Raw genomic sequence first — 132,472 nt, forward strand, 5'->3', positions numbered from 1 at the left:
TGCGTAAAAATGCGTAAATATGTCCGATCCAAACATTGTATATTCTACACTAAAACCCAAAACGTCAAACAATGAAAGTCAGGGCCCACATGCACGAAGCGATCTTAGCGTTACGACTGTCGTAAAAATAAGTTTAAGTATGGGAGTAACGATCACCTTAGCAATAAGAGTTTTGTGTAACGGAACCCTTAAGTAATGCATTTGGCAATGATATATTCTGCCTTGCTACATTTCGAGTCGAGAGAGACAAAATGGCAGATAATAGGAAGCAGATGTACTTTTTTGTTTATCACTGACCATTTGATTCATTATTCGGGGCGGTGGGGTAGCCTAGTGGTTAAAGCACTGGCTCGTCACGCCGAAGACCCGGGTTCGAATCCCCACATGGGTAAAATGTGTGAAGCCCATTTCTGGTGTCCCCCGTCGTGATGTTGCTGGAATATTGCCAAAAGCGGCGTAAAACCAAACTCAGTCAGTCAGTGATTCATTATTCAACTAAAACTGTGGAATCGCAAAGTGAACATTTCTTTTAAACAGTCATCCACATTCATGCCCATTAAAGCCAATGATCGACTCCAAAAAAAACCTATTCTTTCGTCACAAAGAAATCCCGTTTCTGTCACCAGTGATAGAAATGCCACGATGATGTAACATGTGCGCAATGTTTGTGATTAGTAAGTATCTATCAAAACCCTTTTCAAAATATTTACGTTGATTTATGGAAAATAGTCCCCAATGGTCAGGTGTGTACTTTCTTTTGTCCGTCAGTTCATTACCTCGACCCCACAGACCATCCACTGAAACACATTCTTTTGTCAGAGGTGAAAATTATATGAATGGTTCGCTGGATATCATTGATGACAGAGTCTTCAAGAAATGGGTAAGCCTCGTTCTGAGATTTAACAGGACTCGATGACGTTAAATTCATTTACGAGTTGCAATATTTGCCATATATGTATAGTAACAGGTGAAGGGCCGGGTTAGAATGAACTTTCAGTAACCCATGCTTGTCGTAAGAGGCGACTAACGGGATCGTGTGGTCAGGCTCGCTGTAAAAAAGCAGCTGGAATATTGCTGCGTGCGGCATAAAACTAAACTCACTCACTCATATATGTATAGTATATATTAATACTCCTGGGGCTGGGTTCGCATCCGTATTTTGTAAAATGTATATACTTATGTCCTAAAAAAACAGTACAACTGTATGCTTCAGTTGCATATTTGTAAGATCATTGTATGAAAAACAATACAAACTGAATATGAATATGTATTTCTGCAATGTGTTGGGTTTATTACTGGGCGTCTATGATTTAATCAAAAGGGGTGAGCATCGTGGTTAAAGCGTTCCCTAGCCGTGATATTGGAAAAATATTGCTAAAAGCGGCGTAAAACTATATTCATCCCCTTTATTAAAAACACCGAGTCCACGATATAAACTTGAAACCGGGAGTTGGCTGTCCTGCCTGCCAATATTTCAACGAAACGGTGTCAGTGATTTTCCCGGATCTTCTTCAATATGTTTGTGATCCGTGAAGATCCAGATAAGAATTGGCTGCCGGCAACCCATGGTCTAACACGCTACTAATCGGGTGGTCAGACACGCTGTCTTGGTCGATGGATCTGATCGCATCCCAATCGTACAGACCGAGGCTCATAATGTAAATCACTGGATTGTCTGGTCCAGACTCAATTATTTACAGATCGCCGTCATATAGCTGGAATATTGCTGAGTGCGGCGATAAGCAACATACAAACCAAACCAAATCATCATCTTTGTTAACGGGGAACGAAGAGAAACTGTTTAAATTGTGAGAAAATCAGCTCCAAAATATCCGATTATAAGATTAGTGTTGTTTTTATATTATTTATTCTATTTATATATTTTTGGGTGGTAAAACATGTGACAACATTTCCAGCATTATCAGTACCATCATAGGTTTCTCAAATAAACCGACTGTCAGAAGTTGTCTCAATGGCTGAACCTTAAACAAAGCAGAGATTGACAAGAATATAGCCAGGATAACACTGTTCCACAAACAATCCTTTTTTAATGTTTTCTGATGTAACTTACAGCAAAAAGAGGTTTTCATATGAAATCGAGAGTCAGTCAGAAATGGACTCCATACCTTGTGTGGAATTGAACCCGGACCTTGGGCGTGACTGTCGAACGCTTTAACCACCAGGCCACATCACCGCCCTGTTATTTGGAAGTGGCTGATAGTGATGATACATGTGGTATTTTCATAACGATTAAGTTTTTATTGATACCAAAGGTCATGGTTAATCGACGTGAAGTGATCCCTTGCCAACGCCATACATGTTCTGGGCGCCAAGGCGAAATAACGAAACCATCCTTCGACATTAGAGGACACGGATTCAGCATAATGTGGCTGAGTGGGGAACCAGTGTTTGATTGGGGCGTGACATCACAGTGGGCAAGCACCATAAAACGTGCGTTGGTCAAGCATGGCACAAACACATCCAGGTACACAAGATATAAGTACAATGACCTTAAACGCGACGTGAAGCCCAGTGTCACCTTATCACCTTAACTTGACCTTTAGATAGCGCTGCAGTTGGTATCCACAGTCATTTTCCCCCGACCGCGTCATACCAAAAGACGTTAAAATATGGTACTTGTTGGTCCCTGCCTGGCGCTCGGCATTAATGGATACAACAAGGACTGGTCGGCTCGGAGTCAGTATAATGTGTCTGAGTGGGGTATTCAACTATTCATGCTTCACTGCGGCATGGTATCTCAGTGGGCTAGCACTATAATACCACTTTCAGTCTGGGCTAGTACAAGCAGCCGCACATACACATACACACGCATGCACGTCGTCATATGAGCGAAATATTCTCAAGCACGACGTTAAACCATATTTCACCTCACCTCATCTTAGTCATTTTATGGCAGTACGGTAGCCTAGTGGTTAAAGCGTTCGTTCTTGACGACCAAGACCCGGTTCGATTTCCAACATGGGTACATTGTTTGAAGCATATTTCTGGTGTCCCCGTCGTGATAGTGCTGGAATATTGCTAAAAGGCACGTAAAAACTTACTCAGAAAGTTGTGGTCACACTGATAACCTCAAAAGCAATGATGCCTATGTAAGTTATTTATAGTATATTCAGTATATGAGTGAGTGTTGTAAACAAATGAGTCTTGTTTTACGCCGCTTGTATCAATATTCGGGCGAGAGACACCAGAAATGGGCTTCACACATTATGCCCATGTGGGGAATCGATCCCAGGTCTTCGTGTGGCGAGCGAACGCTTTAACCACTAGGCTACCTCACCACCCCATTCAGTATATGAATAGTGTCGGATGAGACTCAAAATAACACAGGTCGTGTGGGTGGTAGCTGTTGCCACTTTCCAACTGTCATAGTCCATGTGAAGCTTGCATCAATAAGCAAGCAGCAGATCCTAAAACGATCAAGGGACGTAACTGTGATCAGAGAAATTCATCGCTCAAAATATTGGCACACAATTCCTTGCGCGACAGATATTGCGTACGAACGTGATGCCTGTCTTACATGGGTATGTTTTTAACGAATATATAAAGGTCTAGAGAAAAGGTTTTCGTTGTAGAATGGAAGAACAGGACCTCTCTCCCTCCGATAACCCTTGACAATTCACGTTTTGAATAGGTGTCCATTTTGCAAGGATTTCACGTTAGCGATAACGTGAAATGTAATCAGTCACAAATCAACGACAGGTAACGAAAGATACTGAACTTCCTTGAACTTGCCTATGTGTTGATGTCACAGTACGTTGCCAGCAACTGACTGTGGCGTCGTTGACCTTACTGACCCATTCAGATAGGACCCTCACCAGTAGTCAACTCGGTGGTCATTAAACATTCTTTATTATGCATTAAAGGGATGCTTACAGTTTCTCCTGGGGTTTCAATGATCATGTTCATATCTTTCTGTGTGAATTTCGACCCGTGAAGGTCCGGGTTAGAATACATACTCGATAATCTCCTGGGTATATGTTCCGATAAATCTCCACAGGTACCCTGGATGCATCTATGGCTCGGCCCGATAATTCTATTACCTGCCTTTGCTGGCTCCGCATTCTCACAGTAGCCACAGGGCCAATCACACATTGTACCCTGTAGGGATTCGAACCCGGGCCTTCGGTGTGACGAGGTAACGCTTTAACCACTAGACTACCCCACCGCCCCACACTAATGTGGAGGAAAACCCTGCAGATTCTTCCCACTTTACTGAAACCCATGAGCAGATGCAAAAGGTGCGGCCAAACTTTTAAACATTACCATGACGATGTTTAAAAATGTATTACTGGAACCCACAGGTTTCCGGCATGCCAAGTACGCACATCTAGTCGCCGTATAAATGACAGAAGCCATTCAGATAAACAAGTGGTCGATAACGTGAGCAACGAATGATTCACATTCAGCAGTGGAAGCATATGATACCTGATCCCGAATGTCAATGGGAACCATTGAAAGGAAATACTTGTGCTTATTGACAAGTAAACATGGATGAGGATGTTGATTTGTCTGGCTCCTCATCCACAAGGTTTGAGAGTTTTAGCTGCACGTCAGTTACCATCTGTGACAGTAGTAGTTGAGATGAAATCTCATAAACAAGAGGTTGATCGTATGAGGTGAGGGGAAATGGGTTTAACGTCGTACATAAGAATATTTCATTCATAAGACAACGTGCATGCTGCTTGTACTAGCCCAGACTGAAGCTGGTTTTATAGTGCTAGCTCACTGAGATACCATGCCGCAGTGAAGCATGAATACCCCGCTCAGACACATTATACTGACTCCGAGCCGACCAGTCCTTGTTGTACCCATTAATGCCGAGCGCCAGGCAGGGACCAACAAGTACCATATTTTAACATCATTTCGTATGACGCGGCCGGGGATCGAACCCGCGACCCTCCGCTCTCCGGAAGGACGCTCTAAACACTACACCACAAAATTCCATGCAAGTACAAATCAATCACTCGCAAAGGACTGGCCACATCTATTTAGCCACCTGGTGCTAGGCCTATTGTTATGAATACCCTGAAACAAATCCACCCAAGTGAATGTATGTACACTCCAGTTGTTGAAATGCAGTGTTCATTAAGATACAGAAAGGATGAGTAAAACAATTTCCAAGTGCACAGACCTAGATCACTTTCACCCATGCAAGCTGATGCTCCATATATGGAGATGCTCATGCTGTCGATCACTGGATTGTCTGGTCCAGACTCGATTATTTAGAAAACCCTGCCATATAGCTGGAATATTGCTGAGTGCAGCATAAAACTAAACTCACTCAGTCTCATATATGGAACCTGTTCTACTCATTGTGGGTTAGGTGGAAATATAGACTAACAACTAGTCTCTGAAATGAACATATTTTACAGAAAAACAGATCATAATAAAAAAAAATATATAGACACATAATGAAAAGGAGCCCTGAGACTTTCATTTTCAGAAACTGTGGAAATTTAGACTTATTCTAGACTTGCATGGGCTTTCTTGGATATATTTGTTTCAGGGTCTGTATGGCAGACGAGTAGAAATACAGAATGATCTGCATCAAGTAGGGCTACTGCTCACCGTTCATTACTTTACAAACCCACTGGTTAAATCAATCTTGGAGCTAACAAGAACATCACTTCCATTTGCCCATTTACTATTGGTGAACAGAGGCACATCGGTGAGTTTGGTTTAAGGCTGATTTGAACAGTTTGTTGTTTAACCAGGCACTTCTCAATATTCTAGCTATGTCTTTGTGGTTGTAAATAATCGGGTTTGGACAAAATCCAGAGATTGACATCATGAGCATCTGTCTATGCAACTGGCATACGATGGCCATCCAATCACCACATTCAGGAATATTCCAACAATATGGTGGCAGTCTGGACTAGACAATCCAATGATCAACACCATAAGCAATGATCTACGCAACTGGGATACAATGTGTCAACCAAGCCAGCGAGCATGACCGCTCGATCCCTTTAGTCATCTTTTCCGACAAGCATGGGTTACTAAGACCAGTTCATAACCGGACCTTCAGGGGTAATCTGAACACTACTTCGGTTTCAACACCTGGTGTCAAGTTAATGCAAGAAGAAGGCATAAGGTGATGCAGTTCTTAAATATTGGAAACAATCATCTTTCAGAGATGTGATTTTCACTTCAATACCCCACCTACTGGGTACCCATTTACAGCTCAGTGGATAGTCACGTTAATGAAGCACATGTGATCTCATATTAGGCAAGTGTGTTTGTTCAAAATTACCTCTGCTAACCCGGCAGAAAATGGGTACCCGGTGGCATAGGTAATATAACTATTAACCTTCTAGCACCTCGCCGGCAGCTTGGGTAAACCAGGGTAAAAATAATCAGATTGTGCACTTTGAGCATCCACGCCATAGAAACGCACTATTATTATTATTAAACACCACTTCCAAGCAGCCGTACATGAAAAAACAACAAAACCATAAAATCAGATAACTGAACTGGATTTAGTGTATTTTTGCACATACAAATAGCACATATTAATGCACAACATACACATTTATACACAAAACTGAAAAAGTGTAAAAACTCAGATTGTCAATATGAACAATCACTACAGTTTCAGTTGGGAATCAGTAGTACAAGTATGTCCCGACTGAGCACACTCTGGGTGAAAACATCTAAACAAGTCTAGCTGTTCCTAAGTTCAACATGATTTCACTAGGACTATTCTCAGTCACAAACTCAAGGACCAAATATCCTTGCCACAAACTCGGTACCATACAAGCAGACAGGTGACAAGTCAAGATACACATTCTACCATCCAACTCACCCTTGCCACATGTCATAGAATAAAGAAGAAAGTGAGGAAATATGAAGGCTGAAGGTTACAAGCAGTCAATGAAGGTCTGACGAAGGGAGTGCAAAGCAGAAGTTGATGAAGCAGAAGAAAAGGACTTGCAACACACAGGAGTGATCTTAACATCACCATGAAGGAACCGACTTGGTCCACTAGGTACTGCTTATTTAAGACTGATATCAAATCAAACAGGGCCTCTCAATCTGCTTTGCTGGGTCTAACACACTTTTCATATGGCGAGTGGATGAATTAAGTTTTAAGCCGCTTTTTACAATATTCCAGCAATATCACGGCAGGGGACACCAGAAATGGGATTCACACCTTGTACCCATGTAGATAATCGATGTGACAAGTGAATGCTTTAAACACTAGGCTATCCCACCCCTAAATGTTTCACATACTGCTAAACGATTTGCTCTATTGGGCCATATAAACCCAACAGGCCATGACTGCTGGACTTTCGAAAACTAAAAAATAAGCTATAGTCATTATATAGCTAAAGGACATGGTTATATGGGCTCTCCAGAGCTAACAGACATTACAGTGGGCCAGAAGACTTGGATCTCATGAAGCTGTGGGCTCTATTGGTCCATACTCCACTCATGCGACTGTCTTTTGAAATAAAATAGTGCTATTGGTTTTACAGACCGTATATTCTAAATCAAATGGTATTTTATCAGGACATAGAAACTAGGTCTTCAAAAAAAGGGTTTGGTGAACTGGACTTAGAATGGCTAAATGGACTTGAACAACTGGGCTAGGTATATCTAACACTGCGTCAGAAGCCCAAGCCATGCTGGTAACATGTAACCTCACTCCTGTGTGCGCTGACAGTTTGCAGCTGTGTATCGTGACTTGCAGCAACCTGGACGTGCACCCCTTCAGCCTCAGTGTACATTACAACTACATGAGTCAAATATTTACAAAACTGAGTGAACTGCATCACATGTACTTGATGCTATTATGTAAACTGACAGTTGAATGAACTGTGAAGTGAACAATGAATTAACAGCAATGGCTAACAAATCGTGAGTGAGTGAGTTGGGTTTTATGCCGCTTTATCAATATTTCATCATAATCACGGCTGGGGACACCAGAAATGGGCTTCACACATTGTACCCATGTAGGGAATCGAACCCGAGCCTTCGGTGTGACGAGTGAATGCTTTTACCATTGGGCTACCCACCGCTTGGCTAACAAATAAGAATGAACATTTTCAATTATACCATATGAACTAAGATTAGGATAGTCACAGAATATGAACAGATTGAGTTTTAATGATTGCGTATCATTACACAAATACTGAGAATGGGTACTTGTACACTGCTTGCATCAAGGTAGCTATACAGAGGACACCTATAGCTACCTGAAAATCTCATAAAACTACTTACAATTATCTTATAATCGGGCAAATCGGAAAATAGGAAAAAGTTAAAAGAAATGCCTTTGTTGTATTTTACATTTTTCGTGCAGACTAGAAAATTCCAATGTACTATTGTGAATATTAACACAAACACTCATTTAATGCGAGTGGTTCGGGAAGGGCTACAATATTCTCTCAGACATTTGATTCACATAAATCAACACAAAGACTGTTAACAAATGATTGAACAATTGTGTAGAAGAAAAAAGTAAAAATAAAATTTCAGTATTTTTTTCTATTAAAATGCACCTACTTGACGGTTCACAAAATAAATGGGCAAGAAAATAGATCTTCAACCAATAAAATAAACATCCCAATGTCGTTGAGCATAGCCAAAATGAAGAAATATGGTATGGGACACCAACATACACATTGGGACTCAAACTTGGTCCTTGGTCTGACAAGCTGACACCTGAACATCAGAGCCACCAAACTGACTTTTTTTTTAAACTGTTGATTTGCCGTATCATGACCTTGAACTGTACTTGCACTAAATCACTGCTGAAAATTAAAATTAAAAATCACCATGCCTGAATGGGTGATTCTGGATTAACGTCAGCAAAATACAGAAGGAAAGTCGGAAGTGATGGAGGTCATAAATATTTACTACACGTCTTAGATGTGTCCTAACTTTGTGAAAACCATGAGCACAAAACTGGGATTCAAACACTGGATTTGGGGGACCTAAAGACCCAACTTACAAAATAACAATGTCTTTAAGGTCCGATCTCTTACTCAGAAACGTTTCTCTTAGTTAAGATCAGAGGACAAATCCATGATGACTTGAATCAGGTAAACATGAACTGACATGAATTATGGATGCAGTTTTCTAAGACTATTTCATTTCTTTATCACCTTGATTTTAAAAAATAAAAAAATAAAAAAAAATAAAAAGAAATACTACGCAGGACACAAATATGTCTCTGTTATTCGCTTTTCAGTATAAAGGTCACAGAACTCAGAATTGAAAGAATGTAGCTACAGTATAGTTGAGCTGCTTTAATTACATACATGTCACTTGGTTGTATAGGCGTGTTTTCCTGGTACAGAAATTACACATGCTAGTCAAAATGCTTCACTCCTTTGCTTAAAAATTTAGGAAAGCTTGATTTGCTGATAAAGCAACCTTGACTTGATCCCTTATTTCAATCTGTCCACAGCAAGGTAAGGATTTTGGGTAAGAGATCTGATTTTAATGAATTCTCAGGATAAATACTAATGAGCAAAAAGTTCCCTTAATTACCATGTGCAAGACTAAATGGAACGAAGTCTGGCTGAACTGCCCTTGACGAAGATGCAACAAAGAAAAGCACAGCAAAGATGATGTTGATGCTGCTGCTGCTGATTTTAGCACTACATAAAAAATTTAAGTAGATTTTCTATTGAAAATTCCTCAGCAATCAATGAAATGATAATCAAGTGTGATATTCTGAAATGTTCTGTGCTAATACACAAGGATTAGTAAATGGAAACCACTAATATTAACCACCAGTGAATATGAATTCATTATTAAGTACAATCTCAGGAAACTGCAAATAAATTGAACTTCTGTAAACATTCTCCCAGTAGGGTTTATCTACCACCTTATTCTAATTAATCTTGACCACACAATCCAGTGATTGACATCATGAGCATCATTCTCTGCAATTGGGATACAATGACATGTGTTAACCATGTCAGCGAGCCTGGCCATTTGATCCCTTTGTTGCCTCGGGAGTGAGTGAGTATGGTTTTATGCCAACTTTAGCAATATTCCAGCATATTCACGGCAGGGGACACCAGGAAAGGGGTTCACATGTGGGGAATCGAACCCGGGTCTTCAGTGTGACCAGCGGATGCTTTAACCACTAGGCTACAGCAGCACAATGTTGCCTCAGGAAGCTTGATCTGGTTGATGCGGATCGATGCTCATGTTGTTGACCACTGAATTGTCTGGTCAAGACTTGATTATTTACAGACCGCCACCATATAGCAGGAACACTGCTAGTGTGGCGTCAACAACAAAGAAAACAAACAACCCATATTCTACAGAATAAGTAATTCTGGGTCACTGGATCCGATTCTAAATTGCTAACCAACAATTATAAACAAGTCTTGTTTAGGATTGTGACATGAATTCTTGTTAATACCTACTAGATATCTGAAAGTAATGTATGCACCATGTCCAGTGCTTACATCCAGTCTCAAGTCATTCTAAAATGACCCATCTAATGTTTACAGAACTAGCCAGTCGACCAGCCATGGCCCCTTTCCTATAATTGGGCACTACATCTTCATATGGTACCTCACACACCTTAAACAGAAATAAATTTAAACTATGAGGTCTAAGCCACTGAAAAACAAAACTCTAAACAATTCTAAATTATTTTAAACTGTACACCATGTACACGATCAGTGACATATTTAGGGCTTTCCTAGAATATTTCAAATAAAATCACAAGTTTCATTAAACTCATTCCAACGTTGTCAATATTCAAGGACTTTTGTGTATCAGAGAAGATTAATTTTATATACAACCAACTCGATATTAGCATAACCTAATGGAAGTATCTAAACTCCTTCTCCTTTTGCAAACTTTCAGAAAACCTGGAGCAATGAATGTCACTACATTAAAATATTAGTAAATATCAACAGAACTATGATAAAAATTTCATCAAACATATTAAAGAATTTGTTATCTTTTATGAAATATAAAGAAGTCAATCATACCAGATGTCTGAATGAAGGAAATACAAGATTGCCTTGCATGGTGATCTGTTTGCACAAAATGTCCTCCAGAGTGGGTGTATGTCAGTGTGTCTGTGTCTGTGTGTGGGGTTTTAACACTAACTAATTATTTACAACTCAGCTTCAACAACTACTGAACATGATACTGAACATATTGAAAAGTAAGAATATTTGAAAGAAAATCATTTTTATCTCAATTTCCGACACATTACAATTTTTCAGAAATTACTACCACTTTGAAAAAACTGGGGAGAACCAGGTTTTGAACCCACTATCACAGGCTCCTGACCCATCCAAGGGATGTAACTCTGTACAGTGAACTGCAGCACCTACTGACTGAGTTTGGTTTTACGCCGCTTTTAGCAATATTCCAGCAACATCACGGCGGGGGACACCAGAAATGGGCTTCACACATTGTGCCCATGTGGGGATTCGAACCCGGGTCTTCGGCGTGACGAGCCAACGCTTTAACCATTAGGCTACCCCACCGCCCCTGCAGCACCTAAGACTACCCGAATCATGACAACACCAGGAAGGTCAGGACACTGGCCTATTCTATATCCTGTTTTCTTGAAGCTAGATATTACCAGTTAACACGGGCTACCATATGCAATAAGAAAATGGGAATTCGCGATGAACAAGTCTTTCCTGTACATTTTTAATGAACAAAAAATACTGAAATGCAAATTGGATGTCCACTGAATTCATATAACATCAAATCAAATAATGAGTCAGGACAAATGAAATAATTTCAATTTAAGTAATCTGAAAAGTTTAATTACCAGGGTAACGATCCACAAAGCGTTCGTAGTGGTACGACATTCATAAGCCTACAGTAAACTGAAGAGTTACGAATGCTTTGTAGATTGGGACCCAGGATGTTTGATAATTGTATATGCAAAATAAGATGTGCGTTTATTACCTTAAAACACTGCAGAAGGTGCTTTTTCAAAGTTTCATTTTAGTCTCAAACATTTCAAATGCATTAATACAAGTTAGTTTGACAGATGTAAGTTGTATATTGCAAAGTGTTGAAGTATCATGATATAATGTGCCTATGTACCTGTACATCACTGCATCATGTATTGATATAAAATGATTCTGAGGGAAAGAAATAAGGGAACATTACTTCAGCAGCGTTCCTTTATTTATTTTAGGATTTTCATCCACAGTGAAAGTTTGCAATGAAACCTGTAAAGGAATAAAGGAACACCTTTGCTTTGTGTTCCCTTATTTGTTTCCCTCAGTATATACATATATGGTCATATTTCATGGTAGCAAACATGAATTGTAACAAATTCACATTACAAATCAGATATACACAGAATAAAAGGAAATATGACTTGTGTAACGGACGAAAATGTTAGGTTTCTAGTATTTCAAATTGGAGATTGCGTGTATCGTGTATCGCAACATTACTATCACGTCTCAGTGTATGGCTGCAGCAATAGAGCCAAGATAACTGCTATGAGTTGATCTATCCCTACCTATAAGACATCCCTCACACCTCCCTAGGTACACAGACAATACTATAAAGTGCACTGCTTGAGTGTGTCATGGAAAACATGTTTCAAATCAGAAGCTTACTTTCAAAAGGGCATTGTTACCAGGACTTTCTGAGCAGGTACAAAAGTCGCAACCAACATGGCTGCATAGTTCAGCCAAGAAAGATAACGCTTCCTGGATAACAGTAACTGGACAACCTGACAAGTATAAGAGTTAATTTAAAATGGGCAAAATGGACACTAAACTACCTTGAAAAACATACTGTCCACAATGAAAACATTTTCTTGAAATTCTGATATCTCAACATTGGAATTGGCATTCCATAAGCTTCCACTATGTCATATTTCTATCTTAACTATTCTAAGGAAAACAATATTTGTTCCTTATTATTCAGTGGGTTGTGGTAATCCTTTAGTAGTGAGTTTGGGTAACTGCTGCTTAGCACAATTTGCAGTTGTATCACAGTCTGCATTCACCAGAATGAGAGAGAAAACACACCCTTCATTTACAGAATACAACAAAATGAAAAAAATGCCCATGTTTAGTAACTTCAAATGTCAAACATTAAATGGTTGCCATTGTTACTACTAACCTAATTACATTTTCATAGCAGAAGAAAGAATAGAAAAATCAAATCTTTCCTGGGAATGACAAAATCTTGATTTACAAATCGGAGAGCTATGACTACATTTATAGCCTCATGCCTGTTCAGAATGAATTGTAACCATGACGATGGATGAGAAACCATTTTTAAACTCAGACTATGATTAACACATGAACATTAAGAATATATAGTATCGACCAATGATGTATAAAAACAAATAGCATTATCAATTTGTAAATGCACCTGAAGTAAGTCTGAAGAAAATAGTTCAAATTGCTGCAACAGCCTCACTGTTTCCGGGAGGCAAAATTGTTAACAAGGATGGGTAACCATCCCTAAAAATGAATGCTTGACACAATACATTGTCAATAGACCAATCTCATTAAAATCAGGCATTAGTTCTAGCTGCAGCCAGACAAAGATCTGAGGACATCCCATTATGGGTTATGAGTGAGTGAGTTTATTATTACACCACTTTCAGCGACATAATAGCAATATCTAGGGGACACCAGAAACGGGCTTCACGCATTGTACTTATGTGGGGAATCGAACCCAGGTCTTTGGCATGACAAGTGAACACTTTAACCACTAGACTACCCCACTGGCCCACATCAGAATGACCTTTCATCCAACCACTCAGAGTGTTCTAACCATGCAACCTCTAAAAGGTTAATACATCATTTTCAAAACACTTACAACTGATTCCGTCAAACCCATTGTATATCTCTACTCCCTTGGGATAAACAATCACAGCCATCTATTATCTACACTCCAGAATTTTCTTTCTGTCCAGTTTACAAATTTTGATTTAAAACATGTCAAAATATTTTTCAAAGCCATTTTGAATAGGACGTCGCTGATTTGAAACCAGCACTTAGGGCCTGAGACAGGTTCTTTCTGATCGCTTTTATCAACTTCTTGTCAGCCATTTTATTTGTTAAAGCTAGGGAAAGGTTGTTCTGACATGACCTGTAATTGGGGTACTAAGATCTTTGTCTGGCTGTAGTGAGCACTAATTTGATTTTAATAAGACAGTTAATAGACATACCCATTGCATAAATCATATTTCCATCATCATCATCATCATCATGACTTCACAGCTCTGCATACACTATGTGTCTCATAAATACGAACACATACAGCTGCTATTTTAAACCAACAAATCAAGCAAAGGCCCAGTTCAAAGTTAAGGGTTCAAGCAAGAAAGGCACCTGGTTCAAGCAAGAGATATGCTGGATCAAGCTTGAGATTCATGCTGGTTCAAGCAAGAGATACCAGATTGCTGAGGGATCTGGTTCAAGCTTGAGGGCTGTTTGCTGGTTCAAGCTTGAGGGTACCAGATTCAAGCTTGAGGGATGCCTGGTTCAAGCTTGAGGGTTTGATGGTTCAAGCTGAGGGATGCCTGGTTCTGAGGGTTTGCTGGTTCACTGAGGGTTTTCAAGCTTGAGGGGATTCATGCTGAGGGATGCCTGGTTCAAGCTTGAGATTCTGGTTCAAGCTTGAGGGATGCCTGGTTGCTTGAGAGTTTGCTGGTTCAAGCTTGAGGGTTTGCTGGTAGCTTGAGTTCCAGCTTCACGCTTGAGGGATGCCTGGTTCAAGCTTGAGAGTTTGCTGGTTCAAGCTTGAGGGTACCAGAGGAGGGTTTGCCTGGTTCAAGCTTGAGGGTTTACCAGATTCAGCTTGAGGGCACCAGATTCACGCTTGAGGGATGCCTGGAGATTGAGGTTTGCTGGTTCTGGTTCAGAGCTTGAGGGTTTTGCTGGTTCAAGCTTGTGGTTCAAGCTTGAGGGTACCAGTTCAAGCCTGGTTCAAGCTTGAGGGTTTGCTGGTTCAAGCTTGAGGGTACCAGATTCACGCTTGAGGGATGCCTGGTTCAAGCTTGAGGGTTTGCTGGTTCAAGCTTGTGGGTACCAGTTCAAGCTTGAGGGATGCCTGGTTCAAGCTTGAGGGTTTGTTGGTTCAAGCTTGAGAGTTGGCTTGTCTTTCAAGGGGTTATAAGCAGCCTCATTACATTCACTCACTGACACATTACTATTAGTCAGTCCAGTGTATCAATGGGTGATGAAGGAACATATTGTATATAGACCCATGAAATGTTGATGTATTCTAATGTCCACAATAAAAACGTCTTTCAACACACTTCTTGCAAGACCTATTAGAAGCATCACTGTTGGTCAGTTCAGAATACCAAAGGTCAGTGATGCAGAGTTTTAAGCCAAACAGGTTCCTTGGGTTTGTCAGGTTTGCTGCTATAGGTTTCAATCAAGGGACCCCTTGCATCTTTAACCTTAACATTTGGGTCAGGCTAGGGGCTCTTGATTTTCATGCTTATATTTAACCGATGCACTTCAGTCTGTGTCAAATTTCATGCACAATTGCAAGTCAATCTCCATCATTTAAACACACTGTATTCACATAAGAAGCTTTCAGAAACATTTACATGACCAATGATAATTTTATTACACTTTGGCTTTCTGACCAATGATGAAGTACCATAATTCATATTCCATACCGGCTGTTTTGATCCTTTAAGGCAAATTAAAATAACAAAAATTAACCTCACAGCTTCAAATAATTCCAATCTTATAAGAAACAAGATGAAGAATGAAAAGGTAACTAAGTAACAGTAGCGATGACAAAAATACATCTCTCTTCATCCACTAACTAAAACACGGTGATCATGCTGTGACAGTGTGAGCGTGTTGAGATTCTGTCCTGGCGGCGGCCATGATAACAAAAGGGAGATAACTCTGATGGATGTAAGATGTACTGTGTGGGTGAATGATGCATATCCTGAGCTTGGCGTGCAGTCCTTTGTGTGGCGGACTTCCGCGTCTCCCGGTCTACATCCGACGTGCCGATTGTCTCTCAGCGCAGCGTTGGATCAATCCTAGTGTTCTGATTGGTCAGGCAACTGGGGATGATTATGGCCAAGTACAGCTGCCTTTTTACACTACAGTAAATCTCATGACAACATTTATCACACACACTTGGATGTCTGTCCACACTCCAGGGGAACCGCTCAGTCATCAGTTAATGGTAACCAGAATGCCTGAAATTCAAAAGTGTTTGTTGTAAGTATAATTACTACATGGGTTTGTTCCGTTAAACAAACAGCTAGCAATGTTCCAGGTAGCCAAAAATCAAACAAGGTCTCTGTCCACAGATTGTAGCCCTAACACAATCATGACACTGACATAACACAGACCTAGACCAAAAGAATAATGGTTGTGTTTCAGGTAATGTGAGAGAGTGAGTTTGGCTTTATGCCGCTTTTAGCAATGTTCCAGCAATATCACAGCAGGGGACACCAGAAATGGGCCGTTACAGGTAACACTGATTTCATAAAGAGTAAGCAAGTGAGTGAGTTTCTATACATCTAAGTCAATTCAGCGGTTGCCAAAGAGTGTAACCTATGACATCATTCTTAGTTACTAAGGGATACAAAATGCCTTCAACAAATACAGTACCCTTACTATATTGTGAAAAATAAAGGTTGAATTCCAATGCCTAGCTCTACAATGAGAAAAAATGTGATTGTCTATTTGGCTATTTGGTAATATTTTAACACAATGGATTACACGTGTGCTAAAGAATTTTGGGTTCGCAAGGGAGAAAATTGGGTAACCTGAAAACAATGAAAATCTGATGCTACCATGAAAACCATTGATACCATAACACAATCAGGGATTCAAAAGCAAAACCAGCAGATTCAGGTATGGAACAGACACAAGTCTGTGCCACCATAGTCTGCTTGTTCTTTACTGAAAAACACAGCATATTCCAGCTAACAGACAACAGTTTGTAAAGAACAGATTCTGGACCAGAAATTCCAGTGATTGACATCATGAGCATCAACGAAATCAGCAAGCCTGGACCACACAATCAAGTTAGGTGCCTCTTACAACAAGCATGAGTTGCTGAATACCAATTCTAACCCAGATCTTCACAGGTCACCTTAGTGTGTAAATCAACACGACAGTTTGGCTGCTACTCTGAACTCACCATATTTGTACAAGCTGTGGCAAACATCATGTATTTGGGATTGAACTGAACATGTTGAATGGGTCCAGGATGATCCCCCAGTAGCTCGGCTATCTTCTTCCCAGTCTCTGTGCTCCAACAATGTATCTTGCCATCTGTTGAACCTGCAACAGTTTCAAGATATTCCAATAATATAGAACTGATCAGCATCCGGGAGTTTAGGCATAACTGACAGTGATAATTGATGGATAAAACAGAAGGCTACAACTGATGGATATAACAGAAGGCAACAACTGACGGATACAACAGAAGGGTACAACTGATGGATACAACAGAAGTGTACAACTAATGGATATAACAAGGCTAGAACTGATGGATACAACAGAAGGGTACAAGTGATAAATAAAACAGAAGGGTAGAACTGATGGATACAACAATGGTAGAACTGATGAATAGAACAGAAGGGTACAACTGATGGATATAACAGAAGGGTACAACTGATGGATACAACAGACGGGTACAACTAATGGATAAAACAGAAGGGTACAACTGATGGATATAACTGACTCAATGCTGTGATGGACATAGCGGACTCTAGGCCCTGAGCTCCGCCTGCTATAGCTTCTATTGAAGCATCCTGTCTTTTCTCTATGCAAATGTTTTAGCAACATTTGAAACATATTCTTGCATATTCTTTTGATTGTACATCTGCCTCTATATTACCGGTAAGCGAAGCATATCTTAACTCATCAAACAAGTATTCTGCATGCTTCAATGATGAGTGATATTTATAGTTCATTCAAACATAATGTTCTCTTCTTAGCAACATTTGAAACATGCTTTCTTGCATATGATGGTACATCTGCCTCTATATTACCGGTAAGCGCAGCATATGTTAAAGGTCACATAAACCCTAGGGGGTAAAAATACATAAATCACTAACTGGCATCGTTATAAATGAAACCCCGTCATTAAAACTACTCATTTCGACCTTTAATTGACTTAAATCGACCTTTTTGACAACAGTGCACAATTCTCACCCGCGAACGAAATTTCAACCAATCAGAGCGGCGCGACTCTGTGACGTCATATGAGGAATAGCTTTGAGGGCCGATGCAGAATTCATCTACATTTTAGGGGGTAAATTATCTTGTTTACAGGCTTGTATAAACCTGAAATCGCGGACAATTGTTGTGGAAAATGAAAGCTATATGTTCTCACAATCTACTAGCATTTAATTTTGTCTCCTGCTTTGCATAGTTTCCGAAGTTACAACTTGTTTTCATAGACGCTTCTGTCACAATTGATTGGTGTCGTTAGGCCCTATTTGTATAATGACTGATCCAAATTGATCCCATTTCTGTGTTTTTACCTCGATATTTAATCATGTCATGTAAAAATCTGTTTGTATTCTCAAAACAGTGTCGGCCCATAAGTTTTGACATGCAATACAGCAATTAATACTCCCTTGTTGTAACCCGTGTTAGGTGGTTTAAACCTACACATGTTATTTGTCATCATTCACTTGATGGTCAGTTAATGAATTTATAACAGGTATAATTAGTGGTAACACACTTAGATTACCCGACAAAGGTTCCCATTTGGCATTTCTTGTGTCTGGAGTAAATATTCAACATTATAAACATCGATCAAAGGATTAACCGATAACACGCTGATTGATTAATTACTTTTATCTTACACAGCGGAATTGTCAAAAGGTAGTGTTTATGTATGTAGATTTACTAATCTATACTGAATACACTCTGCCGTGGTCGGTGTCTGCGTAAAAACAACGCCCTTCTTTCAAAGGATTAACCGCAATACATTGATTGATTGCCCATTATTGGCTAACTAAATTACTGTTTTTAATGAAAGGCGGACATTATGCAATTAGTTGCCAGGTGTGCTATCTTGGGTGACCAATGAGACTATACACCAATACCTGAAAAGATTGATCACTTTTTCGTATATTAAACTGTTAAAAGACACATCATTTGGAACAGTTTTGTCGATATTGATGGATACATTCCTCAAACAAGGTAATGGCCTGATATTGTTCCTATAACTTTAATCAGTTTTAATTTTAATATTTGCATTTTGTTTTTATTCATTTGTCGTAGCATTCAACAGAATCATTGTTTTCGCCGTGAAGTGTAATGAGACAGACAACATACACTAGGGTGTGTGTGCGAATTATGATTCACATTGGCAAACTATAAAATGTCTAGATATTACAGTTCTATTATAAATTCACTATAAGTATCAGCAGATCGTCAGCTTTTATTTAGTTTCAAAATGCATAAAAGTATGATAATACACTAATTAGGATTATAAGACCAAATATAAAGACGCACATTGACTAGTATCTACATACTGGTGAGTGGACATTAACCATGTGAATGTAGCAAGAAATTTATTGGCGCAGTATTGTGACTTCGACCCCACCTCGCTTCCGTGGAAGAAATCGTTATGTTATAAGTTGTGTCATGCAAAATCCTTTTGGTTATGATTCCAATACATATTTAACTACTTAGTAGAAAGTAGTCTTGATTTTCTAACTTGATGAAAACAAACTATAATCTCATTAATTCTAACAGACTTTACGATTTTCAAAAATGGCGGCACCCTGTCGGGAACATCCGCCAGTCTGTGGATAAATGCTATTTAGGTTTGTTTTCACCGAGTTAATCTAAAATCAAAACTACTTTCTACTGGTAGTAAAATATGTATTTTATTGATGGCCAATAGGATTTTGCATGATATATGTGATAACATAACAATTTCTCTCCTGGCAGCCAGGTGGGTGTCAATATAATACTACTTACAATATTATTGTTACTTCGACCACAACCTCACTTCCGAGGAAGAAATCGTTATGTTACAAGTTGTGTTATGGAAAATCTTTATGGTCATCAATCATATACATATCTTACTATAACTAGTAAGTAGTTTTGATTCTTTAACTTCCGTGAAGCGATCTGAACACAAGTAAGATATCATTTCAGGCTTCCACAACGCCGCTTCGCACTCACAAACATAACCCATTTAGCACTTAACTGCGGGTCCTGTGGAAATCTGTGCATGGTGACACCATCACCTCAACCCCTAGGAGCAATTGACGACAAAGCAACGATTCGCATGTCGTCGTTCATGTCGAAATCATCAAAATGATGAGCGTGCTACACACTTTCTATGCAACTAACTGAAAATCGCTCCTCATATGACGTCACTGCAGTGCTCTGGCGACAGAGTTACGTAACCTGTCTGTGGTTTCGTTGGCGGGCGAGAGGGAAGCAGGCGACTTTTTGGCCACTTTTAATCGCTCGGTATTAATTAACCACAAGTTTTTAAAGAATAAATTTGGTGTTCCGCATAAGACTAACCACAAATCTTTCATATGTAATGGTTAAAAGAGTAACAAAAAACAAAGTTTAGTGGTTCTTTAACAAAATCAAGTATGTATTCTGAGCCTTTGGCCTTTATACTGTAATAAAGATATCTGAATCTATTCTACAGTTATAATCTGCAATATTCTTTTATATGAAGTTGTTGTGTACTGATTCAGTCAAGAGTCTGACAATTCAATGCAGCAAGTTTAGCATAGGTTGCTAACCACAGGTCAGGCTCTGGGTTGAGGCAGTGAAAGCAGTAGCACTAAACATGAATCCAAAATCTACTAAACATCATTTTAACAAGGCAGAGGTATAAAACCAGGGGAACCTTTTGAAAATCAATCTGTAAATCAAGATCAAGCCAAAGAGCAGACACTTTTGACTCATACTATAATATTGTCCTATCTGCTACCTACCACAGAAAACGTAGCGCGAGTCTGGACTGAAAGACGCCTCTAGTGGCACCCCCTTTGGTTGGTGACCCCCTGAAACACAAAGATGGAACAGTTAGTGGACATACATCTATGTTCCCCCATCACATACATGTCCCTCTAGCACTGAAGCTGCTATGTTGTTGATCACTGGATTGTCTGGTCTGGACTCGATTATTTACAGACCGCCGCAATATAGCTGGAATATTGCTGAGTGCTGAGTAAAATTAAACTCAAACACTCACTGAAGCTGCTACCAACAACCCATGAATTCCCTGGTTCAATATACTACCCAATCACACGAAAATGATATTTCAATGAGCTCTGATCATGGTAATAATATTGTATGGCAACAGTGAGCATCAATTCGTGTTGCATGTAAGGCACTTTATCATGCTTAAATACAGTGCTGCAGCCATGATTTCTTTGGAAGGGGCCAACCTTTAGAAAATTTGGACCAATAACCAAAAGTGATGGATTTTTCGGATTGCCAGCCAGAAAAAATATCCGTAATCCTTCTCTTTGACATTTTGACAACCAAAAAGATTCGATGATGAACTCTGTACATCAAGTTGAGCTCTGTACAGCGAAACGAGCTCCTAACAGCGATTCACATTAAAGTTTTGAATGCAAATAGACGTACTAGCTATGTGCACAGCTTAGCAAGCCCCATTTGAATTCCGGAAGTTTCAGTATTCTGATTTCCGAAAGTTTGACATTGCTTGAAATTATGTATGCGCCCGATATATAAAAACGTGTTATAAATAATAAATTTGCACCATTGTTGGCGTATACATTTATAAATGTCATGTAAAATATCATTTACACAATAATGACAGTGAGTGAGTGTTTTACACCGCTTTTAGCAATATTCCAGCAATATCACGGTGGAGACAACAGAAATGGGTTTCACACATTGTACCCATGTAGGGAATCGAACCCAGGCCTTCGGCATGACGTATGAACGCTTTACCACCAGGCTACACCACCGCTCCTACAATAATGATAACAGTAAATACTTACTGCATATATTTGAAGAGGTGCCCCCTGAAATGAATCAATTAAGCGGAGTACTGATCCGTTCGTTGAGATGAGAATAAGCTTCCCATCTGGGCTAAATTTGAGCTGTGTCCAATCACAGTCCTTGTCTTGTGGCAGCCTGAAGACGTTGAATGGGCCCTGGAATCAGATCAAAACCATGTCAACACAATTCCTTTGCATCATGAGTAGGGGTGAAACGGTATACAGCAGTATTAGTAGAACTGCTGTATTTGGCCTTTGGTTCGGTATACGGTAATACAATCCCAAAAATTCGGTATTTTCGGTTTTCATAACATCATTTTAATAACCATTTTAAACCTTTTCTAAAATTTCTAGGAATCAAATCATTTTGTCAAAATCTATCTAGGTTTGGCCCATGTTGACAATTTTCTGCATTATGACCACGTCTCATACACCGAATCAAAGGCCTTGTACCGCAATACTTACCGTACCGTAGTAAGAGCGTACCGTTTCACCTCTAATCATGAGGGTATTAGCTGTTTAGCGCCACACTCAGCAGTATTCCAGCTGTATGATGGCAGTTTGTACCAAACAATCCAGCGACGTTTATCTATGCAACTTGGGATACAATGTCATGCATCAAGCCTTGGACTTAACCTGAGCATCACCTAGTCACCTCCTATGGCAAGCACACGTTACTAAGAACGGTTCTAACCAGGGTCTTGTCTGGTCCAGACTGGTTATTTACAGACCGCCGCCATATAGCTGGAATATTGCTGTGTGCGGCGTTAATCAACAACAAACAATGAGTGAATGAGTTTAGTTTTACAGGCTCACTGATTGGTTGGTTGACACATGTCATCGTATCCCAATTGCGTAGATGTTGATCACTGGATTGTCCGATCCAAACTCAATTATTTACAGACTGCCACAGGAATATTGCTGAGAGCGGCTTTAAACAACAAACCAACCAACCAACGAAGGAACAATGATATACTACTCAACATTCGCTAAGGGACAAGTCATCCTTAGCATGTTCAGTTAAAGGTGTGGTCCTTGGCAAATGTTGAGCAGAATCAATCTGGTACTCTCAAATGCCATCATATCAAATGGCAAAGATAAGCTTAATATCAGCAAAAATGTAATTTTTGGAGTAAAATTGATATTTTATACTTATCCTGACTCATGCTCTTTTTGCTTGTCTTCTTCTTCTTGCGAACATAGTGGAACACTTGTATCTCCCTAATTGAAGCTCCCTTCAATTTAAAATCACTAATTAGTATTCACCACGAGTTACCTCCTTTCCACAAGCGCGGGAACGAGGGCGCCACCTCTACCCATGTGCCTCACTCTCTCCTCATATACTGAGCCCAACATTTGAATTTACAGGGAAATCCAAAGTGTTATTTGGGGAGGATGGGAGGGCTGACCTCATGAGTCAGGATAAGTATAAAATATCAATTTTACTCCAAAATTACATATTTTTCCTTATCCTGACTCATGCTCTTTTGCTTGTAGCATCCCTACGGAACGGAGGTGGGAATATCTAATACTTTGGATTTTAATAATTAGTGATTTGAACTGTGATGATTGTAATAACCCTATGGGAACTTCATAAAGGCACTGAATTGATGAATTCCTGCTGCTAACTTATCAGCTGCCATATAAAAGGTTATTACCATGTACTTATTATGATAAAGTATATATAACATTAATACAATGCTTAAGACTAATAGACTTAAGCTTGTTAATATGCTAGTATAAACTCCTTAGAGTTTGTTAGCTAAAATACTTTAAGATATAACATAGTACTAAGCTTAAGATATGATTAAACTTAAGCTAATTATATAATAGCAAACTCTTTAGAGTTTGTTAGTTAATATACTTATATGATATAGATATAATGCTGAGCTTAAGATATGAATAAGCTTTAGCTACATATATAATAGCAAAAACTCTGTAGAGTTTGTTAGCTAATATATTTTTATAATATGAGTATAGTACTGTGCTTAAGCTATAATTAACTTAAGCTACATATATATAATAGCCAAACTCTAGTAGAGTTTGTTAGCTAATATATTTTTATAATATGAGTATAGTACTGTGAGCTATAATTAACTTAAGCTACATATATAATAGCCAAACTCTGTAGAGTTTGTTAGCTATCATATATATTTATAATATTAGTATAGTACTGAGCTTAAGATATAATTAACTTAAGCTACATATATATAGCAAAACTCTGTAGGGTTTTGTTAGCTAAAATATTTTTACAATATGAGTATAGTAGTGTGCTTAAGATATAATTAACTTAAGCTACATATATATAATAGCAAAACTCCGTAGAGTTTGTTAGCTAATATATTTTTACAATATGAGTATAGTAGTGTGCTTAAGATATAATGAACTTAAGCAACATATATAATAGCAGAACTCCGTGAGAGTTTGTTAGCTAATATATTTTACAATATGAGTATAGTATTGTGCTTAAGATATTATTAACTTAAGCTACATATATAATAGCCAAAAAACTCTGTAGAGTTTATTAGCTAATATGTTTATAGTGTAACCATAGTACTAAGCTTATAGTACTGAGCTTAAGTTATGATGAAACTTAAGCTATATATATATAATAACAAAACTCCGTCGAAGTTTTTGTTAGCTAATACCTTTATAATGTAACCATACTGCTTAAGATATGATGAAAACTTAAGCTAATTGTATAATAGCGAAAACAACCCTTTAGAGTTTGTTAGCTATGATATAAACCTAGTATTGAGCTTATGAAGGAAAACTTAAGCTACATATATAATAGCAAGAACTCCGTAGAGTTTGTTAGCTAATACATGTTATAATGTAACTATAAAGCTTTAAAATATGATGAAACTTAAGCTTAAATATATAATAGCAAAACCCTCTTTAGAGTTTTGATAGCTAATATACCTATATGATATAAACATAGTACTGCTTAAGATATGAATAAGCTTAAGTTACATATATAATAGCTAAAACTCTGTAGAGTTTGTTAGCTAATACATGTTATAATATAACCATATTGCTTAGAAATATGATGATACTTAAGCCAAATAGCAAAAACTCTTTAGAGTTTGTTAGCTAATCTACTTATATGATATAAACATAGTACTAAGCTTAAGATATGAATAAGCTTAAGCTACCTATATAATAGCAAAACTCCTTAGAGTTTGTTAGCCAATATATTTTAATAATATGAGTATAGTACTATGCTTAAGGTATAATTAGCTTAAGTTACCTACATAATAGTAAAACTCTCAGAGTTTGTTAGCTTAATTAACTTAAGCTATGTATAAAATAGCCAAAAACTCTGTAGAGTTTGTTAGCTGATGCATTTATCATGTAACCATAATATTACTCTTAAGATATGAATAACTTAAGGTAAATATATATAATAACAAACTCTGTAGAGTTGTTAACTTATATATTGTATGATGTAATAATCATAGTACTGTGATGATAAAAGGAACTTAAGTAAATTATATATAGCATGAAGCTATTTAGTATTGTTATAAGATAAGTAAAAATCTGTTAGATTGACTTATCTTCTCCGAGGAACTGTCAGCTGTTGTGCGAGGACCATGGGATCGAATTGGTGTATACCTGAGACGCCCTCGGTGGTGATATCTCTCAGATAATGGTTTGCAACCACCATATCGGATCTCCAGAAATAAAACCTCCAATATTTCAATCACATTTGTGTGGAACAATTGTAGAAGTTAGCTATAATATCATGAGTATTAAGCTCATGGAGGGTCGGAATAGGTCCATCCAAGATATGCACGTAGTATGACAGTTCTGATCCAAATGGAGATATAGTACATGAGACTTCTCTCTCATGTAAGTTGATGATAGAGGAAATAATCTGTTGCATTTTTACTCCTGTTTGGTTTGGTGGAGATAAATTTACAGTGCTCTTGCTGGCCATCTTGATAGAATCATCGTATCATGGGGTCCAAGTATGTCATCCAGGCGTGTTCATAAACCTCACTTGTGAGGTGTTGGAGCACTATATTCATATCCCCAGGTTGGGCGTGAAATTTCGTTTATTCTCCAAACAGAAGTTTAGTAGGTTTACTAACCATCTAGTTGTGTTAGTCGCTTGATGAAATTCAGCTGTAGTCTGAAACGCTGTGGATTTAGATCCACTTGTATCTTTCGCCTCAGGTAATTCGCCATAAGTCCTTGACGATGTAGGTGCACAACCAGGTGTGTCTGTCCTCGCTGAACTTTATGTAAAATCGCCTGACTGCCGCATCCCTCGCCTTAACTTGACAGGGGAGGTCTCTATCTTGAAGAAAGGCAGTCTAATCATGAATGTTCAGGTTAACTGGACTGTAATGAGGCTTGCCTCGCTCACTGATATATAGTTGTCACTTGTGACGTAAGTCTTGAACTGTGAACAGAGATCGACCTCTGTGTAGGTCGTTGTCCCTCGCGGGTCCAATCAGAACAAGGCATTTTGATTCTGTATAATACCCGCTGTGATGTCATCACCGGTGTAGCGGAAAACCCACCTTGAATAAATTCTTGTCGTCGTTGATATTAGCATAAACGCCGGTCTTCACCGTAGCTTCCCGGGTTATCCGAGTGACCACGTGTTTCGAGGGTTAATGGTAACCCGCTGAAACCTCCGCGCCAAATATCTCGCCTGTAATTTTATGCTGGGTAGGTTATTTTCCTGGTTGTCGGAAAGTAATTTCAGTTTTGAATATAATTCGACTTCCTTATATATAAGGGTATAAACAACTTGCAAGTTGTGAGCTTGTAGACTGTATACATGAATGTATCGTCATAATTGTAGAATTAACGCTGAACTTGTTGTACATATTTCTTCTCAGAAACTTTGACGATTAAGAGTTATACTCGCTGTAACAAGGCTGCTGTTCAATTTCGATATTGAATTGTCTGCAGATATGCGTAATGGTCACGCATGTAGATAATCGATCGGCCGTCCGGGATTGTATATTAGCAATTTATACGGAATAGTTGATTTCTGTGAAGATCTATGAAATGTCGCTGACTAATAATACAGCGACGCTCTGTGTTGTAAATAGCCTGAGCAATTATCTTCGCCAGAGGCTTATAGACGGCATCTGGCATACAGTTGATAATCAACTTATGCGACGCCTTGAACGGACTGACGAAAGTAGCTATATATGACGAAAGTGGCTAGTATATGGAAACCTTGGAGGAGACTTCCTCGTGAACGCTGAGACTTCGCGAAGTTCTCAAGTATCCCTTCTAGATCTTCTGGGTGAAGTAGACTTGAGTTACTTAGCCTTCGCGAATCATCGCTAAGGTGTCGAAGTCAAAGCCCGATTAGTATATATATATATATATATAAATATATATATGAGCTTGTTTCGTGGAACAGCCTCTGTGTTTAACAGGATGTGGATCGGGCGGCTTGCCTAAGTATGGCCGCATGGATCATCTTATCATATCTGAAGTCGGTTACTTAAGTCTGGTGATAAGTGTCTAATTGATCGCTCTAGATCTATTTAGGCCAGCTTAACATACGCCTCGCCATGGATTCAACAGAACCAATATATGATTGTAGTTCTTATACTTGATATCGATGATCAACTTGTCTATGGGTTGATCTTCTCGGAGACTTGTGAGGGGAACGTTGATAGTTTCGCCAAGCTCTTGTATAGTCCCTCGATGTCCTTCTAGATGATGATGATCTGATTCAGGTGTCTCACAAGATGCCTTCGAAGCTTCCTCAAGCGTCCCGTCCGGGGAACGACGATATGACCTTCGAAGGCTTCCGTGATGTCTGATGGTCCGAGTCCACATCTAGGGATGAAACCGCATAAGGTGATGATCTATCCTGCCTTCGCGAAGTCCTTCGCGCGAAGGCTGTACATCTAGGTTCTTTCCGCCGCCGAAGGCTGTACATCTAGGTCCTTTCCGCCTTCCCGAAGGCCTTCGCCAAGGCTGTACATCTAGGTCCTTCGGCCAAGGTGGTGGTCGCGTGACTTCCTTCGCCGAAGGTGACATCGCCCTGGCTGCTACGCTGACGGGGGTGCCTCTGGGTGTTGTTCACGTTGGAGCCTTCGCTGGCGGCTCGGACCCTGCTACCGCAGAGATATTGGTCCTCCATGATGTTCATAATTTGTCGTCGATCATGTCTTCTGGGATGGTCTGCGACGAGGTCGCCGGTGCTTTATCTGCGTGTTAATGGAGGGGTCCACCGGAAAATCGTCCGACATCAGTGTAGAGGCATCAGGCTGCATGGTGATCTCTGCTGATGTCGTTGTAGCTGTCCCCGGTCGCTTCTTGTGGCGTGATTGCCGGGATGATGATCAGCTGATCATCGTAGAGGTCCAGGTCATCGGCTGGAACAATCTCGCTGAGAAAGTCCTAGTAGACTTCGCTGATTTTCCCTCAGAGGTCGACGCTGCCCTGGGTGTGCGACGCCTGGCGCTTGAGTGTTGGTAATGATGGGACCTCAGGACGATCATCATCGCGATATCTGCGCTTGGTACATCAGGCTGCATGCTGATCTGTGCCGACATCGGTCAATCTTTGATGTACATCCGTATGATGACCGGCTGATCATCATACAGGCCCAAACTTCGATGGGAACGGTCTCGTTGTTGAGATGTAGTAGAAAAACCCTCTAGTCTTCTGCTGCGACGATGGGATGTCTGGGGAAGCAGAATGCTTCTTGAGATGGCGGACTACGCCCCACACCTCTCCACCACTCTAGCGAACACCACACGGGAGGGGAGTCGGCCAACAGCAGTAGACTGGCGAGGGGTTCCGTATCAGTCATACTAGACTCTGCATACGCGACCTATCTGCTGTGCGTGCCAAACGCAAAGTAAATATTAATAAAGAGGTAGAATTGGATAAATTAGTACCGCGAACTGCAATGTGAATATAATAAACATGGCTACCGCATATGCATCATATTAAAGGTGGATCAGCAGCAGCATAAAAACGTAATCTGCAATAGTACAGAATTTTCATCAACGTAATCCACTGGAAACAAAACACGGGCCCCGTGAATAAACTGTAGAAAAACCACTAAATATCAATATATAATCGTTGAAGGATACTAGCTAAACCTCTATAGATGTCTATACGAGGTAACTAACTAAATATAATCAAAGGATATAGTGTGTCGGGAGACACAGGCGCTCTCACGTCCAGCTCACTGGGCGAAGAAGGAGAGAGTGAGGCACATGGGTAGAGGTGGCGCCCTCGTCCCCGCGCTTGTGGAAAGGAGGTAACTCGTGGTGAATACTAATTAGTGATTTTAAATTGAAGGGAGCTTCAATTAGGGAGATACAAGTGTTCCACTATGTTCGCAAGAAGAAGAAGACAAGCAAAAAGAGCATGAGTCAGGATAAGGAAAAATAATGGTAACTGAAGTATTTCAATTACTATCCACATGCAGTTTGAATTCATCTGCTTATGTTTAACATGCTAAAGATAATGAATGACTGTTACACTTCTCAAGATGACAATGCACTCTCTTACCTTGTCAAATGAGCGAAGATCATACAACTTCACACATTCAGAATTGATTCCGGCTGCAAAAATCAATCCTTCTGGGTCAAATGCTGCCACAGGTCGCCCAGAAAGGTTCATCAGTCCCTGCAACAACGTGTGAGCTTGATAACACACATCACATGAACTCAACTTCTAAAACGAAGTGATTAGGAACACTGTATGTTATGAATGTCTTACAGCCTTTTAAATTATTAACAAATTTAACATCAGAGATGATTGATCACTTGGAGTGAGTGAGTATTGTTTTACGTCACTTTCAGCAATATTCCAGCAATATCACGGCGGTGGACACCAGAATTATGGGCTTCACACATTGTACCTATGTGGGGAATCAAACCCGGTCTTCAACATGACGAGCGAACGCCTTAACTACTAGACTACGCCACTGCCCCTAATCACCAGGAACAAACCAGTTACATCTACAGAAAGAGAGTTGGTCATATACTGCTTGGAACCAGAGATGCCAACCCTGAATCTAAGGAAAACGGAGTCATGACTGTCGGAAAACGGAGTCATGACTGGCTGAAAGCCAGCCCTGAGCACCAAAGGTGAGAGTTGGGGGTGAGCGCGTGGTCATCTCTGCCATTTTGCTTCACTTTCATACGGTCTATGACATGCATTCAGGAAAAACTTTGTGAAACTCCATCGTCAATAACACGCAATGTACACAATCGACACCCAAAGGATCACACGCTAAGCTTCTGAATGCTTTTACCAGTGTTCACTCAAATAAATCACCAGTGACTTACGAAATTGCATACCATAAAAATGAATTCAGAATTTTTTCTAAAAAAATCAGAGTTTTTAAACAAGAAATTGGAGAGCAGATTTTGTATTTGAAAATCAGAGTAACTCCGCGAAAATAGGAGTGGTTGGTATTTGTGCTGGAACACGTTGCATAGCATTTCTGCATATTTATAGTATCCTAAAATACCATGGTATGTCAGCTCAACGAGGGAACAAAGCTTCATATGAAACCCATGAGCACCTGTGTGCTGCTGCCTTAAACCAAGAAACATAAGGCTGGCCATACTGGGATTCAAACTTATCATCATAACAGGGTTTCCCTTGCCCAACAAAACTATGGCCACAGACAAACCCTTATCATTAATTTCAAGCGTCTTTACAGGACATATCCTGAAAAGTAGTTAAGTACATGCAGTACACTGTACAGTAGGATGTAATCATTATATTCATATAAGCCTTCCTGTTGAGAATTTACTTCAGTTCATATTTTTGTGCATCCCTTCTGCATCCACAATGAAAGATTGTTTTGAAATGACCTTTAATAAGATGTTCGCAGATCTCTGGTGTTCAAATAAAAGGAACTAAGGTCAGATTATCAGGAAATTGTCTGACAATGCAGCTGTTCATTCCGTAAAAGAATCACACACAGGGATTTACAGGACACGAATTCCTTCGTGCCATACGTATAAAAATTGACAATGGACGCAACAAAATATATTAGTGCGTCCACAGGGACTCAGAAAAAGTCTAAATACTTTTTGTAAAAATCCAATCAAGTGACAATACGCTGTCACTGAGTTTGCTGCTAGCTGGGCTATGGTACCTACCTACCCTAAATTTTAAAGAGGTGTAATCGGAACCACAACATTTTTTGTATTTGGCCTTAGTTTTATATTTCGCATTTATTTTTTCTAAAGACACCTACTTCCTTACATAAGCCCATTTATGCATGAGTTGTCTGAGGAGCTAAACTGCTGTTACCTACCTGACAATTTTGTGATCGCAGATCCCACAGACGGATTGTCTTGTCCATGGACCCAGACAAAAATGTGTCGTCTATGGGGGACATGTTTAATGTCACGACTCTGAAAACAAGACAAGAAGCATTATGACCATCAGCGCCATCAGACCAGTTACCATCCAGTTGGGAATGTTTAAACAACATGGACTTGAAAATCTGACAACCAATTTCTACAATTGTCCTTAATCATATCCATACTTGTATGGCTGATTTGGTGAGTTATAGAATAATTTGCATTAATTAGAAGAGCGAGAGTTGAATCATCATGAATACTTCACAAGGATGTAGATACTATGACTTTGTTTGAAATCTAACACTGAGCGACACTGAAGGTATATGCAAAGTAGTGTTGGGAATTGGTTAAAGTGTCATAATTGAGGATTGGTTCATTACAACCAACGATCAATCATCAAAAATATTTATCATTTATCAAATTTTTCTTGCTATGTTTGTTAATGCACAAAAAATAAAGAAGAAACATACAGATCTTTAGTTGCTTTGCAATTTGCACAAAATGCATTTACAAATTTCACATCTTTAAATGATGACTAGTATGTTAGGAACATAAATTTCCTGGAGTCTTTAAGACAATTGAAATCATGACAAGGAATGAGCTTGCAATGCTTATGAAATGTACCAGACAAAACCAACCTTGTGGAAAATACTGTTCATGAAACAAGTGTTCGATTATTTCAATAAATTGGAACACCACTGATGGACAGCACATATTTGTCTGCAACAATTCTGTTTTGAATCCGACACCGAAATTGAATCCGACACCTTAGTTTTGATTTTCGATAACCATTATCACTATTTCGATTTGATATTTGAATACCTATTTAAATTATTTCCACACAGCAGGAACGTAATTTTTACTCCAACTTGAGCGCTGAAATAAGGCGAAACATGATTGCTTGACGCCGGGCTAATTATCCAATGACAATTGTTAGTAGACTTTGCCAAGTTGGCGATGGATTTCAGGCAGAAAACGCCGACTCTGAGACTTAAATGAAATCTGATGTTTTCATATCTATCAAGAATTGAATCGACAATGATTGAACCGAGGGTCCAATATCAAAAATAGAATCCAATTGAATCAAGGTCTGGGTGAATCGTTGCATCCCTAGCACATACCATAAGGCTCCTGATCGAAATGAGGTCATTTCTTAATCCTAAATATCAAATGAACTCAGATCCATGACCCTTGAATGTACTTTGTTTGAAACCTAATGCATGTACTCGATATAATGGCCGCGCTTCTGAATAAACAATTATTAATAAATGTGTTATTAGTTTGTACTTTACTTCTAGAAAAATATTAGCAGATATCCGACCAATCAGGCCATTTTATTTATTAGGCCTTACTGGAACCAGACTTTTGATTTGTTGGTTAAAAATAGCAACTACTGGGACTGTTATGATTCACTTGCATGTTCTGTGAATTGAATCATATCCCCAATTTATCAATTTAGGTGCAGCTATACGTATACACATCATTCAGGAATACAGTGTTTGTAAAATAAAGGGGTGTTGACAAAGAGTAATAATACAAGTGATCGGTAGATAAAAATCATTGAAATTGAACTGCATCATTTTGGCATGTTATCTGGAGCAATACCATCTCTCAGAAATTGTAAACCAAAAGTCACTGTGTTCTTTAATTTGATTGGTTGAAAAACATGATCAAATGGTATTTGATTCCCGGAAATTCGCTGCGTATTAATACATACTAACATCGCTCACACCATTGTATTGTTACATCGTATATTGTGACGTAAAGTCCGAATGACGTCGCAAATGAACAGTTCCAGATGCTACCATGGGAGACAGCCGAAACGGCCGGCTGATGACATTTCATTGCTGTACCCGTACTCGATGTCAATGAGTGCAGACACAAAAATGTGTGTGGACCTTTTGGTTTACTTTTGTGTTTACAATGTCGATAAACATCATGTGTTGGGTTATTTCAGGGTGTTATTGAGTATTTGAAGCACGGGAATATTTCATTTGAAACCTCCAGCTGACGCCATCGGTTCCAAATTAATTCCCATGCTTCAAGTACTCAATAACACCCGGAAATAACCCAACACATGATGTTTATCTCCTAATTACACCATTCTGCAGATATTTGCTGCGTCTAAAATGTTTATTTGTAGAATGGGGGCTTTCGCATCAAGATAGTAAAATCAACATGCATTATCATGCGCTCATGATCTTGATATATCGTTTTCAATTAGGTAACTTTGTTGACTCAGAAGAGCTTCTACTGCCCATGTGCTCTATTACTATGAACAGTGAACAAACAAAACGCAATGTTCAGGTCTTCAGGTGTGTTCAACATTGTTCAATGTTGTTGTTATGTGGGTGGCAGGGGACATAACTCTAAATTTCTCGGTTTGTTTACATTTTTGGATGTCTTACGTTTGAAGATCTCTACACCCCATACGGTGTTTCTTTCAGTTGCTTTGGATAAAGTGTCCATGATTCCCCTTAATCCCACTTCATCAACCGTAGCAAATCTCCCCGTGTCTATTGTTGGCTTTACGTCCGCCGTCTCACATGTGGGTGGCAGGGGGCATAACTCTCCTAAATGTTGCATACTTACTTTTTTGTGTGCCCTGGAAAATATCTGATGTATTTGTTGTCGTGCAACGATAAATACCGTATGGTATCTGAAACAAAAAATTCACATGGTGTAAATTCTACATTCTATTCACAATCTGGAACACATCAGCATACACTGCATTTCATTAGCTCAGATTGTCAAACACTGTAGTGTAAACAGTGTATATATGTTTGCTTCTCCATACTCAGCAATATGGCTAGAATGCATTATACCAGATACCTAGCAGGGTTAGGGTTAGGTTAGGGTTAGGATTCGGATTAGGGTTAGGGTTATTTTCATCACAGTTTTATATTTTTTCACCTTTCCGCACTCGCATCACGTGACCTAATTAAATATGACAGGCAGGTATCCGGTATAATGCATGTGTACCAGCAATATTCATTCCATCAACCAGGGATTTACAGGACGCAAGTTCCTGTGTCCTATACGCATAAAAGTTGACAATGGACGCAATAAAATTTATAAGCGCATCCACAGGGACACAGAAAAAGTCCAAGTACTTTTTGTAAAAATTCCAATCAAGTAACAATAACTTATCACCGAGTTTGCTCCTAGCTGGGTTATGGTATTGCAATTTAATTAGTGTAAAATTCAAGTGATGATCATGATACACAATACAATAACATTATTTCTTTGATGGGCATTTTAGAAGTTGAGTTGATGAAGAATAATGACAATTATTATGGATATACAACTTCTTTTATTCTGTAAATAATATTTAAGTGCCTGGGACCTCCATTTTGTTGTCCAGGACCCCTGAAAATTAACAGTATGAGTCCCAGGGACCCTCAAATACAGGACTCAAGGTAAATCCCTGTGCATTCCAAGTATGAAATGGTGGCCAATAAATAATAAATAGTCAAGAGGTTGATATTGTGAACAATAAACTCAGCCAACAGAATACAGGGACAGGCAATAAGCCAAGTCATTCAGCCTGACCACCATATTGTATATCAACTCTAACAATCACTATAGGTTTCTGAGGACCAATATTCTAGCACCAAATTCCATGGTACTGCTACAGCCAACCCTTTTAACTGCTAACTCTGCAAAGACTTCCGACCGTATCATCCCTAAACTTCAAACTATATTACTTGAATATATTCCTTATTTTCATCCTGACAACAATAAGTCAGAATACTTTCCAATTTATATGTTGTTGCTTACCATCGATTTTGGTTGAACAGTGCAAAGCTGTGTTGACTGCATGTGTATAGCGTATCAAGTCCACTCCATATTTTTTGCTGTTCAAGGTCCTTTTAGGTCTGAAATGGAAAAACTTCCTTATTATTTGTCTTGGGGAGGAGGGGGAGCAGCATCATAGGCTGCTTCCGCACTAAATATTTGATAATGCTACTATTTGTGCATATTTGAAATTAAACTAGCGTTACGATTGTCTTTCAAACACACTAGTTCACTCATATGCGTGTTATAGCCAAGACAAAATAACAACCATGACCATATGAGCATGATGTTTTTGAACCTGTTGTAAATATCTGCCTCAGTTCATAACAGTACATTGTTTTGATTACATTCTCTACGAATAAACGCATGTTTATGCCTGTTCAAACTGTGTATTTATCCAAACATGTTCTCATGACATAAACCAATAACACTGAGGCTATTACACATATTCAATCCACTGAAACAGCAAGGAACAATATTCATAACATTTTTTTGTAAATAGGTCACACTAGGTTCACTAAGATTTCATTCTTATAATCCAACAGTCACAACATCCATCAAAACTTAATTTTAACACCATTAAAGGACAATATTTTGACATTGAGTAGGGTCTGTATCGGGGCACATATATTGATGAGGACAATCAAACGTTAGTGTTAAGTCGGCCATCAGCCAATAAGGTCATGTGCATATTTCGGTTTTGTAGCTCCCAGGGCACGTCTGAAATACTGTTACTGCATGCACGAACATCGCCTGCCTTATTCGTCTTTGAAATATGTGTTCCTTGGAAATATAAGCGTTACTAAATGTCCACTGTTAACGTGTCATAGTCGGGATATAACATGTAAATAAGGGTGTCAATGAATAGACTATTGTTTTGTCTCGGGGAGAGCCGGTGTCAATTTGCAGTCTTCACTTACGTTCCGTTTAAGCAATCATATATGACAATAGAATCATCTTCACTGCTTGTTATTATTGTTTCGCCATTGACAGCGAAATCTACACTATTTATTCTATCCGTATTCTCTCTGAATATCTTTGCTACTTTGAAATTAATGACTGTACGATCAGAGAGCTTCATTTTTCCGAGGTAGCATGGCGGGCTACTAACAAGTGCGGACCTGTCCTGTCAATACGTAAATAGGTCATAAAAACAAATATCTGTGTAAATTTGGTTCCTAATTTTCTTATAGATTTTTATTACCGTTTTAGTGAAAACGAACGCGATTGCGGAATTGTTATTCAATATTTATGTTTCGTTCCTCTGCGGAGTTATCATTTTTCCCATTCGACACACACTCAACAGTAGGATAGTTTCTCGGATAAATGGTCTCACGGAAACACCCGAAGTGAACAGTATTTGCAACTCCTTTATCCATTCACATTGTACTAACATAATGGTTGAATGGAGTATCAGCGATAACTTCCGAGTTGCAGACGACGAATATGTCCGTGTTGACAATCTCAGTGGTGTTCTTCTCACGTTTGAAGACATCCTGATCACAATGACCGCCTGCTTGTAAGTCAACCTTTACCTATTGTTTACCCGGTTTGTGTAATTTTACAATATAGTTTGAGTTCCAAAGCAAGTGTAGGCAAAGGAAAGGGCAAACTTGACAATGACATTGAAAATTACGAAAACATAGCGTTTCATTTATGCTTTATGTTTTAGGCAAGATTACACTTTAAATGGTTTGAGAAAATTGTCTTCGGCGTCTAAGTGAAATAGGTCAAGTCGTAATTCGACGCATGCTTTAGAGATTGGACGCCTCACCTTGAGGCTTGACATCGTCATTGTGGACATCGTTGGTCTTCTTAATAGACGAATGATTGCCATCCGTTCGTCTGTCGCCCCAATGTGTTCGGTGTACCTATTCATTGATTAGGGTGCACTTATTCATTGAGATATTTTGGGATTGAATGTGTGTGTGTGCTTGCGTGCGTTCGGCGTGGGGTGTGGGGTCTGACTGTTTGTCTCATATTTTGCTGATAAGTTTTGGGGGAAAAGGAAGACAATTTCTCTCCAAAATTATCTCATTTAAGACAAAACTGCCCCAATAAATACATTTTAATGGGTTATTGTACGGCTTAGTATTGATATTGTTCAATGACAAGTTTCAGTGCCTGTTATACAATATAACTAACTAACCGTGATCGAATTGACATATATAGTCAGACTCACTGCGCAGATCAATGCTTATAAAGTCAATCACTGCATTGTCTGGTCTGGTATTTACAGACCACCATCATAAAGTTTGAACAATGCTGGATGCAGCATTAAACCTGATGAAGGGGCAAGGAATAGCCCAGAAATGTTGTGACATGCAATAAAGGAGTTGTCATCCATAATATTTGTCTTTCACTTTAGCATTAAACAACAAAACCAAACAAACATACAAGGAATTATCTGTCACATTTTACCACTCTGGTCTGAATAGTTACGTGTTCTCTCAGACCCTGTATTTCCTGGTCCTGACGTCAAGGCATTCACTGTACAGCAGTCAAATCTACTGATGATAACAGTATTAACAGTAACAATGGCCCACAGTTGCCAAGTGCATGAGGGGTTTAGAGCAGTGACTGTATCATGCTTCCCACATGGGGGTTGCTGCTAGGACTAGCTTTCAATATAGATTATACACACTGATAAGCCGTAACTAAATATTGATTAATTATCGATAAATATCGGAGAAGTAACTGAGCAAAATTGCCAAAATAGTTAGAAAGAAATCAGTATATTTCATGTCACCTGTGAGTGGTGACATATTTATTAAGGCTGTTACAATCTAATAGAATCACCAAAATACAAACTAATAGAATCACCACTTTGTACATTTTGTGATGTTGGAATAGAATCAATCATTCATTTATTATATGAATGCAAACATGTAAAAAAGCTGTGGCAAGATCTACTAGAATGAATTGAAAATGAAACAGAAATTAAACGCAGAAACAATTTATTCTGGTTTCAAAGGGAGAAGAAATGATGTACTGAATGTCATTTTCATATTAACTAAAGAATACATATATTCTAGAAAGGTAGCAAACATTGTCCCTTCTCACTGGTTTGAAACCAAAATTGAATTACTATTACCAATTACACAAATTTAATGCATACTCTCACTGCAAATACGACACTTTTGTTACAGTTTGGTTGTCTTAATCTATTTACATAGATAATGACTTTGTAATTTGACTTGCTATATAATACAACAAATATGCTGACTTGTTAAATGTGCATGAAATGCTGTACCCAGATCAAAAAGAAATATAGCGATAAAAAAAAAATTCACTCGCATATTCGGTGAATGCAATCATAGACCTTCATGAATTCAATTCGTTATTCGTGGTCACCGGAACCGAATATTAATGAATATTTATGAAGTTTTTAGGGAGTATGTTTTACTTGAACCCTTATGTCCTTTTTCAAGGTTAGATATGCAAGAATGGAATATGTACTAGCCTTGCAGTAGCGTTAGTCATGTTAGTTTGCCAAGGCCACATATGGTAGTCGACTATAACTATTGCATACCAAATTAGAGAGTCATGAGATCACTGGTTTTTGCTGTGACAAATTAACACTGTCAACATGGGCGTTCCATATTGTGCATCAATAACTTAACTACAATATTGTATTTGTGAATAATTATTCACATTCGTTACCCAACATTCGTGATACATATCAAATTTGCCACATAGAGTATTCATTGCAGCCTTAATATTTATGCATGGATAACTAACAAACAACTTCCTGAACGTAATTTAGAAGCAGACCATAAATTAAGACCGAACTTTGTGTATTGTGTGCTTAAATTAAAACTATATTTCATCACCCAAAATTTTGTACAATGTTTTCGATACCACAACTTTCATATCGGTAATTGTTAATAATTCTTCTCATCAATGATATGTCCGATTATCAATCTTATTAGGCTGCTGTAGCTGCTGCACAGCTTAAAGTTCACTGGCGCCTACATTGTTAAATCAGATAAACTCACCATCCCGACATTCCGTTGTGGCATTTCCAGTGTTTTCATGATAATTCAGGGCCCAATTTGAGTAGTTAGGGACAGTTCAAAATTTATGGCTGGTGTGTGTATGTGTGTTAATGATGTTTATGGAGAAGCATGTACAATGTGAATGACCCCACCAGTACATGACTAAACTGAAACTCTCTGTGAGTGATTCCAGCTTTGCTCTTATGTATCTTACTCTTGCACACAGAATTCTATTAATTTGAACCTATTAATTCCTCATAATGAAGGGGGGGCAGTGGGGTAGCCTAATGGTTAAAGTGTCGGGTTGCCAGCTGAAGGGCCCAGGTTCGATTCCCCTCATGCAATGTGTGAGTCCCATTTCTGGTGTCCCCTGCCGTGATATTGGTGGAATATTGCTAAAAGCGGCACAAAACTTTACTCACTCACTCATAATGAAGGTTAGCTGACAGAATCATGTGGGTGTAAACTTTTAAATAAAAATAGAGGCAGTAAAATATGAAAGATATGCGAGTTCTTTGGCAGATCAGATATCAGCTTTCTAAGATGATTTTGCTTTATTTCTTTAACACCTTTGTTTCACTACCACAAAGGAGGTTTCTTAAATAATAAGTAGTGAGTGTCAGATCAGATCACATTTATTTGATCTGCCCACCATTGTGGCAACAGAAACCATATACATTACCCAAGTTTAATTGATGGATGATGTGGATTATCTCCCTTACATTATCTTGTTAGAGTAAGGTTTACAGAGTGATCTCCCTTCTCTCAATACTTCAATACTACAGTTCCACCTCATATACATGCAGAATGTATTATTACATGTACTTAAACAATACTGTAATGTTTTCCAATATATTCAGGACATACTGAAGTGACACTGGTTTTCCCCAAAACTGGTACAAGTAAAGTTACAATGTATCTGATACAGAATACCTGAACAATTTACACAATAACCATTTAGCACTGCATCATAATAACCTCTAGGATATATATATTTTCATGCTAATATTTTGATTGTCACAATAATAAACTATCAATGTCACGCAGATACACTCACTATGCAAAACCTTCCAACAGTTACATGTTTCACCTGATCAAGGAGCAAGCATACACACCAAAACATTGTGTTATTCACAATGAAGAAGTTGACATTAGAGCTGGGATGGGTCCAGATTTTCTACCCGGGTACCCCACCCCCTATTACCCTACACTACCCGGATACTCGTTATCTTAATTCCTGACAATATATTCTTCAGCTCGGAGGCTAAAATTTCGAGTTTTTAAATATTTTAATCATGCATTATATCCGAAACAGGTGACTGTAAAGTATATCTAAATCTTCCAAGACAATACAACCTTTTAATAATGAAAGAATAACATATTACATTGTTAAATCTATTAGTCACATGATCATAATGGATCTGGGTATTGAGATGGGTACCCGGGTCCAACTCATTACCCACCCGTCCCGGGTATCCGGGTAATCCGTCCCAGCCCTAGTTGACATCCATAAATCTTGCTTTTTTTGTTACTGCCCCTGTGAATTTCTGGCTTAAAATTGGTCTTCAGCAACCCATGCTTGCTTTAAGATACGACTAATGTGATCGGGTGGTCAGGCTCGCTGACTAGGTTGGCACATGTCATCGTATCCCAGTTACGAAAAACGATGCTCAAACTGTTGATCATTGGATTGTTTGGTTCAGACTCGATTATTTAGAGATAACCACTCCAATATAGCTAGGCTATTGCTCAGTGGTGTGTTAAACGACAAACAGACAGACAGACAGAAACAAACAGGCATTACTGGGGGAATGTGTCTGGTGTTTGATGTGAATAATTACCTGATATAATAACTTTAGGCCAGACCAATATTATTTCTTGTTTTACTGAGCGGTCTAGGCGTCTGACTTTGTGTGCTGGTGATTAGGTGCCTGACTCTGAGGGTGTGGGTTCGAATCCTGGATTGGACTCCACCCCAAAAAGTACTAGAATCTGTACTTTACTAAGAAAGTGTAATCCCAAATATAACATATGTTACGTTTGTGCTTGTGTGTGAAATACTGTAGCCATACAGGATAATTGTCATCACTTATATACTGGCCACATAAAGAAACCGTGCACACAGAAAATATAAATATAGGCACACAGCACACAGCACACAGACCATTCCCCAGGCCTTCAATGCCCATTTGGTAGCCTCTATGTGTCTTTGATGCACTGCAGTGCTTCACGCACACGGTGGTCATGCCCGTTATTGACTTTGTGACTTCGTCGTGTGACCCCCTACTCGATTTTGAACTTCTGACGTCATCGTTACGGATATTGTTCATGTTCTTTTGACATTTTCTTGTGGTCCGATACTTCAGCTTATAAAGTGTCTACATCATTTCGTCTTTGCTGTGTTGTATTCCAATTCTGAAGGCATTTTCTGTGTGCACAGTTTCTTTATGTGGCTAGTATATATTCAATATGACACTTATTATAGTCACTGGTTATTGTCGTGATAAATTAACACTGTCAGCATGGTTAAACTAATGTAAAAAATGTGTATATTTTTTTGTTTCTCTGAATATAATTGAAAAATCCATCAGTTGCTGACTTGTCAGTGTATTCGTTAATAAATATTCATAATCATTTCTCTATATTCATTACATGTATTCAACTCGTAGTGTATTCATTGCAGCCTTACACAACTCATATATCCATCAACATTCATCCGAGCACCCTGTTGTGTGTTACTGTGTATATGATTCGTTGACATTATACTGAGAATCTAGAACCTCAATCCTCATTGGCTGACAGAAAGTTCAGATCATCTCTTATAGAAGTATCATACTGGAGTAAAACATCTGATTTTAATAACATTGAACTTTGAGATTTGCAAGACCAGCTGAACTGTCACTGCATACATGGCAACGTAGGTAGATAATGCATCTGTAGGAGATGAAGAAATAGGAAACAGGGTTTTACCTTAACCAACAAAACTGAGGGTCCAAAATACATCCAGTTACTATTTTCAAGGATCTTTTTCCTGGAATTATGAGGGTTCTGTGAAGTACTGTATATTACCATAGATAAGACAATCTCATAGATAAGCCAATATTTAAAGTGTGTGTTTGATGAAAGAGTAACCCATAGATAAGCCGACCCTTTCTACAAACTATTCTTTGGTCCTCAAAATTTGGCTTATCTTCAGTCATATACGGTAATGAAAAGGTCTGATTGGCAGTGTTCACGAATGGTGTTTAAAAGTAACAGGAGATTGGATCCTGTATGTTTCAGATGTCTGTCTGACCCACTGAAAATTCACAGGAACCAAATTAGTATAAAAATTAAACACACATTTCAGATTAAACCTTTCTTATAATTGGCATTGAAATTATTAACAAACGTAAAATTTATAAACGGCAAACAAGTGTCACATGTCACATATAACAACTTCAGTCAAAGTCATTGTGAACTATATTTGGACACTGGGGACGGCGGGTGGTAGACTTCCAGCGGACCGTCGGCAAATCTGCCAGATTTGTCTGAGGGGTCTGACGCTATTCGTTTGATGGAGTTAATGACTACTTGATCACATAACCTTTATTTTTTTGTCAAGAATTAGATACAGTGACCAAAAGGATGCAATATTTTTACTGTTTAGATACTATACATTTAATCATACTGGATGCACATTTCTGTGTTGTGTAATACCCTGATGAACTTTATTTTATATGTTTTTCCACCTTATCCAACAACCTACTGGCTGGAAAATAGAAATCTGTATACCACAAGTATGGCAAAACAGCACATCATTGACATGTGCACTGTTAAAAGTAGAACCTATTTCATATGTCTACACAACGGAGAGGCTCAACAGACTATGTGGAAATTAGGTCATTTTAGATATCAAAGTAGATTTTTCCCTTTCTTATTACTCGTATTCATGTAATATGTTGTATGTATTTCAGTTGTTATGTTAAAACTGAGTATTTCTACTACTTATCAAAGGAAAACTAACGTGACTTGAAAAGTTTTGAATTATATTTCGTGGCCTCAATGTCAGTTGTATTAATGTGTCTTGAGTCTGATAAGGTGTCATGTTAGAAGGTTACGATAGCTTGGTTGGACATATTTACTTTAAAACTAGGTTAGGTCACATTTCCACATAGACCTGTACACAGCAGGCAAGGGTTGAGCAGTCATCATATGCTTCACAAGGTTTGTGATATAGGTTTGTAATTTATATGAATATGTATCGATGGTATTAGGTACAGGTCTAATTTATGTGAATGTTAGTATGTGGTCTGTGTTAAACATATGATCATGTACATACTCTGAATAATTCATTTATCAAACAGGCTGTGATGTTTTCATGTTCTGAGACAAAGAGTGTTACAGGGGCGGATACAGCTTTTTGAGAAAGGTGGGGTGCACACTATTGAGAAAAGGAGGGGTGCACACTTCATTTTTACCCGAGTTTCAATGGTCATTTAACAAACTTTCAGCAGTGAGGGGGGACCTGCACACCCCCTCTGGATCCGCCTATGTGTTAACAAATTGTTTCTGTTTCAGTTCGGGATGTGCATTACCTTCAGTAAGGTTGCTTACTAGAAAGACATTAAGCCAAACCATTGTGTCCCAAGTACGTAACATTGTCCCCCTGTCAAGAACAAGATCAGTTTTGAAGCCAAAGATTTCCCTCAGGACTAGAACTGTTTCTTCAACACTTGTCGGAAATTTTTATCAGACAGGAATTGTGCAAGCTGATAAGAGAGACTCAATGGAAGGGGATGCGAGACAAATATTCCAGGCTGCTGTGGAGTCGGTGATGCCGAGACCGATGCTGGAGAGGGAAGTGACGTACAAGAAGGAGACAAGGACTCTGTGTGTGGGAGGCAAGGAGTATCAGCTGCAGCATAATGTGTTCGTGGTTGGTTTTGGTAAAGCGGTCAGCGGTATGGCACGAGTCGTGGAGGACATGCTGGGGGAACACATTGTGAGGGGCATCATAAGCATTCCAGTTGGGGCGACGGAGCAGTTACAGAAGTTAAATAAAAAGTAAGTGGAAACATATTTTAGTAAAAGGTTTTCAGGTCTGCTGATCCTTAATTTCTCATATGTGGAATAAAAGAAGACTATTTGTTGCTCAAGCAAAGTCTGTTAAAGTATGCCGCTGAACAAAAATAAGAGTGTCACAGGTCCAAATTTTGATATGTTACCTTTCCTGAAGTGTCCGGATTTGTTTTGCTTGAATGGTAGTCAAACTTGCCATGTATTTTTCTGGACACTTGTATAGGAATAGTGAGTTTTAGTTTTATGCTGCTTTTAGCAATATTCCATTATGGGCAGGTTACACCAGAAATGGGCTTCACACATTGTACCCATGTGGGGAATCGAACCCGGGTCCTAAGCGTGACGAGCGAATGCTTTAAGCATGAGACTACCCCACTGCCCATGTATAAAAAAATAAGCCAACAACCAAAACCACTACTAGTATTGCAAGTCATGTTCCTGTATTGTGATTCATACTGCAGTACAATGGGAGTTAATATGTTTATCATTAAAGCCAATGAGTGACACTGTTTTTACCAGCAGATCCTAGCTTCCACACATGGCAGCCCTGAAAATATAATGTTACAGTTCTGATTACACAATCTTGAAATTTGGTTAGATAGGTATTCTTTGTTCTTTTTTATACACTTTATAGTATAATTAATAGTATGGAAAGTATGCCATTTTGTTAAACATTTACGAAGGGTAACATCAGCTGTGAAAGGAAGTTTTGTGTAGATCTAACTAACACAATGGAGATTATCACAAAATGTCTTTTAATTTTTTTACCTAGTATACCCGTTTCCTTAAAGGAATTTGTTATACATGTCGTTTGAAAAGCATATTGTGGTACACAAGCAATACTGTGCAGTGCTAATAATGACCATAACAAGAGTATCTACCGTAAATCATGTGCCAACATGGCATCAGTGCTATGGCCTTAAGTTTAATCATAATATAACATTCATACAGTTTTGTTGTATCACTGTTATATATTTTTGGTATTTATGTACATACCGAATAATTGTGACTCTTAGAACAGAGGTTAATGTATAAATTTTAAGATGCCAAACATTCTGCTGGAATACCATTACCCTTGCATCAAATCTCATTAAAATCTAATGTCAGATCACAGTGAAAGATGTGATTGTAATGTTCAGATTTCTTATGTCATCTTGCTAACTTAACATGACATAATAGTAGGTTGGTGACACTAATGGGACAAGATGTACATAGGCAGAGTTCATTCTGGGCCACACCCTTGCATCATTCACGCACTAATATTTAACATGGCACACTGTCCAGGGACGAGCATCTCACATCGGCACATCCATAAATGTAAATCTGAAACACAAGCAAGCAAAACTTAAGAAAGTAGATCTTGGAATAAACCAGAAATATGCCTTAATTGAAAGTTATAAAAAAGTGAGCGAACTCATACAAGTAATCAGAATTGTATGGCTGACAAGTCACAGCAATATAACATGACCCATAATATTTTTTAAAATGACCAATATAACTGAGGGCTGGTGGGCCATGGTTCCACTTTTAGGAATGGCCGGAATGAACACTGGATAATGATATGAGAATCCCCCTACTTTTTTATTTATAGAAACTGCTATACACAGCAAACATGTCATACTTATCATGCTTACTTAAGATAAAAAGTTAAAATCATCAATAAATGACACAAGTAAGATCAGTAAATGATTGTTTGTCATTTTAACTTGAAATATAAATGTTGCCCCCTAAAGGGATATTTGGTTACTCTGCCCAGTGACATGTTGTTGGAGGCGAGCAGTAAGATCATGGTGTATGAGGGAGCCCAGAATAACCTCCCAGATGAGGACTCTCTCAAGGCTGCTAAAGAAATCCACAAACTGGTGTCAAATCTGGGAGAGGATGACATCCTCATTGTGCTTGTGTCTGGTGAGTTAACTATTTAACCATTGTCAGTACATGGATTATAATTGAATCATCCCAGCCCACTGGTAGGGAACTTGGTTACAGTGAGAGTGGAGTCTTTGTGATTTTTGCGACGGAAACTTTGCGATTTGTGACACTGAGTAGTATATACAATGATAGTCTCTCAACTATGGCTTGGCTGCGATGGGCTCGGCGGCCCACGCTTCTGACCTTGGTATCGTGTTTATCCAGCAGGTGTGACACGACACCCATGAACTCCGGCGGGGTCAACTTGGAGCTCTGCTGGCCACGTTAGTGGACTGCGCTTGTATATACGCTCCATGGCTTGAGCCACCTGATTCGAATCTTTCGCTGTTAAGGGCTCCGCTTCCTTATACCCGGCTGGCCACATCCACGATAGTCAGGGCATACTTGTAGGTTTTGCGCCTCACCCTGTCGTGGGGTAGGAACTGTAGGTCTGCCTGGTGAACGCTATTGGGTATGTTAATACCAAACTTCCTTCTAGGCACGTAGCGTGGTGGTGGTAAATAGATCTGCCACAGGGCTTGTTTTTCAAGCCACGCTTTGGCCTTCGTTTTGGGTACTACTCAGCCATTTTAGCCAGCTTATGTACAGCGCTAAGCTCCTTTCCAGTACCCACGTGGGCTGTAGTAAATAGCCTCAAACTTTCTCTGATTCCGTGAAATGTCACCCTGACAGGGTATGGTATTTACATATACACCTATGTTCTTGGTTCAATTTTCTCATGCCCGATGCGGCGTGCGTGTTTATCCCATCAATAGCTATCCAACGTTTAGGTGTCCATCGGCGACAGGGACGTCTTGTTTATCGTCAGTCCGTATATCCTATGCCCATCACTTCTAAGTGTGTTCATTTTATTTATAGAAACTGCTATACACAGCAAACATGTCATACTTATCATGCTTACTTAAGATAAAAAGTTAAAATCATCAATAAATGACACAAGTAAGATCAGTAAATGATTGTTTGTCATTTTAACTTGAAATATAAATGTTGCCCCCTAAAGGGATATTTGGTTACTCTGCCCAGTGACATGTTGTTGGAGGCGAAAGCAGTAAGATCATGGTGTATGAGGGAGCCCAGAATAACCTCCCAGATGAGGACTCTCTCAAGGCTGCTAAAGAAATCCACAAACTGGTGTCAAATCTTGGAGAGGATGACATCCTCATTGTGCTTGTGTCTGGTGAGTTAACTATTTAACCATTGTCAGTACATGGATTATAATTGAATCATCCCAGCCCACTGGTAGGGAACTTGGTTACAGTGAGAGTGGAGTCTTTGTGATTTTTGCGACGGAAACTTTGCGATTTGTGACACTGAGTAGTATATACAATGATAGTCCTGGACCAAGTCCAACAAAAGCCTCTGCAAAGCCTTATTTCACAAATAAGGCTTTGGTCGGACCCTTAGCTCTTGCTACCATTGCATCTACTACTTTTGAGCCCCCGTTAATTTCCCGCCCACACGTGGCACTACTGTGCCGCTATGCCACGTTGGTAGGGGGTAACATTGTGCCGTACGGTATGATCAATAATTCTTCTCTAACAAACCCTCTCCCTGGCCCATCTCTCAAGTAGTACAAGTTCGGCTCGTCGGCTTTCATGTCCACTTTATCTATGTTGTAAGTTTTGACTGACCATATTGGGTCAGTGGCTCGCTCACGGCTATCACCCTCGTGTTCCCCCGGCTGGTAGAGGTACCTCACTAGGGCCCTATCTGGTATCTGTTTCTCTTTCCCACGCAATGGTGCAGCCGACTCTGCCACTATTGATTTTAGTTTAATGGCATCTACCGGCTTCTTACCAGTGAGACGGGTGATTTCATGGTTTATGGCAAACACCACCTGAGGTAGCCGCGCGGTGCATTCGGTGTTGGGGTTATTTAGACTCATTTCCTGAGCGTACTGATGCCCGAATAAGCGCTCAGCCAAAGTCCTATTGAATCTCTCAACTATGGCTTGGCTGCGATGGGCTCCGCCGTACACGCTCTGACCTTGGTATCGCGGTTTATCCAGCAGGTGTGACACGACACCCATGAACTCCCGCGGGGTCAACTTGGAGCTCTGCTGGCCACGTTAGTGGACTGCGCTTGTATATACGCTCCATGGCTTGAGCCACCTGATTCGAATCTTTCGCTGTTAAGGGCTCCGCTTCCTTATACCGGCTGGCCACATCCACGATAGTCAGGGCATACTTGTAGGTTTTGGCGCTCACCCCTGTCGCGGGTAGGAACTGTAGGTCTGCCTGGTGAACGCTATTGGGTATGTTAATACCAAACTTCCTTCTAGGCACGTAGCGTGGTGGTGGTAAATAGATCTGCCACAGGGCTTGTTTTTCAAGCCACGCTTTGGCCTCGTTTGGGGGTACTCGCGCCATTTTAGCCAGCTTATGTACAGCGCTAGCTCCTTTCCAGTACCCACGTGGGCTGTAGTAAATAGCCTCAAACTTTCTCTGATTCCGTGAAATGTCACCCTGACAGGGTATGGTATTTACATATACACCTATGTTCTTGGTTCAATTTTCTCATGCCCGTACGCGTACGTGTTTATCCCATCAATAGCTATCCAACGCTTAGTGTCCATCGGCCATGGGGACGCCTTTGTTTATCGTCAGTCCGTATATCCTATGCCCATCACTTCTAAGTGTGTTCATTTTATGTCTAAAGGTACGGGTCTTGAACAGGGCTTCCTTTGAATCTGGCGTGTTTGATGTGTTGTTTCACCACGCACTTCTTAACACCCTTCGCTTCTTCCGAATCTCACCATTGTCGGCCTTCAGGATGGAGTACATCTTAGGCCTCAAGCCTATGTACTTTCGGCTATGGGCGTGCCTGCACACTCGTCCTTCATCTTACCTAGGACCTTTTTATTTACCGCTGTGTATGGCATGGTCCTTGGGGTAGTCACTGGTGTCATACAAATCGGCGCTTCTTTCATGTCCTCATACACGTCCTCCGGTTCAATCTCCATCAGCAGGGAATCCGTGTCAGTGTACAGCACTTCACACCTGTCGCCGCATACTGTTTCTTAAGCTCGTTGTAGTAAAAGTCGCATTACATCAGGTGTTTGGATAAATTGAGGATGCTCATCCCCACGTAAACAGGCCGGTTGAATTTTATGTGGCTTTTCTTCATGTGTAGGGCAACCAGGTTGTCGGTGAATATCTTGCTACGGTTGAATGCCAGACTGGCTTTCAGTCTCCTGAGCTTGTCTTCCTCATTCGACCGAACCAGCTTCACAGTCACGCGTTTCCTGAGGTTCTCCATAGTCTTGCCGAACACCGAGTTGTTCATGAGCTTGTAGAGGTTTTTCTCAAAGTCACTGGTGGCAAGGTTTCGGAGGTCTGTGTTCATTCTGATGTAAGGCTCCATCCATGGGCTCTGGTTGAACACGAGCACCCTGTGTATTTTGGTCAGCCTCATACCCAATCGACAGGTACAGCTGTAGGTTGCGATAGTGAACGATGTACTTGGTCTTATTCATTAAGTTGGGCACGAAGTTTTTCAACGCTCTGCCACCCGCCCACCTAACAAGTTATGTTGGTACTCAGACATCCAGTCTGGGTTAACCCTCATAACGCTCGGGGCCAGGGGTAGCTGTTGTGTGATGTGTGTAATGCCTTGGGGTATTCCAAGTCCACCTCGAGGATATAACCTTTGTTCGAATCTGGTGCCATGCTCATAACATCGACCTCGTGTGATTCCCATTCGAATCCCCCTGTGGGTAGATACTGGCTCATGGCCCAACCGTACAGGTTGTTGGCATCGAGGTAGAGAATGTGATTGGTTGGTTTGCTTGGGTCGTAGCCCTTCACCTATTGATTATTTGCTTTAGCGTATCGTTTGGTTGCCATGGAAATCCCACCTTGCAAGCCTTTCTCAATGAATAGGTGCATGTCGTAATCTGTGAGCAATTCCAACTTAACTTCGGTCTTTTTAAGCAAGGCATCCCACGACAGACCTGGGCTGGTGTAATACCATGCGGGGTCGAGTTTATACTGCTTGAAAATGTCCGCCTAAACGTCTCAAACACGTCCGCTAACAGCAGTACATCTGTCCTCAAGTACAGGTCGTGGTAGTCACCCAGATTCTTACAACCCAGTTTATTCCATACATTAATAGCGTCTGAGTAATCGTCTTGGGATATTGCCGAGTCGGTCAGGTTGCTGTAAAATTCTCTGATGGGGGGTAGTCTGGTCTCGGCGAAATTGGCCCAGCCATCCATGTACTCATAGGGGTACACACCCTTCCTCATCAGCAGGGGTCTAGTCTCGGCGTCGGTGTATCGATCGGTGATGGGGAAGGTATCGTTAGCCTTGACCAGACTGTCAAGTGACGACAGGAGGAACTGAACCGAGTCTATGAACCTCAGGCCGTTTAAGCTGAAGGAGATGTATCTCTCCATGTTGTTGGGGATGCACGTTAGGTTGCCGTCGACTTTCGCGATGGCCTGCATGATCAAGTGAGAGTCATACCCTCTCAAGTTGTGAAAGACAACGGGGATGTTTATTGTCTTGGGGTTGATTCTAAGCTTGAGGTTGCACACACTGTGAGCGGCGCCTCTATACTTACCGGTGACGTGGCAGTGATCTCTCACCGAATCACCGTTCAGTGGTGAGTCACACACGTGACAATTAGTGCTACAGGCGTGGGCTAGCCTGTCGGCTTGGGTCATACGCGATGGGAGCCGACTGCATACAGTGCATTCCTAATAATTTTTCTTCCTCCTGCAAACACTTTAGAAACTTTTCAGCCGCCGACCCCTATACACTACCGGAGCTGCTTCCCCATCACAACGGATCTACTCACGCATCCAAACCCACAGGCCTCATGCTCTTGTGTGTGGTTGGGGTACCCCCAACAGCCTCAACTGGTTTGACCAAGGCTTCAAAGTCGGCGTAGATGACATAAGGCACAGACATTTGGTTCTTGTGGTTGTCGAATTTTAGGATATTGGCACCTTCCTTAGGCATGTCGACTCGTATGGCCGTCTGCCCCACACCTTGACAATCCTCCCGGTGGGATTCTAATAAATCAGCTCGGCTGAAACCGTGCAGGCATCGCACACAAAAGTGTTTTTTACCAACGTGTTTCGACTGGTTGTGCAACAGCCTGCTGAGATGTTTTATCCGCATGTAGTGATACTTTTCACCTCGCTGGGTCATGAATATATTGGTAACATGGCGACCCTCCTCCCCCAAAACTGGGCTGACCCTGTGCACTATTGTTGTGTTACCTTCGTGCCCAAAGACGTTTATGGCTATATTATTCTGTTTTTCTACTTTGGTGATCTGGGATATGGGGGTTGGTTCATCTATACCATCCCAGTTGAGCCCATCGTCTTGGGGATAACTAGAAAGCCTGTCTGAATGAGTGTCAACTGGATACAAGTCTGCCCTGATAGCTACCCTCAGGCAATCGTCTCCTCTATTCTTGACGTTGACCATGGCATGTTTTTTCTTATAGTAGGGGGGCAAGTCTGGGTATGACCCGCCTCTGAACGGCACGTAGTTAGCTATGTCTAGATAGACGTTATCGATTTTATCTACAGCCCACCCGGACCCCAAGTGTGTGTAGCGTTCTAGGTATTCTCGTATCTGCTGAAAACTGGTATCGATTGATGCGTCTATGGTCTCTGTATGCATGACCATTTCTTGTTTACCTCAGAAGTAAGGCTGAACGTACTCAGTGACCCCATTCCCCGCCTGCTTATCGAGTGACATTTTCAGTGTGATCTGAAACTTGATACTTCCCAGATTGTTTAGTTCCTGGTTTACTTTATCAGCTATCAGAGGCTTGATATCTGTGATGTCTATGTTCCTATCAACATGCATGCGCCAGCCTCTCAAATAGTTGCCTACAGCACGCTCAGTGGGTATGAACTGTAGGTCAATAGCTCTATTCTGCCGTAATAGTTCTACAAGCTGTGGTTTTTTGCTCATACGGGAATATCCGCCTAACCCCAAATTGCGTTCTTCGGCTTTTAATTGTTTTACAGTAGGAGGTTTTGCTACAGGGTCATGTGATAACAATGCGACTAACCCGGCTCTCCCCAGGTTTGAATAACCCTTGAATCCAAGCTGTTTTGCTTGGGCTTTTAACCGTTTTACCGTGGGAGGGGCTTCTAAACCTAGTAATCTCAACAAGGCTGGCTTCCTCATTCTAGAGTAACCCATCACCCCCCTCTGGCTCGCGATCTGCTTGAGCTCGCGAATAGTAGTCATAGTTGCGTACACACCTAAGAATATCAATCTCTAATTGGACCGCCGTAAAGGTAAAAAATTAGTAAATATCTAGATACACCTTATCGATTATTCCCTCGGCCCACCCGGAACATGCGCAGCATAGTAGGGTGTTTTGTATTACTTGCAACGAGTCGTCAACAAGTATATCTATCTCCCCATGCACATCTGCTCGCCCCCCATCAAAGTAATTCCATGGCACATCAAACCCTACTTTTACCATGATTGTAAACGAGCACCCCTTATATAGTTCACTAACAATCATGGGTTTGAGGACACTGATATCTATACTTTTCCCCACATCCATCTGCCAGCTTCTCAGACAACCTTCCCTGGGGTCAATTTCCACAAACATAGCTATAGGTAGGTGTGCACAATCTCTAATTCAGCCACTGTTAAAGGGAGGTAACTCCTCCAGCCTTACACTGCTATCTTGAGAAGTCGCCTACGTTCTTTAATGTAGGCCTTTTTATTCTCGTAGATGAGATGATGTCTGACTATGTTCGCCCCGTGAGCTTTGCATAGGCAGTAGTGCCCTTTAACCCCTATACCACACACAGAACAAGTGTAGTTAGGGCTTCCCATGTGGAAACAACAGTACCCCTCAGTCCTGCATCTCCTATCACAGGCTTCTTTCTTCCCCATAAGTATGTATTCGCATCGGTATGGAGCAGGTCTCATCTTTAGCATACTTATATGAGTACTTAGTCTAATTGTTTTGCAACCAACGCAGTCGCTGCTATACCCAGCGCGATGAAGACCAGTTCACGGTCCATTTGCCCCTTGGATGGTGTGTAGTACTGAGCGAGTGTGGGTTTATTGAGTGGTTCCAGCTGTTTACCTGTTAGTAGGTAGTATTCTCTCGCTGCGTCGTCGACATCGTGGAATGTTTTAACGGCATGGCTCTCACGCCTGAGTTGTTCGTTAATGTAATCGATCCTCTGGAGACGTTTTTTAGCGTACTCGGATTGTGCCGCCTGTAATTTCTCAATAGCGAGGTCATGCCTCTTACGCTCTGCCTGAATCTCAGCCGCGTGTGACTCTCGTAGTTTCGAGAAGAGGAAATTACTCCCGGAAAATGCCAGGGCATTTACTAACGCCCCACCGACCATCATGGCGATCGTAGCCATCCTATATTTACTTCATAATATTTTCAGGTAGTATCCCTTGTTTTACTAGGATGTCCTTAGTGGCCATCGCCATACCAAGGTTCATTATGAGCATACCCATATCCTGCAGGTTGAAATCTAGGTTGATAGTCGGTTGTTTAAGCACCATTTTGGTCAACCTAGCATACCCTACGGCTAGACTTGCGACCACGGTGGCGTGGTATGCGTCGTTGACGAACGTTTTCCCCTCAGACATTATGTATATGATATTAAAATATATATTTTATTGCATGATATGTGGGTTGACCTCTAATTGCGGGGGTTTCTCCCCGGGATCCCTGTGTCTTGTATATAACCATGAGATAGCCACGGCAGCAGTTACGCCTACAACCAACAAGAGTCGAGTCGGGTTCACCGTTATACTTTTATGTTGGTGACACCACCTTTTTTTACCAGCAGCTACTCTCTTAGGATTCTTCTGCCTGGTGACTGTAGGGAGTTGGGGTTCCCCCAACTTTGGGTTCACCTCCCTGGGAGTCTGGGTCTCCCCCAAAGTGGGGGTCTCCTGCCTGGGGGTTTGAGGCGGGGTCTCCTCCTGTGCAGCATCCATCTATACTATTATTATTATTTTTCCTCTCAAATTGACAATGCTTTGCCGTGATAATCGCCGCCGTCACCGGGGCTAAAAACATACCGTATTTGTGGTACAGCACGCAGCTGATAGAGCTCAAGGCGTGTTCAATAAAAGGGTCTTTCTCAAGGGTCTCCCATGGGTAAAGTCGGCGCTCCGGGGGGATGGGAAGGAAGTATGACGCAATACCAGTGTATATCTGGGTCATAGCCGATCCTATAGTTTTCGTCATTTCTGCCCCGAGTCTAACCTCGTGATCTAGCGCACAGCTTATCGATTTCTTCGGGCTGACATTTTGTGAATTTTATCGAGTGTATTCCCCAAAGTAATGTTTGGCTTTGCCACCAACAGCCAACGCCACCAGTCTCTCTCGCTTATCATCGTCCCCTCGCTTATCATCGTCCCCTGGCACCAACAGTTGTTTGAGCAGTTCATTACACTCCATCTTATAATGTAACAAGCAAGTTTTAGTTTTAACAATATAATATACGGTGTAGGCGAAACACAAAGAAATGAAGGTTAAGTTGCACACGACGAACACTTCAAAAACAACCATCAGTCTTCCCTATAGAACTGTAACAATTAATTGCTAAGCATTGCCAAGCTTTGCTAAGCATTGCTAAGCATTTGCTAAGCCTTGCTAAGCTAAAACACCCTATAGGCCACGGGTTGGTCGGTCTTGAGCACGAGCTTAGCATGTTTAGTTTCAGCGAGCTGTTTCTTCACACGTTCCCTATCATGTTTGCTCATCACATCGTTCTCTCTCAAACACTCCTCAAACGAATCCCTGTCCTTGCAGTGAAATAAGGCCACCCATCGCGTCTGCTCCCTGAGGTCTTTCAACACCGAGTTGAACTTCTGCGTTAGTACCAAGACGCTGTGATTTATGCGGTCGGCCGGAGAAGGCCAGGTACGCATAGCATGTCTCTCTTTTTTGTTGTCTCACGATCAGCGCTGCAGTCGTCCAGTATGAACAGCGTCGGTTCCCCTTTAAATTTCCCGTGATAAGCTTTCAACCAGTCCTGCAGACGTGTCCCTGTGTCGACTCTGTGTACGTCCGGGTCCGTCATCACCCAAGGTCTTTCCATGTACGTTCTATTCATGCTCAGAGTAGGGCACATGATAACGATGTTGTCGAACACATCCCTGTAGTACCTCTCCAACATATCCAGCACGAAAACGGTCTTCCCACAACCAGTCTGCCCACACACTATGGCGCAGTGTGGGTCGCGGGGCAAATCAGTAGGCAGTGGCCTAGTAGATGGCTTGCACGAATCTCCCATTGTCTATATTAAGTTGCGCGTCCATAATAACGTACAGATATAATTTCAACTTGCCAGCGGGCTGAGCCTTCTTGGTGATCTGATGGTTATCCCTCGCTGCCGTTGTCGACGCGGGCGACCGCTACCGTGCAGTTTATCGCCATCCGTGGAACGCATGTCCAACCACAGCTGCATTTGAGGTCAGGTACTACCGATCTGCACGGGCGGATAGGTCCAGGTCCTTGATGACGGTTGGTGCCGGGTCGGTAGTTTCATTATCTCATCCCACTGCTGGTGCGCCCTGATACCGGGCGCTGAACAGCTGATTGGGCACGCCCGATGGTCACTTCCACCTTTTCAATCTCGGGTTGAAAAACTTCTCGTCCCTTCGAACGGCTTGTAATCCTCCACGGGACGACCAGGATGCCTTTCATCGATCGCTACCGCACTTTCATGTTTATGTTCCACAGTGTCGCTCTTATCCCGATTGATCGCTTCTATGCCTCAGGACCCTATCGTATAAGATGGCCACCTTCCCCGAAAGTACTGGCTTCGAACCTGCCTGGCCAGCTCCGGCTAGTGACCATGTCGAACTCCAGAGAGATGTTGTCTATGGTGTAACTGGCCTCATCACCGCTCGGGCGCGACGCACTACTTTGCTGTAGTCGTTAAACGTGAGTCATATTCAAGCCTATCACCCAGCGCAGCCTGGTAAACGGCGCTGCGGTCCCGGGTGAGCAACTCGAAGTCGAAAGCCGCACGCAGAACCTGTTCCCCGCGACGCTTGGGCGATGGCCTTTTCACCGATCTTGTCTAACTGGTCTTGCGTGAAGCCGTATCCCACACGCAACTGGGTCGATTTGCTGATGCCCTGGTACACGTCATTGACGCGTTCTCCTTCGCTTTTCCAGAGGTCCCCTTAGCAATAAAATATGTCGCTGTCGTCGATGCTCAGCACCTCATTACCGCTGATCTTGATGGTGGTTTCCTTGATGATGGCCCGACCTACGTTCCGCACTAGCTCGCGTTTGTCGTTGTTGGAGGTAAGCGTGAGGTTGAACGCCAGTCGAACCGTGCCTGGTACAATGAGGTCATTCTCGCCAAGATTTGGGAATCTAACCAGCAGCGTTTGGTTCTGGTCTATCTTGCTGGGATTGTTGGTGATGGTCACCTACTGGCGCACGGCTCTGACGCCTAGAGGCTCTCTTGATCTTCGAAAAGGATCTAGTTTTCTACCATACCTTGTTATATAAATGAAATATATAAGTTTTAATACTAAATAATGGCTGAAGGCGGTTATGAGTACATCCCTATGGATGATATGTGGGATGATAGTGCCCAGGCATTGGAGGGGGATGACACCACATTCACGCAAGGCAACAAACTCGTGAAGCAGGCCGTCAACGGGTTTTACGATGGTTTAAAAGGGGATAAACATTACATCGAGCCGTGGGGGCGAGACTATTCCAAGTTTTTTGTTGATGGTAAGGGCACGCTGCGATTGAAGGCTCGCCCAGAGATCGATCTCATGAATAAGCCCACGAGAGAACCGCTTGCCTTATCAACACTCGGCAGTCGCCATGGGGGTGACTTTATCCGCGATGAACTAGGCTTCATAGATTACGGTGGCGCACGGCCTAAGCTTCCCCTGGAGGCCGTTCAAGATCTGCAAGACGTCAGGGGCGCCACATCGGATCAAGACATGACTGATAACATTGAAAAGCTGTTGACCACCTACCATAACAAACCCTTACCCGGGTTCGAATTTACCGTTTGGGAACTGCGGGGGCTGGACAATGCCATGCAAACCATTCGTGTGTCACTCGTGGACAACATGGCCAAACTTGACGCGAAAGACAACCACATCGCCCATGAAAAGGTCAAACTCGGACGAGTCTCTGAAAGCCACCATCGAGGAAGGAATGCGTAATTTGGAAGAGGAAAGAAAGACCCGGCTGGAAACGGCATCCTCCTTCCGAGAACAGCTTCGATCCCAGATCAGCCGTGTGCGGGAAACCGTTGATCGAGTCCTCTACAAGGACACCACGTTAGCTGACAGGATCCGAATCCTCTTCCGAGAGCAATGCATCACCATCGCCAGCATTCTGACTGCATTGGGCTTCATCATATCAACCCTGGTGGTGTCATTGAGTGGGGGTCCCCCACGCCTGCCGGCGGCACACCACCAAGTGGTGGGGGTGTCAAAGACTGGATAAAAAAACACCTGGAATCCCTAGGGGAGGCCCTGGCTAAACTGGCTGGTAAGGCCGCGGAAGCCCTGCCCGGCATCCTGGGTAGCATCGTCTCGTGGCTGCTGAGCGTTCTGGCTAAAACTGCCACATGGCTCAGTCAAAACCTGTGGGCAGCCATCATCGCCGTGGCAGGTTTGGTGTACGTAGCGGCTAAGGAATTTTTAACCAAATGAGCCCCAACCCGGCCGTGACCCCGCCAACCACCAGGGCTGTTTTACGGTCAATGTGCTGCTGAACGTGGGACTGTACATGGCTCCGAGCGATATGCAATTGAGAGTAAAAAAAGTTGTGGGCTACAACAACGAAATAGTCATAGCCACGGCGGACCAAAAGTTGGGCTGGTTGAACCCTAGGCTCCGGGGGTGGCGCCACTATACCCGTTTCACCGGTCGTGGGTGGTGGGACGTGGGGGACGTTGACATCAAAATTGACGCCTCTACTTTTGGTCCGGTCCCGTGGCTATGACTATTTCGTTGTTGTAGCCCACAACTTTTTACTCTCAGTTGCATATCGCCGAGCCATGTACAGTCCCATCGTCGAAGACGAGTCGACTTTCGACCTGGCGTATTCCAACACGCCTTGGTAGCGTTTGATGGCACTCGGGAGATCAACTGGAGAATTGATAGCATCCTCAACGCTAACAACGAACTGTTTCTGAGCCGCCGTAGCAGTCCCCTTACCGAGGATGTTGGAACGCGATTTGGCGCTCGCGCAGCCAACAACAGCCTCACACGCACGCTCAATCGAAGTCATTCAATCTGGTTACACCAGCATGAGTAAACCCTTTCGACGTGTCCAGCATGAACTTTTTCCAGTCATCCGCTGCCCCCTGCTCAAACCTCCAGACTCGGTAATCCTTGCTGTTGTTGAAAGCCATGTAACGGTCATCCCACTCGTTTGTTGTGAGGTGATGATACGACTTGAAACCCCATTCTTTCATCTTCTCGCTGGCATCCACGAGGGGCATGTTGTGAACGATGGGGATACCCAACCCGATGGTTCGGTCCCGCAAACGCCAATCCGCCTTCGGGTTTAGTTCAATCGTTGCAAATACGCTCAGAGGCCCGCCTCTATCGCATTGGTTGTTTATCGCGCTCCATGCTTTGTCCTGTGGGACTGGAGCTGATCACTTTAAGGATAACGCCTGACCTGGTAGTACACGCTGAACGTGAACACAGACTGACTCAGCGGTCCACGCCGAGTGTCGGCCAATGTCTCAACACACCCCGTTGTAGAGCACCACACGGCGAAGTTGAGTTGATTCTGCCAGAACTGCATCGGGTTGTTGAACCAAGCATGAACTACCTTAGTGTTAGTCACCGAAAACCTATACCGATCGAACACATATATGAACTGGGCGTTGAAATACAGCCCATCAGCGACCACGATCTTCATGTGGGGGAAATCTATGCCCAGTTTAGGGTAAAACACTCCAGGGGAGTAAGACACTCCTTGGGAGTACATTTTAAAACTATCATATAATGAGTTTATATACTCTAACATATACATAACACTTCCAGGAATAACGAGCGGCGGGGCCGTTCAGCTGACGCACGCAATCGATAACACGTCGGGTCAACTCGAAGTCACACTCTGCGATATCACCTACCTACCTGGACGAACATCAACGCCAGCAACAATAAGCTGATCGTTAGTGGCGCCCGCAATCAGATAACTGACGGCTACTACAGCGTGTGTTCACTAAGCGACGAGGTCTTCAAACCATTGGGAGCCGAACTCAAGATGAACGACTCAAACGGCACAGTGGTGTTAATCAACAACGGAAGAAACCCCTTGAGGCTCAGCCGGCCATTTGCGAGGACACTAGGTATGTTGCCTGACGAGATAAAACCAACGCACTACCGCCACAGGCACGGTTACCCCGACCTAGTACCGCACCGAGAGCTGTGCATTCATCTCGCCAAGTGAGCACAACGGACAACATTCAAGGGGTCACCCTTCCACGATACTGAGAGCCGTATCGGGTGAAAACGGAGAAATACAATGACTGTAGAACCGAGTAGTTTTCACCGCGGCAGTATAAGAGGTTAACTCGGGCAACATCCCTGAGCTGATAATATCGGTGTTAGATATAAATCATAATCCCCGTGAATATAGGATACCTCAGCATAACGCTGCACATAAAATGACCAGCTTAACAAGGCCCCGGAATGAAGGTGAAAAATGTGTCAATGCGGGGATATCCGACCTCGGGACACACGCTGATTCGACGACCCCGGAGTAGATGGTAAATTGTATGCCTTGCAGCTTAAAAACAGTATTTACAAACGCGTTGAAGTCCCCTCCATAGGTGGTACTAGCAATCTAAGTGATATGGTAGATACCTCAAGAGCGGTCATCAACACTCGGTACACCCTAGTCCACACCGGTGATGATAAATGGATAATATACCCATCGTTCGGGGGCAAACTGTTCGACTTAGAAGATGTTGAGAGCACTATCGTCACCTGAAACACCCCATATACTCTCGTCTTCACCGAAGATGACAAGTGGGTGTTGTTACCCGATAAAGGCGACTGGTTTCTCAATATTAAGCTTGACTCCCCCTACGTGTTCACGGAGAACAAAGACAACTACCTAAACAAAGTCGTGAACAACAGAACACTGCTCGTGGCTTACGTAATCATCAGCCCAGTCGCCAGTATGGCAGCCCACATGCTATCGAGTAAACCGGGAATGCAAGACGTGACATTGCAGTTGGTGTCTGAATTTGCTGGCGTGGTCAACATCCTGACGAGCCTACCGGATAACGCCACTCTGGTCATCCAAGTCTACCTAGGGAACCATCGCGGGATGATGTCTAAATCGTGAGGGGATCAAACTCGGGTGGCTTAAACGACACCAGTATCACGCTTGCACCGTTTACGTATGGTGGGTGTCGACTCCAAAACCAGTCTGGTAGGAGTCACCGTGATCGTGGAAGACACGATATCACTAACCAAGATCTTCCTACCTGACAACATACACTTCATGGGGTGAAGTGCGCCCCTGAACTATTATCAGAAAACCAGTTGGAAATTATCCCGTAATAGTATTATAGCAATGATTAGGCACCACCCCAACGCTACGCTTAACGACCTAGGGGACACGGAGGGATTCGATCAGCCTGGTGAGGAAGACGCCTTGTACGTCCTACACTTGAAAGACAACGTGTATAGGCGGGTGTCGTTATCTGATTTTAAAGAACCGAAATGGATAGTCAACTTAGCCCTCACCTCACCTTATATCTCATTTAAGGAACAAAGTTTTATCTCTGAAATTAAGAATAGCGGTACCTTGCCCTCGTGTTTCGTTCCGGGGCCTAATACAAGGATTATGCTAAGACCGTCACCCAATATGTTAATGGCATTCAACGGGGGTGAGTTAAGGTATGACTGCTACGGGACCATAGGGGTTCCGGCTATGATACCAGGCTCCACACTCATCATAGAAGTCTATCTCCTGAGAGCTTATAGTAGTATAGAACAACAACTTTTAACCCGGGTGACAGTACACTGGAGCCCCCGGAACAATGGTCAACGTTACCGTATCATCATACAACTGGACCCCTCAATGGGTTCTATAGCCCCCTCAATAAGCCCCTCTTATGGGGATCGTGTGGATGCAGAGTTACCTATTAAATTCTCACCTATTCTCCTACATGAGGATTTACACCTTATAAGCCTCAAGTTCGTTGATTGACTGTTAACTGAAACCCAATTAAAATATCTTTTGTAATATATATTATAGGGATGGGGCTATACCCAGTCGTAGAGGAAGTCGTGAAGACTCTGGAAACCGTAGATGGGTTCCGCTTGAGACAGTTATGTGATGTAAAACGCCAACTAGAACAAGACCGTGACACTCGGAAAGCACTATATAAGAAGTACCATAGAGCTTTCAATGCCGTGGACGGGACTGATACTGCCCTTATGGCAACCAGCATGGGACTAGGTGCGGCAGGTGTTGGGTTGTTAGCTACCATCGTGGCTGCACCTATAGTGCTAGGTATTGAAATAGCAGCTGGGGTGACAGGGGTGTTAGGGTTGGTGCTTAAGTTTGCATCACGCAGACTGCATCGTAAGGCGTTGAAACATGACGAGATCAGGGTTCTGGCCGAAGCAAAGCTGAACACGGTAAGTGAGCGTATTTCCACGGCACTCACTGATAGTAAGATCTCAGAGGAGGAGTTTCGTTCAATTCGAGAAAAAAAAGTACATAGAACAGGGGATACAAAAAGCCCAGCAAGCCTTTATTACAAACACCAAAGAGATCATAGGCGATTCACATTAAACTGTTTCATCGAGGTCAACATGACATAGTGCCACGTGTAGCGATGATGCAATCCCAGGATAGACCCGTTAAACTGAGATACTTCAGCTAAGTCCCCGGTAGCTCAGTCGGTTGAGTGGTGCGGCCTATTATAGTTTGCGTGAGGTATACATGTGGGTTGGTATCCCGCTAGTGCCTCAACTTTTTATAGGTATATTCCCGGCAACGTGTGGGCGGGAAATCAACGGGGGCTCAAAAGTAGTAGATGCAATGGTACCAAGATCTAAGGGCCCGACAAAAGCCTTATTTGGGAAATAAGGCTTTGCAGAGGCTTTTGTTGGACTTGGTCCAGGACTATCATTGTATATACTACTCACTGTGTTTTTGATTTTAGCATCAGCAGGGGAAGGGTAAGGTACAATATATGGCCTGTATACATACCTACAAAATGAATGATCTGCCATTCCTCATATAAGAATGACTGCGTCAGTTCCTGCAGATTTTGAACAGGAGGATCACTAACTCAGTTCCATAAATGTTTAATGGGGCTCCTTGCGGGCCATTGTAATGTTTCAATGGCGGTTTCAATGGCAGTAATGTTTCAGATATGTTCAAAGACACATCCAAATCCGATACATTGCCCAAATTGGACGAATCATACCCCATCAACTCCATTTTGTGATTGGGAATTATCAGTGACAATGAATGAATTTTCCGTTACATCAATTTCGTAATCACAAAGTTTCTGTGACATTCGATCAATTCATGGAAATTGATATATACAGGTTTTTTCACTGATAAAACAGCCCATGCTTTATGATGATAGGGGATAAACCCTAATCGGGAACAGTTTTTATTATTTTACACTTCATTATGGGGTCATTTGTCACAATATACTGATTATTTATCAAAAAGTATTAATTTGGTGACAATTAATGGTTTTACAAGATTATCAGTAGTTTTCTGAACAACATATATATTTACTAATTACTGATGGAAACCCAATGTAAGTAAACGTGAATTCGAATCACTTGTAATATTGATTTTGTAGGTATACAGGCCATTTATTGTACCTTACCCTTCCTAAATCACAAAGACTCTGTCACATATCGCAAAGTTTCCGTCGCAAAAATCACAAACAACTCCACACTCACTGTAACCAAGTTCCCTATCAGTGTAGCCTCTCAATCACTGAAATTATTCGGTTTGTGTCAGTTTGCTATTTTTCATTGTTGACCTGAAGGAGCACATGGCTCTGGCCCCTAACACAATGTTTGACACTGCCCACACTAGCTGGCAAGGTCACCTCAGTATGACGAGAGACTGTGCTGCTGTCTGTAGGGACCTCATGATCTATGATTTTTATGATCTATGATGAGATTTTGATTTTACAAGGTATATTCATTCAATTCTTCACTTTAACGGACAGAGCTATGACTTATAAGAACAGTCGAAGCTTATCAGATGGTATTATTTAGAGAGGCCCCTGATTGCTATTGTTTAAGTATAAAAAAAGTATCCCAGCAGAATAATGGATAGATAGATTGGGATAGATCGAGAGAGAGTTCGCTCAAACGCATCTCATTCAGTTAGTGTTTATGGAATTTAAAACATTCATTGAAACACAGTTACTTCACAGAGTTAAATTTCCATAACACTGACCACACGAGAATTGCCTATGAGTGAACGACACATGCTCCCAGAATCTGGTGTTAGAGATCAATCGGTTTTGGACATCAATGATAGTTGGAAGTTAGATTGGAAAGTCAGTCGTTAGTAGGGCTGGGACGATACACTATGTCACAATACGATATGCATCGCGATATTTTACTTGCGATACGATACATATCACGATACATACACCTTGAAAGAACGACACAGTATTAAGATTTAAAATGATTTATTTCAAGGTATTTGTGTGTAACAATAACACTATTGTAGTAAACTAACAAGTAACTCTATCATACTTGCATATTTTTCTCTAAATAGGTACTTTAACATGTTTAAAATAATACTGTTTGAAAAAAAAGTCGTGTATCGTTTTGTATCGATACACCTGTCAACGATACGATAGCTGTATCAAACATAAATGTATCGTGATGTATCGGTGTATTGGTGAATCGTCCCAGCCCTAGTCGTTAGATATTTGTAGTTTAGTTTACATTTTGAGGCTTTGGTTTTAAGGGAATATGTATAGCCCAGTAGTTCCCTTTGCCCTGAACATGATACAGTACAGCCCCAACCTTCCCCCAGGTGGTGGATCAGCCCTGCTGCCAACTCCATGTCCCCCTATATCCCTGGGGGAAGAGATGGAGCTGACCCGCCTACTGGCCAGCAAGGGGGCCACCATTCAGGAGCTCAACCTTGTCCGCTCCAACATCGAGGTTCTCAAAGGAGGAGGACTTGCTCTGGAAGCCAGACCAGCCTCAGTGAGTCATGAACATACTTCTCCACTGGTTAATACATTTGACCTATTATAATTGCTTTAACTACCAATCATGAAGTACATTGGATTTTTTGCATCTGCAAAGTCAGTTATAAATTGTCATTTTGTAATTTAATGAAAATGTTGTGAGGATGTCTCTCTCTATTAGAGTACTTCTAGTAGAGGATTCTGTATAATCCTTCGCTTCATTAATCGTATGATTTTTCTAATATATATTATTCCAGAAGGATGTAGGTGAACTATAGACCCTTTTTAGTGTTAGTTCTTATTGACATTTTCAGTAAATGTTATGTGTGATTTTTGAAGTGAATCCTTGATATTTCCTGAATTAATTTCAAACAAATTTTTTCCATGTATATTTATCTATACTGTAGCATAATGGTGTAGGTACATTAATAGCCGTGGCTGTTGCAGGTGATATCTCTCATCCTGTCTGATGTGATAGGAGACCCCCTTGACTTCATTGCCAGTGGTCCCACATTCTTCAGTGCCACTGATGCCAGTCAGTGCATGCATCTTTTCAAAAAATTTGGAATTACAGACCAGATTCCCAAGTCAGTCTTAGAATACTTGGAACAACAAAAGAAAATCAAAAAAGATTCCATAACTGTTGATAGCCCTGATTTTGAACATTTGGCCAGAGTTCAAAACCACATTGTTGGAAACAACACAATAGCCACTTCAACTGCATGCACCACAGCTAGAAATCTGGGTTATCTCCCCTTAGTTTTGTCAACATGTTTGAGTGGAGACACGAGAGAAATTGCAGCCATGTTTGGGAATCTGGCAAAATATATCCTGTTGATATTCAGAAGGAACTCTAAAGAGTATAACCCTGTGTTGGCCACGCTGGAAGTTGACCTGGTTCGAACTGGAATCAGCAAGGACAAACTAAATGAGGTTGTCACTGTGGTGGAGAAAGGCAAGAACATGCAGAAAGGGGTTTGTATTGTAGCAGGAGGGGAGACAACTACGCTTGTGAAGGGAAGTGGTCGTGGAGGAAGGAACCAGGAGATGGCGCTGGCTATTGCTCCTTATCTTGCCGCCTTGAAAGGAGACTCTGTGTTCAAGACATATAGTCAGATCTGCTTCCTGAGTGCAGGCACTGATGGACTTGATGGACCCACAGATGCTGCAGGGGCTGTGGTTGAAATGGACTTTACGCAAATCCTGGCCGATGAGGGAATATCGCTTGATGAGTTCTTGCAGAATAATGATTCCTATAATCTGTTTCGTTTAGTCCGAAATGGGTCTAGTCACATCAAGATTGGCCATACTGGGACGAATGTGATGGACATTCAGATATTGATGGTGAAGCAATAATGTTCGTGACACAGTTGACCGCGTTTTTACACATAGTATGCAGTGTATTCCAGGGTATGTCAAAGAAAACCAGGATTTCTTGAGTGTTTGTCTTGTATTAAAGGCACAATGTCACACTTTTCGACAATATTTTTGTCTATAATATATATATTGGGGCATATGCACTCACTTTAGCTTCCTATTGATGCAATAAAAGACTTATTATCCTTTACAACTTGCCTGAAATCGATAATTGAAACCTCGAGGCGAGCAGTTTCCAAAAGATACGTGACCAAGGGAAAAACCGAATCGTGCCAATCTGGAAGGATTTCATCTTGGCGCATGAACATCAGAACTACTTTAAACAAGTACCATAACTCTATCCCTGTTTGATTCCAATGTTTCCTCATATCACCAAAGCACTCGTACATGGTATTGCTGTTTTTTGGTTTTACTTATTAAAGAAGGAGAAAAATATATTTGTTAAAGATATTCTAATGTTATTATTACCAGCTGATCACCTTATATTTCCAGTTCTATTAATTTTCTAAATAGGGTTGAATAATCACAAATGGGAATTGTTTAATTGAATATACAAATAAAAATATTCTTTTTTCAGCTACATTAAATCTCAAAGCAGATACTAAAATATGACAAAATATTTCTCAAACTGAACATTCGTGTAACCTTGCTGTCACATCCCTGGTGGAAATTTAAAAGAATTCTCTGAAAAAAATATGAATGACTAAACAAAAGTCAGACTAAAATATCCACAGAGATGTGAAATATAAGCCCAGTGTTAAAGATTAAAGTTGATTAGTTACATACAAATATAATATTATTGTTTTTAAATCTCGTAGCAATTTATAATTACATTTCCTGAAACTGTTAGAAGCCCAAGTACAATCTCCATAACAAGACCGCAAGATCGACAGAAATACACACAGTTGGACCCATGAGAGTTATTATGTCAACAAACGCAGACGCATGTATTTGAATCTCTCACCGTTAATGGCATGATTCTTATTTGAAACTTCATAATAGGCAGCAAAATACTGTTAGCTACGTTCTTTGTACTTTCAGTATGATGATATATATTTTTCATGATTTTTTAAACAATGACATAATGCCATAAACGATTTAAGTACTCGGGATTAGTTTTACCAAAGCACCGCACTCATTACGCGCGTTCTGATTGGTTTGTTGTATTTTTGCACATAGCAAGCATCGAGATAGGGGCGAGTCTTCTTGTAGGTCACGGAAAGAGGCGAGTAGTTACGAATGATACATATATGGAATGGGGTCTTGGACAAATGCCACCCGGACAAATGCCACCTAGGACAAATGCCACCTAGGACAAATGCCACCCAAATAAAAATAGAAACCACCAACACAATATCATGTTTCCCAGATGTATTTGCATGATAATTCATTTTCATTTACACTTTCATTATTGCTTTCATTTTCATCTTTTTTCATTTTTCATTCACATTTTTATTAATATTGCTTTCATACTCCTTTCTGCGATGAAACATATTCAATTTGGTTGCGCATATTGGAAGTGAAATGGTCAGTTTGTTAGTTATTTGCTTTATTTAACATCGCACGCATAACTAAAATATTTCGGCGAAAGGATAGTACACTGATTAAGAAATGAGGGGGAACAAAAATATAAATTTTAAAAGAGTGGTGTTACTACCCAAAAGACAACAACAAAAAAACCAACTGAGTATTAAGGGTAATTTGAATGGGAGGCAGAATTAAAAAGGTAAAAAAATATGAAATAGGTAAAGAGTAATAGAGATTTGGAATTTAATATAGATGTAGTGTAGTGAATGGTTATTGTTATTATTATTGTATGTTTTCAACCAACCAATGTTTAAAAGCATATTTATAATGTGAATAATGATAAACATTATAAGGTTAAAAAATGAAGTTGACAAAAAGAGAGAATTCTTTTGAATTTATTTGGGATTTGTTAGAATGTGCTTGAGATCAGAAGAGTTAGCATTGTTGAGTTCCTGTTTTAAAGCATTGGTAAATGGGGTTCTTTGTTTATTATATTTTGAACAGTAAAAGATAGTGAGGGCTATTGGTTCAGGAATTTGGCAAGTGATACATTTGTCGGTTGGATGAATGTTGATTTTGTTTAGTTAGTGATTAAGATTGCAATTTGCTAGTCTAAATCTGGTTATGGCAACATCAATTCGGCGTGTTTGGTGATAATTTTTTACATTTTGTATTTAGTGTTTGTTGAATTTGTTAGAGTGGATAATGTTTTCATATTATTGGCCAGTTATAATTGAATTTATTTATTATTATCGTGTTAACTTTATTTGTTAGGTCTGTTTTGGAGTAAGATATTTTTATTTTGCTATTTATGAGAGTAGTCCAAGTTTGACAGCTTGGTCTGCGAATTTAAGAAACCAAATTATTCATCAAAGTCTACATAATTTTACAACAAAATCAACATTAAAGTCAGTAAGGGTGGTGATTGTCCTCTCTGTGATGGTAAAATAACTGTGTGGCTTTCGTCCTAGGTGGCATTTGTCCAGGTGGCTTTTGTCCGGGTGGCTTTTGTCCTGCTCCCTATGGAATGATACCAAAGCTCCATACATCAAAACCTGTCACACGCATTGTTGTATCACAAGGTTTTCATTATAGGATATTCATAAAGAGCATTCCAAGGAACATAACTCTAAGGGGTTCGTTTGAAAATATATTTTATTCGGCAGAGGGCGCGAGAGTCGATTTAATGCAACTTTGCATTAATTAATTCGAACTTTTTAATTTCATATTGTAATCTTAATATGTAAATCCTTTCAGAATATATTATATGGTAGCTTCACTGGGGACTGATAGTTCGTATTATGAAAGAAATGCAATCTTGATTTTTAGAGAAGTGTGGCGTGATAGTGTGCCTTTAAGTATCAGGTCGAGCTTAGTAAAGGTCTTCTTCTAAAGTACCTGTTGCTGATACAAAAATGTTGCAGTTTCATAGCCTTTCGTTGCCATTTTTACTGTTTCAGTAGCGATATATTAAGTATTAATTATGATTAATGTGGGCTTTTGTGCGTTTTTCTGCAAAGTGTGAAAGTTTTCTTTGGTAGGCCTGGACAAGGTCACTAGAATTGCAAAGAGCAATTTTCAAAGAAAAAAGACAAATTTATCCCGAGATGATGTCAGAACACTTCAGCAAACACTTGTTCTCACTCAGTAAAATCTCATTTTCTGATGTATGTTTGTAATGTCTGATGTATGTTTGTTAATATACTTTAGAATGTTTTTAAATGGTATTAGAAGCGGCCAACGATGGGCGTGTTTCACCTTCATACGACAACTGGGCTCCTTTCGTTGGCTTAGCGAGGAAAGATGCAAAGGCATTCAACACTGAAGCTGAAAAATTAAGATCACTGACAAAGCATCTTCAGGATGGAGACTTTGATGCAGGGGATAGGGACCTAACGGAAGATGTCCTGATGCAAATGCTGTGTGAAAAGAAGGTACATGTGACATATATGACATTACACTATTATCAGTTAGACAGACTCAGTGAATTGTGCAAACTGTGGTATGGTATGGCGTAGTGTGGCTGGGCGTGACGTATTATAAACAAGCTCTTTCAAATCCTACAACAATCCGGTTTAAAGGCGAACACAGATGTTTCCGGGATAGCTGACACTATTCCGTTACAAAATGGGTTGAATTCCTTTGATTTAATCTGTAGAGGAACTAAATCCACAAATGAGATAATGGGCTCTTGAATCTGTACAGCATTAAGCAAGTATGTATCTTTGTAAGTGTATTGCCTAGATGCTCAAGTATTACATATCCTTGGTAAAAGAAATTATATCAGTGTCGCTTTGAAGTGTATCCGCGTATTAAGGCGCCACAACTGAAGTGGAAAGCTTGGTCACTCATGGTTTTCATAGTTTCTATACTGAATCCTGCAGGTTCCTGAGGTACGGCATTGGTGTACAAAGATGGAAGTAGACGCCAAAGGGACAAAACTGGAAATGATAAACAGACTGAAGGAAAAACTGAAAAGCAAATCAACCTTCAACAAGTTATTCTCAGGCATATGGGGCCATTCTGGTAATTACTCAAGCTCTATGACATTGTAAATGACCAGTGTGAGTTCTTATAATCTCCAACTGTTGGGGGGAGAGGATTTAAAAGTATAAATCTCGATCCAGTGGTTTCAAAATGCCCTTCGATCTCAAATTGCAAGCTTTCTTATGACACTTCTTCTAAATACAATCCACACAATGAAAGAATAAATGTAACTTCACATCACTTGACAGTGGCTAGGCAATGGCTGGACAGGTTGAAAAACCGTATGTCTTCTAAGCCAACAACACACAATCCTATAACAGTCTCTTCTCTTGGAAACTTAAAAAACATTTCTTACTTCTTAAGTATCTTAAAGCTCTCTTACTCTTTCTCACGCTCTTTCCTTTCACATGTGTATCTTAAATTCGTTGTCGCACACTTATTGTTGTCGATCAGGTAAGAACCCACAAGTCCCCACAAAAGACAATTAGTCTATAAGTCTTAGTTACAGTGGTATATCACAGCTGTTACCAATCCTGGGAAAGTAGCCTCGGACATCTGCTGGCAGCAGGGGCTGGCAGATTCTTATGTCTCAACTAATATATATAAATAGTATAAGCACATGTAGGCTCTCTCTTTCACACACACACACACAAACCGTAACAAAGTTACAAATATGATATATTGTATGTACAACAAATGCCTAAAATTAGACTCTGACAACCCGTATGACCTTCTATGAATAACGAACAAACAGTATAGAGTCTCCTTGGAAGTGTTCACCACGAGTGAGTCGTGAAAAATCAGGCGGCAGGTAAAGTGATTGAACTTGCAATTTCTTGTGACCAACAAACAACAATCAGAATCAGTGTTAAACATTTACTGCCGCGAATGTTCTGTTATTACACTGAAAGACAAATGCTTCAAGTTATGGTAAAATACAAATCCGCCACAACATGGGGGGGGGGGGGGAGGGGCTGCATAGCACGTGTTTAATTGGTGACAAATGAGGGATCTCCTTTGCCAGAGTAACATTGTTCTAATTAAGATACTGATGTGCAAATCAAGCATATTGAGTTGAAAAAACCCGGTAAAGCGTTCATCTGAATAAAACCGAGTCCCTGTACCTCACAGCATTTCAGTTCTGCTGTTGATGTCATCCTAATCTAGATCATACTGTCCTCACCTCCAAACCAATCCCCTTCCAGAACACATGGTGTGGTGCTGGATATTTTTCTGGAATCGTGGTTATAGGATATTTTGTGTAACTTAAACTACAACCATTTTGGTTGCTTGTCTCTGACTTTTTTAACACACTTTTTATCTTGTTCAGATGAAACAATCACTCATGAGGTTACCTTGAAAAGATGACATGTAACAATAACGTTTGCCCCTGGGTATAGTTTCTGATAAAAGTCAGGCTAATTTTCCTCTATGAGTAATTATTTTCATGTTCGTTCAAGGTGGATGGGTGTCAGCCTCCTGCCCCCACAGAATCGTGTATGCGTTTAAATCCATCCTGAGACCTGAAAGTGTGAGGGACCATGTGGATTTATTACTATCCTTGTCAAGACAACCGCCAGTAGTCATCAGTGATTTAGCCCCGATGATGTCACGTCATGGAAACAGGAGGCGGAAGAACATGTTCTATCCAAATGAAGGACGTTTGGCTGAAGCAACTCCTGAGAACATACAAAAGGCGAAGGACGGAAACTTTTCTAAGAGCATACCTTACATGAAGGAATGGCTGACAGTAGCTCCACTAAATGCTCTGGACTCCGATGCGCATTTCCTGCCATCAAGTGAAACATTCTGTTTGCTTGATCGATTTCATGAAGGGAACACGAAATCGGAACAAGAACTGCTCAGACGTATTTCGTTTGTTCCCGAAATGAAAGGCAGAATTAATTCTCAAGTAGAAGAGCAAATGCACAGGAAGATGAACCGGAATAACTACTTTCTCGATGTCATGTCGCCAGGGAATTATATGTTTGTCCTTCGACTGCTGTTGCATTTTTACAATCAACAAACAAACAAGAAAATGACAGCCGCAGTCGAAGGACAACTGAAAAATGACATTCTGTGTGGTGAAATTCGACACGACACGTTTGGCCGCCTGCACCTTTCAGGTAAATGACCTGATGTGAGCTGATTATAGAAAATGTTTATTGAACTGAAATTCAGTGTCTGATCGATTGATATTGTAATAATCAGTGTTTCTTGTCGGACAATGCAACAGAAGGTAAATTGATACAGTTCTATTCTACCGTGTGTGTTCATATACTTAACATGCAGCGTAATTTAGCATGCATTGTAAGAAACTAGTATTTTCATTGTCATTGTTATCACCGAAGTAATATGCTAAGTCTAATAATCGAGGCTGATTGTCGATGTTTTTGTACAGGGGAAGCAGACCGTTCCACGATGCATGAAGACAAACAAGAGCGCAGAAAGGCATCGCTCAAATGTAAGTAACATGGTTGTGTCTGTTACATACATTGATAGATCGGGATACCCTCGCTATGACCCATTTTACTGCACCAGTTCAGACATGGACATAGAATGGATACCCCTTCCACTGAGAGATATATTTCCTTGTTTTGACTGTACTTTGTACGACACAGATCACAAGGTTACCTTGGAACAGCTCCGGGTAGCTCTGCAAGAGGCCAGTCAATTAAACGCAAGACGACATCGCCCAGGGACGTCAGAGCGCTTACAGGCCTCGGTATTGGAACACGGACTGTGTTTCCGACGGAAGACTCCCGGAGATGGCAACTGCTTCTTCCATGCAGTTGTAGATCAGCTACAACGCTTGGATGGCAGATCAGCATTTGATCACATGGAATTAAGAACTGCAGTTGCTAACAGCTTACGGAGGTATCCTTATGTAAGTGCTTGCAGTGATATATATCCGCACAAATATCTACTTCTGAATGTAACTTAGGTTTCAAATACGCGCGCACTCACTCACTCACACACACACACACACAGAGTATTTTTGTGTTATACTAGTTTTTCTTATATATTGATTTATTTACCACAGGAAGGGGGCACACACCTATCCCATTTTGTCGATGTACAACGGCACAAAACCTGGAACGTTTACTTGGAGTCGATTGCTAAATCGGGTGAATACGCTGATCACCTTGTGGTACAGAGAACGTCGCAGCTTCTGAAAAAAGACATTGCTGTTTTCACAAGTTCTGAAGATGGAACCGCGTCAGACAATAATGTTGTCATGATAAGCGGTGGACCAGGAGCAGCTATCATGTTAGGTCACTATCATGAAGCGCATTACCAGAGTCTCGATCTCCAGCGTGATGGAAAGTATTCCGTATTCAATATTGTCATTGATATAGATTTCTTATTCCAGAAAGTGATGTATTCAATACCAAATACTTGCTCACATATGTAACACATTTTGTTCTCGCACTGGGTGACAAATACCCATTACAGACCCCGGTGGCCTGTAGTTGAAATCAGGGTGTTGATATCATAACAAAGTCCCACATCATAGGCATTGCATTCGTGTCGTACGACAAACTGCGGTAATACTTTTCATACAATGTGGAATATTTTCTTGAACCAGCACCACTTGTTCGTCTTTAACACCTAATGGCACTGTGTATATGAAGTTTATCATCATATATCAGTATTAATTCACTCGTAAAAATAAATTGATGATAACTATAATACGTCGCTTGTCAAACCTAAATTATTTGCGGGCAGGTAAGTATGGGTCAGGGACGTTGATTCCAGCGGCCATGATGCTGTCTACTCCATCTCAAAAGCACCAACCTGTGACGTGGTCGACGAACGGTGCTGCTGGATTTACTTACATTGTTAACATTGAAGCGTAAGATCTGCTGCGTTAAAGAATCTGTTACGTAACGCAGTGCTAATAATGTGACTATCACGTCAGTCTGTTGTGACTCTGGGACGATCTGGTGGACGTGCATATTCCACGGACCCATTGGCTTGAGATATCTGCCAGTCTACCAATAGCACTCAGACTGACATTAAAGCGGACAGCAACCTGCCGCTGAGTGACACCGGACTCCTTTCAGCAAGTGTCAAAAATGTCTCATTTAAAGATGCGATTTCAAACAGGTACCTGAACGGTGAACTACAGTGAAAAAGCATTTATGCATGTGTATTGTCCTCTACTTTCCATGGATAGAGCGAGTTGTACGTGCAAATCACTGACATTAAGTAGCAGGTGGATTTCCATATTGACAATTTGAATAAAAAACGTTAAAGAATGTAATAATGACATTTCAACGGCCTAATGTGTTTTTCAATACTGTTAAGACAGTTTGTAAAGCATTCAGTTGTATATATTTCAAAAGAAATACGAAGATTTTACAACTTTTAAGAAGTCGTGTTACCAATAACACGTCCATTTACAACTTTTAAGAAATAGTGTCACCAATAGCTTGACCCTTCATTAATGACGCTGAGTATATATTCAGAGACTAAGCCTTAGTCTCAATGTACGCTTGCTGTTACAGACGAATACATAAATCATATTCAACATTTTAACAGGTACAGAGATAAAGAGATAAAATATTTATTGTGCAAACGTTCCATACAGAAACAGTGACAATATTCTATAAACTACATAAACAAGATATATCATGAATCATATATATATATATATATATATATATATATATATATATGATGAGTAACAAAACATATTATAATAGCACATTGTTTAGAACACGTATAAGTTAATTTCAAAAGCTTTTGTGAAGTGTATAAAGACAACGCACAGTCTACCTCTTGTTTACAAGCACCTGTTTGTTCTTATCTTGTTATTATTGTCTTATCCCTGTAGTTATAAGGATCATGTAGAGGATCATGTCTTTCTGCAATATTATACTTTCACTCCAAGTGTGCAAGTACTCCCACATATCCTTTGTATTTATGATATGTATCATAAACTTACATTTATAGTATGCATAAATGTCTCTTATTGTGTTATGAAATAAATGGTTTAGTTTGTTATACTGTACCTCATAGTTGTGTTCTCTGTGTGCACTGAATGCGTTTGTATGGTTTTGTAGCTTTAAGTACTTCTGCGGCCGTATCACGGCGGCGGAGCAATACCTGAATGGGTTCCATACGAAGTACTGACCCAATGTCATGCAGGAATCGAAGTGAGTGACTTTAGTTTTACGCCGCTAAAAGCAATATTCCAGCAATTTAACGGTAGCTGAATCTTTCCAAAACAGAGTGAGGAAAACATGACATGGATAATTCACTTACGATCAAACATACTGTAACACATCAGCCAAGTGGGCGTTGATGCGCTCTGTATTCTGTAATGTATATTGTACATATAGCAGGTTGCTCTACGTTACTACACGATACATAGTTAAAGCTGTGACCAGGGTGTATTTTTGAAAAAGGGTATAATAGGTCTAATATGTAAGTTAAAAAGGAATAAGTTATAATGACATTGTTTAATTATATCGGCAAACGTTCCTGCCTGATTGGAAAGCACACAGTATGACCGAAGTTTTGTTGGGAGTGTCGACCATGTATAAACAGCACAGAGATTTCCAGGCTATTATGCCTGGAAACCGGGCATTCTGGACTAAATAGAATTGATGTGAAGGTTCTCAGAATACATAAAATGTGGTCATATACGTGTTATCAACCTTAAACAAATACTACATTTCCCGTTTTGCTGATAATAAACCGACTGTCACATATTTAACTAATAATTCTTATAAACACATGATATATGTTTAACGAAGTGAAGAACATTGCAAAAGTTTTTCATTTCACGCAAGAAGTCGGCGCGAGATTTCTGACAGCTGGTGAGATACAGAACTCAAAATGACTCCCTCCATTGACTCATTTAAAAGTTCCCTGAAAACCCATCTTTTCAGAAAATATTACGATCTATAACTTAACTTAACAAAAATTTCAGCCTCGTTCTAACATAAACTTTCCCTTTGTAAATATTTGTAAATATGTAGCGCTTTCAGCATGCCTTATGTGTGGAATTCAGCGCATTATAAATACACATATTATTATTATTATGTTTTACAGATTAAAGATTGTATGCAGCAGAGAGGGTTCGGGTGATCCTGGCACAGTCAGGCTGGTAAGGCTCATCATCAGCTCAGGGCCCTTGCCCCCTCTACACGCAGCCCAGACAGCGAATGGGACTTCTCCTCCCAGGAAACGCTGCCTAGTCGAACACCCACCAACAACTTTTCGGAGAATATGAAGGCTCCCCAACACTGCAGCCTTCTGCATTACCCAGAGTGTCAGAAGGGCTGTACTCCCGGTGGAGAAACCGGGTACTCTCTTGATCTGCGCCAAGAGATCAGGAGGTACCAAACCTAGGGCACCGAGAACAATGGGGAGCCTGACGACAGTGTAGTTGGGATGCAAGCGAGACATTTCAAAGGCGAGGTCCGCATATTTATCATGCTTTTTCCTTAATCTTGCCAATCACATTGGTGTCAAAAGGGACAGAAAATTCAATGATATAAATAAATTCATTGGCTTTATCAAAAAGGACAAGATCAGGTTTGTTGGCAGGAATTCTTCTGAGGCTGTATATGGGCCTATTCCACAGAAGTTCGGAGACGGTAGTAAAAGCAACGAGCCAAGCCATCATGTCGTTTAAGATATGCTGTTTGTGCCAAGGAAGGGCATCCACTGACAAGGTGTTGGACAGTCTCCGTGAATTCATTGCAAACACGACATTTCATATTGATATTTTCTTTAAGAATCACATTTAGGCGATTGCGAGTGGGAAGTGACTGGTCCTGAGCAGCAAAACGGAAGCCCTCAGTTTCACATTTAAGACCAGCTGACTTCATCCAGGCGAAGGAGTCGGAGGGATTGCTATTCCGTTCCACACACTGCATGTACACACGATGCAATGGCTTCTCAGAAAGCTTCTCCACAAAAGACCGACTCTGGGCAGACTTGGTGAAGGACTTCACCTGGTTTACTCCCATCGCTGTACCGTCCAGCAGTACATCGCCATCAATAAAATCTACCTGAAATCTCAGATTCTGTCCAACAATCTTGGCACGCTTAAAATAGCTGTGGAATTCCTTGCTTTCATCATGAGTCTTCACATGCATCACCAGAGGATCATCCGATAAATAAATACGTGCAAAAGTACACAATAAAATTCTGTCATGAAGAGCCTCCACATCAATCAAACCCCGACCTCCAGAATTAATTGGCATATATACACGGTTAAGAGAGGAACGAGGGTGGTGGGCTCTGTTGTCAGACATGATCCTTCTGGTCAGGCGGTCAAGACTCTGGATGTCTTGTTTTGTCCAATCAACTACTCCAAAGGAATAGGAGAGGACTGGCACAGCAAAAGTATTGGTGGCTTTGACCTTGTTTCGAGCATTTAGCTCTGAGCTCCAGATTTTCTTTAAACGAGATTTGTACTCGGCCCGAAGTTTGTCTTGAATCTGGGCATTCTGGAGCTTGTCTCGAACTTGCATTCCAAGATAGGTGTAAGCCTGATCTCCCACAAGATGCTCAATAACTCCTATTATTATTATTATTATTATGTTTTACAGATTAAAAATTGTATGCAGCAGAGAGGGTTCGGGTGATCCTGGCACAGTCAGGCTGGTAAGGTTCATCATCAGCTCAGGGCCCTTGCCCCCTCTACACGCAGCCCAGACAGCGAATGGGACTTCTCCCAGGAAACGCTGCCTAGTCGAACCCACCAACAACTTTCCGGAGAATATGAAGGCTCCCCAACACTGCAGCCTTCTGCATTACCCAGAGTGTCAGAAGAGCTGTCCTCCCGGTGGAGAACCCGGGCACTCTCCTGATCTGTGCCAAAAGATCAGGAGGTACCAAACCAAGGGCACCGAGAACAATTGGGAGCCTGACGACAGTGTAGTTGGGATGCAAGCGAGACATTTCAAAGGCGACGTCCGCATATTTATCATGCTTTTCCTTGATCTTGTCAATCACATTCCTGTCAAAAGAAAATTCAATGATATATATAAATTCATTGGCTTTATCAAAAAGGACAAGATCAGGTTTGTTGGCAGGAATTCTTCTGAGGCTGTATATGGGCCTATTCCACAGAAGTTTGAAAGCATCATTTTCCATGACGCCCTGGACATGTTCAGGGTCGTACCATGGATGGACCTCGAGTCAAAGCCACAGGCATGTCGGAGACGGTAGTAAAGCAACGAGCCATGCCATCATCATCGTCGTTTAAGATATGCTGTTTGTGCCAAGGAAGGGCATCCACTGACAAGGTGTTGGACAGTCTCTGTGAATTCATTGCAAAGACGACATTTCATGTTAATATTCTCTTTAAGAATCACATTTAGGCGATTACGAGTGGGAAGTGACTGGTCCTGAGCAGCAAAAGGAAGCCCTCAGTTTCACATTTAAGACCAGCTGACTTCATCCAGGCGAAGGAGTCGGAGGGATTGCTATTCTGTTCCACACACTGCATGTACACACGATGCAATGGCTTCTCAGAAAGCTTCTCCACAAAAGACCGACTCTGGGCAGACTTGGTGAAGGACTTCACCTGGTTTACTCCCATCGCTGTACCGTCCAGCAGTACATCGCCATCAGCAAAGTCAACCTCAAATTTCAGATTCTGTCCAACAATCTTGGCACGCTTAAAATAGCTGTGGAATTCCTTGCTTTCATCATGAGTCTTCACATGCATCACCAGAGGATCATCCGATAAATAAATATGTGCAAAAGTACACAATAAAATTCTGTCATGAAGAGCCTCCACATTAATCAAACCCCGACCTCCAGAATTGATTGGCATATATACACGGTTAAGAGAGGAACGAGGGTGGTGGGCTCTGTTATCAGACATGATCCTTCTGGTCAGGCGGTCAAGACTCTGGATGTCTTGTTTTGTCCAATCAACTACTCCAAAGGAATAGGAGAGGACTGGCACAGCAAAAGTATTGGTGGCTTTGACCTTGTTTCGAGCATTTAGCTCTGAGCTCCAGATTTTCTTTAAACGAGATTTGTACTCGGCCCGAAGTTTGTCTTGAATCTGGGCATTCTGGAGCTTGTCTCGAACTTGCATTCCAAGATAGGTGTAAGCCTGATCTCCCACAAGATGCTCAATAACTCCTATTATTATTATTATTATTATGTTTTACAGATTAAAAATTGTATGCAGCAGAGAGGGTTCGGGTGATCCTGGCACAGTCAGGCTGGTAAGGTTCATCATCAGCTCAGGGCCCTTGCCCCCTCTACACGCAGCCCAGACAGCGAATGGGACTTCTCCCAGGAAACGCTGCCTAGTCGAACCCACCAACAACTTTCCGGAGAATATGAAGGCTCCCCAACACTGCAGCCTTCTGCATTACCCAGAGTGTCAGAAGAGCTGTACTCCCGGTGGAGAACCCGGGCACTCTCCTGATCTGTGCCAAAAGATCAGGAGGTACCAAACCAAGGGCACCGAGAACAATTGGGAGCCTGACGACAGTGTAGTTGGGATGCAAGCGAGACATTTCAAAGGCGACGTCCGCATATTTATCATGCTTTTCCTTGATCTTGTCAATCACATTCCTGTCAAAAGAAAATTCAATGATATATATAAATTCATTGGCTTTATCAAAAAGGACAAGATCAGGTTTGTTGGCAGGAATTCTTCTGAGGCTGTATATGGGCCTATTCCACAGAAGTTTGAAAGCATCATTTTCCATGACGCCCTGGACATGTTCAGGGTCGTACCATGGATGGACCTCGGAGTCAAAGCCACAGGCATGTCGGAGACGGTAGTAAAAGCAACGAGCCATGCCATCATGTCGTTTAAGATATGCTGTTTGTGCCAAGGAAGGGCATCCACTGACAAGGTGTTGGACAGTCTCTGTGAATTCATTGCAAAGACGACATTTCATGTTAATATTCTCTTTAAGAATCACATTTAGGCGATTACGAGTGGGAAGTGACTGGTCCTGAGCAGCAAAAAGGAAGCCCTCAGTTTCACATTTAAGACCAGCTGACTTCATCCAGGCGAAGGAGTCGGAGGGATTGCTATTCTGTTCCACACACTGCATGTACACACGATGCAATGGCTTCTCAGAAAGCTTCTCCACAAAAGACCGACTCTGGGCAGACTTGGTGAAGGACTTCACCTGGTTTACTCCCATCGCTGTACCGTCCAGCAGTACATCGCCATCAGCAAAGTCAACCTCAAATTTCAGATTCTGTCCAACAATCTTGGCACGCTTAAAATAGCTGTGGAATTCCTTGCTTTCATCATGAGTCTTCACATGCATCACCAGAGGATCATCCGATAAATAAATATGTGCAAAAGTACACAATAAAATTCTGTCATAAAGAGCCTCCACATTAATCAAACCCCGACCTCCAGAATTGATTGGCATATATACACGGTTAAGAGAGGAACGAGGGTGGTGGGCTCTGTTATCAGACATGATCCTTCTGGTCAGGCGGTCAAGACTCTGGATGTCTTGTTTTGTCCAATCAACTACTCCAAAGGAATAGGAGAGGACTGGCACAGCAAAAGTATTGGTGGCTTTGACCTTGTTTCGAGCATTTAGCTCTGAGCTCCAGATTTTCTTTAAACGAGATTTGTACTCGGCCCGAAGTTTGTCTTGAATCTGGGCATTCTGGAGCTTATCTCGAACTTGCATTCCAAGAGAGGTGTAGGCCTGATCTTCCACAAGATGCTCAATAACTCCTCCCCCTTGTAACTTGACCGATCCATCATTAGTTACCTTGCCACGTTTCAAATGAAGAGTATTACATTTGTCGAGTCCAAATGTCATGCCAATATCATTCGAAAAGGACTCGACAAGGAGAACCTGCTCTTTCAAATTGGAATCTCCTTTGGCAAGGAGCTCGATATCATCCATGTAAAGGAGATGAGTAAGAGGTGTTGGGGATCTGTGCTGAGGAGGTCCGGGATGGTAACCCTCCTCTTTATTGAGCAGAAAGCTCAAAGGAATTAAAGACAGACAAAAAAGCAAAGGACTAAAGGAATCCCCCTGAAATATTCCCCTTCTGATTGGAATAGATTCCGAAGTCTGCACCTGCCCCAGCGAGTACATCTCAAGTTGTTATTATTATTATTATTATTATTATTATTATTATTATTATTATTATTATTATTATACGGGCGGGTCGAGTTACCTCCAGCCACAGCCTGAAAATACAATGACGGAGACTTGCCGCCAGTCTAGGAAACCCAACCTTCCTCAGGTTCTCGGTGACTGGCTCTTCACAGTGACTCCCGGCACACGGCACATGGGAGCCAACCCCTACTCAGCAAATCTCCCCGTGTCTATAGTTGGCTTTACATCCGCCGTCTCAGTCGGAACGCTGGGTGGAGAGTTTGCAGTCGAAGCTGACGTTGACGATGATAATTCCATATGTTCGTCAAAATCTGTCATTTTACGATAATTTATAAATGAATCGCCTAAAAATAATGTTTAGTTTTTGTTATTTGTTAACATTTGTTTTAATATTGTTTTTTATTTTAAAAACTGGTAATCATCCTGCATTAGTTCTTCCAAAAATATTATCATCTATTTCTTGATCTATTGTTGTGGTTGTTTTTTAATTTAAAAACTTACAATCATCTTGCATTAGTAATTCCAAGATGTTGTCATCTAGTTCTCCAAACACGTCTTCAATGGTGCAAACATTGAAATTTCGAGAGTCCAAATTTTCAGGTGCTGTTGAAGATATCTTGAAAATGGTGGAAGCGAAAAAAGTACCGATTATTTGTACATATTCATACGCAAAAGTCTTGCAATTACCGGGAATCGAATACCATTCGATCATGTTTTTCAACCAATCAGATTAGAGAACACAGTGACTTTTGTTTTACAATGTGTTTATTTACTGCTGATCTTGGACATTTTCTAAGACTCATGAACATCTTTCATTATATCAATCATCGAGCAGAAAAGACATTGGCAGAAATTGTAAAGGACAAGGTATGATAAGGGTGGTTTTTGGCCCACAAACAGAACTGGCTAATCATGGTATTTGTTACAGGAGACAAGATACCTTTGCAAAGAGGCTATTTTATAAACATCGCAACATTCATTTCCGACGTCTGCAGCAGGCTATTGCTACATGTCATGCTTCTAAACACGTGTTGTTTTTAGGCTTAAGACCATTACCTGTCTATTCATGGCCGGGTATATAGTAGTCCACTAGCCAGTCGTGCCCATTAGCTGTCTATATTCCAATCTATACCCGTGTTGATATATTTAAATCTAATCACTGAAAGGGATAAGGAGTGCTGCTTTTGCAACAGAGGCAGACATTGCATTCCCATTGGTTACAGCGTAGATGGATATTCAACAGAAGATGATGTCATATTGTCCACAAGCAAGATGATTCTACAGTTCAAGAATATTCGGTTAAAGTACACGTTTGATCGATTTTGATTTCCCGAAAACAAGAAAGTGGGTCTGAAAACATAACTATATTTTTTTATGATTTCGCTTGTTCACTAATACACTCTAGTGCTGTTAATATGACCTTTGATTGGGCTCACAAATGGAGTTTGGAGGAAACATCAAATGGTGTTTCATAGTTTATTAGGGTAGGAAAATGGTCGCTACCTTAGCGGTTGTCATGAACTGACCACTCAATTCCACCTGTGTATAGGAACCTGATAGTTCAACTGATTCATGACAACTGGCTCCTGACAAGAGTAAGGATTTAGGTATGTGTTGGAACCGTCATCAAAGTGAGCCAATCAATTTGTAGGAAAACATTTTCAATTACTTTACAATTTGTTTTGCTGTCACTACTATCCGAAAATGGGATTTTCTCGTAAACAATACCATTGTCTTTGCTACCAGTGGAGTAGAAAACTCACCTGTCTCAGTGATTCAGAAACAAAAGCTCTTGATATAGTTTGACGTTTACAGTTATATTAAAGCTCAGGTAAAATGGTGGAAGATAAAGGACGGTGTAAAGGATTGTCAAGAGATTGTAATGTTCAGTAAATTCATACACCATACAACTGCGTGGAAACACTTGTGAGTAGCAACCAGAAGCAGGATATGTATGCATGCAACCATGTGTCATCACCTATATTCAGTTATCCAGTTGTAAAATTTGCATAGTTATTTTGCATTTTGTTAACTATGGAATCTGTTTCATTGTAAACCCAAAGTCACTGTGTTCTTTAAAGGTCACATGCAACCAAAAAATCAAACATAATTGAAACACAATTATCACTTCTTCATGACATATAATATGCATTGCTGATTATGAAAAAACAAATAAACAAAATTATAAGCGTATAATCGCAAATCAAAAGTGCAATATTTTGTACTTGGGTTTACCTCCCAAGAAACGAAGCAGCCGGGATACCAAACCCAGTCAGAGCGGGTGGGTGTGCACTCAAGTGTAACGGCTGGTTCATTAGCAGATGCCGCCTTCACGGCTCATTGTGTGTGTATATATAGAGATATTTGGTTTTGTAAATACATGCTCATTTTTTGTGTATAACATTTTGCAATCAACAGACATCATAACATGTCATGTGTTCAAGTATCACACCTGCCTGTCTGTGTAATTACATAATGTGACAGAGACGGAACTCGGGCCATAAATCAAAGCGTTTTGTTTATGGTGTATAGCCTGATTGGTGTTAAGTTCAAATTGCATGTGGTCAGTGATCGCAGTTGTGTATTGAATATTGTCATTAGCAGACAGGCAGGCAGACACACAGGTGTCAATAAAACAAGACATTGAGTTTTGTCTGTGACAACGACATATCTATATCACAGTTAGAAATTCTGTCAACGCTAAATAATGACATTGCTTTTAAGTATCGAACTGAGAAAGTGACTCGGTAAGCAGGTAAGAAGAAGACAAATGAAATTATATTAACAGTTTATTTACTGTAATAACATAAAAAGCTCGCGCCTGTGAGATATCAACAAAACATTATGAAAATAGCTCACACCAAAGCCTTCACCGAGTATTCACCAGACAGCCCGCTTCCAAGTTGCGCGAACCTATTTCACTGCGCACATGCTATGAGCGCAGCCCAGTTGTTGAAACCCGTTTTCCCCCCGACATTTTCGCGTTATTATTCAACTGTATAAGTTGAATTTGCATTTTTGATGATTTGTTTCGGTACGTCCATACCGAAAGGTATCAGAATCTGCAAAGTTGTGTTTTACGTTGCATGTGACCTTTAATCTAATTGGTTGAAACACATCGAATGGTATTCGATTCCCTGAAATTGCACGAACATTCCCTGCGTATTAATACGTACAAATAATCGGGGGGGGGGGGCCCAAAAGACATGTGGACCTTTCGGTTTACTTTTGCGTTTACAATGTCAATAAGCATCATGTGTTGGCCAGTTTCTGGGTGTTATGAGTATTTAAAGCACGGGAATTCATTCAGAACCGATGGCGCGTTCCCCGACGGCGTTAGCCGAAGTTTTCAAACGAAACACTCCCGTGCTTCAAATACTCAAGAACACCCGGACATTCGCCGACACATGATATTTGTCTCCTAATTAGAACATCTGTTTAAAGACTAGCAATAAGTTCTATATTTGCCAATTCTTTGAAGGTGTGGTGAACCAAAATTATTATCTAACTTGGAGTCGATACTGATCTCCACAATCTCGAATCTGTACAATTAAGTACTATAATAAGAAATGTGATGTCGCAGACCTTCGATTTACTGATTTCTCGCAGGTGATAATTACGTCTTTTCAGCGTATAAAAGGCCTCTGTCGGAACTACACAATTAAACGGCACCATGTCGGAGCAGTTCGCCTGGGTGGTTTTGTTGCTTTTTTCTCTTCACAGAGCTATGCAAGTTAGCGCTAATGTCATTAATGTTACAACCACACGTTTGCCAGGTGGCGAGAATGTGACTAAAAGTAGCGAATCTCTGATGGAGTTAAATACCAACGACTACGTTAAAATCACAACGGTGGTCCCGATCGAAACGACGTCCTCTCATGCTGCATGCAATGGTACCTTCAATTGTTCATCGGATCATGTAGACGTGCCAGCTGTGAAGAATGACCAACGTGTTCAGTGGATATTTTCACGCGAGACATTGCTCGCCATAGATAAATATATCCAGGTAATAACTCTCATTTTGCATGTGATGGCCCTCGTCCTGAACAGTTTGAACATCTCAGTGTTTATGTCCCAGGACCGGAACTCAACCAAATACTACCTCATGGCCATCAGCATCGTGGACATCTTCTACGCGGCTGGTGTATGTATTGACAGTATCTACCTCATGGTTATGGCGGACTATGGTTCTCTATTTTTCAACGGGTTCAGTGTCTGGTTTAATCTATACTTAAATCCTGCTTTACGCAGATGTATAAACTGTCTGGTAGTTCTGGTGTCTATTGAGAGACTGCTCGTGGTCGTCTATCCTCTGAAAGCTAAGGACTTTGTCTTCATGAGACGACCCAAGTCCATCATGATAATGGTGATACTGACTGCCTTGCTATTTCACATCTTCAGTCCACTCCGTTTTACGATCACATCAACAATAGATCCAACAAAAAACGTCACCACTTTCAAGATTGTTTACTCGCAACTCTTTCAACAGAATCCTGCCATATTACGAGGCATGAGCACTGCCAGTAAAGTCATATTTGTCTACACTCTCCTGATCGGAGGACTGATTCTCAATCTACTCGTGGTCTGTGTTCTGAAACGACATTCCAAGAAGAGGCAACAGATGAAAACCACGACTGATGAAGACAAAGCAGCAAGACGTGAAAGGCAGACAACAATCACGATCGTCACCTCCAGTTCAGTGTTCTTGTTTCTAGCCCTCCCACTAGCCACCAACTCCATCGTATACAACCTGTTCCCAGACGTATACGGAAGGAACTCGCCTGCCTACTACGTTTTTATTCTTGTGGAGAAACTGGGGTCGGCATTGGCGGGTTTGAGTCTGTCTACAGATTTTGTTTCCTACCTCTGTCTCAGCACCAGTTTCCGGACCACCCTTTTCAGAATCCTTCACATCAGGCAGACTGAATCTCCAAGCAAGTACATGGACCAGATAACAGACCATACACACACATCATAAATGGATGTAAGATGATGTCTAATGATGTGTCTCTAAAGAGGAGGACGTTTAGTTTTAGCACAGTGGTGTTTCTTGAAAGTGTATATTTATCGTTACAGTAAGTAACCACATTCCTTGTGAATTAAGTTTGGTCTGTAGAGTCCAATCTGTATTGTCTTGTTTCAAGCACACTTTCACTGATCTTACTTTTAGATATAGTATACTTAGAGGCAAAAGCTATTGACACATGGATTGTTTACATTGGTAATCTTGAAACATTTGTCTTTTCTGGGTAAACATATTTCATTCGCGGCAGTAAAAGTTTCACTGATTCTGTTTGTTGTTTGTGTCACAATAACCTTTGCCTTTTAGTACACTTTTGTTCAGTCACATATAAAGAGTGTTTATCTGACGTGTCCTTTAGTCAGTGTCCTCAACTACAGTGAGTTAGTGAGTTGCATGTACCGCCGTTAAATGAACGGTAGTTCAGTTATCTCAGTACGTGTCAGCATGAAATAGAGATAACATGATGCAGGCATTTGACGTTTTCCAGGATCACCGATTTCTGGCTTGCCAAAGGGGACGCAACTCTGTCACCTGTGGTCCCTCCAGTATAATCACCAGTACCGATTAGTTCGATAATCTTTATTGAATTACCTTAAAGATCGGTTCTTTCGCCAGTCGTAGCAATATGCTGAGTAATTATTTTGTGCACATCTCTGATCTTATTGGTCAAATATTCCTACATTGTTAAAAGTAAGCATATCATAATCACCCTAGTTACCGATATATTTGTCAACATCTCCCACCTTGTTGGGTTGTTACATGGTTACAGGTAGGCCTATTATTGAATCACTCATGATTCAGTGATTTAGCGCAATCTTAATATGTTTATCTAGTCATGTTTCAGTAATGAACTGATCTATTTGATGTACACTTAGTAATGATGGTGAGTATATGTGGTTTATAGCAGGTTACAGAACTGCACATCGTGGTAGTGATACCCGATGATCGTAGTAGATTCAGGTACAGAACCTTCCTCATGTTTGGCTTTGTGCCCCTGAACCAAGCGATGATTGGGACGTTGTGATTGTGAGTGATCTTCCCAATATGGAGAGATTCCTCCGTTTTTACTAAAACAATTAGAGTGAATGAAAGTCGTTTATGCGAAATATCCACAATTATAACTCGACGGTTTTTCACAATCGAATACGGGCAAAGTAATGAATGATGTCAAGACACACAAACATACGCGATGGACTTTCGTGTCCCATCTATGGGTACAGGTTACAAAACTGCACATTGTTGTAGAAAATGTTGTCAGTTGTATTCACAAAAGCAAGAAAACTCATTTCATAGCTTCCAGGTTTATTTATTTAGGAGAGAGTTAATTTTACGGTTCAACGTTACTGTCAGCATGGCTTTGAATAGGAGTTATAAACCACAGGTGTTGCGATACTTTTTCCAGGTGTATACAATGTACTAGAAGGTCGTATTCGTGACCAAATTCGGTTATTTATATTTTGGTAATCTGAACAGAACATCCAAATCATGTGCATAATAAAATACATCCGCATGGTGGGAACAGATGGTTCCAATGCTGCACCTACTGTTTGCATAATTGTCTTATCCCAAAGTTTCACATAAATACTACTAGAATGGTGCGCCTACTTATAGCATAATTAACTGTCTTACCCCAAAGTTTTACATAAATATTATCAGAAAGGTCCGCATCTTATGCCTGCTTAAGGTATGGTCGTAATTATATATTCAAACCTACTTTGGGGTGAGCGCTTTAATTTACTGACATGAAGTTACTTTTCATATTGTGGATGGGTATTGGTTATTTTTCTTTCAAGAGTATTTTGTGGTATAACAAACATTGGCCTTAGAATTTAAAATCAAATAGTTTTTCGTTATAAGAATACAACTGGAATTATTGTTTGCATGTTTATTGTTTTGTTTATGGTACAGTATGGTTTACTCGTAATAAATACATTCGAAAATGCCAACATTTCTTCTTGTTTTCTTCATGAGAATAAAAAAATAAAAATTCTCAAGTAGAAAATGGCCTGGCGTATGTGTCACTTCTGCTGTCACTGCTGTCAAGCTTTTGAATGTCACCTCAAATTGCTAATGTGTTTAACGTGATTTCAATAAGTAGCTTGTACTATAGGTATATTCATGGGTATATCCAAAATCAACACTATCCCAGAGTGTGTGCATCTTATCCTTAGAATTTGTTCGTGACTTTGGCCTTTGTCGCACCAAAATAGCGGGATCAATGTCACGATCACAAGAGATTTCATCATCTCCGTAGATGATACTTACATCTACTTATTAAATACATTCATCTACGGGATTTTCAGTTTTCAACATTTTCTCTTTTTTTCAAGTTACCATGAAAACTCCAAATAATAAACTTTTTGTTTTGATTATTTCCTCGTCATTTTTTGTATGCCATACACAATTTCGAGTTTTTAGAATAGATCTGAAAGATGAGGTGAGGTGAGGTGAGGTGAAATTGGGTTTAACGTCGTGATTGAGAATATTTCGCTGATATGACGACGTGCATGCGTGTGTATGTGTATGCGTGCGGTGCTTGTGTATTTGGAGTTTCTTATAGAGTACACCTGAAATAACGAAAGGTTATCGTAATTAGCTTCGAAGAAACGAGAAAACGCGGTCGGGGATCGAAGTTCCGCTCCTCGGGCAGATATCACTAACCAAGGCGGTCTTGATCTGAAAAAATTAATAAGAACATTTAAAATATTTTTTCTAAAAATATTTATCCAAGTGTGATAATTTTCTCAAACTGACACCATTTGGAGCCAGTTACCTGAAATGACGAAATTTAAACGGAAGACACTCGAAGTTCCGGAAACAGATCAAAAATTTGAGAACAGCAATGATAATGCCCATCCACAAGTTGCACGTATTGTAATGAAAGATGTTTGAGCAGGACAAAAAGTTCTACCACGTATGAAAATTCACCTAACCACCCAGAGAATATCTCCTGGTGGTCATCACCTATGGTGACAATGCTAACTGAATGTTAACTGAGTTTTACTCTTTCTCCTGTTACCAAGTGGGAAATGTGGTTGTCAATAGATTCGTTATGAAACACTGATCAGACAAGTGACCAAGTAGTAGATTAACGAATGAACACTGTGTTTATCCATAGGCTTTTGGGGCACAGTATTATCTGACGCAGAGAATGTCTGTTTGAGTGAACTACGAATAACCTACCCTGAAAGACTTCACTTCGTAGAAGGGAAAGACATCAAATACAGCTCAGGCTTTTACAGGGTTTTGCATGTTTCTTTGACCACAAGGTCATCCAGCATGGTTTCATATTTTTCACACCTAACCTTTAATACATCGATACATTTAGTACCCGCACAGGTAAGAAACATCTTCCTGAATGGAAGCAATTATCAATAAAGGTGATTAGGTGAAGAGAAAATTGCTATTTTGTCGGAAATACCAGTAACTCAATAATGCTGGTTCCGTTTGTTCGTCAATAAAAGGAAACGCCTTAGTACTGGTCATTATCGTAATTGGGACGAATTGTCGATAGTACATACTGCTGACAGACGCCTCAAGAAGTATCAGAGCAGTGGGGTAGCCTAGTGGTTAAAGTGTTCGTTAGTCACGCCGAAGAGCAGGGTTCGATTTCCCATATGGGTACAATGTGTGAAGCTCATTTACGTTGTCCCAACCGTTATATTGCTGGAATATTGCTAAAGTGGCGTAGAAATAAACTCACTCACTCAAGAAGTATCTTTTCACTACATGCCCTGATACATGGAATCACATATGCATCTTCAAACGCTAAAGCCACATGTAAAATCCACTTTGTTCAACATGCCATTTTATATCATGTATATCACGTATATCACTGATAGTGGTATTTGTGGCTGTGTTGATATAGTTAGGACAAAGCAAAGTTCTCTTTCTGCATTAATTAATTAATTTTTCAAAAATGCTTCTTCAGTTTCAGCGCGCCCATTTCGTACTAGATTGTTCTCTGTTATGGACGTACTACCATCACGATATATCTTCCATGTTATCTGCACATCAGGGAACTATAAGCGAGTGAGTATCGTTTTACGCTATTATAGCAATAGTCTGGAGCAACCATCCAACAAAGCATTTGGTAAATATTAATCTATATATATCGGGGGGTTGGGGGTGTTTACATTTTCAAGTTATATTTCATATCTTGAAATATCACATTGCATATCACATTGCATTTATATTCCAAGTGGTGAAATAAAACAGATTTTCTGTTATAGAGTTCTTTTTTAACACACTTACATGCTCCATTTAGATTTTGTGAAACGTGATGTAGAAACCTACTGTAGGGACAGTTTAATACGACGTTGATCCAGGGACGGCACATCAGCCTCAAGATACTGACTATGAATTGATGTAGTTCACAATACATGACGGCGCCTTAGTCAAGTTTACATAGGATAAGTGTTCTTTACACCTGGATGAATCCGTTTTCTGGACACCACTTATGGATTCTGTTGAATCCATTCTACGTTTGCAGTTGTCCTTCAATAGTATTATTGCTTTCCCCCTTATTGTATCCTGATTATAATGATCAAACATGGTAAATCACATTCGTGCTTGAACATGGATTGAGGCAAACGGCCTCCCAATCCAATATGAAATAAATCTTTTAACATCGAGTGTTTCCATCTGGTGCTTTTTCTTAATAAAAAGACAGTCAGTCCGAATGGCTTGTCCATAGTGGCATTAAAAATATATGACTCCAATCTAAACTAAATGGTTAGGTGTACTGCAATGTTTACGAAACCACGTTCTAGATTTGTGATTCAAGTATTTGATTCTGTGTACCATGTCAAACTACTGTCGACCATGCGCTCGCAGCTTGTCAGTTGAAGGGGTCTATAATTTGAGGGTATGGAATGATCTCGTCCAGCTCTTGGTACCAGTACAATTTGCATAACTATTTTATCTTTTACGAACTATGGAATCTGCTTCATTAGAACATCTACATTGTTTATTGACTGACAATGATGTTTGTTGTATGTTTGCCAATTCTTTGAAGGTGGGGTGATCACAGAAATTATGGTCTACAATACTGCTTCTTTCGTCAGAATGCTGGAATCAATCTCTCTAATCTCTCTGTGAGGCTCGATGTCTAACCTCTGCGTGAAAATCGTTCCCTGGTGTACAAATAAGCTGATATGAGTAATTTGATATGATATGCCATGGAATTAATGATTTCATTCATGTGATCATTAAGTCTCGTTAACATATAAAAGGCTTCTGCCAGAGATATGCAATCAAACGGCAACATGTCAGGGAAACTTGCATGCGTGGTTTTGTTGGCTTTTTCTCTTCACAGAGCTATGCAAGTTAGTAGTAATGTGATTAATGTTGCAACCACTCGTTTACCAGGTGACGAGAATGTGACTAAAACTAGCGAATCACGGATGGAGTTAAATACCAATGACTACAATGAAATCACAACGGTGTTCCCGATCGAAACGACGTCCTCTGATGTTGCATGCAATGGTACCTTCAATTGTTCATCGGATCATGTAGACGTGCCAGCTGTGAAGAATGACCGACGTGTTCAATGGGTACTTTCACATGAGACATTTCGCGCCATAGATAAATATATCAAGGTAATAAGTTTCATTTTGCATGTGATGGCCCTCATCCTGAACAGTTTGAACATCTCAGTGTTTATGTCCCAGGACCGGAACTCAACCAAATACTACCTCATGGCCATCAGCATCGTGGACATCTTCTACGCGGCTGGTGTATGTATTGAGAGTATCTACCTCATGGTTACGGGAAACTACAATTCTCGATTTTCAACCGGGTTTGTTGTCTACTTTAATCTATATTTAAAACCTGCTTTACGCAGAAGTATAAACTGTCTGGTAGTTCTGGTGTCTATTGAGAGACTGCTCGTGGTCATCTATCCTCTGAAAGCTAAGGGCTTTATCTTCATGACACGAGCCAAGTCAATCATGGTAATGGCGATACTGACTGTCTTGCTGTTTCATATCTTCAGTCCACTGACTTTTACGATCACATCAACAATAGATCCAACAAAAAACGCTACCACTTTCACGATTGTTTACTCGCAACTCTTTCAACAGAATCCTGCCATATTGCGAGGCATGAGCACTGCCTGTAAAGTCATATTTGTCTACACTCTCCTGATCGGAGCACTGATTCTCAATCTACTCGTGGCTTGCTGCGCTGAAACGACATTCCAAGAGAAGAAAACTGATGAAAACCACGACTGATGAAGACAAAGCAGCAAGACGTGAAAGGCAGACTACAATCACGATCGTCACCGCCAGTTCAGTGTTCTTGTTTCTCGCCCTCCCACTAGCTACCAGCTCCATCGTACAGAACCTGATCCCAGACGTATACGGTCCGAGCACGCCTACATACTACCTTTTTCGTTTGGTGACTATTCTGTCACAATTACTGTCGGGTTTGAGTCTGTCTACAGATTTTGTTTCCTACCTCTGTCTCAGCACCAGTTTCAGGACCACCCTTTTCAGAATCCTTCACATCAAGCAGACTGAATCTCCAAGCAATATAAGGACCAGATAACAGACCATACATCCACATCATAGATGGATGTAAGGTGATGTCTAATGATGTGATTCTGTACAAACTTGCTCAATTTGGAACTTTCTAAAAAGGCGGACGTTTAGTTTTATCACAGTGATGTTTCTTGAAAGTGCATATTTATCGTTACAGTAAGTGACCACATTCCTTATGAATTAACTGTTGTTTTGTTTGTACAGACCAAATCTGTATTATCTTGTTTTAAATACCTGTTAACTGGTCTTACTTTTAGATATCGTATACTTAGAGGGAAAAGCTGTTGACACATGAATGTTTTTTACTGGTAATCTTTTGTCTTTTCCGGATAAAAATATTTCATTTACGGCAGTAAACGTTTCACCGATTCTGTTTGTTGTTTGTGTCTCACAATAACCTTTGCCTTTCAGTACACTTTTGTTCAGTATCACCTGTTGAATTTGAGAGTGTTTATCTGACGTGTCCTTTAGTCAGTGTCCCCAACTACAGTGAGTTAGTGAGTTGTATGTACCGCCGTTAAATGAACGGTATTTCAGTTATGTCACGGTGTCAGCATGAAATAGAGGTAAAATGATGCAGGACTTTGACGTTTACCAGGATCGTCGATTTCTGGCTTGCCAAAGGGACGCAACTCTATCCCATGTGGTCCCTCCAGTATAATCACCAGTACCTATTAGTTAGATAATCCTATTGTGCGATTCAAACTATAGCATCATCACGTTTATGAATATAGTCAATGGCAGTGTATCGTCATTTGATGTGACTCTCTGAACATCCAATTCAGCTTAGATGTCGGTTTGTTTTGCACTCGTAGCGATATGCTGAGTAATTATTTTGTGCACATCTCTGATCTTATTAGTCAAATATTCCTACATCGTTAAAAGTAGGCATATCATATCACCCTAGTGACCGGTATATTTGTCAACATCTCCCATCTTGTAGGGTTGTTACATGGTTAAAGGTAGGCCTATTATTCGAATCGCTCATTATTTAGTGACTTGGCGCAACCCTATCTATTTATCTAGTCGTGTGTCAGTAATGTACTAATGTCTTTGATGTACACTTAGTAATGATGGTGAGTATATGTGGTTTATAGCAGGTTACAGAACTGCACATCGTGGTAGTGATACCCGATGATCGTAGTAGATTCAGGTACAGAACCTTCCTCATGTTTGGCTTTGTGCCCCTAAACCAAGCGATGATTGGGACGTTGTGATTGTGAGTGATCTTCACAATATGGAGAGATTCCTCAGTTTTTACTAAAACAATTAGAGTGAATGAGAGTCGTTTATGCGAAATATCCACAATTATAACTCGACGGTTTTTCACAATCGAATACGGGCAAAGTAATGAATGATGTCAAGACACACAAACATACGGGATGGACTTTCGTGTGCCGTGTATTGGTACAGGTTACAAAACTGCACATTGTTGTAGAAAATGTTGTCAGTTGTATTCATAGTAGCAAGGAAACTCATTTCATAGTTATCAGGTTTATTTTACGGAGAGAGTTAATTTTACGGTTCAAACGTTACTGTCAGCATGGATGTGTATAGGGTTATAAACCACAGGTGTTGCGATACTTTTTCCACGTGTATACAATGGACTAGAAGGTCGTATTCTTGACCAAATTCGGTTAATTTATATTTTGGTATTCTGAACAGAAAATCCAAATCATGAGCATAATAAAATACATCCGCATGGTGGGATCAAATGGTTCCAATGCTGCACCTACTGTTTGCATAATTGTCTTATCCCAAAGTTTCACATAAATACTACTAGAATGGTGCGCCTACTTATAGCATAATTAACTGTCTTACCCCAAAGTTTTACATAAATATTATCAGAAAGGCCCGCATATTATGCCTGCTTAAGGTATGGTCGTAATTATATATTCAAACCTACTTTGGGGTGAGCGCTTTAATTTACTGACATGAAGTTACTTTTCATATTGTGGATGGGTATTAGTTATTTTTCTTTAGAGAGTATTTTGTGGTATAACAAATATTGGCCTTAGAATTTACAATCAAACACTTTTTCATTATGAGAATGCAATTGTAATTATTGTTTGCATGTTTATTGTTTTGTTTATGGCACAGTATGGTTTACTCGTAATAAATACATTCGAAAATGCCAACATTTCTTCTTGTTTTCTTCATGAGAATAAGAAAACAATTTTCAAGTAGAAAATGGCCTGGCGTATGTGTCACTTCTGCTGTCACTGCTGTCAAGCTTTTGAATGTAACTTCAAAACGCTTATTATGTGTTTAACATGATTTCAATCAGTAGCTTGTACTATGGGTATATTCAAAGGTATATCCAAAATCAACACTATCCCAGAGTGTGTGCGTCTTATCCTTAGAATTTGTTCGTGACTTTGGCCTTTGTCGCACCAAAATAGCGGGATTAATGTCACGGTCAAAAGAGATTTCATCATCTCCGTAGATGATACTTACATCTACTTATTAAATAGATTCATCTACGGAATTTTCAATTTTCAATATTTTCTCTTTTTTTCAAGTTACCATGAAAAACGTCAAACAAAAAACGTTTTGGTTTGATTATTTTCTCGTCATTTTTGGATGCCATACACAATTTCGAGTTTTAGTGAGTGAGTGAGTGAGTGAGTGAGTTTAGTTTTACGCCACAGTCAGCAATATTCCAGCTATATGGCGGCGGTCTGTAAATAATCGAGTCTGGACCAGACAATCCAGTGATCAACAGCATGAGCATCGATCTGCGCAATTGGGAACCGATGACATGTGTCAACCAAGTCAGCAAGCCTGACCACCCGATCCCGTTAGTCGCCTCTTACGACAAGCATAGTCGCCTTTTGTGGCAAGCATGGGTTGCTGAAGACCTATTCTACCCCGGATCTTCAAGGGTCTCGAGATTTTAGAATAGATCTGAAAGAACGTTAATAACGTTAATAACTTACATCTATTGATAAAATACATTCATCTACGGAATTTAAAAGTTTGAATACTTTCTCGCAATTTTGATAATTTTCTCGTTATGTCGATTATTTACTCAAAATGTGGAGTCGATTATTTAAGAGTACACCTGAAATGACGAAAAGTTATCGTAATTAGCTTCGAAGAAACGAGAAAACTCTCGAAGTTCCGAAAACAGATGTCAAATAATTAAAATAAATAAAACCGAGACCATTTGGGTTTTTTAAATATTTATCCTACCAAACTGACACCATGAGCCATTATTAATGACAATTTTAAATGGAAGACACAGGAGATAAGTTCTACCACGTGTGAAAATGCATAGACATAACATCATGTTTGCAGCAATATAATGCCCATCCACAAGTTGCACGTATTGTAAAAGATGTTTGAGCAACAGAATTTAGTTTCTCTTCACCTATCACCCAGAGAATATCTCCTGGTGGTCACACCTTATATTGACAATGTTAACTGAGTTTTTACTCTTTCTCCTGTTACCAAGTGGGAAATGTGGTTGTCAATAGATTCGTTATGAAACACTGATCAGACAAGTGACCAAGTAGTAGATTAACGAATGAACACTGTGTTTATCCATAGGCTTTTGGGGCACAGTATTATCTGACGCTGAGAATATCTGAGTGATCTACAAACAACCTACCCTGAAAGACTTCACTTCGTAGAAGGGAAAGACATCAAATACAGCTCAGGCTTTTACAGGTTTTGTATGTGTGTTTCTTTGGCCACGAGGTCATCCAGCATGGTTTCATATTTTTCAAGGCACACCTAACCTTTAATACATCGATTCATTTAATACCCGCACAGGTCAGAAACATCTTCCTGAATGGAAGCAATTAGCAATAAAGGTGATTAGGTGAAGAGAACATTGCTATTCTATCGGAAATGTCAGTAACTCAATCACCCTCCAGAGCAGCAACACCACGGCCATGTTCTTCACGTCTGGAGGTGGATTTGTTTATGAGGCTTGCATTTCTGATGAAGTCTCTGAAGGGCTGAACCCGTTCCCTGACCTAGTGGACAGGGCAAGCAATTGGAGGGAAGCCAGTTGGAGACACGAAGGGCCACTTTGGCATCGCTTCTTGGTTTAAAGAAGAGCCTTATCACCAACGTCACGCACTGGACCTCTCCATTCGCATCGAGAACAACGTCACCAAAGTCTCGGGAGACGAGAACCCCAGAGAGACAGCAGAAGAGATCTCGGAATGCCAGCAAGTCCCCTCGGATTGTTTCTGCCAAGTTTCCAAGAAGAGTTGAGGGTACAGACCACCAACGACCCTGCTCTCCCAGGAGGTCCAGAGAAGAATATACAGCGAGGGAAGAGAGAAAGATTCAGTACGTTGGCTGCATGCCACTCTTTCCACCAGCTAGAACAGACCGGACGAATCACCTCATCCGTCTCCCTGCTGGCACCAGAAACATCACTTGGCCTCCTAGGAACTGGGAGACCCTCAGCCCTGACCAGAGACTCCTCCAGTGGGAATTTACCACAATGACTCTTGAGGAAGGCCTACAAGGACGGATCCCAAGGATGGATAGAAACCTCCTCCACGACAAGTGGAATATGCTCGCTCTTCCTGGCACTGCTCTAAGCACTGAGTACCGTTCGCCATCTAGAAAGTCGCGGCTATACAACTACCGCACCTTGCTAGACATCTCGCAAGGAAGGATCAGTGGTCAGACTGCCAGAGCCACGATCCTGATGTATCAAACTGCCAAACGCCACAGGACTACCGACACGGACAGAGGCAGAGTATTGAGGCAGAGAGGATCGGTCTCCGTCTAGAGGCTGATTAATAGGTCAGGGGAGCTGACCTTTGAAGAGGGGGATGTTGTGATGGCCATCACGAATATTTAGATATTATTCCTGCATTTTAATTGCAAACTTCTTAGTTATAAAAGCTTGCAAATGATTAGGCATATCTGTTAGGTATTTCCCATCTGTATTTTTGATAGTTTATGGCAGTGCAGAAGTTATTATTATAATTATCGTGTAATTAGTTTTGCAGCTATATACGAGTATTATTGGCAACCTCGTTTCTAAGTAATTCACTGTTTTGAAATCTGTTTTGGTGAGAAATCTATCAAAAGATCGTAGCATGTTGTTTTGAGCATGTATTGTATTCGTAAAACATCATAAGCTAGTGCCGTCACATTACGCTATTTGTTTAGAACACATTTGTACTTTGTAGGAGTCAATATCAACAACGTCACCTGTCAGAAGGATCTTGTTTACCTTTTTCAAGAGTTTTTGAAGTGACCTTGACTTTTTTATACTTCCTCGCTCTGGTGATGTACCAGGTCATGTTTCAAAGCCAATGTTAATTCTGACAACGGGAACTATGTGATTCTCACTGTTGTATTCATACGCGATGTTCAGCATCATTATTTATGAACGTGTTTTCCATAAATATGACTTCGAATGCCACTGTCAAATTGTATAAGGGGTTGAGTCATGTTTTTAAACATCTTATGTGTCAGATAAACACCAATTGCCTCCTGAGGTCTGTAATCTTCCTCTTTGAATTGTCCATCGTAATTCCCAGCCGATGTTGCTGGTTGTTATTACGTCCCCTCAGCAGGCAGCAAGGACGTAGCAAGACGCAGAACGACGCAATTGTTGATCTTATGATATTGGAAGGCATTTAATGAATTAATTAGACATAATTAATTGTTGTCATTTTCCTACCTGATAACCTCCTGAGATAATACGTATATAAAGACGTAACGGGACGTAATATGTCGTAATTTGATTGGTCTAGAATTGACATGTGACCAGTTTCTCACACCTATAAATACGATGAGATCCATGTTGGGTCATTCTGACTTTGGCAGTCTGCAGGTAAGTCTCAAACCAAGGGCAGATAATTCAGCCCAAAAGTTCGCATGTCCTTACATAATAATTATAATAGCTGATGCTATAAATAGACTGCACATTTCGAACACAGACACAAGTTATTATCTTAGTAACTATCAAGTTATTCAGATTACCCCGATAATTAAGCCATCACTATATCTATATACATGTAACATGTCTACTTATTAAAAAAGAGCTGAAGTACATTTATAGCCATGAATAAAAAGCTAGTATTGCTGGAATATTGCTAAAGTGGCGTAGAATTAAACTCACTCACTCACTCACTCAAGAAGTATCTTTTCACTACATGCTCTGATACATGGAATCAAATGTTCATCTTCAACCGCTAAAGCCACATGTAAAATCCACTTTGTTCAACATGCTAATGTTTATCATGTATATCACGTATATCCCTATCACGTATTTGTGGCTGTGTTTATATATACTGAGTCAAAAAAGAAACTTCACATTCTTTCTTCAGGGCACTATAAAAGAACAAGAGATGGTAAGATGGTTAAATTGTTATTATTCCATTGCTGAGATGTGTGTGATGCACTCGATACACTGACAGTGCCATAGTCAGTTCCATTAGGCTACACCGCCGTTCCAAAACATGGGTATACAGAATGTCAAGTCACAAGAATAAAAAATGCGAAATTTCTCAGTTCAATATCGTGTATGGCCGCCCCGCGCATTCACCACTGCCAAACACCGTCTCCTCATCGACTGCCTGATGCTTGTGAACACGTGGTTGGGGATTCTGCGCCATTGCTCTTGCAAGGCAGCGCCAAGTTCCTGCAAATTCTGAGGTTGGTTCCTAAGACCACGAAGCCTTCTCCCAAGTGCATCCCAAACGTGCTCTATTGGATTAAGGTCAGGGGACCTCGAAGGCCAGTCCATGACGTTGATTCCAGCGTTTTGAAGGCAATTTCGTGTCAACATCGCGGTATGCGGCCGAGCATTATCATGCTGGAACTGTAGACCTGGGCCATGAGCCGCCATGAAAGGAACGAGTTCAGGGGTGAGCACCTGGTCGCGGTAAGCAGCAGCTGTGAGGTTTCCACGGATGACCAGAAATCGGGAACGGTTGTTCCCACAGAAAGCACCCCACACCATGCAACTTCCGCCCCCGAATCTGTCGACTTCCTGTACACAACATTGGGCATACCGTTCACGACGTCGTCTCCAGACTCTATGCCTGCCGTCCGCGAATCTGAGGGTAAATCTGGGTTCATCGCTAAAGACGACTCGATTCCAGTCTCTCTGGGTCCATCGGAGGTGACGTTGGGCCCACAGCAGACGTTGACGTTGATGAAACGGCGTCAATATTGGCCCACGATATGGACGTCGAGAATGGAGATTGGCAGCCCGCAACCGATTTCGAATGGCCTGTGAGGACAGTCGACCTCTAAACATCTCAGCCCTGGTTTTCGTGTAGCCGGCATAAATCTGTCACGTACGTGACGTAGGACGATTTGACGGTCTTCTGCTCGTTTGTTGTAGACGACCTCGCAAGTCATACACAGTACGACGGCTGCATCCCATTGCTCTTGCGACGTCAATAACTGATCTTCCCGCTTGCAACATGCCAACGGCACGTTCACGTTGCACATTTGACAATCATGGCATTTCAAGTACCGTTAGAACTGTGGTTTAAAAGTGTTTTTTTCAATTCTTGAGGCCAATGCAAACACGTGCATATGAAGAAAACTTCGATGCGAAAATCACGTGATTGACTGCACGTGCAAAACCTGATTTGGCACTAACGTCATTTGCAGGACGAATGGATGGGTTTGAGTGGGTTTTGCTAACGTTTTTCTAGAGTCGAAAGATAGGGATCCTATTTCGGATACATAGATGTATCATCAGAGAAAAACTATTCATTATTTTTAAAATTACATTTTGTGAAGTTTCTTTTTTGACTCAGTATAGTTAGGGCCAAGCAAAGTTCTCTTTCTGCTTTAATTGATTATTTTTTCAGCGCGCCCATTCGTACTAAATTGTTCTCTGTTATGGACGTACTACCATCACGATATATCTTCCATGTTATCTGCACATCAGGGAACTACAAGCGCGTGAGTATGGTTTTACGCCATTTTAACAATAGTCTGGAGCAACCGACCAACCAACAAAGCATTTGGTAAATATTAATCTATTAATCGGCTGTGGGAAATACAACACCGTTGCATGGTGCCCTCTTCAAATCTGGACCAACAACCCAAGTAGGTGTAACCGACTTTTGATTTTGAAGACATGGAAGAGGGTCTGAAAAAATGATAAAATTTGTGTTTTGGTTGGAGCAATGTGTAAATATGGATAGAAACATATGTTTCTTAGTCAACTACACTCTTGTTCAAATATGTTGATTTTATTCCAAATAACCTTAGTTTGGTAAATTGTGGTGAAGATTGTGGTGTGTGTGTGTGTGTGTGTGTGTGTGTGTGTGTGTGTGTGTGTGTGTGTGTGTGTGTGTGTGTGTGGTGTGTGTGTGTGTGTGTGTGTGTGTGTATGTGTGTTAGGTTGGCTACATTTCCTACATTTCCATGATATATTGGATTTAACACACTTACGTGATGTAGAAACATACTGTAGGGACAGTTTAATACGACGTTGATCCAGGGACGGCACATCAGCCTCAAGATACTGACTATGAATTGGTGTAGTTCTGACGGTTCCAACCAAGGCAAAGCCTGAGGTCTTGGTGATGAATTGAAACTAAAACTGTTACCAACCCCCACCATACATGACGGTGCTCAAGTCAAGTTTACGTAGGATAAGTTTTCTTTACAGCTGGATGAATCCGTTGTCTGGACACCACTTATGATTCTGTTGAATCCATTCTACGTTTGCAGTTGTCCTTCAATAGTATTATTGCTTTCCCCCTTATTGTATCCTGATTATAATGATCAAACATGGTAAATCACATTCGTACTTTAACATGGATTGAGGCATCTGGTGCTTTTACTTATTAAAAAAGACAGTCAGTCCGAATGGCTTGTCCATAGTGGCATTATAAATATATGACTCCAATCTAAACTAGATGGTCAGGTGTACTGCGATGTTTAGATTTGTGATTCAAGTATTTGATTCTGTGTACCATGCCAAACTACTGTCGACCATGCGCTCGCAGCTTGTCAGTTGAAGGGGGTCTATAATTTGAGGGTGTGAAATGATCTCGTCCAGCTCTTGGTACCGGTACATTTTGCATAACTATTTTATTTTATACAAACTATGGAATCTGCTTCATTAGAACATCTACATTGTTTATTGACTGACAATGATGTTTGTTGTATGTTTGCCAATTCTTTGAAGGTGAGGTGATCACAGAAATTATGGTCTACAATACTACAATACAATACAAATCATATCTCTGTGAGGTTCGATCTCTCTTATCTCTGCGTGAAAATCGTTCCCTGGTGAACAAATAAGCAATGTAATGAGCAGTTTGATATGGTACGCCTTGTAATTAATGATTTCATTCATGTGATCATTAAGTCTCGTTAACGTATAAAAGGCTTCTGCCAGAGATATGCAATCAAACGGCAACATGTCAGGGAAACCTGCATGCGTGGTTTTGTTGGCTTTTTTCTCTTCACAGAGCTATGCGAGTTAGCAGTAATGTGATTAATGTTGCAACCACTCGTTTACCAGGTGACGAGAATGTGACGCACGCACGCACACACACACACACAGAGTATTTTTGTTTTATACTATTTTTTATTATATATTAATTTATTTACCACAGGAAGGTGGCACACACCTATCCAATTTTGTCGATGTACAACGGCACAAAACCTGGAACGTTTACTTGGAGTCCATTGCTAAATCCGGTGAATACGCTGATCACCTTGTGGTACCGAGAACGTCACAGCTTCTGAAAAAAAGACATTGCTGTTTTCACAAGTTCTGAAGATGGAACCGCGTCAGACAATAATGTTGTCATGATAAGCGGTGGACCAGGAGCAGCTATCATGTTAGGTCACTATCATGAAGTGCATTACCAGAGTCTCGATCTCCAACGTACCGATGAATTTCCATCACGTATTCAATATTCCGTATTCAATATTGTCATTGATATAGATTTCATATTCCAGAAAGCGATGTATCAAATACCAAATACTTGCTCACATATGGAACACATTTTGTTCTCGCACTGGGGAGACCAATACCCATTACAGACCCCGGTGGCCTGTTGTTGAAATCAGTGGTTGATATCACAAGCAAAGTCCCACATCACAGGCATTTCATTCGTGTCGTACGGCAAACTGCGATAATACCCTTCATACAATGTGGAATATTTTCTTGAACCAGCACCACTTGTTTGTCTTTAACACTTATAGTCTGTTTGCAGTGAAAACGTACCGATGAATTTCACTTTAAACAAGAAATATCAGAATTTTATTAAACTTAGGATGAAAGTGGTTTAACAAACGATCTTAGTTTCAAATCGTTATTATTGGTTTGTATTACAAGGGTATGTGCACATTAATGAAACACCGAGAACAAGCAGGGTTGGCCTAAGTTAACGCTCATCAGGTACCACACGAGCATTTGTTTCAGTGTTCCAACTACTGCACTTACCCCCCTTTGTAACAGGGGAATTTGAGAATGTGGCAGTCCGTGTTGAAAATAACTCGTCCCGGGCGGTAGGGCAGGCAGGTATTTCGAACGCTGCTATTTGTTGGGCATTGTGTCGATATAAATATATCAAACACAGTTGTTACATTGTATGCTTCTACATCCGTTCCGAAGTACAATTTGTCTAAGCCAGCCCCTAACTAATGATATGTTCATATTGTTCAATATTGTGTGCGTTAATTTGTAAAGAGAGTATGTAGCATGTGACAATGATAGAATGATTTTAATTTCAGGGGTATTCCATACTTATATTTAGGCGATGGAATCGAAATTAGTGATCAGGACAAGAGGTCCAAGGTAATGATGGGATACAGTCAAATTAAAAAAAAACGTGTTGTCCATGATGATGGTTGGTGTCAGTAATAAGAAACAAGTGATTCTAAAGAATGGGTGTTTCGTACATATTTACCAAGTAGAGTTCCAGCATGCACTATAGTCTGTTTGCAGTGAAAAGGTAGCGATGAATTTCGCTTTAGACAAAAAAGTAAATCAAATAAAGTGAAATTAAGATTGCGAATCCCCTTAATTTTACCTTGCCAATTGAACATTTAAATCTCAGAATTTTATTCATTTTAGGATAAAAATTGTTTAACAAACGATCATAGATTTGGTAAGCGTAGTAGTTGGAACAGTGAAACAAATGCACGTGCGGTACGTGATGAGCGTTAACTAAGACCAACCATACTTGTTCTAGGTGTTTCATCTAATGTGCTTACCCCCTTGTAATACAAACCAATAATAGCGGTTTGAAACCATGATCGTTTGTTAAACAACTTTCATCCTAAGTTGAATAAAATTCTGAGAAATATTATCATCTATTTCTTGATCTATTGTTGTGGTTGTTTCTTAATTTAAAAACTTACAATCATCCTGCATTAGTAATTCCAAGATGTTCTCATCTAGTTCTCCAAACACGTCTTCAATGGTGACAACATTGAAATTTGGAAAGTCCAAATTGAAGACATCTTGAAAATGGTGGAAGCGAAAAAAGTACCGATAATTTGTACATATTAATTCGCAAAAGTCTTGCAATTACCGGAATCGAATACCATTCAATCATGTTTTTCAACCAATCAGAACAGAGAACACAGTGACTTTTGGTTTACAATGTGTTTATTTACTGCTGATCTTGGACATTTTCTAAGACTCGTGAACATCTTTCATTATATCAATCATCCAGCAGAAAAGACATTGGCAGAAATTGTAAAGGACAAGGTATGAACAGGGTGGTTTTTGGCCCACAAACAGAACTGGCTAATCTTGGTATTTGTTACAAGAGACAAGATACCTTTGCAAAGAGGCTATTTTTTAAACATCGCAACTTCCATTTCCGACGTCTACAGCAGGCTATTGCTACATGTCATGCTTCTAAACACGTGTTGTTTTTAGGCTTAAGACCATTACCTGTCTATTCATGGCCGGGTATATAGTAGTCCACTAGCCAGTCGTGCCTGTTAGCTGTCTATATTCCAATCTATACCCGTGTTGATATATTTAAATCTAATCACTGAAAGGGATCAGGAGTGCTGCTTTTGCAACAGTGGCAGACATTGCATTCCCATTGGTTACAGCGTAGATGGATATTCAACAGAAGATGATGTCATATTGTCCACAAGCAAGATGATTCTACAGTTCAAAAATATTCGGTTTAAGTACACGTTTGATCTATACTGAACCGCATAAAAAACGCAAGTTTTTCTAAATTAAGACATATTCGACAAAACATTGTTAAATATCATAATGTAACTACACATTGGTTACCGTTGTTGTAAAAAAACAGTTTGTTAATGTTCAGGTTCTGTTTGGGGATTTCTCTTGGATATTGCACATCGCCAAAACGCAGCAATTGAATTGGCCGTGGGATGTGGTTGCAGAAGTTTGTCATGAAAATCATTATGTGCATTATGTCATGGACACATCGGGGTATGAAAATGCCCTCAAATCAGTTTGAAATCACTCCCGACAAACGCCCACCAAGAATGCCAAGGTTAACGACGCAACAGAGGGAACAAGCCATCTGCCGTCTTGAAGCTGGACAGAGTGTTGCAGATGTTGCCAATGCATTCGATGTGCACATAACGACCATCTACCGTCTTCAGGGACGTTTTGCTGCTACACAGATTACTGCTGACCGCCAACGTCCTGGACGTCCGAGAGTCACAACACCACGGCAAGATCGACACATTCAACGTTCGCACATGGAGGATCGATTCTTATCTGCCAACGAGACTGCCCGACAGACTATTGGACGTCATAACAGAGCAATAAGCGGAGATACAGTTCGGCGCAGATTCAGAGCAGTCCACCTCCGTTGTCGTCGTCCAGCTCGACGTGCTATCGTCACACCGAGACATCGTCAGAATCGTCTGCAGTGGGCTACGTTGCATCGAATCTGGCGTCAACAACAGTGGAGATTGGTATTGTTCTCTGATGAAAAGTCGGTTTTGCATTTCTCATGCTGACGGCCGAGTTCGAATATGGCGAAGACGAGGTGAACGCTTTGCTGACGAATGTGTAATGGAAGTTGATGCATGAGGAGGTCCAAGCGTTATGGTATGGGCAGCGATGGCCTGAATCAGAGATTAGGGCCATTATTCTTCCAGAATATTGGGCCAGGTCGGGGAAATGGAGTCACTGCCCAACGTTATATCGACCAGATCCTCCGACCCCAGGTTGTGCCATTTTTCGTCCAACACCAGCAACACATTTTCCAGCAAGATAATGCCAGGCCCCACACTGCTAGAGTCACTCAGGCATTTTTCCAGCACCACAACATCCGACTACTGTCATGGCCTGCTGTCAGTCCCGATTTAAACCCGATCGAACATTTTGGGACGAGCTGCAGAGACGACTGAATGAAGTCCGACCACGTCCGACAACTGCAGCAGAACTCCAGGCAGCCATCAACCGGACATGTGCGGCAATGCCTAGGGCCTTTGTCAACCGTCTGATTCACTGCATGTTCAGGCAATGCACAGCTGTAGTGAATGCACGAGGTGGACATACGCGCTACTGACTTGTTGGATCAATTTCGATTTTGTCTTCAATGCAAAGTAAACCAACAATGTTCCATGCATTGACTGACATGTCCCAATCATCATGCAATAAGTGTTGATTGTTATTATGTACTTGTTTTCATGCATTATCTGTCAAAAGTAAAGTTTTTCTAAATCTGGGTTTTGACTTGCGTTTCTTTTGCGCTTCAGTATATTTTGATTTCCCGAAGACAAGAAAGTGGGTCTGAAAACATAACTATATTTTTTTTATGATTTCGCTTGTTCACTAATACACTCTAGTGCTGTTAATATGACCTTTGATTGGGCTCACAAATGGAGTTTGGAGGAAACATCAAATGGTGTTTCATAGTTTATTAGGGTAGGAAAATGGTCGCTACCTTAGTGGTTGTCATGAACTGACCATTCAATTCCACCTGTGTATAGGAACCTGATAGTTCAACTGATTCATGACAACTGGCTCCTGACAAGAGTAAGGATTTAGGTATGTGGTGGAACCGTCATCAAAGTGAGCCAATCAGAAAACGTGAGCCCAAAAAACGCGTGTGGACCTTTCGGTTTACTTTTGCGTTTACAATGTCAATAAGCATCATGTGTTGGCCAATTTCTGGGTGTTATGAGTATTTAAAGCACGGGAATTCATTCAGAACCGATGGCGTTCCCCGACGGCGTTAGCCGAAGTTTTCAAACGAAACACTCCCGTGCTTCAAATACTCAATAACACCCGGACATTCGTCGACACATGATATTTGTCTCCTAATTAGAACATCTGTTTAAAGACTAGCAATAAGTTGTATATTTGCCAATTCTTTGAAGGTGTGATGAACCAAAATTATTATCTAACTTGGAGTCGATACTTCTGATCTCCACAATCTCGAATCTGTACAATTAAGTACCATAATAGGTAATGTGATGTCGCAGACCTTCGATTTACTGATTTCTCGCAGATGATAATTAAGTCTTTTCGGCGTATAAAAGGCCTCTGTCGGAGCTACACAATTAAACGGCATCATGTCGGAGCAGTTCGCCTGTGTGGTTTTGTTGCTTTTTTCTCTTCACAGAGCTATGCAAGTTAACGCTAATGTCATTAATGTTACAACCACACGTTTGCCAGGTGGCGAGAATGTGACTAAAAGTAGCGAATCTCTGATGGACTTAAATACCAACGACTACGTTAAAATCACAACAGTGGTCCCGATCGAAACGACGTCCTCTCATCCTGCATGCAGTGGTTCCTTCAATTGTTCATCGGATCGTGTAGACGTGCCAGCTGCTAAGAATGACCAACGTGTTCAGTGGATACTTTCACGCGAGACATGGCTCGCCATGGATAAATATATCAAGGTAATAAGTTTCATTTTGCATGTGATGGCCCTCGTCCTGAACAGTTTGAACATCTCAGTGTTTATGTCCCAGGCTCGGAACTCAACCAAATACTACCTCATGGCCATCGGCATCGTGGACATCTTCTACGCGGCTGGTGTATGTATTGACAGTATCTACCTCATGGTTATGGCGGACTATGGTTCTCTATTTTTCAACCGGTTCAGTGTCTGCTTTAATGTATACTTACAACCTGCTTTACGCAGATGTATAAACTGTCTGGTAGTTCTGGTGTCTATTGAGAGACTGCTCGTGGTCATCTATCCTCTGAAAGCTAAGGGCTTTATCTTCATGAGACGACCCAAGTCAATCATGATAATGGTGATACTGACTGTCTTGCTGTTTCATATCTTCAGTCCACTCCGTTTTACGATCACGTCAACAATAGATCCAACAAAAAACGCCACCACTTTCAAGATTGTTTACTCGGAACTCTATCAACAGAATACTGCCATATTACGAGGCGTGAGCACTGCCAGTAAAGTCATATTTGTCTACACTCTCTTGATCGGAGGACTGATTCTCAATTTACTCGTGGTCTGTGTTCTGAAACGACATTCAAAGAAAAGGCAACAGATGAAAACCACGACTGATGAAGACAAGGCAGCAAGACGTGAAAGGCAGACGACAATCACGGTCGTCACCTCAAGTTCAGTGTTCTTGTTTCTAGCCCTCCCACTAGCCACCAACTCCATCGTATACAACCTTTTCCCAGACGTATACTGAAGGAACTCGCCTGCCTACTACGTTTTTATTCTTGTGGAGAAACTGGGGTCGGCATTGGCGGGTTTGAGTCTGTCTACAGATTTTGTTTCCTACCTCTGTCTCAGCACCAGTTTCCGGACCACCCTTTTCAGAATCCTTCACATCAGGCAGACTGAATCTCCAAGCAAGTACATGGACCAGATAACAGACCATACACACACATCATAGATGGATGTAAGGTGATGTCTAATTATGTGATTCTGTACAAACTTGCTCAATTTGGAACTTTCTAAAAAGGCGGTCGTTTAGTTTTATCACAGTGATGTTTCTTGAAAGTGCATATTTATCGTTACAGTAAGTGACCACATTCCTTATGAATTAACTGTTGTTTTGTTTGTACAGACCAAATCTGTATTATCTTGTTTTAAATACGTGTTAACTGGTCTTACTTTTAGATATCGTATAATTAGAGGGAAAAGCTGTTGACACATGACTGTTTTTTATTGGTAATCTTTTGTCTTTTCCGGGTAAAAATATTTCATTTGCGGCAGTAAACGTTTCACCGATTCTGTTTGTTGTTTGTGTCTCACAATAACCTTTGCTTTTTAGTACACTTTTGTTCAGTATCATCTGTTGAATTTGAAAGTGTTTATCTGACATGTACTTTAGTCAGTGTCCCCAACTACAGTGAGTTAGTGAGTTGTATGTAGCGCCGTTAAATGAACGGTATTTCAGTTATCTCACGGCGTGTCAGCATGAAATAGAGGTAAAATGATGCAGGAATTTGACGTTTACCAGGATCGTCGATTTCTGGCTTGAATATAGTCAATGGCAGTGTATTGTCATTTGATGTGACTCTCTGAACATCCAATTCAGCTTAGATGTCGGTGTTTTTCTGCACTCGTTGCGATATGCTGAGTCATTATTTTGTGCACATCTCTGATCTTATTGGTCAAATATTCCTACATTGTTAAAAGTAAGCATATCATAATCACCCTAGTTACCGGTATATTTGTCAACATCTCCAACCATGTTGGGTTGTTACGTGGTTACAGGTAGGCCTATTATTGAATCACTCATGATTAAGTGATTAAGCGCAACCCTAATATGTTTATCTAGTCGTGTGTCAGTAATGAACTGATGTATTTGATGTACACTTAGTAATGATGGTGAGTATATGGTTTATAGCAGGTTACAGAACTGCACATCGTGGTAGTGATACCCGATGATCGTAGTAGATTCAGGTACAGAACCTTCCTCATGTTTGGGACCCGTGAAGATCCGGGGTAGAATAGGTCTTCAGCAACCCATGTGCTTGCCATTAAAAGGCGACTATCTTGTCGTAAGAGGCGACTAACGGGATCGGGCGGTCAGTTTCGCTGACTTCGTTGACACATGTCATCGGTTCCCAATTGCGCAGATCGATGCTCATGCTGTTGATCACTGGATTGTCTGGTCCAGACTCGATTATTTACAGACCACCGCCATATAGCTGGAATATTGCTGAGTGCGGCGTAAAACTAAATTCACTCACTCACTCACTCACTCCTCATGTTTGGCTTTGTGCCCCCTGAACCAAGCGATGATTGGGACGCTGTGATTGTGAGTGATCTTCACAATATGGAGAGATTCCTCAGTTTATACTAAAACAATCAGAGTGAATGAGAGTCGTTCATGCGAAATATCCACAATTATAACTCGACGGTTTTTCACAATCGAATACGGGCAAAGTAATGATTGATGTCAAGACACATACATACGGGATGGACTTTCGTGTGCCGTGTATTGGTACAGGTTACAAAACTGCACATTGTTGTAGAAAATGTTGTCAGTTGTATTCATAGTAGCAAGGAAACTCATTTCATAGTTTTCAGGTTTATTTTACGGGGAGAGTTAGTTTTACGGTTCAAACGTCAGCATGGTTATGTACAGGCGTTATAAACCACAGGGGTTGCGATACCTTTTCCATGTGTATACAATGTACTAGAAGGTCGTATTCTTGACCAAATTCGGTTATATATATTTTGGTATTCTGAACAATAAATCCAAATCATGAGCATAATAAAATAGATCCGCATGGTGGGATCAAATGGTTCCAATGCTGCACCAACTGTTTGCATAATTGTCTTATCCCAAAGTTTCACATAAATACTACTAGAATGGTGCGCCTACTTATAGCATAATTAACTGTCTTACCCCAAAGTTTTACATAAATATTATCAGAAAGGCCCGCATATTATGCCTGCTTAAGGCATGGTCGTAATTATATATTCAAACCTACTTTGGGGTGAGCGCTTTAATTTACTGACATGAAGTTACTTTTCATATTGTGGATGGGTATTGGTTATTTTTCTTTAGAGAGTATTTTGTGGTATAACAAATATTGGCCTTAGAATTTACAATCAAACACTTTTTCGTTATGATAATACAATTGTAATTATTGTTTGCATGTTTATTGTTTTGTTTATGGCACAGTATGGTTTACTCATAATAAATACATTCGAAAATGCCAACATTTCTTCTTGTTTTCTTCATGACAATAATAAAACAATTTTCAAGTAGAAAATGTCCTGGCGTATGTGTCACCTCTGCTGTCACTGCTGTCAAAATTTTGAATGTAACTTCAATACGCTTATTATGTGTTTAACATGATTTCAATCAGTAGCTTGTACTATGGGTATATTCAAAGGTATATCCAAAATCAACACTATCTCAGAGTGTGTGCGTCTTATCCTTAGAATTTGTTCGTGACTTTGGCCTTTGTCGCACCAAAATAGCGGGATTAATGTCACGATCACAAGAGATTTCATCATCTTGGTAGATGATACTTACATCTACTTATTAAATACGTTCATCTACGGAATTTTCAATTTTCAATATTTTCTCGTTTTTTCAAGTTACCATGAAAAACGTCAAACAAAAAACGTTTTGGTTTGATTATTTTCTCGTCATTTTTGGATGCCATACACAATTTCGAGTTTTTAGTGAGTGAGTGAGTGAGTTTAGTTTTACGCCACAGTCAGCAATATTGCAGCTTTATGGCGGCGGTCTGTAAATAATCGAGTCTGGACCAGACAAATCCAGTGATCAACAGCATGAGCATCGATCTGCGCAACTGGGAACCGATGACGCCTGTACGACAAGCATAGTCGCCTTTGTGGCAAGCATGGGCCTGACCACCTATTCGACCCCGAGTCGCCTTTTAGAACGATCTGAAAAGTTAGTCGCCTTTTGTGGCAAGCATGGGTTGCTGAAGACCTATTCTACCCCGGATCTTCAAGGGTCTCGAGATTTTAGAATCGATCTGAAAGAACGTTAATAACGTTAATAACTTACATCCATTGATAAAATACTTTCATCTACGGAATTTAAAATTTTGAATACTTTCTCGCAATTTTGATAATTTTCTCGTTATGTCGATTATTTACTCAAAATTTGGAGCTTCTGGAGTACACCTGAAATGACGAAAAGTTATGGTAATTAGCTTCGAAGAAACGAGAAAACTCTCGAAGTTCCGAAAACAGATATCAAATAATTAAAATAAAAAACCGAGACCATTTGGGTTTTTAAATATTTATCCTACCAAACTGACACCATGAGCCATTATTAATGACAATTTAAAATGGAAGACACAGGAGATAAGTTCTACCACGTGTGAAAATGCATAGACATAACATCACGTTGCACGTATTGTAAAAGATGTTTGAGCAACAGAATTGAGTTTCTCTTCACCTATCACCCAGAGAATATCTCCTGGTGGTCACACCTTATATTGACAATGTTAACTGAGTTTTTACTCTTTCTCCTGTTACCAAGTGGGAAATCTGGTTGTCAATAGATTCGTTATGAAACACTGACCAGACAAGTGACCAAGTAGTAGATTCACGAATGAACACTGTGTTTATCCATAGGCTTTTGGGGCACAGTATTATCTGACGCTGAGAATATCTGAGTGATCTACAAACAACCTACCCTGAAAGACTTCACTTCGTAGAAGGGACAGACATCAAATACAGCTCAGGCTTTTACAGGGTTTTGCATGTTTCTTTGGCCACAAAAGCATCCAGCATGGTTTCATATTTTTCAAGGCACACCTAACCTTTAATACATCGATTCATTTAATACCCGCACAGGTCAGAAACATCTTCCTGAATGGAAGCAATTAGCAATAAAGGTGATTAGGTGAAGAGAACATTGCTATTCTATCGGAAATGTCAGTAACTCAATCACCCGCCAGAGCAGCAACACCACGGCCATGTTCTTCACGTCTGGAGGAGGATTTGTTTATGAGGCTTGCATTTCTGATGAAGGCTCTTGGAAGGGCTGAACCCGTTCCTTGACCTAGTGGACAGGGCAAGCAATTGGAGGGAAGCCAGTTGGAGACACGAAGGGCCACTTTGGCATCACTTCTTGGTTTAAAGAAGAGCCTTATCACCAACGTCACGCACTGGACCTCTCCTATTCGCATCGAGAACAACGTCACCAAAGTCTCGGGAGACGAGAACCCCAGAGAGACAGCAGAAGAGATCTCGGAATGCCAGCAAGTCCCCTCGGATTGTTTCTGCCAAGTTTCCAAGAAGAGTTGAGGGTACAGACCACCAACGACCCAGCTCTCCCAGGAGGTCCAATGAAGAATATACAGCGAGGGAAGCGAGAAAGATTCTGTACGTTGGCTGCATGCCACTCTTGCCACCAGCTAGAAGAGACTGGACGAATCACCTCATCCGTCTCCCCGCTGGCACCAGAAACATCACTTGGCCTCCCAGGAGCTGGGAGACCCTCAGCCCTGACCAGAGACTCCTCCAGTGGGAATTTGCCACAATGACTCTTGAGGAAGGCCTACAAGGACGGATCCCAAGGATGGATAGAAGCCTCCTCCACGACAAGTGGAATATGCTCGCTCTTCCTGGCACTGCTCTAAACACTGAGGACCGTTCACCATCTATACAACTACCGCACCTTGCTAGACATCTCGCAAGGAAGGATCAGTGGTCAGACTGCCAGAGCCACGATCCTGATGTATCAAGCTGCCCAACGCCACAGGACCACCGACACGGACAGAGGCAGAGTATTGAGGCAGAGAGGATCGGTCTCCGTCTAGAGGCTGATTAATAGGTCAGGGGAGCTGACCTTTGAAGAGGGGGATGTTGTGATGGCCATCACGAATATTTAGATATTATTCCTGCATTTTAATTGCAAACTTCTTAGTTATAAAAGCTTGCAAATGATTAGGCATCATGACATATCTGTTAGGTATTTCCCATCTGTATGTTTGATAGTTTATGGCAGTGCAGAAGTTATTATTATAATTATCGTGTAATTAGTTTTGCAGCTATATACGAGTATTATTGGCAACCTCGTTTCCAAGTAATTCAGTGTTTTGAAATCTGTTTTGGTAAGAAATCTATCAAAAGATCGTAGCATGTTGTTTTGAGCATTATTACATGTATTGTATTCGTAAAACATCATAAGCTAGTGCCATCACATTACGCTATTTGTTTAGAACACAGTTGTACTTTGTAGGAGTCAATGTCAACAACGTCACCTGTCAGAACGATCTTGTTTACCTTTTCAAGAGTTTTTGAAGTGACCTTAACTTTTTTATACTTCCTCGCTCTAAGCGTCCAGTTACGAAAATTAACTATCAGATATGGATTAATCTTACCTTGTCCTTCGACAAACTGATCATAATCCCTTGACGCTCGTTATTTATCCATTCTTTGGTGAATTTTTTATCAGGGCCGAGCTACGTGTTTCGGTGACACCCGTCATTTTAACTTTGTGACAGCCAGTCGATTTCGCAATGGGGTTACCGCTACATTTGACTCAGATTAGTGTTTTGCATTGTAAAGTTTATTTAATCTTGTGAATTACGTACAGAGGAACCCAGAATTGTATTTGGTGATGTATCAGGTCATGTTTCAAAGCCGATGTTAATTCTGACAACGGGAACTATGTGATTCTCACTGTTGTATTCATACGCGATGTTCAACATCATTATTTATGAACGTGTTTTCCATAAATATGACTTCCAGTGCCACTGTCAAATTGTATAAGGGGTTGAGTCATGTTTTTAAACATCTTATGCGTCAGATAAACTCCAATTGCCTCCTGAGGTCTGTAATCTTCCTCTTTGAATTGTCCATCGTAATTCCCAGCCGATGTTGCTTGTTGTTATTACGTCCCCTCAGCAGGCAGCAAGGACGTAGCAAGACGCAGAGCGACGCAATTGTTGATCTTATGATATTGGAAGGCATTTAATGAATTAATTAGACATAATTTCTTGGTTGGTAAAAATAGTCATTTTGCTACCTGATTACCTCCTGATATAATTCGCCTTCCTTTTTACTTCAGTGCTTTCATGTTGTGAAAGTAGATCCCTAAAAAGAATAAAGACGTAACGGGACGTAATATCTCGTAATTTGATTGGTCTAGATTTGACATGTGACCAGTTTCTCACACCTATAAATACGATGAGATCCATGTTGGGTCATTCTGACTTTGGCAGTCTACAGGTAAGTCTCAAACCAAGGGCAGATAATTCAGCTCAAAAGTTCCCATGTCCTTACATAATAATTATAATAGCTGATGCTGTAAATAGACTGCACATTTCTAACACAGGCACAAGTTATTATCTTAGTAACTATCAAGTTATTCAGATTACCCAGATAATTAAGCCATCACTAAATCTATATAACAGTAAAGTCATAGGTCAGACTTATATTGCCCTAACACGAGTCCATGCACATAAAACTTAAGCTTGAGAGGGATGCACTTATTAAAAGAGCATTGTGCTGAAGTACATTTAAACCCATGAATAAAAAGCTATTTATTCATTGAAAAGAAGTGTTTGACTCTTGAGAACAAGACTGGCAAGGTTTATTAGAAGTTTGAGTCCCGGCCGCCACAGTATTGCTGGAATATTGCTTAAGTAGCGTAGAATTGCACTCACTCTCTCACTCACTCACTCACTCACTCATCTTTTCACTCATGCCCTGATACATGGAGTCAAATTTTCACTCACCGCTAAAGCCACACCACTTTGTTCAACATGCTAATGTATATCATGTATATCACTCACTCACTCACTCACTGACTCACTGACTCACTAGGACAACTCAAAGTTCTCTTTGTGCTTTTAGCAAAGTGTAAATATGGATAGAAACATATGTTTCTTAGTCAGCTACACTCTTGTTCAAATATATTGACTTTATACCAAATAACCTTAGTTTGGTAAATTGTGGTGAAGATTGGGAAGATTGTGTAGGTGGAGTGGTGGTGTTGTGTTAGGGGGTCTACATTTCCCACATTTCCAAGATATGTTTAATTTAACACACTTACGTGATGTAGAAACATACTGTAGGGACAGTTTAATACGACGTTGATCCAGGGACGGCACATCAGCCTCAAGATACTGACTATGAATTGGTGTAGTTCTGACGGTTCCAACCAAGGCAAAGCCTGAGGCCTTGGTGATGAATTGAATCTAAAACTGTTACCAACCCCCACCATACATGACGGCGCCTTAGTCAAGTTTACATAGGATAAGTGTTCTTTACAGCTGGATGAATCCGTTTTCTGGACACCACTTATGGATTCTGTTGAATCCATTCTACGTTTGCAGTTGTCTTTCAATAGTATTATTGCTTTCCCCCTTATTGTATCCTGATTATAATGATCAAACATGGTAAATCACATTCGTTCTTGAACATGGATTGAGGCAAACGGCCTCACAATCGCTCGCAGCTTGTCAGTTGAAGGGGGTCTATAATTTGATGGTATGAAATGATCCCGTCCAGCTCTTGGTACCAGTACAATTTGCATAACTATTTTATCTTTTACAAACTATGGAATCTGCTTCATTAGAACATCTACATTGTTTATTGACTGACAATGATGTTTGTTGTATGTTTGCCAATTCTTTGAAGGTGGGTGATCACAGAAATTATGGTCTACAATACTGCTTCTTTCGTCAGAATGCTGGAATCAATCTCTCTAAACTCTCTGTGAGGCTCGATCTCTCTGCGTGAAAATCGTTCCCTGGTGTCCAAATAAGCAATGTAATGAGCAGTTTGATATGGTACGCCTTGGAATTAATGATTTCATTCATGTAGTCATTAAGTCTCGTTAACGTATAAAAGGCTTCTGCTAGAGATATGCAATCAAACGGCAACATGTCAGGGAAACTTGCATGCGTGGTTTTGTTGGCTTTTTCTCTTCACAGGGCTATGCAAGTTAGCAGTGATGTGATTAATGTTGCAACCACTGGTTTACCAGGTGACGAGAATGTGACAAAAACTAGCGAATCACGGATGGAGTTAAATACCAATGACTACAATGAAATCACAACGTCGGTCCCGATCGAAACGACGTCCTCTGATGTTGCATGCAATGGTACCTTCAATTGTTCATCGGATCATGTAGACGTGCCAGCTGTGAAGAATGACCAACGTGTTCAATGGGTACTTTCACGTGAGACATTTCGCGCCATGGATAAATATATCAAGGTAATAAGTTTCATTTTGCATGTGATGGCCCTCATCCTGAACAGTTTGAACATCTCAGTGTTTATGTCCCAGGACCGGAACTCAACCAACTGCTACCTCATGGCCATCAGCATCGTGGACATCTTCTACGCGGCTGGTGTATGTATTGGCAGTATCTACCTCATGGTTACGGGAAACTACAATTCTCGATTTTTCACCGGGTTTGTTGTCTACTTTGATATATACTTAAAACCTGCTTTACGCAGAAGTATAAACTGTCTGGTTGTTCTGGTGTCTATTGAGAGACTGCTCGTGGTCATCTATCCTCTGAAAGCTAAGGGCTTTATCTTCATGAGACGACCCAAGTCAATCATGTTAATGGCGATACTGACCGTCTTGCTATTTCATATCTTCAGTCCACTGACTTTTACGACCACATCAACAATAGATCCAACAAGAAACGCTACCACTTTCATGTTTGGTTACTCGCAACTCTTTCAACAGAATCCTGCCATATTGCGAGGCATGAGCACTGCCAGTAAAGTCATATTTGTCTACACGCTCCTGATCGGAGCACTGATTCTCAATCTACTCGTGGCTTGTGCGCTGAAACGACATTCCAAGAGAAGAAAACTGATGAAAACCACGACTGATGAAGACAAGGCAGCAAGACGTGAAAGGCAGACTACAATCACGATCGTCACCGCCAGTTCAGTGTTCTTGTTTCTCGCCCTCCCACTAGCTACCAACTCCATCGTACAGAACCTGATCCCAGACGTATACGGTCCGAGCACGCCTACATACTACCTTTTTTCTTTGGTGACTACTCTGTCAGAATTACTGTCGGGTTTGAGTCTGTCTACAGATTTTGTTTCCTACCTCTGTCTCAGCACCAGTTTCAGGACCACCCTTTTCAGAATCCTTCACATCAAGCAGACTGAATCTCCAAGCAAGTGCATGGACCAGGTAACAGACCATACACACACATCATAGATGGATGTAAGGTGATGTCTAATTATGTGATTCTGTACAAACTTGCTCAATTTGGAACTTTCTAAAAAGGCGGTCGTTTAGTTTTATCACAGTGATGTTTCTTGAAAGTGCATATTTATCGTTACAGTAAGTGACCACATTCCTTATGAATTAACTGTTGTTTTGTTTGTACAGACCAAATCTGTATTATCTTGTTTTAAATACCTGTTAACTGGTCTTACTTTTAGATATCGTATACTTAGAGGGAAAAGCTGTTGACACATGAATGTTTTTTATTGGTAATCTTTTGTCTTTTCCGGGTAAAAATATTTCATTTGCGGCAGTAAACGTTTCACCGATTCTGTTTGTTGTTTGTGTCTCACAATAACCTTTGCTTTTTAGTACACTTTTGTTCAGTATCATCTGTTGAATTTGAGAGTGTTTATCTGACGTGTCCTTTAGTCAGTGTCCCCAACTACAGTGAGTTAGTGAGTTGTATGTACCGCCGTTAAATGAACGGTATTTCAGTTATCTCACGGCGTGTCAGCATGAAATAGAGGTAAAATGATGCAGATTATGACGATTATGACAAAACAATTGATCATATCTTCTGGGAGTGTGACAAGGTAAAAAACTTATGGCGTGAAATAAAATTATGGCTCAGAACTGTAGACGTAGAATTGAGTTTTACAAATACCCAGGTAATGTTTGGGATTAAAGGAAAACATAACTATGCACTGAATGCGATAATTATTTTAGTCAAGAATACCATATACAACTGTAGTAAGAAAAGTTTCATTCCAAATAGTTCATACATCAAGAGACAAATCATACAATATTATAATACCACAAAATATGTATATATTAATCGTGACCAGAAAGCCTACTTTCTAATACTATGGTCCAGCCTACACATGCTATTAGAACCGTTGAATAGGTAAATTATTTCGATGTATATGTAACAATGTTGACACTGTATAATTATACTAAAGTATTACTGATTATTTATTGAGACCCTACATGTTTGCATTGAACTAATACTTTTACATAATATACGTCAACTTGTATGTATACCTGAAAAAAAGCGAAATAAACAAAATAAAAAAAAGTACCTATTAGTTAGATAATCCTATTGTGCGATTCAAACTATAGCATCATCACGTTTATGAATATAGTCAATGGCAGTGTATCGTCATTTGATGTGACTCTCTGAACATCCAATTCAGCTTAGATGGTGGTTTTTCTTGCACTCGTAGCGATATGCTGAGTAATTATGTTGTGCACATCTCTGATCTTATTTATCAAATATTCCTACATCGTTAAAAGTAGGCATATCATATCACCCTAGTGACCGGTATATTTGTCAACATCTCCCATCTTGTAGGGTTGTTACATGGTTAAAGGTAGGCCTATTATTCAAATCGCTCATTATTCAGTGACTTAGCGCAACCCTTTCTATTTATCTAGTCGTGTTTCAGTAATGTACTAATGTCTTTGATGTACACTTAGTAATGATGGTGAGTATATGTGGTTTATAGCAGGTTACAGAACTGCACATCGTGGTAGTGATACCCGATGATCGTCGTAGATTCAGGTACAGAACCTTCCTCATGTTTGGCTTTGTGCCCCTGAACTAAGCGATGATTGGGACGTTGTAATTGTGAGTGATCTTCACAATATGGACAGATTTCCTCAGTTTATACTAAAACAATTAGAGTGAATGAGAATCGTTTATGCGAAATATCCACAATTATAACTCGACGGTTTTTCACAATCGAATACGGGCAAAGTAATGAATGATGTCAAGACACACAAACATAGGGGATGGACTTTCGTGTGGCATCTATTGGTACAGGTTACAAAACTGCACATTGTTGTAGAAAATGTTGTCAGTTGTAGTAGCAAGGAAACTCATTTCATAGTTATCAGGTTTATTTTACGGTTCAACGTGGCTTTGTATAGGGTTTATAAACCATAGGTGTTGCGATACTTTTTCCACGTGTATACAATGTACTAGATGGTCGTATTCTTGACCAAATTCGTTTGTTTTATATTTTGGTAATATGAACAGAAAATCCAAATCATGTGCATAATAAAACATATCTGCACGGTGGGAACAAATGGTTCCAATGCTGCACCTACTGTTTGCATAATTGTCTTATCCCAAAGTTTCACATAAATACTACTAGAATGGTGCGCCTACTTATAGCATAATTAACTGTCTTACCCCAAAGTTTTACATAAATATTATCAGAAAGGCCCCCATCTTATGCCTGCTTAAGGTATGGTCGTAATTATATATTCAAACCTACTTTGGGGTGAGCGCTTTAATTTACTGACATGAAGTTACTTTTCATTTTGTGGATGGGTATTGGTTGTTTTTCTTTCAAGAGTATTTTGTGGTTTAACAAATATTGGCCTTAGAATTTACAATCAAATAGTTTTTCATTATGAGAATACAACTGGAATTATTGTTTGCATGTTTATTGTTTTGTTTATGGTATAGTATGGTTTACTCGTAATAAATACATTCGAAAATGCCAACATTTCTTCTTGTTTTCTTCATGAGAATAAAAAAACAATATTCAAGTAGAAAATGTGACCTTGTGTATGTGTCACCTCTGCTGTCACTGCTGTCAAGCTTTTGAATGTAACGCTAATTATGTGTTTAACGTGATTTCAATCAGTAGCTTGTACTATGGGTATGTTCAAGGGTTTATGCAAAATCAACACTATCCCAGAGTGTGTGCGTCTTACCCTTAGAATTGTTCGTGACTTTGGCCTTTGTCGCACCCAAATAGCGGGATTAATGTCACGGTCAAAAGAGATTTCATCATCTCCGTATATGATACTTACATCTACTTATGAAATACGTTCATCTACGGAATTTTCAATTTTCGAACTTTTCTTGTTTTTTTCAAGTTACATTGAAAAACTCTAAATAATAAACTTTTTGTTTTGATTATTTTCTCGTCATTTTTGGATGCCATACACAGTTTCGAGTTTTTAGAATAGATCTGAAAGAACGTTTATAACTTTCATCATAGGAATTTAAAATTTTGAATATTTTCTCGCAATTGTGATCATTTTCTCCTTATTTCGATTATTTTCTCAAAATTTAGAGTTTCTGGAGTGCACCTGAAATAACGAAAAGTTATCGTAATTAGCTTCGAAGAAACGAGAAAACACTCGAAGTTCCGAAAACAGAAATCAAATAATTGAACAAAAGCCCGACAACATTTGTTTTTTAAATATTTATCCTACCAAACTGACACCATAAGCCATTGTTAATGACAATTTAAACGGAACACACAGGACGTAACATCACGTTTGCAGCAATATATGTTGTACGTGTTGTGAAAGATGTTTGAGCAACAGAATTTAGTTTCTCTTCACCTGTCACCCAGAGAATATCTCCTGGTGGTCACACCTTATATTGACACTGTTTAATTGAGTTGTTACTCTTTCTCCTGTTACTAAGTGGAAAATCTGGTTGTCAATAGATTCGTCATGAAACGCTGATCAGCCAAGGGACCAAGTGGTAGATTCACGATTCACGATATTTTATAAGTCGTTCTTTTAGCACCAACTCAACTCAGAAATATATTCCTGGACGGAAGAAATTAGCAATAAAGGTGATTAGGTGAAGAGAAAATTGATATTCTATCAGAAATATGAGTAACTCAATACTGCTAGTTCCCTTTGTTTGTCAATAAAAGGAAATGCCTTACTCCTGGTCATTATCGTAATTGGGACGAATCATCGATAGCACATACTGCTGACAGACACCTCAAGAAGTATCGGGGTGGTGGCGTAGCCTAGTGGTTAAAGGTTTTGCTCTTTACGCCGAAGACTTGGGTTCAATTCACCACATGGGTACAATGTGTGAAGCCCATTTCTGGTGTCCCCTGTCGGGATATTGTTAAAAGCAGCGTATAAGTAAACTCACACATTCACTCAAGAGGTATCTGTTCATTACACGTCCTGATACATGGAATCACATATTCATCTTCAAACACTAAAGCCACTTGTAAAATCCACTTTTTGCAGCATGCTAATGTATATCATGTTCAGAATGTATATCACTGATACTGCGATTTGTGACTTTGTTGATATAGTTAGGAGCAGGCAAACTTCGTTTTTTGCTTGAATTGTTATTTTTTCAAACAAGATTATTTAGTTTCAGCACGTCCATTTCGTAATAGTTTGTTCTGTTATGGACGTACTACCATCACGACATATCTACCATGTTATCTGCACTTCAGGGAACTATAAGCGAGTGAGTATGGTTTTACGTCCTTTTAGCAATAGTCTGGCGCAACCAACCAGCCAAGCATTTGGTAAATCTGATTGATCTGTATATCGGCTGTGGGCAATACGACATCGTCACATGATGACCTCTTCAAATCTGGACTGACAACCCAAGTTGGTGTAACCGACTTTTGACTTTGAAGACATGGAAGAGGGTCTGAAAAAATAAGTAAATTTGAGTTTTACATGGTTCAATATGTAGATATAGACAAACACATATGTTTCTTAGTCGATTATCCTCTTGTTAAAATATGTTGATTTGTTAAAATATGTGGTTAAGATTCGGTGGGCTACATTGTTAAAATTTATTTCATATCTTGAAATATTACATTGTATATACACCAGTCGTGACCTTGCGCTTGGTAGCAGCAATCACTAGCTCTCCTGAAAAAAGGAAGTTACATTACACCTGTACAGACTACTACCGCCATTTTCGTTGAGGATGTTGCTAACATCACCAGGGATGCTTGTGTGAAGTTTGAGTCTTCATATCAGTCATAATGTGGATTTATTTGGCAATTTTCATATCCTACTTTGTGTCACCAAGCCTACCCCAGCTGGACTACAATGAGTACCAATCAACTGCAATCCCATTGTTTCTACAGCAGGGCAGATCTCTTGTCTGTCAATCAACACATTGGCTACAGCAGGTCTGAGACAAGATCCCCTAGAATTTGGAATGAACTGAATTTTGCAATGAGGGAACCATGTCTACATTCTTTATATACAGGCACGATGGCAGAAATAATCATTTGAATAAGTGTCACTCAATTTAGCTGATATAATTCGAGTTCACTCAAATTAGTTAATAGAAATCGAGTTCACCCAAAACAAATTGGTGCCTTGTAATTATTGAGTTCGAACTCTGCCAAACGCTCATGTCCCCCAAATGAGACTAAAGGTGACAATTACTCACTGAAAACAGACTATAGCCAGCAAACTAGCGGGCCGTTACTCTTAATCCGTTATCATCACATCAGCTGTCCGGCAAAGTGGGGTGTGACCAGTCCATCCTGTGTCTCTGCTGAAAGCAAAATTTCAAGGTCGGATTGACCCTAAACTTATGAGAATATTACGTGATGCTGGGGTTTCTGTTAGCAAGAAAACCAAGAGAGGTCGTCGAGCGGGTAGGAAAATTCCTCGGAAAATAACAATCTGTGAAAATGTTTTCCCTGATTCCGTCAGAACTAACTGTTGTCATGGGATTAACCATAGTAATTTCATTCAGGTGCATCCTACAAAGCCTACATTTCTTAAAATGTGCCTCTGGAATGCTCAGTCATCCAGAAACAAACCTATTGACATATTTGATATGGTTATTGACGATGACATAGATGTGCTTATTCTAACTGAAACGTGGCTAAGGAACACGGGTGATGAAGCTAAGATAGCTGAAATGACACCAGTGTCCCATTCTCTCCTCCACTGCCCTAGACTCGATGCAAGAGGAGGTGGAATCGCAATTCTCTACAGGAAATCCCTCACTGTTCGTCGTAGTGACTCAGGAAACAGTTCTAAATCCTTTGAGAACATGAATGTTGTGATAACTTCTGGACAGGCTACCTTTAGCCTGGTGTGTATTTACCGACCCCCACCCTCTGCGAAAAACAAACTAAAAAACAATGACTTTCTTCCAGAGTTATCTACCCTCTTCCCAACACACTCCAAAAACTATACAGCAATTCTTGGCGACTTTAATGTACACTTCAACACTCATGAAAAGGCCGAGGTCAAGAAATACATTCAGCTACTGAATACTTATCCTTTACCCAGCATGTGTCTGTCGCCACACACAAATCTGGCAACATTCTCGACTGGATGATCACACGGTAGCTGCTGTATTATGAAAGAAGTTGAAGTCCTCGATCGCCGGATGTCTGACTACTTTCAATGTCTTCTTTATTATTGACTAAGTTAAGCCAAACAACAAGCATTCAATCTTGTTGCGTCGAAACATCAAGAAGATTCAGCAAGATAGTTTCAGACTTGACTTGGTTAATTCAAACCTCCTTACTGATCCTGCCCCTGATGTTGAGGACCATGCTGAGCTCTTCCATGACACCCTCACATCTCTTCTAGACAAACATGCTCCGGCAGTTGAGAAGAATGTGATACTCCGTCCTCATGCTCCATTGTATGACGAGTCGATTCGTCGCTCAGCGGTGCAGAGCAGAACAGTGGCGTAAGACACGCCTGGAAATTCACAGGCAGATATATCAACAGTGCCGAAATGCTACCACCTCTTTAATCATCTCCCCTAAAAGGAAATATTGTCTTCCCAGTATAGAGAATAGTATGGGGAAACCTGCTTCCCTTTACTGGTTTATGAATACCCTGCTTGGTAAAGGAGGTGATGGTGATAGAGTACCTCCCGGACAAAGTCACTTGGGACTCGCAGATTCCTTCAACTCATTCTTCATTTCAAAGATTGATACCATTCGACAAGGACTTTCAGCCAAGGAAGTTGATAGGTGTTTCAGTGAACCTCTCTTCACAGGCGATCCACTAACACAGTTTGCTCCCTTCACCCCCAAAGGACATTGAAACAATTGTCCGCTCTTCAAAGCCTACCACCTGCGACTCCGACCCCATACCAACTAAACTTCTGTTTCAATATCTTGACTTTTTTTTGCTGCCAAGCATTACAAAAATTGCCAACTCAAGTTTGGAGAGGAGTGTATTTCCAAACAAATTCAAGCATGCTGTAGTCAAACCTCTGCTGAAGAAACCTGATCTTGACTCTCAGAATCTTCAGAACTTTCGACCTGTCTCAAATTTATCCTTCATTTCCAAGATCATTGAGAAGGCTGTGCATGTCAGACTCAAAGACCATCCCTCTAAACATCTTCAACTTGATGAATTCCAGTCAGCGTATCGGCAATACTATAGTACGGAGACTGCCTTACTGCAAGTGACGAATGAGCTTCGTTGTGCTGTTGATGATGGTAGGATTGCTGCTCTAGTGTTGTTGGACCTCTCTGCAGCCTTCGACACAATCGATCACCATGGACTCTTGTCCAGGCTCAAACCACAGTACGGATATGTCGGAAGGATTGCTACAGACGGAGTTTCTCACCATGCCTACGCTGATGACACCCAGCTCCTGAAAGCATTTCATCTGTCAGATCTCTCCACGTCTCTTCAGTGCATCGCTAAATGTACGCAGGACATCAAGTGCTGGATGACAGCAAACATGCTTAAATGTAAGAACACAAAAACAGAAGCAGTTCTCATTGGTACATTGTTACTTAGCAAGGTCAAAACCGACTTCCTTACAGTCGCAGACGCAGATGTAAGTTTCTCTGACGTTGTTAAAGATTTGGGTGTCCACATCGACTCTTCCTTGACTCTGGATGTTCAGGTTAACCGCCTGAGCAGGACCTGTTCAATTGATACTTTCACGCGAGACATTGCTCGCCATAGATAAATATATCAAGGTAACAATTCTCACTTTCAATGTGATGGCCCTCGTCCTGAACAGTTTGAACATCTCAGTGTTTATGTCCCAGGACCGGACTCAACTAACTGCTACCTCATGGCCATCAGCATCGTGGACATCTTCTACGCGGCTGGTGTATGTATTGACAGTATCTACCTCATGGTTATGGCTGACTACGATTCTCTATTTTTCAAGTCTACTTTAATCTATACATGAAACCCGTCATACGTAGAAGTATAAACTGAGAAACTAGGGGCTGCTCTGATGGGTTTGAGTCTGTCTACAGATTTTGTTTCCTACCTCTGTCTCCGCACCAGTTTCCGGACCACCCTTTTCAGAATCCTTCACATCAAGCAGACTGAATCTCCAAGAAAATACATGAACCAGACAACAGACCAAACAGATGGATGTAAGGTGATGTAACGTCACGATATGGCTGAAATATTGCCGATGTGACGTTAAATATTAACTCACTCACTCACTCTCCACCTGTCACCCAGAGAATATCTCCTCTGCAAAAACATGGAGCAAAGCCTCCTAGAACTAGCTGTTAATGCCAGCACAGTTGGGACAGGCTTTGGCTGGCATATAAAGAAACGTACACCAGTTTGTTTTCAACTATTTGGTACGGTCAATGTTGTCTTGTCTGTATCAAGGCAAATGGTGGTCAGCCCTTATATTGACACTGTTAATTGAGTTGTTTTGATATACTGATCAGACAAGGGACCAAGCAGTTCGTTGGCATTTTTAATAACACAGCATTTACATCACTATGTATTTAAAGTGTGTGTGTGTGTGTGTGTGTGTGTGTGCGTGCGTGCGTGCGTGCGTTCGTATTGGCTATCTTCTTCTCACCATCATATTACAAAGATCACATGGACTAATTTAAGATTGACATTGTGTTTATCCCTAGCCTTCTTGGGTACGATATTCTATTATTAATATTCGTATGAAAAGTTTCAAAAACATTGGGAAACAAAATCACTGTGAAACTGTGGCGTCTTCTGTAAGTTGAATCTGACTGTATTAAAATATGATAACAATTGTCACATGCAGGTAATGGTAGTTTCACACTAGTATTCGTGCGAATAAACAACATTCAACAATAGTAGTAAATTCTGATCGACCTGTTTCATCAGAAAATTTCTCATCATGGAACATATTTGTATCGATACCCTATAACCATTGAACACTGAATTCTCTTGACTGCCTTTCGAGTCATGTACCTGTAGTTTATTGTGAATCATCGTATCTCCTTGAACATCATCACGTTTCACTGTATATTTTAATGAGCCCTGTATCGCCATATGACGCACGATTGTCAGATCCCGGAGATCGTAGTTCATTTTTTTCTCGGATAAACACGCATAGCGAAACGCTTTCTAATGGTCCGCGAACTATGTACAACGTCCTTTATGGACAGCGCGACCTGTAACCTTCCTGTAGAAGTAGTAGGAATATGTACAACCTGACCTAAACATTTTGGTCAGTAACCCGAGAATGTATTCTTCAAGTAGTAGTACGCAACATGACCCAAACCTGCGCAGCGTTTGGTCACTAACCCGTGAATATTAATGTATTTTTCAATATCAACCAACACGTGACTGTATGCAGTCGAAGTATTCTGAATATATTCAACAAGACATTCGACAATAAATATTTCAACATATATGCACGCTTGTATTTCCTTGTAACCTTGTGACAATTGCATCATGTAACATCGTAAAGAATGATCTATAGCACGGGCTAGCACCATTCGTATAGCATCATATAGTAATAATCCTGAAATATAACACTTGCAAAAATCAGTATTAGAGTGGCCATCTCCAACATGATATATGCAGTGCCTGAAATGAAAAGGAAACGAAATATATTAATTAAAATATACAACTGGGAAACCTGTGTAAACATAGACACACATTAGTAACGTTTGCGCTTTTTCTTTTTCTTCAATGACTTCTGACTCATGTAATTTCGAATCAACCCTTGAGGGATATTCGATTTTAACAAATATCTGTCATTGTGAAGCAACACAACTAGTGATACAATTTTAACATAAATTTTATTACACGAAATGCCCATCCCTGCAATATTACACGCAGCATAGTTGTCCCCTTATACATCCTTATAATAGTAATATACAACATGCACAATGCAATATATTAACAATCTAGGAAAAGAGTGAACAGAGCAAGAATGAAAAAGTACACGTTGGCGCTTCACATGACAACTATTCGGGTTCCCATGTAGCTTCTTGTACAGTGAAATTTTCCCAGTGAATCTTGTAGTATTTCTCTCCATTGACGATTTTATGCGCCAGAATTCGTTTCACTATGAAAACGTCATCATCTTCCAAGTCTAAAGTGGGCTGTTGTGTTTGGGTGGGGTTTAACTGCTGGGACGCCTGGGTTGGCCCGTGTTCGTCCGAATCAGATGCATCATGTTGAGACATAACAATTGGTGTGTCGTCCCCGCCAGCTGGAATGGGATGAGTTATTCTATCCTGGGGGTCGACAAATCTTTTAAGCCGGTTTGCGTGGACAGGCACTTTAAGTAATTTGTGATTATCACAACGACGTAACTTGTAGGTAAAATGGGGCAATTCATCAGCAATGTAGAAAGGTCCTTGAAAAACTTGGCCTAACTTTTTACATTTTCCTACAGTACGTGCCGTCGAATGGAGCCATACTTTATCCCCGAGTTGAAAAATGGGATTTGAAGTATTTTTGTCATAATAGCATTTCGCTTTCTCATGCGCCTGCTGTAAGTTGGCACGTGCCACCTGTCTTGTAACCTCGATATGATGGATGATGACATCAAGACGTTGCTTTATTATTGTGGGGAAGAGGTTGAAACGATTGTAGTCCAACATCAATGGGTACTGAACATTCTTGTCCAAACAGGAGGAAATAGGGAGAAAATTCAGTACTCTGTGTTGCCGGGCTAGTATTATATGCAAACATAACACTAGGAAGGAGATCATCCCAATTGTCTTGGTTCTCATTGATAAACATACGCAATGTCTGCCACATAAATGAATTGAGTCTTTCACAAGCTCCATTGGTTTGTTGGTGATAACTGCTCGTTTTCAGTGCTTTGATCCCCAATATAGAACATACCGCATTAAAAAGTTTGCTGGTAAATGAACTACCGTTATCAGTCAATAACATTCTGGGGATTCCATAAACACATATATACTTGGAGTAAAATGTCTTGGCTACCTCTGCAGCGTCTAACGAAGAAATAGGAATTGCCACACTCCATCGTGAAAATGCACAAGTTAACAAAAACACATACCGATGACCTGCCTTGGTGATTGGCAATGGTCCTAAGAAATCAGCTTGAACGCAGTCAAACAATTTACCTGGAACAGGTAACGGTTACAAAGGGGCTGGTCTCTTGTGAAAATCACGTTTATTGATTTGACAAGCAGTACATGACACAATAAACTGCTTTCTATCAGACATCATATGATGCCAATAATATTTCTGTCGAATAGCATTGAATGTTCTATCAATACCGACATGCCCTGCCAATAAACTGTCATGATATGATTGATTGTAACACCTCTTTTACTAACGATTTGGGTATCACTAACTGACGAATAAGCCTGTCTTTCCTGTGCCCCGGTCCTGGCGGTGCATACAGATGATACAATATGTCATTGTCAAGAATGAAATCCTGGCTTTGTAACAAGAGTAATCGTGTGGTTTTGTCGTCCGTTGCAAATGTTGGGAACTTTAAACAGTCAATCAAGGGCTGTAGTTCAGGGTCGGCATATTGTTTCTCTGCTATGGAGCAATGTCCTACAGGGTTGGAAATTACACGAAGAGGGTCAGAAAGTGAGTCATCCACATACAAAGTAGGCGTTATCTCAGGGGCAGTCACAATCGATATGTGGCTGTCGTCGTCCGATTGAGTGATATCATTGTCTGTACAATTCACATCAGTAGCAAACAAATAGGGTACATCAGAGAGTGGATCATCCATACCTTCAGGGCATTCTGGGTACAGTAAACGTGACAAAAAATCCGCATTACCCAAGTTTTACCTGGTCGGTACTGAACTGTGAAAGTGAAATCACTCAACAAAAGTGACCAGCGGCTCAATCGAGCAGAGCGGTCCTTATTGTCCTTCAAATAATGTAAAGCTCTGTGCTCCGTTATTACTGTAAACGGAGCATGTGTCAAATACACTTTGAAATGTTTGATACCTGACACAACTGCTAAACATTCTTTTTCAGTGATTCCATAATTTTTCTCTGCTTTAGACAGAGCACGACCACTGTAAGCAATTACTACATCTCTGTTACTATCATCTTTTTGACCAAGCAAATATCCTAGCGCCTCATCACTAGCATCTGTATATAGGAGAAATGGTTTGTCAAAATCTGGAAATGCGAGGATTTGAGGTTGAAGTAGGGCCAATTTGGGAGTTTGAAATGCCTGTTTATGTTCATCCGTCCAAACAATTTATTTAACCTTTTGCAACAGTGAATGTAATGGAACTGCTATCTTTGAAAAATCTTGAATGAAGCGGCGGTAAAACCCTGCCATTCCTAGGAAGCTTTTAACTTCTTTAGACTTTGTGGGTGTCGGAAAGGACGCTGTCACGCTAGTTTTCTCAGGGTCGACTTGGACACCCTTGTTTGAAAAAATGTGCCCCAATAAGAAACTGACTGTTTAGCAAACTGGCACTTAGATGGTTTTGCTTTCAGGTTTGACTTGCGTAAGCACATAAAATACTTCTTCAAAATCAGCTAAATGAGTCTCAAAGTCTGGCGAAAAACACAACACATCGTCCAAATAGCACATTGTTTTACGCCAATTGAGTGTACGGAAAACATCATTGATCAGTCTTTGAAAAGTTGCTGAGGCAGAGGCTAAGCCAAAGGCCATACGGTTGAAGTGATAAGTACCACTAGCTGTCACAAATGCACTTTTGGGCTTACTTTCTTCATTTAAAGCTATTTGCCAATATCCTGCAGCCAAATCAATAGTTGTGTAATATTTTGCGTGTGCCGTGCCTAAATCATCAAGAACATCTTCTAATCTTGGCATTGGGAAAACTACTGGACGGGAGCATGAATTCACAACTCTGAAGTCGATCGCCATTCTCCATGATGGAGGCGAACCCTTAGCAGTTTTCTTGGGCACCATTACAACTGGAGGCCCACGGGCTATCATGATCAGGTTCACATATGCCTAAATCCACTAACCTGAACTTGACGATCTATCTCTACACGCATAGCAGGATTAGTACGGTAGCCTAAAAACGTTGCCTAACCCGGGGAGCATCTCCTGTATCAATATCATGTTGGACTGTATCGTTTAGTGCTATTTCTGACAGATCAACAGCAGAAACAATCACGATACTTGGCTAACAGGTGTCCCAGCCTAGCTTGTTGCTCCTGTGACAGAGGGATGCAGAAAATCAACATTCAAGTCACGTAATCTCGTGTCTACTTCTGACGGAGAGAGGGGTGGTTCTGAGTCAGACGAGGGCTGTGACTGCATTGGCGTAATTTCATTTGATTGTACGAAAGTGAAATTAGCAACTTCATGGCCTTTTGGAATGTCTACAGCATGATAATTAGTGTTAATGATTTGGTACACACTTTTCCCTGACGTTGCTGAGACGATGCAATGAGCTCCTAAACTTGATGTGTTTCTGCTAATATGGGATTTGGTTCACATAAACCTATCTGGTCGGATGGGGAACAACTCATGGAAACAGGGAAAATATTTCAGATTGAATGGTATATCCGCCAGCGTGCGAACCGACATTTATAGACAATACTTGATAAAGGGGCTCGCTGCTTTTTGCCCAAACAGGAACTACTGTTAACCCGTTTTGAAGAGTTAAAGTGCACGATTGAAAATTCAAGACAGCACTCTTCTGTAGCAAAAAATCAATTTCTAAAAACATATGTGATGCTAAATCTGCAACTCCTTTGAAACGTTGTGTCATCAGAAAATCGCCAATAGTTATAGGAAGTTCCACTTGTCCTATCACTGACACTATGGTTGAGCCTATGCCCTGAAGAGATGACACATCGGATTTCTGAATAGGGAACTCTTTCCACAGACCTGAGTTATTGAACAGTCCAAGAGTTAAAACGCTAATAGCAGCACCAGAATCCACTATTGTAGAAACTATCTGATCTCCCAAAAGGACATGAATTCTGTGCCTATTGTCATTGTTAGAAGTGACGTGTAAAACAGGCGGTTGAGGCTGGTTATTACCTGATAAGATAGGAATTGGTGACTCCTGCGAGTGCAAATATTGGGGGCCAAAAGTCTGATGTATACAGTGAGAACATTGCTTGTGTGGTCGTGGATTTGATTGCTATCCACGTTGTGATATCACTGCCTGACCTCGAGCATTACAAACACGTTGGAAATGTCCTACCTTCTGACAATAGTGACACTTTGAATTTCGAGCTGGACACCTATCAGAATGAGATAAATCATACTCACCTCCACAGCAATAACACTGGCGTGCCCGTGTTATGGTTCTTCCTGGGGTGTAGTTTGACCGAGGAGACTGGGGTGGACGTCGCTGCTGATTGTGTTGGTCCGGATACGGCTGTCGCTGAAACTGAGGTTGTGGCTGCTGCCACGGACGAGCTGTTTGCCAAGAAGGGTGTCTGGGGAACTGAGAACGCTGATTCTGGCGATACTGAAAAGCATTGACCGGTGGTGCTGGTTGAGCGAGTTTCACCGCAAGCGATGCAATTTGCTCTCTCTGAGTATCTATTTCCAGCTTCATAGTCGTACTTTCTGCAGACTGCGGAATCACTGACCTGGCCAATCGCGCAAATGAGACTGCCTCATTAAGCACAGTTGGCTGTTTCATTAAAACATGTCGCCTAGTATTGTCATCCAATCCCCGGACAAAAGCGTCCATTAAGTCCGTGTCTGATTTTCCCAACAGGCTAGCCGTCTCAGTCAAGTCCGCCAAATAAGTATCTATAGTTTCTGTAGAGGATAGCTTTCGACTGACAAAAGTTTCCAAAAGGGCCCAACGGTCAGTAGGATGGACATACTTGTCCTTGAACAATTTCTCAGTCTCATCAAAACGGACAATTTCTTCCTCTACCGATTCTATCAGATCTTTGTACCATAGATACGCCGCGTTCTTTAAACAGAGTGGGAAAACTTCAATTTTCTGTGCATCAGTCGACCTTTTAAAGTTACCAAAATGAGCAAAACGGTCAAGCCACTCGGCAGCATGAGACGTGTCCCTACCTGTGAAATGTTCTGGCATTAAAGTGGAATCGCCCATATTGAAGTCAGGTGCAGAATAAGAACTATTGGTAGATGACAAATCTAAAGAGGAAAATGAGAATTCTAAATCCTCCTGAGAAAGAGATAGGGAGAGGTCATTGGGAGCAGATGGAGGGTGAGACGTTGACGTGGGTT

The 132,472-nt window shown here is 40.6% G+C and overlaps 2 protein-coding genes and 1 long non-coding RNA gene across 4 annotated transcripts; 2 read left to right on the forward strand and 1 right to left on the reverse strand.

Annotated features, from left to right (window-relative positions):
- Positions 1–14,586: 14,586 nt before the first annotated feature.
- Positions 14,587–14,915, forward strand: LOC124262165. Of its 2 annotated transcripts, none has more exons than XR_006894510.1 (3): positions 14,587–14,626; positions 14,684–14,741; positions 14,883–14,915. It is a non-coding gene; the product is annotated as an uncharacterized LOC124262165 (long non-coding RNA). The 2 variants fall into 2 exon arrangements; XR_006894509.1 differs by lacking the exon at positions 14,883–14,915 and adding an exon at positions 14,793–14,830 and having other exon boundaries at positions 14,684–14,754.
- Positions 14,916–14,917: 2 nt separating this feature from the next.
- Positions 14,918–36,159, reverse strand: LOC124262164 (WD repeat-containing protein 82-like). The gene is made up of 9 exons (XM_046696622.1): positions 35,982–36,159; positions 35,044–35,141; positions 33,856–33,922; positions 31,215–31,314; positions 29,450–29,566; positions 21,940–22,099; positions 20,906–20,974; positions 17,119–17,261; positions 14,918–16,165 (listed from the first exon to the last, which is right to left on the reverse strand). Exons 1-9 carry the CDS (start codon positions 36,140–36,142, stop codon positions 16,136–16,138), a joined length of 945 nt encoding a protein of 314 aa, XP_046552578.1. The 5' UTR covers positions 36,143–36,159; the 3' UTR covers positions 14,918–16,135.
- Positions 36,160–36,479: 320 nt separating this feature from the next.
- LOC124262157 (glycerate kinase-like) lies at positions 36,480–65,699 on the forward strand. Its single transcript, XM_046696619.1, has 5 exons — positions 36,480–36,580; positions 43,620–44,105; positions 45,877–46,028; positions 64,065–64,240; positions 64,672–65,699. The coding sequence occupies exons 1-5, from the start codon at positions 36,567–36,569 to the stop codon at positions 65,578–65,580; spliced, it is 1,737 nt and encodes a 578-aa protein (XP_046552575.1). The 5' UTR covers positions 36,480–36,566; the 3' UTR covers positions 65,581–65,699.
- The last annotated feature ends 66,773 nt before the right edge of the window (positions 65,700–132,472 follow it).

This window comes from Haliotis rubra, unplaced genomic scaffold, assembly GCF_003918875.1.
Source record: "Haliotis rubra isolate DU_JTF1 unplaced genomic scaffold, ASM391887v1 Scf824, whole genome shotgun sequence".
In the NCBI taxonomy this organism is placed as follows: Eukaryota; Metazoa; Mollusca; class Gastropoda; order Lepetellida; family Haliotidae; genus Haliotis; species Haliotis rubra.

Bases quoted from the DNA above. Each gene is read 5' to 3' on its own strand.
- LOC124262157 (XM_046696619.1), top strand. The intron at 44,106-45,876 runs GTAAGTGGAAAC...TACTCTGCCCAG, and splicing joins TTACAGAAGTTAAATAAAAA to TGACATGTTGTTGGAGGCGA. The intron at 46,029-64,064 runs GTGAGTTAACTA...ACCTTCCCCCAG, and splicing joins CCTCATTGTGCTTGTGTCTG to GTGGTGGATCAGCCCTGCTG.
- LOC124262164 (XM_046696622.1), bottom strand. From the start codon at position 36,142: ATGAAGCTCTCTGATCGTACAGTCATTAATTTCAAAGTAGCAAAGATA. The intron at 35,142-35,981 runs GTAAGTGAAGAC...TTTCCATTTCAG, and splicing joins TATGATTGCTTAAACGGAAC to ACCTAAAAGGACCTTGAACA. The intron at 31,315-33,855 runs GTAAGTATGCAA...TCTTGTTTTCAG, and splicing joins TTTCCAGGGCACACAAAAAA to AGTCGTGACATTAAACATGT.